The 130296-nt window shown below is 38.8% G+C and overlaps 4 protein-coding genes across 7 annotated transcripts; 1 reads left to right on the plus strand and 3 right to left on the minus strand.

Annotated features, from left to right (window-relative positions):
• Window positions 1–18038: 18038 nt before the first annotated feature.
• On the minus strand, window positions 18039–42096 carry LOC128015469 (protein phosphatase 1 regulatory subunit 12C). The gene is made up of 21 exons (XM_052599322.1): window positions 41943–42096; window positions 41595–41770; window positions 40870–41029; window positions 38992–39122; window positions 35697–35815; window positions 34761–34920; window positions 29398–29542; window positions 28511–28585; window positions 26836–26915; window positions 26652–26764; window positions 26477–26523; window positions 26259–26386; window positions 25862–25949; window positions 25090–25207; window positions 24855–24967; window positions 23579–23634; window positions 23323–23371; window positions 23119–23223; window positions 22963–23013; window positions 21957–22007; window positions 18039–19638 (listed from the first exon to the last, which is right to left on the minus strand). The coding sequence occupies exons 2-21, from the start codon at window positions 41759–41761 to the stop codon at window positions 19552–19554; spliced, it is 2043 nt and encodes a 680-aa protein (XP_052455282.1). The 5' UTR covers window positions 41762–41770; window positions 41943–42096; the 3' UTR covers window positions 18039–19551.
• Window positions 42097–56595: 14499 nt separating this feature from the next.
• Window positions 56596–67722, minus strand: LOC128015471 (potassium voltage-gated channel subfamily S member 2-like). Its single transcript, XM_052599323.1, has 3 exons — window positions 67489–67722; window positions 63523–64502; window positions 56596–57473 (listed from the first exon to the last, which is right to left on the minus strand). Exons 2-3 carry the CDS (start codon window positions 64486–64488, stop codon window positions 56988–56990), a joined length of 1452 nt encoding a protein of 483 aa, XP_052455283.1. The 5' UTR covers window positions 64489–64502; window positions 67489–67722; the 3' UTR covers window positions 56596–56987.
• A 2155-nt stretch (window positions 67723–69877) lies between these two features.
• Window positions 69878–76027, plus strand: LOC128015473 (GTP-binding protein Rheb). Its single transcript, XM_052599328.1, has 8 exons — window positions 69878–70224; window positions 71469–71540; window positions 71816–71883; window positions 71965–72047; window positions 73635–73691; window positions 73782–73829; window positions 74310–74391; window positions 74533–76027. The coding sequence occupies exons 1-8, from the start codon at window positions 70173–70175 to the stop codon at window positions 74623–74625; spliced, it is 555 nt and encodes a 184-aa protein (XP_052455288.1). The 5' UTR covers window positions 69878–70172; the 3' UTR covers window positions 74626–76027.
• A 430-nt stretch (window positions 76028–76457) lies between these two features.
• LOC128015472 (myotubularin-related protein 14-like) lies at window positions 76458–103384 on the minus strand. Of its 4 annotated transcripts, none has more exons than XM_052599325.1 (19): window positions 102658–103384; window positions 101343–101491; window positions 100087–100195; window positions 99066–99141; window positions 98079–98139; window positions 97530–97652; window positions 96925–96998; window positions 96726–96796; window positions 96485–96559; window positions 95923–95989; window positions 95736–95821; window positions 95526–95602; window positions 90189–90225; window positions 89894–89964; window positions 88767–88825; window positions 88256–88388; window positions 87769–87933; window positions 87324–87482; window positions 76458–79666 (listed from the first exon to the last, which is right to left on the minus strand). In XM_052599325.1, exons 1-19 carry the CDS (start codon window positions 102739–102741, stop codon window positions 79486–79488), a joined length of 1857 nt encoding a protein of 618 aa, XP_052455285.1. In that variant the 5' UTR covers window positions 102742–103384; the 3' UTR covers window positions 76458–79485. The 4 variants fall into 4 exon arrangements, with proteins under 4 accessions (XP_052455285.1, XP_052455286.1, XP_052455284.1 ...); XM_052599326.1 differs by having other exon boundaries at window positions 87769–87945; window positions 88256–88331; window positions 102658–103374; XM_052599324.1 differs by having other exon boundaries at window positions 87769–87945; window positions 102658–103374.
• Window positions 103385–130296: the final 26912 nt, after the last annotated feature.

Below are 130296 nucleotides of genomic sequence, written 5' to 3' on the forward strand. Positions count from 1 at the left end.
AAAAATTTCAAAAAGTTTCAAAATATATGTTTAGGTCCCTCAGATAAAATGGATTCAAAGGAACAACAACATTTATATACTGCCTGTCTCACCCTCTTGGAATTGGTCTGTTGCACTCTACTCTCTGTGGAGTATCTTTGGGATTGAGTTGGCCCAACATCCTTTTGAACAGTAGAAAGATGATTTTGTAGTTGTCTCTTTTCTTTCTCTAGATTGGACAGAAAAGTCTTTCCTGTCAGCTTGTACACACTTGCATAAAACACAGAGAAATTTCTGTTAGCCTAATGTATAGGCTACTGATGATGACCATGGTTACGTTTTAATATACTGTTCCTCAAAAATACTTATTTTTATATAGTTAAATAGGGGTGAATATGGGTAGTTTTCAAATTTATTTCCTTAAATGGTTAAGTGTTCCTGTAGCTCAACTGGTAGAGCACTGCGCTAGCAAGCAAGCAAGCGCAAGGTTGGGGGTTTGATTCCCCGGGAACACATGATATGTAAAAATTGATAGCCTGAATGCACTGTAAGTCGCTTTGGATAAAAGCGTCTGCTAAATGCAAAAATGTAAAATTTAAATTTAAGTCATTAGTACACTGAAAAAAATGATTCATTGAATAAACAATTTTTTTTATGGTAAGTGGTTGCAATCGATTTATTTTAGCTTTATTTAAATAAACTAATTTAGTTGATTAACTTGCAGAATTTTTTATTTATTTAAATGTAGCTAAAATAAATTGATTGCAACCACTTACCATAATAAAATTTAGTAAATTCAATTAATAATTTTCTTTCAGTGTACATAATACTTCGGTAAGTATTTTGTTAATTATTACATTACTACATTAATGATCTCCTACTGAGATCCTGTGGCACATAGATATGTATAGGCAGATGTTGCATTCGACTGCTCCAGACATGTCCGCAATCTTGAAATGGTGAATGTGTCATCATTTGCAATAAAAAGTCAATGAATATCAAGATGCCACAACATTGTGCTACCTTTTGGTTGTACCTGTCGAAATATAAATTCCTAAAGAATTGGATAAACTTTCACAGGTAAGTATGTGTTGGTTTGTATTTTTAATATGCATTAACTCAGTATTACAGGTTTTTGACTGTAGTACCTTTTAAATGTTGTGTTAGCTTATAGCTTTTTCGTTTTCTATAGTGTTTTGTAGAATCATCTGCTTAAGTCCAATGGAAAATCTTGATTCCTTACCACAGACAGTAAAATAAATAGTACGAAAAATGGAAAATAATGAATCATTGAATCTCTAACATGACATCTAAGACATGACAAAAAGAAAAAGATCCTTGGCACTACAGAGTTTTTTTTTATGTTAAAGGATATTTTAAGATTTAAATACTTGAGTCAATTTAGATTGATTTAAGTGGATATATATCGTCAAAAAACTAATTTCCTAAATTACATTCAAATACAGGCCACCATGAGAAAAAAATCCTCGTATACAGGCCCCAAGAGGAAAATACTTGCCGCTGTCGCCTCTGGATTGCTTAGTTGGGGACACCAAATATCCAGCAACATCACCGACTTGATTCCACAGATACTATTTAAACTGAACTGAGACATCACTGAATTCAATGATGAACTACCTTTAACTGAAAAATGAGTGTTAACTATTGTCATTTTGCTTTATTGACACACTATTTTCCTAATTAATGCTGTACAGTTGCTTTGACACAATCTGTATTGTTAAAATCACTACAGAAAGGTGACTTGACTAGAAGCAAGCACCAACTGCAGAAATTAGTAATTGATGCCATATAAGGATGATTTTAGACAAATCGACTGAAAAATCATAAAATACAACCTCTAGTAATATGATTTATTGCTTCATCACGTTTGTTCAATAGGTTATCAAATCAATGTGATGTGTTCTGTGTGAGTTGACAACAAGCACACACAAAGTTTGGTGTCAATATGTCAAAGCAAGCACTGCAGAGATACTGCCTCAAGTGTCATTTTGGCATCATGCCTCAAATATGTTGCTGTGGTATGGGAAATCGGTTTTGTCTATCAACATAAAATCCATAAATTTTTGACACCATGGTCTGAAGATGATATGATTCGATTTTGGTGAAAATAGGACCAACAGTCAGAAAAAATTTTTTTTTTTTTTTTAATCAAAATGGCAGACAGGAAGTTTGACTGACTATAATAATAATAATAATAATAATAATAATTCATTACATTTATAAAGTACTTTTCTGCTTTTCTAAGCACTCAAAGCGATCTGCATTTCGAGGGGTATCTCCTCGTCCACCACCAGTGTGCAGCATCCACCTGCGCCAGAACGCCAAACACACACCAGCTTACTGGTGGAGAAGAGACAAGAGTGATGAAGCCAATCAGTAGAAATCAGGATTGTTAGGAGACCATGATGATCAGAAGCCAATGAGGATATCTGGCCAGGATGGCAAGGTCACACCTCTACTCTTTTCTAAAGTTATCCTGGGATTTTTTATGACCACAGAGAGTCAGGACCTCAGTTTAACATATCATCTGAAGGACGGTCCTTTTCTCAAAACATTTTGAGTACTATCAGGTCATGATCTCGATGTTACATATGAAGTTTCATAATGGTACACCAATGCATTCGTAAAATATAGCATTTTAAACCATAATAATCTATTGTAGTCAATGGCCGTAAAGTAATGTTGGTAAATCTAGTGCAACTTGAACTGCATAAACCATATGGAATGTTGTAGCTTTGATTCTGATTTTGGCCAGATCCCATGTGGTCCTAAATCACTTATAAGTCTGATGTTTTGCAACTGGATTGCATGAATTTTAATGACTTCAAACTTGTATATCTAGATTGGCAACTGCCACAATTTTGTGCTCATGGGAGAATTCGAAGGAAGGTGTGTACTAAAGGTTAAAGCATACAAACAGCTTTAGTTTTTAACCTCCGGTATTCAGTCTCAATTTTCAGTACTTCGCAGAGTGGAAGAACTTTGTTACCTGAGGAAATTGTAGAATTATAAGCGCGTTTCGTTATATGCATGTGTTGCGATGATTTGCAGCTCGTTTGGTTATATACATGTGTTGTGAAGGATTTGCAGCATGTTTCGTTATATGCATGTGTTGCGATGATTTGCAGCTCGTTTTGGTTATATACATGTGTTGTGAAGGATTTGCAGCACGTTTCGTTATATGCATGTGTTGTGATGATTTGCAACACTTGTGTTGTCAAACTGATGAAGATGTTTTCTTCATTTGCTGGTGTTTTTTCAATTTGCATGTGTTTTCTTAAGTTGCAGCGTGTTGAGCTGTCTCGCCCACCATATAATACACTTCAAAATATAATTTATTCCTGTGGTGGCAAAGTAGAAATTTTTATCAATATATGTTGTAACCTTCTATACAGTGTACTGTATGGTTGTAACCAAGTCTTTATCACCCTTTTAAATGAATTTAACATATCTGAATAAAAGTATTAGTATTATTAGTATATTTAACACGATGTTGTTTATAGTATTTTTATTTCAGTTGTCAAAGAGTCAAAAGAACCCATCCCCAGAGCCCCAACTTCAACCAAAGCTTTAAACGCTGCTTTTAAAGTATACATTAAATCAAATCAAGCATTTGAGAGTCAAATGCTAACATCATACTCTACTGCCTGTGGTGAAAGGCAGTGATATTAACTAATAAAACATTGCTGTGTTTGTTTGAACAGCTCAATACAGTACCACTGGTTTTTGGGCAGGACTACCAGTGGCAGATGGGGGAGGTTTTTAGAAAACCTTGTTTGAAAACCAAAATGACACACTACTAAACCTTAGCTACCACCAAAATATAAACAACCTACACTATAAAAAGTGATCAGTTGACTTAACATAAAAAGTAAGGAAAGCCGTTGCCTTAACTATCAAATAAATTTCATGCATAATCTCAACTAATTTCTCCAGTGATCTCCTGTACTCAACTCTATTCTCCAGCGATCTCCTGTACTCACCTCAATTTTCCAGCGATCTCCTGTACTCAACTCTATTCTCCAGCGATCTCCTGTACTCAACTCTATTCTCCAGCGATCTCCTGTACTCAACTCTATTCTCCAGCGATCTCCTGTACTCAACTCTATTCACCAGCGATCTCCTGTACTCACCTCAATTTTCCAGCGATCTCCTGTACTCAGCTCTATTCTCCAGCGATCTCCTGTACCCAACTCTATTCTCCAGCGATCTCCTGTACCCAACTCTATTCTCCAGCGATCTCCTGTACTCAACTCTATTCTCCAGCGATCTCCTGTACTCACCTCAATTTTCCAGCGATCTCCTGTATTCAGCTCTATTCTCCAGCGGTCTTCTGTACTCACCTCAATTCGCCAGTGTTCTCCTGTACTCACCTCAGTTCTCCAGTGATCTCCTGTACTCACCTCAATTCGCCAGTGTTCTCCTGTACTCACCTCAGTTCTCCAGTGATCTCCTGTACTTGCCTCAATTCGCCAGCAATCTCCTGTACTCAGCTCAATTCTTCAGCGAGCTCCTGTAGTCAGCTCAATTCGCCAGCGATCTCCTGTACTCAGCTCAATTCTCCAGCGAGCTCCTGTAGTCAGCTCAATTCGCCAGCGATCTCCTGTACTCAGCTCAATTCTCCAGCGAGCTCCTGTAGTCAGCTCAATTCGCCAGCGATCTCCTGTACTCAGCTCAATTCTCCAGCGAGCTCCTGTAGTCAGCTCAATTCGCCAGCGATCTCCTGTACTCAGCTCAATTCTCCAGCGAGCTCCTGTAGTCAGCTCTATTCTCCAGCGGTCTCCTGTACTCAGCTCAATTCTCCAGTGATCTCCTGTACTTGCCTCAATTCGCCAGCAATCTCCTGTACTCAGCTCAATTCTCCAGCGAGCTCCTGTACTCAGCTCAATTCTCCAGCGAGCTCCTGTAGTCAGCTCAATTCGCCAGCGATCTCCTGTACTCAGCTCAATTCTCCAGCGAGCTCCTGTAGTCAGCTCAATTCGCCAGCGATCTCCTGTACTCAGCTCAATTCGCCAGCGATCTCCTGTACTCAGCTCAATTCTCCAGCGAGCTCCTGTAGTCAGCTCTATTCTCCAGCGGTCTCCTGTACTCAGCTCAATTCTCCAGCGAGCTCCTGTAGTCAGCTCAATTCGCCAGCGATCTCCTGTACTCAGCTCAATTCTCCAGCGAGCTCCTGTAGTCAGCTCTATTCGCCAGTGTTCTCCTGTACTCACCTCAGTTCTCCAGTGATCTCCTGTACTTGCCTCAATTCGCCAGCAATCTCCTGTACTCAGCTCAATTCTCCAGCGAGCTCCTGTAGTCAGCTCAATTCGCCAGCGATCTCCTGTACTCAGCTCAATTCTCCAGCGAGCTCCTGTAGTCAGCTCAATTCGCCAGCGATCTCCTGTACTCAGCTCAATTCTCCTTCGAGCTCCTGTAGTCAGCTCTATTCTCCAGCGATCTCCTGTACCCAACTCTATTCTCCAGCGGTCTCCTGTAGTCAGCTCTATTCTCCAGCGGTCTCCTGTAGTCAGCTCTATTCTCCAGCGGTCTCCTGTACTCAGCTCAATTCGCCAGCGATCTCCTGTACTCACCTGGCTCTCTCCTGCTAACTACTGCACTGGACTGTTTATTTGAGCAGTTCACGCTCAATTGAGTTTACCTGTCTCAGTTTATCAGCTTAACCCTCTGGAGTCTAAGGGTATTTTTGAGAAAAAAAATGTTATGCGTGGTAAGTGAAAAACAAAATGTTAAATCACTTGAATAAGGCCATAAAACACATACAGAACATTGGTTCCTGGGTTTTTTGAGAACTGGAGCTTGTAGCCTATAATTTTTCTTTCTAAATTATGTGAAAATCATCTTGTTTACTCACTAACAGAAAACAATATATTGATTTAATTTTTCTAAGACACTTTTTGTTGGTAAAAGTCATATGCGAGTAGGCATCAACTACCATGAATATCATTTTGATTTACACCTGAGAAGACAAAGGCCTGCATAATGAGCTGCATAATGAGCCTGTGACACTGAGAGTCAGCTGTGACACTGAGAGGGGGGTGTTACAAGAAAGAATGTGAGGACAAGATAAATCTGTATAATGTAATGTTTGTAGTTTATTAAGAATATATTTTATTATCCCACAACATAATTTAATATCCACTTGGGGGAGCAGTTAAACAGTTTTATTAGGAACAATCAAAGCTTACTTTCAAACAAATATTTTGGCATCCTTACTCCAGTCACACAATCCTTCAGAAATCCTTTTAACAATCTTATTTTCTACAAAAAAAAAAAAAAAAACATTTATTATTATCATAATTATTATTATTATTAATGTTGAAAAGAGCTAAGAATATTTTTCAGTTTTTTTTAAGAGGGAATAAATTGAAAGAACCTCATTGTTTTTACATTTGTTAGAGTTATCTCTATTTGTTACATTTATATTATTTACATCAAGATTTTGAATTGTATAGTATTGTATATTGTTATTGAAACTTCATAATGTTTCACTTGATTATACATTTAGTCAGGAATTATAGTTTGGAAAAAGTATTTGGAAAAAGTCTAACTAGTAAAATGTTTACATGTTCTCTCTCTCTCTCTCTCTCTCTCTCTCTCTCTCTCACACACACACACACACACACACACACACACACACACATAAATACATACATAGGCTACACACATGCATACAAGTATGCATATATACTTACACGAATAAGCAATTTTAGGATGCCTTGTGTGATGTATGTAAAAGCAATTCATGTAGTTGACTATTTTATTTTTTCCCCCTTTTTTATTTTTGTGTTTTTTAGGATCGAAAACTTGCATTCGAATGCGCAGTCAAGTTCCACTGCAAATTCCCAGAATCCTGGTCAAAAACCCAAATGGCAGGCAAAGACTGGTTTACATCCTTCCTCAAAAAGAACAGGTCTCTTTCATTACGAAAACCACAAGCCACCAGTATGGCGAGAGCAACTAGTTTCAATTCTCACAATGTAGGAATTTTTTTAACAATTTAGACACTGTATACAATACTCACCATTTTAGGCCAAATGACATATGGAATATGGATGAGACTGGTGTGACCACAGTACACACCTCAGAACAAATAATTGCGAGGAGTGCACCAGATCGGAGCAATGACATCTGGAGAAAGGGGTACGCTTGTGACTGTGGCAGTGGCCATTAATGCCCTGGGGAATTCGGTGCCTCCGTTTTTTGTTTTTCCCTGTAAACGATTTCACTCTCACTTCATCCATGAAGGGCTGCCTACATCAGCCGGAGCAGCAAATGGGTCTGGTTGGATGCAAGCAGAGGAATTTTTGCAGTTCCTTCACCACTTTGCCAACCATACAAAACCCTCGCTAGAAATGAAGGTACTTCTCTTGCTGGACAATCACGTGTCCCACCTGTCTGTGCCAGCCATGGATTTCTGTAGAGAAAGAGGCATCGTTTTACTTACTTTCCCACCACATTCCACTCATAAGCTCTGTCCCCTGGACAGAACTGTTTTTCGATCTTTCAAAGGGAGAGTCAACACGCACCTGGACGCCTGGATGAAAGCTCACCCTGGCAAGAACGCCACAATATACGACCTCCCTGGGATTGTTGCAAAAGCGTTGCCACAGGCAACAACACCTGAGAACATCATGTCGGGATTCAGGTATCTATCTATTAAATAAAAAATAATAAAATTCTTAATTTCCTATGGGATAAATAAATTATCTGTCTAGGTGCACTGGTATCTGGCCCTACAGCCCTGATGTGTTTGGAGAAAATGACTTCGCTCCTGCATATGCAACCGACCGACCAGAGCCAACTACCTTGACATCCTCTGCAGATTCCTCCACACTTCACCAGGGCTCCTCCTCTTTTCACCAGGGCTCCTCCCCACTCCACCAGGGCTCCTTCTCTCTTCACCAGGGCTCCACCACACTCCACCAGGTCTCCTCCTCTCTTCACCAGGGCTCCACCACTCTCCACCAGGGCTCCACCACACTCCACCAGGGCTCCTCCTCTCTTCACCAGGGCTCCACCACACTCCACCAGGGCTCCTCCTCTCTTCACCAGTGCTCCACCACACTCCACCAGGCCTCCTCCTCTCTTCACCAGTGCTCCACCACACTCCACCAGGCCTCCTCCTCTCTTCGCCAGGGCTCCACCACACTCCACCAGGGCTCCTCCTCTCTTCGCCAGGGCTCCACCAAACTCCACCAGGGTTCCTCCTCTCTTCACCAGGGCTCCACCACACTCCACCAGGGCTCCTCCTCTCTTCACCAGGGCTCCACCACACTACACCAGGGCTCCTCCTCTCTTCACCAGGGCTCCACCACACTCCACCAGGGCTCCTCCTCTCTTCACCAGGGCTCCACCACACTCCACCAGTGCTCCTCCTCTCTTCACCAGGGCTCCACCACACTCCACCAGGGCTCCTCCTCTCTTCACCAGGGCTCCACCACACTACACCAGGGCTCCTCCTCTCTTCACCAGGGCTCCACCACACTCCACCAGGCCTCCTCTTCTCTTCACCAGGGCTCCACCACACTCCACCAGGGCTCCTCCTCTCTTCACCAGGGCTCCACCACACTCCACCAGGTCTCCACCACACTCCACCAGGGCTCCACCACACTCCACCAGGGCTCCACCACACTCCACCAGGGCTCCTCCTCTCTTCACCAGGGCTCCTCCTCTCTTCACCAGGGCTCCACCACACTACACCAGGGCTCCTCCTCTCTTCACCAGGGCTCCACCACACTACACCAGGGCTCCTCCTCTCTTCACCAGGGCTCCACCACACTCCACCAGGGCTCCACCACACTCCACCAGGGCTCCTCCTCTCTTCACCAGGGCTCCACCACACTCCACCAGGGCTCCACCACACTCCACCAGGGCTCCTCCTCTCTTCACCAGGGCTCCACCACACTCCAACAGGGCTCCTCCTCTCTTCACCAGGGCTCCACCACACTCCAACAGGGCTCCTCCTCTCTTCACCAGGGCTCCACCACACTCCACCAGGGCTCCTCCTCTCTTCACCAGGGCTCCACCACACTCCACCAGGGCTCCACCACACTCCACCAGGGCTCCTCCTCTATTCACCAGGGCTCCTCTGTGCCTGAATTCATTCCTGCTTTAGTCAGGCCCTTTCCCAAGGCACCTCCAAGAAAAGAAGTTGCCAAGTCCAGAAAGAAGATAATAAGTGCCATCCTCACAGACACTCCAGCCGTTGCAGAGGAAGAGGTTCGAAAGAGTAAAAAGACAGCCCCCAAGAACAGAAGCCTTGGTGTGAAAAAGCGAAGTAAATCAAGTAACTCAGTCGACTGCCTTGTGTGCGGGGAGGAATTTACATCATCTGCACCTGGAGAGAAATGGATTAAATGTGTCTTTTGTGATGGGTGGTCACATGCACAGAGGGAAATGAACATTATGTTTGTCACATCTGTGATGAAGAGTAAGTTGTATTAAAGGGATAGTTCACTCAAAAATGAAAGGAGCCAATGATTTACTCACCCTGAAGCCATCCTAAGTGTATATGACATTCTTCTTTCAGACTAATACAATTCGAGTTGTATTTTAAAAATGTTTTGACTCTTTCAAACTTTATAATGAGAGTTAATGAGTATATTATTTTGGAAGTCCATCAGAGCACATTCATCTGTGATGGAAAATATACCCATTCACTCCCATTATAAAGCTTGGAAGAGACAGGACATTTTGTTAATATAACTCAGATTATATTCGTCTGAAAAAAGAATGTCATATACACCTAGGATGACTAAAGGGTGAGTTAATCATGGGGAAATTTTCATTTTGGGGTGAACCATCCCTTTAATGAGTAAAGTTTCTAGGCTACAGGTCGTACAGTGGTATGTTGAAAATGTTTCCACTTACTATGTCATGAATATTTGTTAGATTTATCATTTTTTAGTACTGATACAAAATAATCAGTTATTCAATTTATTCAAAATATCAGTTATACAGAAACGGAGTGAAAAGATCTTTACCTTGAAAAAGCTTATGCAAATGTTTAAATGTCTTGTGAAATGAAATGGTTTATGCACATTTTAAAATGTCTTAAGATAAAAAAAGAAAATTACATGATTTTTAAAATGTTAGCCTATCGGTTTATGAAACTAAGGCCTATATACAGGTCTGTTTTAAAAGTAAAATAAAAAGAAATTGACATGATTTGTTGTCTAATCTCCCTTAAATCACACAGTTGAAGAGGTTGAAATGTCTTCATAAATGTTAAGAGTGACATGTTTTTTTATTTTTATTTATTTATTAATGTATTTATCTGCTATGGCTACTGTAATAAGAAAAATAAATTATTATAATTATTGAACCAGTTTATTGTGTGAAATCTGACTCTTCCAGCAACTGTTACAACTAACCCTCTGTCTGTTACAACTAACCCCACCCATGGGGTAAATTGTAACATTTTGACTCTATCCGCTTTAGGCGATACAGCACAGGAATGGTAGGTCCGACAAACATACAAACAGTGCTCATTTGTAAGAGAGGCTTGCATGTTGTTGGTTTAAAAATATGGTTTGTCTAACCCCATTATTTGGCCAAATCCAAAAAGTGTTACGTTGTGCCCCGCGCTCCCCTATAGCTCATTTTAATGACGTGTTTGTAAATGTAGATCAGTGCAGACAAAGGCTGCAGACAGCGCACCTTGTTTGTTATCTTTATTTTATAAGTGCACAACGGTTTGTTGTTATTATGTCTGTATCCAAAAAAAGTAGACCCTTTACAGATTCAATTGATGTATTGCTCTTATCTGTACGATTAAAACTGAAAGTGTAATTTAAGTTCTTTTCGGGGTTATCACGAGAAAATGACTCAAAACGCATATCCCCGTTAATCGACTTCAAAATCGACTTACTTGTTCATCCTTTATTTATTCTCCTGCTGTGCCTTCCCTTGTACCATTTCCGATATCAGCACATATCCACCTGTCAATAAATACTTTGTGTTTGACTAAACCTTCTTGTTGCAATGCTATTAGTAAAAGAGGTTGTTATTGCTGGTGAATATTTAGTATATGAGATGCCAAACTGCCACATACTCAACATAAAAAAAAAAAAACTAAATTTTGAGCAGATTAATATTCATAATTTTTAATTATTATTTTTATTTATTTAGAAAAAGTCAATTATTTTTTGTTTTTATACATAGAATTATATAACTTATTTTAATATTACATAATTTATAGTTATACATGTAGGCCTACTATTTAATACTATTAAATTATTCATTATTATTTTAGTTTTCTCTACTATTCTTATTCTTTATTGGTTCTTATTATTTGTCTTCTTCCATGTCCAGCTGTATTAGGTGGCTGACCACTTTCTTTTCTCCCATTGGTAGTCACTACATCACAGCTTATTTGCAAATATATTATTATTGCTGTTGTTTTTATTTCTCATGCACCACAGCACAGGAGGTGTTGGCCTTCTTCTATCTCCAAGTTCAGCACAACACCTCCCAAACAAGTGTTAGTCTCGCTCGAGAAGCAGAATTGGATCCCAGCCATCATCCACCGAGCGAAGCTCTAAAAGGTTAATGGTCCCACCTAGTTATCAGCTGTAAAAATAACAAATATTACCTCTTCCCAACAGGGAAAAACACCAACAATCAAGAATCTCACACACACACAAACACTATAATTTGCTGTAATACTCCATATAACTCCATATACAAGCCAGAAACTACGCCTTTTTTTGCACAGGCCTATCTAAAGTGTTAATGGTCCCACCTAGTGATCAACTGTAAAAATAACAAATTGTACCTCTTCCCAAAAGGGAAAACCACAAACAATCAAGAATGCATGATTATATGGTGTCATGGCTTTGCAATCAAAAAATGTTCTTATAATGGTGGTCAATAAGGCAAAAACAGCCACCAACAACAAATTAGGGAGAAAAAAATTAATCTAATGCTGCACAAAAACTAAAAATGCATCAAGCCAATGTTGCTACTAATCTTTGACATGCCCAAGACATAAGTCATGCCCAAAATCATTGACATCATTTATGAACTTGGCAATTAAAGAGTTAAAATCTTGGAATTTTTTAAAAACATTTGGTAGTTTTGATCAAGACTGAAGTTGATTAACAGATTCATGCAAAAAAAATAAAATACTAAATAAATATGATTCTGATATGAATCATATTTAGTGAATTTGAACAATGCAATGTTACTCTGTCAGACATGCAAAAGAAATCTAATGTATCTCTTGCTCTGGCTACTGTGTATAGACCACCAGGGCCGTATACAGAATTCCTAAAAGAATTTGCAGATTTCCTCTCAGACCTTCTAGTTACAGTTGATAAGGCGCTAATCATGGGAGATTTTAATATTCACGTTGATAATGCAAATGATACATTAGGACTTGCGTTTACTGACCTAATAAACTCCTTTGGAGTCAAGCAAAATGTCACCGGGCCCACTCATCGTTTTAATCATACACTAGATTTAATTATATCGCATGGAATCGATCTTACTGCTATAGATATTGTACCTCAAAGTGATGATATTACAGACCATTTCCTTGTATCGTGCATGCTGCGTATAACTGATATTAACTATATGTCGCAGCGATACCGTCTGGGCAGAACTATTGTTCCAGCCACCAAAGAAAGATCCGCAAATGACCTGCCTGATCTATCTCAACTGCTATTTGTACCCAAAAATACACATGAATTAGACGAAATTACTGACAACATGGGCACTATTTTCTCTAATACATTAGAAGCTGTTGCCCCGATCAAATTGAAAAAGGTTAGAGAAAAACGTACTGTACCATGGTATAACAGTAATTTAATACTCACTCTCTCAAGAAAGTAACTCGTAGTCTTGAACGCAAATGGAGAAAAACTAACTTAGAAGTTTTTAGAATTGCATGGAAAAACAGTATGTCCAGCTATAGACAGGCTCTAAAAACTGCTAGGGCAGAGCATATACACAAACTCATTGAAAATAACCAAAACAATCCAAGGTTTTTATTTAGCACAGTGGCTAAGTTAACAAATTAACAGACCCCACCTGATTCAAATATTCCACCAACGTTAAATAGTAATGACTTTATGAATTTCTTCACTTATAAAATAGATAAACATTAGAAATACAATAGCGAATGTAGATTCTACAGCATCTAACACTTCAGTTTCATCCATCGCACCCAAAGATAAACTGCAGTGCTTTACAACCATAGGACAGGAAGAGCTTAATAAACTTATCACTGTATCTAAACCAACAACATGTTTATTAGATCCTGTACCCACTAAATTACTGAAAGAGCTGTTACCTGTAGCCGAAGAACCGCTTCTCAATATCATTAACTCGTCGTTATCTTTAGGTCACGTCCCAAAACCATTCAAGCTGGCGGTTATCAAGCCTCTTATTAAGAAACCAAAACTAGATCCTAGTGTACTGGCAAATTATAGGCCTATTTCAAATCTTCCATTTATGTTTAAAATTTTAGAAAAAGTTGTGTTTGCTCAATTGAGCACCTTCCTGCATAAAAATGATTTGTATGAAGAATTTCAGTCAGGTTTTAGGCCCCACCATAGCACAGAAACTGCACTTGTTAAAATTACAAATGACCTGCTCCTTGCGTCAGACCAAGGCTGCATCTCATTTCTAGTCTTACTTGATCTTAGTGCTGCATTCGACACCATAGATCATGACTGTAACGATATTCCCTTTGTAATCATCGGGAAGAAGGAGGCGGGAACCGGCGCACAATCAAAATACATTTTAATAATCACAAAATAAATACAAAACGGCACGTCAGCCCCTCACGGCGACTGACGCGCACAAATAAAAAAGCAAACATAAAATAATGTCCCAGGCCTGGTCCTCTCTCGTCCTTCATGGTCGTCACTCCAGCTTTATATCCTTCCATCTCCTACGTGGGACTCGATACTGGCAGTGGGGCGCAGGTGTAGCTCATCTCCAATCACTACACCTGGCCTCACTCCTCGTTCCCACGCCTCTCGGCCCCGCCCCACTCGCCACATACCCCCATCGCCCCTCGCAGGCCGGGGAGTACCCTCGAGACTGCGCTCTACTCCCCCCCCCCCCTCCCTCCGGGGGGGACCGCTCACGGGGACCTGCAGGAACCTGGGGGTAGGACAGACAAGGCGAGAGAAAAGGAGATGGAAGGAGGAGCGACAAGGACGAGAGAGGGGAGAGAGGAAAAAAAATAAATAAATAAATTCCGGTTCCCAGACGCACTGCTGCTCGGCCCTCCACCGGCTGGGTGATCTCCTCCACGGTGCCCGGCGGTGGCACTGGACGGCCCTCGGCGGACGGCACGACACTCCTCCGATTTTGGGCAGCGGCAGGAGTCCCCCGTTCCCTGCCCCTCCGGATTCCGTCACGGAGGCGGCAGGCTCCGGCCCCCTGGCGAACGGCGCCGACTCCTCCGCTCCCTCACGGACGGCAGCCGCCCCTCCATATCGTGGGCGGTCGGCAGCGAGCTCGCCCGTCCCCGGCAACTCGCTCCAGCCCACAGCCTCGAGCGTCCATGGCGGCACATACCTCGCCTGCTCGAGGGCACCGCGGATTCACCACAGCGGCGAGGGATCTTCAGCAGCACGTCCCTCCTTCTCCCGGGTTTCGGCACCACTGTAACGATATTCCCTTTGTAATCATCGGGAAGAAGGAGGTGGGAACCGGCGCACAATCAAAATACATTTTAATAATCACAAAATAAATACAAAACGGCGCATCAGCCCCTCACGGCGACTGACGCGCACAAATAAAAAAGCAAACATAAAATAATGTCCCAGGCCTGGTCCTCTCTCGTCCTTCACGGTCGTCACTCCAGTTTTATATCCTTCCATCTCCTACGTGGGACTCGATACTGGCGGTGGGGCGCAGGTGTAGCTCATCTCCAATCACTACACCTGGCCTCACTCCTCGTTCCCACGCCTCTCGGCCCCGCCCCACTCGCCACAATGACATACTCATAGATCGATTACAAAACTATACAGGTATTCAAGGGCAGGCTCTAAGATGGTTTAGATCCTACCTGTCCGATCGCTACCATTTTGTTTACTTAAATGGGGAATCATCTCATTTATCATCAGTAAAATATGGAGTGCCACAAGGATCCGTCCTAGGTCCCCTTCTATTTTCAATATACATGTTGCCCCTAATATTATTAGAAAATACGGAATTAGCTTCCACTGTTATGCTGATGATACTCCGCTATATATCTCAACGAGACCAGATGAAACTTCCCAATTATCTAAGCTAACAGAGTGTGTTAAAAATGTAAAAGATTGGATGACAAATAATTTTCTCCAATTAAATTCGGATAAGACAGAGATACTAATTATTGGACCAAAAAACACTACACAGAACCTTGTAGATTACAATCTGCAACTAGACGGATGTACTGTTACTTCCTCTACAGTCAGAAATCTGGGTGTTATATTAGACAGCAATTTGTCTTTTGAAAATCATATTTCCAATGTTACAAAAACTGCATTCTTCCATCTTAGAAGCTACGAAACATGTTATCTGTTTCTGATGCAGAAAAGCTAGTTCATGCATTCATGACCTCTAGACTGGACTATTGTAATGCACTTCTAGGTGGTTGTCCTGCTTCTTCAATAAACAAGCTACAGGTCTAAATCTAGATTAAAAACACATCTCTTTCGCCAAGCATTCGAATAATGTATCTTTTAAATTGTGAGTGTAGTTGCATCTGATCAAAGGTGCATATTTATTCATTAGCTTGGGTTAAACTAATTTTACTTTGTTGGATCAGCAGCTATGCTAATGATGTCTCTATTTTGTTTCTATGTTTCGCCACGAGATTTACATCCCGTGGTAACTAGGATTTACACAAGCTCCAGTCTGGATCCAGAACACCTGAGAAGAGATGATGCTGACCCTCAGAGGACCTCAGATGATGCTAACCCTGAATCAACAAACAGAACTAACGAATACTGCTACATGTGTGACTGCATCATATAATAACTTAATTAATAATATTGATAGTTCATCGTCTAGCTGACTACGTCTTGTATTATTATTATTATTATTATTTTTTTTTCTAAAATCCTGTCAAATGTGCACAAACTACTAGCTACTACTAAATATTGTAGAAACATAATTTTCTGTAAAGTTGCTTTGTAACGATTTGTTTTGTAAAAAGCTCTATACAAATAAACTTGAATTGAATTGAATTGAATTTCAATTTCATTAAGAAATTGTGTGTTTTTATGTACTTGGAGACACTCAACACTTGTGATGTGGCTTTAATAGTTAACATTTGTGTCGGTAAAATGAGAAGAGAAAAAAAAACAGACTAACGTTATATTGTTATGTTTAAATAAAACACAATATTCACTTCTTACTTAAAGGGATAGTTCACCCAAAAATAAAAATTATGTAATTAATAACTCACCCTCATGTCGTTCCAAACCAGTAAGACCTCCATTTGTCTTTGGAACACAGTTTAAGATATTTTAGATTTAGTTCGAGAGCTCTCAGTCCCTCCATTGAAACTCTGTCTACAGTATACTGTCCATGTCCAGAAAGGTAAGAAAAACATCATCAAAGTAGTCTAGAATAGTAGTATTTAAAGTAGTAAGAATATTTTGAAGCATTGAAAATACATTTTGGTCCAAAAATAGCAAAAACTATTACTTTATTCAGCATTGTCTTCTCTTCAGTGTCTGTTGTTAGAGAGTTAAAAACATTCCGGTTCGCGAATGAATCATTCGATGTAACCAGATCTTTTTTAACCAGTTCACCAAATAAAACTGAATCGTTTAATTTGAGTCCCTAATCAAATAAACCCGATTCAAATCATCAGTTTGTGAGTAGAAGCTCCATGACTTAAAATGGCACATCAAAATGTAATTAATGCCATTTTAGCACCTTTGAAAAGCACCACGGGAAGGAGTTCAAAGTTTTGTTCTGAATGAAAGTGAGCAAATTGGCCCTTTTAATAAGGGCCCTCCCACAAGGCCATACATGTGATGGTCACTTCAAGAAAGTTATTTTATCATTGATATTTTACCTAGGTCGGCAAGCCCACATGATTCATTTTTAAAAACATATGGCTATGAAGTTATTAAAACCTCCAATGCACCAAATGATTTTTGGCAACAACAACAAAAATATGTATTTAAATGATGTCAAATTACATATTTTATATTTATATATGCATGAGGGAATAAAGCGATTTAAAAATGAGAAACAAAGGCAATATTTATTTTCAACAACATTAACAGAATTAAGAAACTCCTGTCCAAAGAACAGCTAATGGAGTAACTGATGCTGCACTCTAGTCTCGATAACATTCTACCGATTGAAGATAATGAGGAAACATTGTAGATGGGCGACATAATGAGATACAATCAACGCCTTCCCTCAAGAGTTCCGACTTCAAGGGCTTCAACGTTTGGAGTGAGTAGGGCATACTAATGCTCATTTTCAATTGTAATTGATCCAAAATGTGTATGGTCAGGGGTACTCCAGGACCATGACTGGGATACACTTTGTTTAGTGTACTTTTAAAAAGTGAAAACTTGTTATTTAAAATATTTATATTAATATAACATTTATAATGTAGTCTTCATAGTGCATTTATACAAGTCATTGTCCCATAAAAGAGTTCATATCACTATATTTCCATATATATCAGTCCATATCATTCTATAGAGCTTATAAGAAAACCCACTAATAATGCATGTAGATTACCATATTATAGTGCAACTGCAGGACAGGTTAGAATGTATTATTACATATAACCACTAATGTCTTTACAATAAAAATATTTTTAAAAATATCTTTCCAAGATTTAAACAAACTAGAACAACAGCATTAGGCATATTTTAAATTTCTAAAAGGACCCAGTAAAACTTACCAATTTAATGAATGATACTCTTAACCACACAATTGTCTACTACTTACATCTTGTTTAATTTTCCTACCTCGGCCACTAATGGGAAATCAAATCTATGAAAATAATGTCTGGCAGGCCATTATTTATTTACGCATAAAGAACAGCACTGAAGCACAGATTGTTTTAATGGTTGTTACCCAACCATTTGCATTCATCTTTATTTGTCAGAGAGAGACTCTAACATTTTTAACAAAGCAACAGAGATATATTCTATCTATATATAATTATAGAGAAAGGCACAATTTTGGCAAAATACACTTGCTGGATGAACAAATGCTTTAGTCCTGAAAGCAATAATTTTAGAAAAAAAAAACAAACAAAAAAAAACAGTGGTAAACCTTTAAAAGCTTTGACCTATGGCGCCAGTTTGGTTTAGGACAAAACTCAATAGTCACAGTACAAAACACATTTGTGTCTCTTCCTAATAAAAAGAGATTACACCACTGGCAGAACACAACAGCATCAAAATTCACCATGTATAATATATAAATATGCAATAATAGAGAAACAGATCCATACAAATGCCTGTTTGGTCCAAAGAACAGTAGCCAGCTAAAGTACAGTGTTAATCCATATATACTGAGAAAAAAAAACGAGAAACCGTGATATACTGAGAAAAAACACACACCACCCAAATACCGTCTACTGTCTCACTAAGAGACCCCTGAGCAAATGTTGTTACTGTTTGGCACTTTTTTTTTTTTTTTTGCTTACCATTTCAAGAAATATTAAAATTATTTTTTTAAGCTAAAATGATGATGGCATTGCCCAACTGACATTGCCATGACATTAAAAAGCTCAGTTTAAACATTTGTAAGTCTGGTAACACTGCAATTTCAGTAATAAGCCTTTAACAAATGTTAGATACTGCTTCACAGATCAGTGGTTTATGAACATTCCGATGTGAATGTATATGAAAATATATTAAAATGTAAATTATATTCCAATGTACATTAACCTGTTCTGTTAACATTACTGATCTTTGATTACGGATGTAATATATGGTTTTTGTTATCAATGAACAATATTCTATTTTCTGTATTTCCTAAAATCTTGATTTATCTAACTTTGCAGTTTTCTAGAGGTACCTGCTAAAAGACAATGATTGCAATGGCCGCTATCTCTAAGTCAAACTGAACAGTAAACCTGAACTGAAACCTCAAATTAATCAATAAAATTTTCATCAGTGCAGTGCAGTGCAGTGTAGGGCACAATAAGGGCATGAACTAAGTGCGATGGCTAGTCTGCAGAATTTTAAAGAACATTAAAGCTATGAGTCTTATCTGTGCTATTAATAAAAAAGCAGCAAGCACATTGCACAAAAGAAATCAATAACATTACAAGTGATACAAGAGCACCCTGAATCAGAACTGAACACCATTATCTAGAGTATGGACTTGAGCTCTAGAGTCGTTGAAAATTCCAGTTTTGATGGGTCTAGAGTGGCAGCTAAACAAGGCCTTAAATATGTACATATCAATTTGAAGAACAGTAGTTTAACCACCCCAGGTAGGGGCATATGTCCCAGAGATGAGAAAGGGGTAGAAAATTGTTGTGCAGGTCTTTGGGCAGACAATGGAACAGCAACTTTCCCAAGGAATTCAGGGGAAAAACTTGAAGAGCCCAAAGATTTATTTAGACAGCTTACTAATGACACGAATGAGAGCTGCATTTTCATCTTTAAGTCTCTGGTTGTCAGCACGCAAATCCACAAGCACCTGGGGGGTGGGGGGGGGGGGGGGGGTAGAGAGTGAGGTGAGCACATGGAAACTGTATATGCAAACTTTAAAGGGTCATTCCACCCCAAAATGAAAATTTTGTCATTAATCACTTTCCCCATGTGGTTCCACACCCGTAAAAGGATCAGTTCATCTTCGGAACACAATTTAAGATATTTTATGATTCCTTTGTCAACGGTCTCCTCTGTGTCTCTCAATATCAGAGTTTTGTTTTGTTTAGTTTTTTTTCCAAATCAAAGCTAAATACATTTAAAAACAGTGCATCCTTGTGACGCGGAGGACACAGAAGAGCACACGCAGCACAGTGATATTGGGAGACACAAGCCTCTTTCACACAGTAATACCAGTAAATTGCCGTAAAATTACCAGAACGACTTTACCGGTGAATTCAAAAATGCGCCATTCACACAGTCAACGACATTCCGTCTTTTTTCCGGAAAAGCACCATTCACACATCCATTCCAAAATACCTGTAAATTCTGTGATGTCAATAACCTCTAAACAACTGTGCTTGTATTTTTAAACATGGAGGGTAATACGTGTTCAGTATTTCTGTCGATGGTTTCATTTTTGGTTTCAAACTTTAGTATTCATGCAACTGCTTTTGTTACAGAGACTAATAATAGACGACTGGTTAGAATAATTATACTCACAATTAATAAAACACCCGATGCTGTCGGGAGCTGACCAATTTAGTAAAAATCGGCTTGAAAGGATTATTAGCACAATGAAGTTGTGATTGTAAATTGCAGCCTGTAAGACACGTGACATCGCAGAAAAGGTGCGTTCACAAATGTAGCCTATGCTGATCCAAATTCATATCAAATCAGTGCAGATAAACAGTTCTGCATTCAAATTGAGTTCAAAAGATGTCGCAAAGCACCGGAAAAAGTAATTACCATGAATGTGACAGAGGGAAATAGTAAAAAGATATTTGAATTATTTACTAATAAACTGTTTTCTGAGTCTGTGTCCCAAGTATGAAGTTGCCTGACTCATCATCTCCTCATTAGACGTGCCTTCTATACGGATTATGATTGTATTGAGATTTTTTGTTGTTTGTTTTTATTATTTTGTTAAGTAGTAATTTAAAGCTTTCTATAGATATATTTATCATGTCTGTGAGGCATGTATTCGCTGAGTTTCGGTTTATTTTTGTAAGCTCTCCTGTTCAAGACGAGACAGCAGAAAGCATGTTTGTTTTCTTTATTTTATATTTCTTTATTTTATATTATGATCGCGCTGGCACCTATATGTCCCAAAAAAGCGTGCTTAATCTTGCACTCTCCGCACAAAATATTCGATATAGCGCACATCTGGGTTTAACATTAAAACATCGTTACATGCTTGAACTGTTTTATATTTTTATATTTTATTTTAGACAATTCGTGATGATTTGAGCAGGCTAAACTGATCAAATATAGGCTATGTAAACTCTCTCTCTTTGCTGGCCGCTTTAAAACAAAACTTATAGGCCTGTTTAACAATCAAAAACTGCTCCAAACATAAAAAACTGAACTATTTTAATAGCTGAAACAGTAGTATAGGCTGCTTTGGGAGAATTGGTAAAGTTGATGCCAAATGGATCAAGCACTCTTCTACACTGCTCTGACTTTTCGTTTGTACCCTATGTGTTTTTCCATATGTAAAAACTAAAATAAGTTGTAAAACTTAAAGTTATTATTTTTTTTATTATTATTATTATTGTGTTCGGCATTGTGGGCCGCATGTGATTTCATGACGTGCCGCGGGTTGAGATCTAACGTTACTGGTTTAGAGCTGATTTGTGGAGTAGATTTACAAAAGTCATAATAGGAACAAGAAATACTTCCACTACTACTTCGTTTGTGATGGTCGTTTATTTTTTAGATATTAAGACGCAATGTTTTCAGTTTATTGATGACCTGACTTTATCCTGTGAATGCATTGCTCTCGGAGACAGTTAACAGTTATTTGATCATACGTTACTGCCTCACTAACAGGTTTTTATCCAAAATATCTTAAATTGTGTTCCAAAGACGAACAGAGCTTTTACGGGTTTGGAACGACATGGGGGTAAGTGAATGATGACAAAATTTTCATTTTAGGGTGGAGTAAACCTTTAAGGAAAGCTCTGCGGATTTGGCATATCCATCATACTAAAAATACTATACAGCTCCTACCTTTTGCAAGTTTGGCTAATTGTGTTTTCAGCTATCAAAAGACTATAGTAATCACAGCTCTGTTTAACAAATTTAACCATGAATTGTTTCTGAAATTCTAAACAGTTCTAAATACTGTAAAGCTCAAGCTCTTACTTTGAGTTCATCTTCTAACTCAGATGCTCTCCGCTGAAGACGTTTCTTTTCCTGAATAAAGAATAGAGCAGAATTAAAAACAAAACAAACAACAACAAAATATTTTTTACAATAAGGTTCAATCCTTTAACATCTGTGCATTAGGTGGTGAAATAATATTTTTTATAGCATTTATTAATCTAGGTTATACGACAGTGCTGTTGAATGCTTGAATCTGATTGGCTGATGAACGTTCTAAGATGTGCAAGGAATTATTTTCAGGGAAAGACACTGCTAAAGTAGTTCCAGGTCTTGAACGCATTGCATTTCAATATCACTTCACCAAATGGTCCTTAGTGAACACAACAGCATAAGAACCAAAAACCACAAAGACACTAAATAAGCAAATAAATATATTAAACAACAGAAAAGAAAAAAACGAAGTATTTACATATATTATAGTAATTGTGTTTTATTATCTATGGAAGAACATACATCCTTCTCCTGCTCTCTCCCATACAAATGCACACACACTGAAACATACAATGACAAAAAATACAATGACAAAATTCCTGTCAGCGCTGCCCCATGACTTTATATTTAAAATAGTTTTAATATTTCTCAGTAGTGACGTAGTTAAGTCGATGTTCTTGAAGCAGTTAAACCTTCAGTTTCGCCCTTAGTAGATACAGTGCTGTTCAGAGACACAGATTCAGGTAAAGCACACATGCTTAATCTCTCTCTTATATCAGTGGCTCAAGCCTCCACTAGCTCTAAAATGATGTTTGGAATGTATAAAGGTTCCTTGAGATGAGATGTGAAAGGAATTTGCGCTACATGCGTAATAATTCAACAGCCCGTCATGAATTATTTCTTGCTTAACATTAATTACTTAATGTACCAACACATTTTTAACAGTGCTGTAACATTACATTACATTACATTACAACATTACATTTTAGTGGTAGTAAATGTCTTCATTTTAGACACCCAAACAGCGATATGGCATGAAAATATAGGAACTTACATATCTCTCCAGCTCCAGCAGGGCTGGTCTGTCTGATCCATTCTCTTGATTCTGTGTAGATGCAAACAAATAGAACAGTCAAAAAAATCTGACTCAATTTGAAATTTTTTTCCCTATCCTTGGGTCTCAGGACAAAAAAATAAAATAAACTCTCACCTGTTTGAGTTTCTCAAGCTCAACTTTACTCTCATTTAATTGCAGTTGGGTTTCTTGAAGCTTCTCTTTTAGATCTCCATTCTCTTTCAAAACCTGCCGATACAACTGAGAGAACACATATAACACACATACTGTATAAGAGAATGAACCTCCTTTATTACTTATTAGTTTCTAAATGTTTATTGTGTAAAAAAAAATCATTACTTTTCTATAATCCAGAGAAGAGTGTCTGGAATCATCTAACTGAGGATCTCTAAAAAACAAACAACAACAAAAAACCCAACACTGTTAAAAAAAACATGACAAAGTTTCAATATTACTCAAACCTGAATGCACCCACACATGCACACTATGACCCACATATGTACCACAAACACAAGACACTATCCTGCACAATCAGTACCACTCAAACAAATCTACACATCAGTAGATACACTAAACCTTACAAACACACACAAACCTTGTTCTGTTGTCTTGTTCAGCATTCGGTTCTTGTCCAGATTCCATTTCATCCGTCTGAACAAAAGTAGCATTAATTGTCAATAACGGTCAATGTCAATAAGTCTGTATTAAGAAATTTCTTCACTACTGGCACCAAATGCAACTGCAAAAATAATCATTAATTATAGGTGTAAAATGTTCTCATTGTTTGAAGAAAAAAAAAACCCCAGCTTAGCAACAAGACGAATACTGCAACAAAAACTGAATGACCACTGAATGCCATGATTGACAAATCAGAATCAATAACAATGTAATAAAAGGCATTAATATACAGTTGCTAATTCTTTGACCCAGATGTTTATGACATTCTGTATATTATGAAAAATTGAATGAACCAAAAATTGAAATATGTAATTTCTATTTTTGGTTCATTCAATTTTTCATAATGTACAATTCTATGATCCATATTCAACTGTTCACTACAAAAATACCATCTGAGACTGTATGTATGGCTTGATTACTCATTGTTTTGTCAATATCTGACTGCAGTGCAAATTGTCTCTCCAATAAATTAATGCCTTTTTTTGGAAACATTTATGAATTGAATTGAATTATTCATACATTTTACATTGACCCAATTTCATGAAGCACATTTCATGATGCATCACAATGATAGGATTAAGAATAAAAGTCAGAACGGACACTTACACCCCTATTAAATTAAATAGGTACATTTTCTGATGAAAATGAGTGACTTGTTGCTACAATGTCCTAGTCTCACAAATAGTTTTTCCTTTTATGTTTTTTTGTTGCTAAATGAATTATCATAAAATCATTATTATAGTGTTCCTGTAGCTCAACTGGTACAGCATTGCGTTAGCAAGCCAGCTAGCGCAAGGTTGGGGGTTCGATTCCCCGGGAACACATGATAGGTAGAAATTGATAGCCTGAATTTAAATTTAATTTAGTTTTTTATTCATACACTTAAAAAGTACCCTGGCATCGCTTTAGCCATTAGTTAAAAACAAGTCTAAAGGGAACCACCACAAACTCCTGTTCTTCTGAGGAAATGTGGTTGTGGGAAACATTAACTTAAAATCCAGGTTCAGTTGCACACTTCCAAATAATCTTGACACCAAGGCATCAAAACTACAGATACAATTATTTCTGTTATTCTTTGAAATATTCTGGTAAGACATTGCAAAAAAGCATACTTTTAAAAGCCTATTTATATTGAAAATGCTCAGAGTGTGCGAGAATGCACTGTTTTTTTTTTATGAATGCTTGTAGCTTACCTCTTCAGGCAGCTGAACAATCCCAGTTGAGCGTCTCTCTTTCCTTGCTTTCCTGCGTTCTTTCACTCCTAGTCTTGTCTGTGCATCTTCAGATTCCTTTGCTGGCTCTGTGTCTAATGCAGAGAGAAAATTATCACTATCTATACAGAATTCACACTGAATCAAAGCGAACAAAGAATCATTAGTCAACTGTACTCCAGTTACTTCATTCACATGTGATAGTAATGAGACTCACCTCTTTCAGCTGGTGTTAGTGTGATGTTGGGACTCACAGTCTGAACACTGAGGTGCTGAGGTTCATTGGTCTTAACAATACTCCGTTCTGCTTCCTTAAGATCCGTCAGTGTTACTCCCTGACAATCAAAATACCAATAAGTTTTTAATATTCATGATTTTAAATAATAATGTAATCATATTTGTAAAATTAAAATAATAATGGTTTTCTTCAATTTTTTGGCACTTCATTAAAATGTTAACAAAATATTAAACCAAACTACTCAATACGGTTTCTTTTGAAAAACCTTTCAGTTTTATTAATTATATAAGGACAGCAATATCACAATGACATTTTTGACTAAGTGTTCCAAAAAATATCTGAATGAATTTTAATTCTAAAATCGAAAATATGTTTATCATAGAACAGGAGTATTCAAGTCACGGAATGTATAAATTGAATTTTTAAATTTCATGACCAGTGCTGTCAGAATTCAAAGCGCCAACTGTGAGCAATGCTCCCATCATTATGCAGAATCAGCAGGAAGAATAACAGTATTTTTCTGGAGTACATGTATGCTCAGGGGCCGTCTTGTGCCACTCTGTACTGAAGTCTTACTTATGATGATTTTGAAATAACAGGTGAACTCTATCCCTATGAAATGTAACTGACTTTTATTAACACCGACATATTCAGAAAACATAAATCTGAAAATCTTTTGCAGCACAACGCGACTGGAAAGATAAACAAGTTGACAGACCCAATGTGTGTGATTAGGGTTGTGAACACACACCTGTGTTGATCGCCGTGACTGCCGCATGAGACGCGAGCGAGCTTTCCTTTGAAACTCGGACTCTTCGTCTCTCACTAGAGCCTGATACCTGAAATACACAATCTCACCATTAGTCATAAATAGAGCTTAAATCTAGTTTATAAAATGGACAGTTTCAGTCCTTAATTATGATTGGTTGAGCCATGTTTAAAGCCGTAGTTAATTTTTCCCAAACATACACTTGTGACCTCATTACAATAGTATTACAGGACTAAAGACATTTTTTTAAACGTCATATTTTGTTGTAAATTTTGACTTAAAATGGTTAGCAAGCCATAATCCCAGCCATCATTAAAAAATAAAGTTCTATGTAATGAATAGTGTACTGAATAAAGCTTCAAATTCACATAAATCTTACTTCCTTCCATCACTAGAGGCATTACTGCTCTCAGCAAGTGACTCCTGCCTTTGAGGTGTGGGCTGCACAACTGCTGTGCGACTCCCTCTGTCCGGATCATTCACCTGGACTTCTTTATCCTCAATGGTCTGAAGAACACAAAGATACAGTGATTTATCCCATGCACAAGCAGACGCATTCTGACAATGAAAACTGAAACAGAGGAGTGTGTGTCTGACCCCTGAAGAAGGAACAACGCTCTCTGGTGTTGACACTGTTGAACTTTCTAAAACAGAGAAGAAAGCAAACATCGTCATAAAGGTGTGCTCTTGTACAGGTATGTGTCATGTTTGTGAATATTTTGAATTCTGCTGTATGAGAGAGATAGAGAGAGAGAGAGAGAGAGAGAGAGACCTGGGCTGCTTTCCCTCTCATCGTTGAGTCCCAGGCCTCCTGAGACCCCTCGTTCTTTAGACTGGTCCTGTACGTTTATTTTGTCCCTGCTGCTCATTCGGCACACAGAGCTCCTGAGAGAAATAGAGACATGAGTGAAGACGTCCGTGACTGCAAAGACTGAAAGACTAATCATCTTTCTTACCTGCGTCTCTTGTCTCTTGCAGTGTTGGCATTTGAGATTTGTGAATTTTGTTGCTCGTTAAGTGCCTGTTCAGTCCTCCACTAAAATAAACATATGCAAAAAATTATATAATCATTACACTTTTTTTGTCTTCATCTAATCAGCAAATAAACAGCTTCATGGCTCACTGAATAAAATTACAGTTGTCAACAGATTCATTAATAAGTTAACACATTAATGCAGTTGATTTTTAAGGATACAAAAAATATAAATATGTTAAATAAGTCTTCAGTTTGCCGGTGCACTCATCAAGAAGAAAGGTACAAAGCTAATAGGGTGAGTCAATAGGGTGGTACCCTACAGTACAAATGCTAAACACTACATCTTTGTACCTTATTTATTTCTAAATGGTTCATATTAGTACCTTAAATGTACATAGTGCTTTAAAAGTACATATTAGCACCTAAAGTGTACATACACGGTGACAGCTTTTTAAAATGTGTGTGTTCATGTGTTAAACATTTAATTTGCTTCAAATTATGAACTTTAGCAAACACGGACAGATAATAGTGTACTGGATGGATGATGTATTTTTGTAGGCCAAAACCTGGAAATCCTGTTAGTGTTTTAGTACTTCCAGTTCATTCGTCACAAAGTCAATGGATTTTTGGTTAAAAATGCCTGAAATAAGGTCTTTACAAGTTTTATTCTAAAACAAAGTACATTATTAACACCCCCTTATAATTTTTTTTAAAGCTTTTACTTTTTACTATTGCTAAGTGTTTAAATGAGAATACAGAAGTTGTCGATTGAGAAGGTGTTAAACGTCATCGCACCAAACATGAAAACTCATCTACTCGCTACTCCACTTTTCACAGCATTGTTGTGTCATTGATCACACTTATGCAAACTATTCTAACTACATTTTTCAGAGAAAATGCTTTTTTTTTTTAATACAGACTGAAAGAGTTGTGGGAAGGTTACTGATGGTGACGTTGAAGTCATGTGACCATGGTTTAGTCCGCTCATAAATACTCAAATACAAAGTCCTCTGGCGATTGTATTTTGGCTTTAACATTCATAAAAGTTGTGTCATTTGAGAAGAATATTATGAACAATGTTCATGATGAAAAAAACATCTAAGAATCATAAAGCCAATGGAAAAACCCTATTTACTTTCCATTAAGCCAAGGGAACCACGGTGATGGTGACATCCAGGATGGCCTACAAAAATACATAATTTCTGCAGCACTCTATTAAAATGATATCCTGTCCTAGTAAATGATGCAAATATATATTGCAGGAGAGAAAAAACAAGAGTATTCCCTGATGGCCTGGGAGAGCAATATGATTGAAGACAGATGAGTAATTCAGTAGAATAATTCTGTGGCTATTATTCAGTTGAACAGATTTGCAAGTGTTTGTTCTCTTTCATATTGCAAAAGCAAAGAAAAAAAGCATAGCACTTGGTGAGACAAAAAAACTCACTTTAGAATTTATTTTGTGATTGTTGTCACAAAATCAAAATGAGACATTAGTCTATTTTTTCTTCTTTTCACCCTAATAAAAGTAGTCTATGAAAAATAATTGATAACCTTTTCAAAATGTTCACTAGTTAAATAGGCCTGCTATATTACATACAGTAAGCTTTTGAGTCTAAAATGACAGATTTAGATTTAAGTGTATATGTTCTCACATTAGCCTGTCTTAGAGACAGCTCTTCCAGTAAAGACACAACGCTCTCATCCGCCACATCAAATGGAGTCTGACCCTAAAAAAAAACACAAAAAAAAACAACAACACTGGTGTCAGTTATGATAATTTCACAAACATGCATGCACCCACACACACCCACCCACACACACATTATGAAACAGAACTATGGCTAACTGCAATGCTGCTGCTGGCTGCAGAACTCTGGTGCATTTTGACACAGAACAGAAGCTCCACACTTCCTTTTCCTTTAAGAGTGCATGACTCCTGCTACGCACTTATTACACCTACATACTGTATCAGACCTTAACTTTTGCTTTACCTTTCCCATTTAGAAATACAGTACATTTATTTTATTTAGGATTGCAGTATATTTGCTACTGCTATCATATTTCTTGATGTAAACACAGATATAATATTTATCCTGTATATTGTTTCCTAGAAATAAAGGATTATAACACACAGAAATAGGAATAGATAAAATCAGATAAAGCTGTCCTGAAACAGAAATGGGGACCGATGGATGATTTGGTTTTTAAAGGGCTAGTTCACCTGATATTGACAATTCTGTCATCATTTACTCACTCTCATGTTGTTCCAAACCGGTATGACTTATTTTCTTATGCGGAAGCAAAGGAAGATATTATGAAGAATGTTGACTTCCATGAAAACACTGGAACATTCACAAATTATCTTACTTTCCTCAGAAGAAAGTCATACTAGTTTAGAATTCTCCTTTTTGGGTGAACCATTCCTTTAAGGATGGCAAAACCTACCTAAGGAAGACAACTGTGATTCTCATAGTTACAGTTACTGGCCAACAGAGTTTGCTACAAAATGTTAAGCACATTTTTTTTCTCTCTCACTCACCCCGTTACTGAGGGCCTCCATGTCACACAGTTGCTCAGCAAGCAAACGGCAGGCTTCACTTTGACCCCAGTGAGATGCAGCATGGAGTGGAGTCCAGCCATCATAGTCCTTAGCACTCACATCCAGACCACACTGACACAACAATCTAAACAAGGAATGAAGGAAAGTGTATTTTATTGTAAAAGTCCTCCATACAAGTGTTTAGAACAGTTTGAAGATACAAGCTCTGTAACAAAACCTAGTGAGCATTTTAAATGTAGTATTTTAAAGGGTCATGAAACATTAGATTACATTTTTTGAGATGTAAACAGATGAAGTATACTTCCTTTATGAATTATAATAACCTTTCATAAAAAATATAATTAATAAAGTAAAATGAGTAAATAAAACTAATAATCCCAGAAACGCATGCCACTTAGATTTCTGGTGGATTTTCAGACAAATTCCAAACAAAAAATAGGTACAGGTAAGTTTGAAAAAAAAAATTGGGAAGTGGAAAGGATGTCAGTACAATTATTACCAAGCTGTATTCAGGTAAAAAAAAAAAAAAAAAAAAAATAAGCCCTAGGCCAACCCCTTTATTTAATATACAGGCATTCCTAGATTCTGTAAATTAACCCTCTACATTAGGGCTGCATAATTAATCAAATTTCTAATCGCAATTACAATTATGGATGCCACAATCATGTTATCGTTCAAAGCGGCAATTAATCGTTCAAAGTCCACTTACGTTATTCTGCATGCTTAGGATGCATTTTTTTCTATTTAGGTTTTCTGTTATTCTGTTTTTATGTTATTTTAAGGGTTTTCCCCATTAATTTCATTTTAGTAAAACATAATACCATTCATATTTTTATTATTTAAAGAAGAAACCCATCCGCTGTACAGTTGACATTTGAGGCTTAATACTATAGATAAGCCTTAAAAGTTTGTCAGTTAAGAGTTTTTTTCAGCTTGTTTATTTCAATATAAACATATGGCATGCAGTTACATCCAAATATGGTATAAACATCAATGTAAACTATGATAATCGTAATTAATAATCACAATTACAATTTCAAGGGAATAATCTACAATTATGATTTTTGTCATAATCGTGCAGCCCTACTCTACTCAAACCTTGGCAACAGAATCAGACGTATCAGACGAAGACACAGATTTGCAAGAATGTTTAGCATCCGTGGAATGAACATGATCGCTGCGATACACTGGTGGAGTGAACAAGGCTTGAGAGAGAGTTGTTAGTGAGGTCATGGACGCAGCCTCTGTGTTGCCAGATCCAGCTTTTATAAGTGTTTTGGACTTGTCTTTTTTACGTTTATAGTAGTACGTTGTAGTTAGGGTCAGCGATATCTTTATCTTATCTTAATTTGAAATAATTTGGGTTTATTTTTTATTTCTTTATCATTTTTTGTTCTAATAGCAATATCTGGCAACAATGCATCAATGATTCGGCTGTGCAGGTCCGGCTGGCCTAGAACATGGGCTGGTATACATTATGCAAATGTTGGGGACATAAACATTAATGATCCTGACTTTAACGTCACAGTCGGTGGTATGTTGGGATTCACCTCTTTTTCAGTTGTCTTTGGCACATATGAGATTTACAGGAGACAATGGTGTTTGAAGCTCACGGTGTGTCATTTCCATGTACAAAACTCTTATTGTTCAACTATGCCAAGGTAAATATAGATTTCCATTCTATGGCATATTTCTCTGTTCCCTAACAAAAGTCACTAAAAAAGGTAATTCGTTTTAGAAATCTTGAAAATATTGATCTTAATCACTATCCACGCATGATCAATGATACTTCTACATGTAATACTGTTGACCAATATAATTTAATTTTATCATCAACTTTAGACATGCAGACCTCTAGGAAAGAACGTGCCGACTCATTCACAGAATCATAACCCTGGTTTACTACTGAGTTTAGAACTTTTAAAGTTAAGAACTGGCAGCTTGAACTGCAGTATAAAAAATAATATCTTATTGTCCCTAAACTTATGTACGATGAGCACTTAGTTCAGTACAATGAAGCCCTCAAGATAGCAAGAACTGAATACTACTCACAAGTCATTAATGATGTTACTGAAAATCCTAATAAGATGTTTAAGTTAATAAACTCCTTTAACCTATCAACTCACCTACCTGTTCCTCTGTACAGCAGTGCAATAAGTTTCTGAATTTCTTTACAGAAAAAAATATGAATATTTATCAGTCCATTAATTCTATCTCTCTGTGTGCACCTACTGAGATTTATACTTCAAAACTTTCCTTCTTATTTCCTTCTAGTTTTACAGTAACCATTGATTACATTCATAAATTATGACAATGAATTCAAATACATGTATTTTGGACCCCATTCCAACTGACTGTCTGTCATCTATCAGTTCTCTCATTTTGAACATTGTCAACACCTCCCTTATAACTAGATGTGTTTCCTAAGCCCTTAAGGTTTCTGCCATCACCCCAGTCCTCAAAAAGCCTGGGTGTGATATGTCTGACCTATCAAACTATAGGCCAATTTTTGTATCACAACTTCATTCTCACTTGTCCTGAACAAGTGCTTAGAACCTTTTTTAATCTGGGTTTCAATCAAGACAGTACTGAGAGTGCCTTTGTTTGAGTCATGAATTATCTTCTTGTCTCTTCTGACTCTGGTGTGCTTACTATCCTGGTGCTGTTAGATTTGAGTGCAGCCTTTGATACGATGTGTCACTCTATACTGACTGAGAGACTGGAGACTTGGCTTGGTATCTCTGGTCATTCCCAGTTTGTTGTTTTAAGTAACGTCAAACAGGTCTGTCATAGTGTTCTCCAGGGGTCTGTCCTAGGCCCTATACACTTTAGTATTTATATGTTTCCTCTAGGGCAGATTATTTGAAAGCATGGTTTGGGGTCTCACTTCTATGCTGATGATACCCAAATTTATATTAGCACAAAAACTAATATTACAATGTATCTCGGAATCACTCTCTGACTGTTTGCAGGAAATTAAATGATGGATGTACCACAATATCATTAAATTGAATGGGACCAAGTCAGAGCTTCTTCTTTTTGGTACCCCTGCAGCTGCCAGCAATAGTAGAATCTTCAGTTTGCACCTTGATAATGGTTTAATATATCCATCTTCTCAAGTTCGTAATCTTGGTGTTCTTTTTGATTCTCACTTGACACTAGACACACATATCAAGAGCATTTCAAAATCTGCATCTCAGGAAAATTGCCATATTTAGGCCTTTACTTTCGCTACCTGATGCTGAAAGGCTAGTCCATGTTTTTGTTACCTCTATGGTTGATTATTGTACTGCCCTATAGATTGGCCTACCTGCAAAATCTATTAAGCACCTGCAATATATACTGAACCCAGCAGCACATATCCTTATTCATTCTCTTGTCAGCACATCTCTGGCATGCTTAGGAACCTGCATTGACATTAAAATTCTTACGTTAAAATTCAAAGCTGTACAAGGAACTGCTCCTTCATACTTTTATACATATGTGATTTAGTTACTCCATACATACTCCATTGACCCAAACAAGATAGTTTTAAGAAAGAGTTAAAAAACCATATTTTTAAGATGATGTTTGTGTCTATTTTTTTCACTCTTTTATATTCTATTATTGTTGTTGTTGTGGTTTTAATTCTAATGGATGTATTTTGTACTATATTTGCTGTAGCGCTTTGGATCCAAGAAAAGCGCATTATAAATAAAATGCATTATTATTATTATTATTATATGATAATCAAGATAGAACTTTAGTAATTAGAGTAAAAAATTGGTAACCATTTATGAATGTATATTTGTCATTTTAACTGAACTTAAGACTAGTGGTGGTGCTTCAGTTGGTGTTGGCCATTCAATGTTTCTGTAAAAAAAAAAAAAAAAAAAAAAAGTGAAAAGAAAATCCTAATAATAATACTGAGGAGATATGGTATGTCAAAAATACAGGTACACCGTGCATCCATTGAGATGAATTGAAAAATAGTACTCTGAAGCGCTCAGTCATAGTGTCCGGCGAGTGAAGATTAATCTTTGCTAAACTTATCCAAGCCGCCTTTCCACTGTCTCCGTCATTTGGATGATTACGATTGTCACATTTCTCCCCCTTGCGGCAGTCGCACAGAACTTTCAAATTGGTCGTGATGCAATCTCAGCTTACTCACCATGGTAAAATTAATGATTTTACTGAATATGATGAATGTAACGTCATGAATATATCCACACAAAACAAATGACCTCCCTAATAAAAACACATAGGTTTTATGGGGCTAATCAACATACATAATGATTAAACAATTATTTCTGCCATAATTATTCTAACGCCATTTTACAGAAATAGAGTTTACATAAGGTTAAAATGGAAAAACCTCACACTCATTGTATGGAATGTTCAGGATTTTTTTTAGGTTGGACTAAAAAGGGGTTCGATGACGCACTGGAGCCCAGAGCCACGGCCCCTCCCCTTACACTATAACTAGACCACATTCGCATCAGTTCACCCACTCAATCGTGAGTTGTCAGTACCATTAGTAACACACCATGACAGCTGTTCTCAGTTCCAGTCCTTCCACCCCCCAGCTCTGCATATTTTGCATGTCTCTCTTTGTTAACATACCTGATTCAGATAATCAGCTCGTAAGAAATTAGCTCTGTGCATGAAGTGTGTTTTGACTGACATGGTCTCAACACAGTGTTCATTGCTCCCTACTCCCTGAGCAGGGGAAATCTGTTGAAATTTCCTCACTTCGGAACATTCATTCACAGATTTGCGTTGGGCGTAACATCTTCACACACAGACAAGTGTAACACCAAGATTCCATTAAAAAAAGAAGGATGATCAAATCTCTACCCATGCTCTCTTCCTCACCTCTTCCCATCCTCTACCCTAATTTCCACAGCTTTCCACACCCATATCTTGGGAGGTTTAATCTAGAGAGACCAGTGATAAACAGTCAAGGTGTGGGTTCATGACTCTTTAAAAAGCAGCTGCCAATTTAGGGAGGTGAGGCAGCACACTCATTAACACTCACAATGACTACAACAATCTCTAAACATTGAACAATTATTTGTTTTTTCCTTCAGTCAAGTTTTGAGATATCATGCATTTTAGAGGAAGATGTGGAACATTCTGCACGAGCATGGGGTGTTAACCTGACCAAATATGATGCAATGGTCTGAGGTACCAGCAGTAGAGTAAGTTATCCTAACCAGGAGTCTGTGGTAAAACTGTCTGCTAAGAATATAACTATTACAAAAAAGTATTTGCTTTAAACCATGTTATAATACAAGTAAAACTTTTACAATGCCAAGAGGAAACTCATGAGGAAACATTTCTCTTTTTGCATTTACACTTACTTAATGGCCTCCAGATATCCTTTAGCTGCTGCTACATGTAAGGGAGTAGCGCCAGTCCGGGGGTGGCAAACATTAGCAGGTAGCCCGTTTGTGAGCCAGTGGCGGGCATCACGCATGATCCACTCCTCTTCTGCCCGCTTAGCTGCCTCCACATCCATGTCTGTTGAGAGATTAGAGATACTAATTATAGGGTCTCATACATTCCTGCATAAAACAATAAAATATGTAAGACTCTATGAGATTTTTTTTACTATTTATCTAACTAGGTCACTGTATAAGTGAATTCAATGTAAATGTACTCTTCTGTGTATTTCTAGAATAAAAATACTTCAGTGGAAATATTTTCTAAATGAATATAAAAGGTAAATATTATGTATTGTAAAAAGTTATGCATTACACTTTGTAAAAATGTCTTGCAGTTTAGTATACTTCGTGTGAATCAAAAAGAAAAACTGCTTCGAGTCCGCACCCTAAAGGGATAGTACCAAAACCAAAACTGAAAATTCTGTCGTAGAATACTTACCTTCATGTTGTTCTTAATCTGCATCTGTATTAAGATCTTCTGAATAACAATTTTGGTTTTCATTGACTTCCAATGTATGTACAAAGTCATACCGTTTTGGAAGGGCATAAGAGTGAATATATCATGACAATAATTTTCAGTTTTGGGTGAACTAAGCCTTAATGTTATGAATCCAAAAATGCTGAAGTCTTCGTCAGGGGTGAAGTTTTGACTTGCAAGTTGTTAAACAACATCAGTATGTGGACATTTATTTTACATTTACTGCATTGTGTCCTGCACCTGTACTCAAACCAACTTGGGTTGGGTTATTTTTATGGGTAATGGCAGGCTTTATTTTCTGATACCTCTAAATGTAATTGACTTCCACATAAGTGTATTTATGATGTGACATTTCAGATGCTCTGTTGACTAACCCTGTGTCAATGAGTGTTCTTGCAGCAGTGTCTCTATGGCCTCATCCTCTGCAATGTCCATTGGCACATCACCATCACAGTTCACCGCGCAGAGGGATGCACCATGCCTGAGCAGAAATCTGAAAGTGACAGTACCAGTAAATAAGCACAGTAAAATACATGCCAAATGGGTCCATATCTTTCACAGCAGTGCAAGTATTTCTAGCACTTACTGAAGCAAATTTTTTTAATGTTTTAAACCCCTCTAATCACACAACTCTGTCCACAAACAAAAACACACATTTCAAAATTTTCAGAGTATAAGCAACTTATGAACTTGTAATTGTTCCGTTAGTACTGGCAATCCAACATTTATAGTCATTTCAATCTTTAAAGGGGTCCTATTACGCTTTTTTACTTTTTGAATTTTAGTCAGTGTGTATGTTTGGGCATAAAAAATATCTACAATGTTACAAATCTTAAATTCCACTCCAAAGGGAGATATTTAGTGTCTACAAAAATACCTTTTCAAGAAATACAACAGATGGTTCGTTTGGACTACAGCATTGTATTCCTGGGTTTTGTGATGTCACAAAGTGGCCGTTAGAATGGCATTAAAATAATTCTCACCTACAAAAAATTCAGATGGTTTGGGGGTGGGGAGGGGTGAGGTTGTGGTGCATCAGACAAGAAAATGACTAAGAAGTAGTACTGCTGTAGTGTTAAGTTTTCGCAAGTTATCAGACATGCACCAGAATAATTATGTTATATATATTATATTTTTATTTTATCTTGTATGTAATGTCTGATAAAGCAGAGTTGTGAGCGGAGTGCTGCTTTGTGTACAGCCCATAGACTGTATAAAAACATTGATGTAGTGTCTGTGATGTCACCCGTAGGTTTTCTGAAGAGCGTTTTTTAAGCCTGAAGTGGGCGGAGTTAGCCGTCACCATCTTGGCAGCGAGTCATTCCCGGATAGTCGAAAATGGACAAAGCAGGTAGCTAAAACCACGCCCATCTAGATTGACAGTGGTGACAGCAGCAGCAATCCACCTTTCACTCAAGTGGCCACGCCCTTTAATTATGCTATATAGATCAAAACCACTTTTTGTACCCGGCTGTAAAAAAAAATTCTGCTGTGAAGTTGGGAATTTTTACATTGGGAGTCTATGGGACTGACTCCCTTTTGGAGATGGCCTCTAGCACCCAATGAATTGCAGTTTTAGTCAATTCCATGTTGGTTTCAGGAGAGAGACCGGAAGGGTGCCGCTAGGTACAGTCGTTACAGAGAAAACCTCTATCCAGCTGGCAGAAAATTATTTTGCATATATATGCCGCCACAAATTGACTAAGTCTGTGGGGAACACTGGACTATGGTATAAATAAACTAAACTGTATAACAGTTTCACAGCATTTAATTTTATAATGTTATATAATGTATAAAGAACCATAAACATAATACATGTGCACGTATCTGTACATAGTAAATGCAGTTATTTTTAAGCAGTTGTTGACATCCATCTAAAATGTTTGCAGTCCAACACTGATCCGAGGCTGCTTAACACATACACAACATTTATCCATTATTTTGATTTCAAATCAAACATTGTTATTGAAGATGCTTTTTCAGCATTGTGATTCTCTTAACACGGTAATGTAACAATCTTGCATAAACATTTGTTTAAACCAGTTTTTATACTAAAATCAATAAATACCTATAAAAAAAAAAAAACATTCATGCATTTGACTTCTAGGTTTGTATATTAAGTTGCTCAAGCAAGCAGCAACACATTTAAACACAGCATTTAGTCTACTTTTCTTGTTAGGCTATCTCAAACATTTAAAATTAAAACACACCACTGACAGAAACAGTCGACTTTTGTGCCTTTTGCATGTAAATCTTTATTACAAGCAATAACGCGGGTCTTAAAGAACTGTCTCCACAAGTGCATCTATTATGTTAATTGCCTTATCTAAAAGTGCACTTTTTCTTGTTTTAAACCTAGCCAAAAGTCACGAGTTGACTGTGAAACGTAGTGGACTTTAATTGTATCAATTTACTGTGAAATTACTACATTTCCATGTCAATCCATGTAAATTTTTAACGCGAACAATACACTGACACTTTTATTCAGCGTGTGCAGCACAGCAAAAATAGATTCGGTGCGTAAGCGATCGCTGCACTGCTGCAGATGCACTGCGTCCTACATCAAACCCAGAACTAATCGAGCCATTTGTGCCAGGCTGGGGAGAAAGGTGTTGTAATAATGTAAATTATGTGAAAAATAATGCACCAAGCATGAGAGCATGATCTAGTACACCACCAAAACAAAATCACGTGTTTCATTTCTGGAGTTCTTCCTAAATAGTAGTATAACACAAAAAATCAGTGCTTAAAGCAGTGCCACGATGTAGTAACCGCTGACACGAAACATCCTTTCAACATATAATTGCACACCAAAGAATACTGTTATTACCACTGTACAGTATTGTTCTGTCATGTCAGTAATTATATATTCTAGAAGAAGGATTTCACTAAATTAATTTGCTTGGTAAAATGTTTCAATCAAAAATTTGTGTCTTAAATATATAGAGGACTGGGGAAAATGAGATCGTTTCTGCGATTAGCATGAACTGTTGTAAAGCATGAAAAATTATTAAGGCATTTAATGCAGCATCTGTTTTCTTTTGTGTTTTTTTTCTCAACTTCCTGTGGAAGGTTGTGTTTCCTCATACTATTTGCATGCAGTTCTCCCCGGACCCAAAGAACAAACCATTCCACAGAGAGCAGATGTCTGAGGATCATCTACACAAGCTCCATTACTGGCCACACTCACCCGGCAACCTCCTCCTCAAAGGAAATGGTTAGGAAACCTATTCACTGCAGTCTCTGTCTGGATACTTGGTTGATCCTTTCATTAATACTGCATGTGCATATCTCAGAGATAAAGCCATGCAGATATTGTAAAACTGGCTGAATAAATTGTATTAAAAGGATTTGCTAATGTTACATTTGGAGATTGAATGTAAAATGTGAATGTGACTACTTCATTTACAACAACAAATTTTTATATTAAGTGCAAAGTTTCACTAGGCACAGAATGCTTTGCAAATAAATAGTTACATTTACCTGATTCATAGCCATAGTAATAACAGACTTAAGGCTGTGCTATATTGTGAATTAATCTCAGAACACATTGCAATCACATTTAACAGTAAGAAATCTCAAAGCCAGCTAAATGATAAACATATTACAACATTTTGACACAGAGTCAATAAGTTAAACACATATTCACTAAATTCACTCATAACGTACTCTGTTATCTCCAGGTTTCCACATGATGCAGCCACATGAAGAGGAGTCCAACCCTCACTGTCCACCTGGTTAACACTGGCTCCCTGAGACAGAAGAAATTCCACCAACTCCATACTGCCATCGATACAGGCCTGAGAGAAGCAGGATGTACAGTCCATCAGAATTTTACAGAAATACTATAATTATTTGTATGATATAACTGATATCCAATAAATGGGCAATCATCTAGTTTGTCTAAACAATTAAAAAAAAAACACATTTTAAATCATTTTGAATTTGGCAATGACAAATAAAACAAATAGACCATACAATTTTAAAACCAAGGTTGTGCCAAGTTCTCAGTAATGTACTCTTTGAAAAGCTTTTACACTTTTTTTTCCCAACAAAACTTAAAATATTCGAAAAATGACTTGTAAAAATAAATAAATAAATGCTACCAATTAAAATGTAATAACATTTCCCTACACTTGTACTGTATGTGCACACAATTATTTCACATTTAACATTAAAATCTTTTATCTTTTTGTATTAATATATGAAGAATAAAAAAATATATTCATTAATAAATATATTAATTCATATTTGGAGGGTTGCACCGTATTTCTTACAAGACATGAACTAATTATCTGATATTTAATCATTTAAAATATTAATGACTGACACACACTAGGGGTTGCACAGACTAATAGACTAGTCGACTTAAATGCTCTACCATGTTGCTTTAAGCTTGACGTTGACTAGTCGCTGGTCCTATAGATGGCATAACAGGATAAGAAATCTTTGAGGGACTTCTACATTTATGCTCCGTTTCCAAACAGTTAAAATGACAAATAATTGTACACTGTGAAAGCTCCACAAGACATGTCTGGTTACATTACTGGATGCTCGGAATTGAATGGGAGAAAGCACATTCTAAACCGCTTATTGTTCAGAAACTGATAAGTACAAGCATCTATTTCTAAAGAAAACAATTCCACAGCATCAGTACTACTAAAGAGACGCTGCCAAGTAGAATTAATTCACACACGCAATCGCGCTCACTAATGCATTCATATAAATGTAATCTTTACTGTGCTACTTTATCAATATGTGATTTAGAACGAGCAAGAATCTGTGAGAAATAAAACGACCCAAAGGCAAAAGAACTGATAAAAATTAGCTGTTAAAGGAGCATTAATTGTTCATTAATGATGTCATCGTGACTATTCGACTTGACTTTCATCATATAAAAAAAAAGTCGTTCAACCCCTAACACATACAAGGTAGTCAAAAACACACTGACCACATTGTATTTGCATTCATCTAACATGTTCAGTACACTGTAAAGTGTTGAAAATGGCTGTGCTGCTTAAAAATCTTACTGGCCCAAAACCTTTAGAATTAAATGAGATAAACTAAACCTTTGAAGGGTCCTGTTATTGCTATGGGATCTGTTATGAGATGTACCAAAACACACAGATCATAATCAAAATCACCGCCCACAATTTCAATCACCTGTTGTTGTTGTTTCGTTTTGTTTTGTTTTTTATGAGGTGAGATGGAGGGAGTCTTGAAAAATAATGCGTCTCAACTAACCTCTTTTGATCAGATCACCGAAAACACATCTTAAAAATCCAAAGTCGATGTTAATATAGGGGAAATTAGTATGCCCATTTAAATAATCATTATTCAATGTAAATCTCTAAAAACAGCCAATAACCAGTACAATACCAATACATTGAGCAAACTTCTTTTTTTTTTTTTTTAGTTTTATTATACATGAGACTGTGAAGTTAAGTTCCTGAAAACATATTAGCGAAATAGCACTGTATCCTGCATGTGGATGTTCACTTTATTCAAGACGATAAATGGTTTTAAAAAATGCAGTAAGATTCTAACCTGGTGTAAAGCAGTTATTCCATCTGTGTTGGCACAGTTAACCATATCATCCTCTCCATTCTGTACTCTTGCTTCTCTCAGCATCTCCTTCGCCTCCTCGGTGTCACCGCTAGCACACACTGCTAGGAACTCTGCATTCTTCTCGAATCTAACTCGCCACCTGAGAAAGGGAGACACAGGTTATCTGGAATGGTATTTAGCATCAGACACCTCAAAAACTACACAGTAACACTGTCACTAAAGACCCTTACATAATAAATTTGATACATCTTAAGCAAGATATAATGAGGAAACAGTAAAGGCTTTGGATGCACCAGCCCAGTGGTTAAAGATCTGGACTGACGTATACTAGAATAAAATCACATTCCTACTCAACAAATGTTGTGTAATTCAGGTTTCTACGGTCTTAACTGCAATCTTCAGCTTCATCAGCCATCAGCTCTGGGAACAATATTTCCCATTTGTGGTGGTTCTCTAATCCATTAAGAAGAAAACTAATCAGTAATCACATGCTAACAGGATAGTAATCCAATGCATGGCAGATGGTCCTTGACACCCAAAATAGCTAACTAAATCTGGAGATCTTCATTAAAGAGTTAAGCTAAGAAACACAGAAACATATTTATTCGGAAATACTTGTTTACATCGATGAATTATATTGTTAATGAATGCTAAAACGCTCTCTTTGTGTTGGTTGTCATTATTGTGGTGACTAATCTCCAAACCTGTTTTTTTTCTGCTGCTCGGTGGTGTCTTTTCTGCCTCCATCAAGAGCTCCGGTGATCGTATCTCCTCTCCAGCGACTCCGCGGCACCGCCGGCTCTCTGTCGGTACTGGAGCCCAACCAACGCGTCAGCTGCTCCCGACGCTTCGCTACAGCCGCATCCCCCATAATCCAGAACTAAAGACACATATTTTTAAGAGAAATCCCCATGATCACAGCTACAGGAACATATATCAGAGAGACACGCCCTCCATGCGTGCTGTTTACACTTCCTCATCAGACTCACAGGAAGTTCCTAAAAACATCCAACCAGTCATTAAACGTTATTTTTTGACTTACTAAAAAATACCTGCCGATCGGAGATTTCGACGACCAGTAAAGTTCAAGAACCAGATAAATATTTTATGTAATTGCCATGACGTTTAAAAGGTTTCAGGTCAGAGATCAAAGTTGCAGTTCCACCTCCAGGCTGCAGAGGGCACAGCAGAACTCCTCACCAGCTTCCGGGGGTTGTATACACCCCAAGAGATGTATCAGCTCCTTTATGCTGCAGTTAAACATGAGTCAGAAAATTAGATGAGTTGTGTAAGATTGCCTATAAACATATTTGTTGCCCTAGTCATAGAGATCAAAAGAGCCTGTCAAAATATAGATCTAAATAGGAGATTACAGGATGGTGAGCAGCACAGCAAACACTAGTATAGATTAACAATACATAAAAAATGCACATAGATCAATAGTAAATAGCACATTCCAAGTTACAGAAAAATATTTGAACACTAACGAAAATGTATCTACTATTGATCTTGCCTTTCAGGTGTATTGCCCTGCAGAGATGTAACCAGGATGGTAAGATGCAAAGTCAGGAAAGTATCTTGGCCTCCTGTGATAATTTTTGACTTGAGACTGTCCAATTTGTCAAGAAGTCTGGATGATTTTTCTGATCCAAAAACTTTTTACTAGTTAACTTGTTACTATTGGGCATCAGTTAGCAAGTGCATGTATAGGGGGTCATCTTATGGTTGTTGAATGCTTGAAATATAACATTGTCTTATTTTAAATGTAATTCGAAAAGCTTTCAATACCTATATCTGCTTAGGTGTTGATCCTTATGAGATGGGATAAGTGTTACAACTCCCACAATCGATTTTCACTTCCTCGGAAGGGACTTGGATTTGAGAAGAATGTGTGAGAGAAGTTTTAGGAATTTTTAATTAAGAATAAATTGTGACTTACCTTTCTTTTTCGGTCATATGCACCCACATAGCTTTCTAGGTGTTGTCATGTTGAGTCTGTGAGTTCTTTATATTCAACCAAAATTGCATGTCCATTCTTTTAATCTAAAATGCCATTTACAAACAATAAAATAATGTGCTATAATGTTTTCATGATATATATAATATATATAAAATAATCCAGTTTCTATTAATTTTATTAGAATCAGCAGTTTTGCCTCAAATGTCTCATCAAATTGGACATTCTGGAATTATAAATAAACATTTTTAATTGACTGTATTATGCTGATTGAGAATAAATACAAATACAATAATAAATGACACTATAGGGAAGGGATAATGTAGCCTACATCCAACTGGTTATCGCAGAATAACCTCCAGCAGGGTGGCAGAGGGGCCTTGTATCACCCTGAAGGAGGTTATTCAGCGATAATAACCGGCTGGATGTACATTATTCTTGCTTATAATAGGACTACTTGTCACATAAGTAAATAATTAGAGACAGAATATTTGAGTTTAAATATTTGAACGCAAAGCATCCGTGAACACAGCAGTTGCGGGAGAGTGTCAAGTTCAAAGTAGATGGACATTTACAAATTAAACTATTTCAAACAGGGTCCACTAGTACAACCTGCACTGCACTGCATGTGAACCCGCAAACCCCAGCTACAGCCCTGTACGTCTGTATTCATTTGAATTTAGTTCATCATAATACTGGACTACAGTGGTGCCTTTTGCAATTAAACTTTTAATATTAGCATCTACACTGCTTAAGGAACAGTTAAAATGTAAATTAATAATAATAATAATAATTATTATTACAATAATTATTTGCACTTATGTTGTTTCAAACTCAACAGCTTTAACATAAGGGAGTATTTTCAGAATGTTTTTTTTTTGTTGTTGTTGTTGTTGTAATTTAAGTATTACTTTATATAATATAATTATGTATGTCAGGGAAGTGTCACAATACCTAAATTTCAGTCAAAAACAACGTATCATATGATCTCAACTCTAGCTTGTCAGTAAATACATTCTCATCTTTTTCCACACCAGTCATCTAAATTTTTATTTTTTGTTAGTTATTTTTAAGGATGGAAAATGTATTTTTAAATATAAATAAATTAAATAGTTTGAACTGCTTATGCAGCCAATCCATGATGGCACATTCATATTCAACAGATCGACTATTCACATACATCTGACAATTAATTAGATTCAAGAAGAACTGATATTTGCCTTAAAACTGTTATTATCTGCTCAGCCTATATAAATCATTCTATTCCCTCCATATATTACTTTAAAGTGAAAGTGACATACAGCCAAGTATGGTGACCCATACTCAGAATTCATGCTCTGCATTTAACCAATCCAAAGTGCACACACAGCAGTGGGGGTTCGGTGCCTTGCTCAAGGGCACCTAAGTTGTGGTATTGCCAGCCTGAGACTCAACCCACAACCCTATGGTTAGGAGTCAAACTCTCTAACCTGTGATGCACGGGTTGATCCAAAATTATCAGTGGTTACGAGTCATCCAAAAAGAGTGCAAAAGAAGCAAAAATAAATTTTTCTGTGGGACATGGTGGAGAATACGACGTGAGTGACATGTTGCATGTGAGTACCACAGAAAAAAATGCACATCATAAACCAAATGACCCACAAGCTGACAAAGTTTGGGCAGCAGAAGTGACGAGCATTTATCATGCCATAAGTGTTGCCAAGTCCGCTTATTATACATGACTTTGGGCTTGTTTTTCTGTAAAGACGTTTACAAATATTAGTAGTCGTGGTATTTTGGGCTTGTTTCTAAAGTGTAGTTGCTTATTTGGGCTTATGTTATTTAAACGTAGAAGTTCTAACCTGTTCTCTCTTTACCTCCCCTTTTCCCCATACACACAGGAGTAATTTAAGTATTACTTTATATAATATAATTATGTATGTCAGGGAAGTATGTCACAATACCTAAATTTCAGTCAAAAACAACGGATATCATATGATCTCAACTCTAGCTTGTCAGTAAATACATTCTCATCTTTTTCCACACCAGTCATCTAAATTTTTTTTTTTTTGTTAGTTATTTTTAAGGATGGAAAATGTATTTTTAAATATAAATAAATGTTGCATGTGAGTACCACAGAAAAAAATGCACATCATAAACCAAATGACCCACAAGCTGACAAAGTTTGGGCAGCAGAAGTGACGAGCATTTATCATGCCATAAGTGTTGCCAAGTCCGCTTATTATACATGACTTTGGGCTTGTTTTTCTGTAAAGCCGTTTGCAAATATTAGTAGTCGCGGTATTTTGGGCTTGTTTCTAAAGTGTAGTTGCTTATTTGGGCTTGTTCCCAGCTCCATAATAAGTTATCAAGCAGATATTTTCTATATGTTATTTAAACGTAGAAGTTCTAACCTGTTCTCTCTTTACCTCCCCTTTTCCCGAACACACAGGAGACAGCAGAGTTTTTCCCCCACCCACATCCTACTTCTAATTGGCTCTGACCCAGATGGCTAGCCAAGTACTAGCCAATCAGAGGCAGAGCAGGGCAATCTTTTTTTTTTTTCTGGTTAGGAAAACGTCTTCAGTGAGAGACGTAAACTTTCAATATATGCACGCGAGTTGCGACTGATGGTGACTGACTGGACTGTAGTAGAGTTTTTATTATGCAATAATAAATAATAAAAAAATTGTGAATTCAGGATGATATTTATTTGTGTGTGCAAATTTTAAATATTAGATGTTTACTGTGTATATAATGTACTCGGTACATCAGTCTATATTATATCTCATCAGTTTTCTAATGTTAAATAATGTTTAAAGGTAGTTTAACTTCCTCTTGTGGTAATTTTCCTGAAGCTCAGGGGGGAGAAAAATAAATAAACTGTACCGTGTGTGCAGTTTTGTAAAACAGCGCACAGTTTACCAATCTGTCCACATGAATGTAAACTGACAATCTGTGTGCACAGTTTTACAATTTGTGGGGACTGATTTTAAACTGTGGGTACAGATTGTCAATTTACATCCAGTTTATTTATTTTTCTCTTCCCAGAACTTAGGGTCCGTAGAAAAAGTCACTTGTTTTGGGCTTGTTTTCACAGGCCTGGTTGCTTATTTGTCTCGCGAGATCTGGCAACACTGCATGCCACACATGACACACATTCATATCGCTCTACCGACTGCAGTAACAAGTTAGCCCCAGTAATTTTTCCAGATTCTGAAATAGCTAAGAAAAAAGCTGTACAAACTTTGGGTGATATTTTGGGTCAGGTAGTGTCTTAATCTTTTAGTCGGTGGGTTTAAAAAGAAATATAGGCAATATATTACAGAAAGCTTGAAATGTCTACGAAAAAATATTAAAACCAAAATAAATAGCCACTCTCTGATTATGTAATCCATATGAAATGTGCATTTCTCTCTGGCGTTCATGGCGAGTCCACATCGTCAAGTTCATCTTTGCAGCGACACAGAAAACACCAGTTTATTACTAAACAATTAAATGTCTCCTTGCTAATTTAGACACATCCATAATCATTACTTAACTGGTTCTTTGTGTGCAGTCATAACGCTTATTATCCTGTAGGCTATAGCCTAAGTAATTAAATTATAAAGGGGCGATGCATAATCTACTTTTAAAAAATGCGGTTCAGGAAGCAGGTCAAGTACAATATTTTCCTTTTCTTTTTTTGCGGTCCGAGTTGCGGGCGGGTTAGTTGAAAACATCGGTCGGGTGTGGGTTGTTTATACAATGACCCGCGCATCACTGTCTCCAGCCACTAGGCCATGACTTCCCACTTTAATAGCACTGTTAACTGTAGACAAACCTATTTGTAATCCTTAAATTTTCTATAACATTTTTCATTAAAAGACTTACAGTAGAAAGCACTGTGCTAATCGTGTCATACTCGGCTCTGTTCAGATCTTTTAGTAAGACTGTTGTAAGGGTTCATGTCCATCATTGTCCTTTCATTAAACTGACCAATAAGGATGTTGCCCTGTAACTAGTTACGAGTTAAATACCAATAGTTCCTAGTTATATGGAAGTATGTGAAGAACGATTTACTGCATGGACAACACATGATTTCAACTGTGCCCAAACAAAAGCATTACAATATATTACACATTGAAATATAAAGTAAATTCTCTGGTTTGGAGAATAAGTATCTGGATTATCACTACAATCAGAAAACAGGTTCTACATATAACACATATTCAAATATATATGAAAGTTATTTTCATAGACTTCCTTGAAATCTTACAGCAGCTCCTGAGTAGCATTTACGAGCATTGCTATTTATTGCAGCAATCAATAAGGTGAAAACAGCTCAATTTCCTTACCTTGCTAAGTTAAAGAATACCACATTTACCATATTTCTATGCCATTGAAATCTACTAAACATATACAACATATAGCAAAGAAACATGGCAAATAAATATTTTGTTAAGATAATGGCAAAGAAATGTTGTAGAGGGCGAACAGAAGAGAGAGATATTAAGTGTGTCATATACACAACAGTCTGTGTATAGTAAAAGATGTTACAAACAAATATCATATTTACGTGTATTTCAAATGGGAACATAGTGTAAGATCATCTTTCGTTGCATCGTGGTTTCATGTTTCATAGATATTTCTGCTCTCCAGACTGCAGCAGTGTTTCTAGCAATGTCATTAATAATTCAAACAGTGTCTAGATTTAGCTTTTGTTTTCAATGGGGGTTATATTTCTCACTTGTCTTCAGATTAGCTGTCCAAGGTCACAGCAATACACCTTGATTCTTAAATCTCTGGCCATCTGATAATACCTAGAACAGTTGTTCCCAACCTTTTTCAACTCGCGGCCCACACAACCAAACACATATTGTTTGCGCGGCCCACTGCACAAAAAATTAACTGACCCTACTATTGTTGGTTTAATATTGTTGGCGCATTGCATTCTGATTGGTTCGGATAGCATACTGCGGGAGGTCAGGGCCGCGGAAAATCGTGCTATAAAGCAATTTAGAAAACCAGTGTGCTCAAATCGTGATTCTATGACAATTTCTATTAATCGCACAGCCCTAGAATTAACTGGCAATGAACAGAAAATAACTCGGGGTGGCACCACTCAGCAAAACGGGAAAACCAGATCCAGTCAGAGCTCGACCATTTATGTTGACAGCCATTTATGCATGTTTGAATTTGTTGTTCTGTAGCAAATGGTGCAAAAATATAAATTGGTGGTTTATTCTTAAATCAATCAGCGAGCTCGAATAGTGGAAGCATATTTACAGTTTAATATATATTTTTTGTTATTTAATTATATATAAATATATATATATATATATATATATATATATATATATATATATATATATATATATATATATATATATATATATGAAATGATGTTATTAAGTTATGACTTAGCCCTTTTTAAATATATTAACAATATTATTATTTTTTTAAATTGTAATTGGCGGTCCACCTGCAATACCACCTCGCGGACCACAGGTTGAAAACCACTGACCTAGAATATAAAACTCTCGAGCAATCTACCTAGCATTGTTCAGGAGGCAGACACACTCTGTCAGTTTAAATCTAGATTAAAGACTCATTCCTCTCTCTCTCTCTCTCTCTCTCTCTCTATATATATATATATATATATATATAACATATTTAACATATATAGCACATATAACATAACATCCAATGTACTCATTATATTGTAAGAAGCAGATGTTTGGTTTCATTTTTGTGTTTTGATTCATCAGTTTTTGGCCAGGCAGTGTATGAGATGAATGATAGGCTACCCCATCATGTTCACAATGTCAATACTATCTACAAGATTTAAGTGTTATTTCATGGCCTGACATTATCTGTATGATTTAGCTTTGAATTGGACAGGCTACGTGTAGTCTGCTTTCAGAGATCTTTGTCCTGTCTCCTAAACTATAAGGCATATCTGAGAAGCAGCTGTGGCGATGCCCGAAAGAGAGAGCGAAGGCTCTGGTTTGAGATTGTAAAAAGCAAGTAAATATATCCCCAGTGCTTTTTGATTTCATGTTGCATTTGACTCACATTTGAAAATGCCTGTTCAGTGAATTTTAGGTGGACTCTATAAAAATCTTTGGGAATTGACTGCAGGGCTAGCCAGTCAAATAGGCAAAATAGGCAAATGCTAGGGGCACCGTCCATCCATGGGGCGCCCAAATGAGTTAAGTTTTTTTTTTTTTTTTTTATAATATTATTTTAATTAGGGTTGCACTATACAGTGCGCCTCCACACACCAGATGGAGAGGAGAGAGAGTCATAGAGCCAATCAAGTGGTTGGGGATTATTAGGACGGAGGCCAAGACTGAGAAAGGCCTGGGGGGCAATTTGGCCAGGACACGGGGTTACACCCCTACTCTTTATGAGAAGTGCCATGGGATTTTTTAATGACCACAGAGAGTCAGGACCTTGGTTTAATGTCTCATCTGAAGAATGGTGCTTTTTGGCAGTAAAGTGTCCCCATCACTATACTGGGGCATTAGGACCCACACAGACCCCTGCTGGCCTCACTAGGACCTCTTCCAACAGCAACCTAGTTTTCCCAGGAGGTCTCCCATCCAGGTACTGACGAGGCTTAACCCTGCTTCACTTCAGTGGCCAACCAGTCTTTGGCACATAAAAAATTAGCCTATGTCAAATACCCTTCACATTCTCTTTCTTATCAAAACAAATAGTGTGATATGTGGAAAAAAAAAAAAAACCCAGGGTGTTGAACCATATAATAGCCTACTATATAATAGCCTAATATATATATATATATATATATATATATATATATATATATATATATATATATATAACTCCAGCCGGTCTGATATTTTCCAAACGTAACCGGTCTGTGGTGTAAAAAAAGAGTCATTCAGAGCAGCACTTTGTATGATTCAAAGGCTGCTCTAAAGTTTTGCCAGTTACGAAGCAGAGCCTATCCTATTGTATTGTAGATGCTATAGCCCTGGACTTAAAGTGGACTTACAGTATCCTATTGCAGTGAGGGCCCACTCCACTAGAGGAATGATCTCCTCCAGGGATTGGTCCAGCGAAGTTTCAATTGGTAATATTTGTGCAGAGAACCAAGGTTATGTTTGTATGTTTCGCAACCCTGAGCCTGGAGGCACACCAACCGTACACATTTTCATACTCTTCCTAATCTGATTCTCATCGGATGAACTAAAAAGAATGTGACAGAAACAAAGAAAGACAAAAAGAAACAAATAAATACAACAATAACAAAACACAACATTAAAACCACATAACATAACACCGATGGTCATCTGAATGGTATACACATATAAGATCAAGACTACTCATAATTGTCTTTATTGTGCATGGTGTGGGTCATCCCTCTTATGACATGACCAATGGGGTTTCAGTATACGTTGAAGGAACGTCGAAGGGATCATTGGATACCAGCTCTGATGATATGCTAGTACCATAGTGTTGTTGGGTGATGCGCATATAAAAATTATTATTGTTTTTTTTTTATTATAGTAGAAAGAGTGAAAAATAGACATCAGATTATTATTGTAAATTACTAGTTAAGTCGAGGGCAGAATAAGTACCTGTATGGTGTAAATGTATGTTTTTTTTTGTTTTTGGACATGTAAAGGAATTAATTATTGTATAGATTGTTTTCAACTCACACAGTAGTATCAAGTGTAATTTACATAAAACTAAGAGACAACTGAGCTGAACCACGTCAAAAGGTATGCTTAAAATACATGAAGAACAGCAAAGCTTTCTCTAGCTAAATAACTACTGCATGTCTCTTTAAGATTAGTAAGTGTACCATACTAATTATTGAACCTATTAAAGTAATACATATTAATTAAATATAATGACAAAAATAATTAGCTTATTGATTCATATATTTATGTATTTATTAATTTTTCAGTTTTAATTTTTGCATATTTGGTCCTTCATACATTTTTAAATACATACATACATAAAATACATACATTAATTTCTCGAAGCACTACACACATATTTCTCCAATCTAAAGTTTAGCTGGAATAGCAGTAGTAACCTGTGAATATTTAGGGCAAAGAAAGAAACAATGGCAGACTGTCAAGAAAGAGTGAAAAATAGAGGTAAGACTGAAAATAGGTACAGTGGATAGAGGAAACAAAAAGTTATATAGAGGGTGAAAGTAGACAGAAAAGAGGGTGGGAAAAGAACAAGAGTGATAACCATTGAATGATTTGAGCAAAAGAGCATAATGGAGTGGTATAAGGGGAGCAAAGAAAAAGAGGACAGTAAGAAGGAAGAGAGGGGATGTCCAATTCTATTTCTAGATGGTCACCTTTCGGCTGAGCTTAGCCCTAACCCTATTTAAACACACTTGAAACAGTTAATCAAGGTCTTTGGAATCACTAGAAACTTAAAGGTCAGGTGTATTTGAGATAAACTGCAGGAAAGTGGCCCTCTGTACAGGGATGACAAATTCAGTTTTGTGGAGGACAGCTGTCCTGCAGAGTTTAGCTCTAGCCCTAATTAAACACACCGGAACCAGCTAATCAAGGTCTTCAGGCTAAAGGGTGTGTGCGTCTCAATCAGCTCCCTAATTCGTGAATCAGTATAAATCATGTACACACATTCTGTCACTGGTAAGCTCCCTGGCTCAATGCACATTGGGACAGTGATTACTCAGTTTCTGGTGACATGACTACGTACAATGTTAATGGACAACTTTATAGAACCACTTTAATTGATCAACAATTGACAGGAACAACCTCTTTTTTATTCTCTTTAAACACATTGTTCTTTTTCATATTCTTACAACATTTAAGCTGAATATTAATTATAAATGTTAACTAGATGTGATCAGTACCTGTCTAGCAATGTGTGTTTATGTTGAAATACAAAAAAAAAAGGGGGGGGGGGGGGGTTCTTATCAAGTCTTCTTAACACTTATCATTATATTGTGGTTTATGTTTGTGGTACATGTGGTTTATGTTTTGTGCTTCAAAAATGTGACAATTTCCAGTTCTAGTTTTTGTGGTGCACTGTGGGATTTTTCAGGGAGCAAACGTTCCAGTGCGATGGAGGGACTAGTATCAGCATTATGTGTGCCCAATGAAGCTGTTTTTAAAATGAACAGTAGCTTTATTTGCACTGCATTGACATTACTTAAGTGACCAGCAATTCACACTCTTTTTTTCCCACAAAGCACCAAAATCTCTTTTCTTGTACAATATGTATTCACAAGACGAGCAAACAAACTCTCATTAAAATGTGCAAAGAAATCTGTAACTGACTGTTGTAAGACTTAGAGCGCTGGATACTGGTGTTAATGCCATTATATGATTGGCTGAGGTGCCTCACATGATCCAAGATAGCGTACCTTACATCACCTTTTATGCCATGTTGTCTTAGGGACATACAATACAAGATTGCTACTTTTATAGTAAACCTCTATCTAAGAGGTGATTTGGGACAATGTCCCTGTCTAATTCCATCAGGTACAGCAAGTGTTAACTAACACACCCTCAATGACAAGGTCATGGGTTTCATTCATAGGAAATGCAAGATTTTAGTATTGCAGAGGTCATGGGTTTGTGCTGTCTAAGATGCTAAAAACTCCAATAAGTTTAAAGTTGGGTTGAGATCTGGTGACTGCGTATGTCTTAATTATTGTCATAAATATTATCTGATATTGTCTTTCAAAAATAATCTTTTTCCATTAGAATTTTAATCTTAATATCTATTACTTGCACAGTTTGTTAGCATCACATTAGCCTGTTAACTTGTCAGTTGTGTTTACCATCTCTTTTCTCTCATTAATTTCATATTTAACAAGTCTATTAAACAACTGCATTAAAACAAATAAAAGAATCATCTAACAAATACTATGAGTCATGGCATCTTATTTTGTTACCTGCATTACTTGCCACTGCTTTGCTGATTTTCTGAGTTAGTACTTGGTTCAGATAAAGTCTTAAAGGAACACTCCACCGTTTTTTGAAATAGGGCTTATTCACATTATTTCCTACATTTAGATAGGTGGGCAAATGCATTTTTGTGTCAGTGCATGCATTGTTTTAGTTTGACTGGGTCGGCGTTAGCTTAGCTTAGCACAATGAATGGAATCCTTTGTTGCCAGCTAGCATGGCCTGAGTAAAAGTGATCAAAAAAAAAAAAAAACCCCACCTAATTACTTCTTGTGGCCTGCGTATTCACAGCGAGTACAAATAGCGATCCAGATTAACACTAGACGATTTCCTAGGCAGATATTGACTTGGGACTATATTATGGGGAAGCACAGGCGAAGCACTGTGCATGCACTGACACAAAAATGCATTTGCCCACCTATCTAAATGCAGGAAATAATGTGAATAAGCCCTATTTCAAAAAACGGTGGAGTGTTCCTTTAATTGTTGGTGATTTTAACATCCACGTTAATAATAAAAGTTACATTAGAATTGGCATTTACAGACATTCTAAACTGTATTGGCATTAGACAGATGTTGGGAGCCACTCATTGCCATAATCAGATTTTAAATTGTAACATAAATTTGTTGATAACATTGAAATTTTACAGCAGAGCTGTGACATCTCAGGTCATTATCTAATACATACACTCTTTTACATCCTTCTCTACACTCTCTGAGGCAGAAATCTCCAGACTCATCCTTTCTAATCACCCTACTACTTGCCCGCTTGATCCTATTCTATCTCATCTCCTTCAAGCCATTTCTCCTGCAGTTGTACCTGCACTCACTCACATCATCAACACATCCCTCCACACTGGTGTTTTCCCCTCATCATTTAGACAGGCTCGTATAACTCCACTACTTAAAGGGATAGTTCACTTTCAAATTAAATTTTGATATGTTTTAGCTTACCTCAAGGACATCCAAGATGTAGATGTCTTTGTTTCCTCAGTAGTTTCCATTTTGATATTTTTAGGTCAAACCATTCAATTATATGAGTCTGTGACTCATATAATTGAGGTCTATGGTCACCACCTCAAAGAGCATGCACAGAGGAGTCCAAATTAAACAATTACCCATCATACACATTGATGACCTAAGACACGAAACGAGTGGTTTGTGTAAGAAAATGAACAGTATTTATATTGTTTTTACCTCTTGTACACAACCACGTCCAACTGATCTGAGGATGCGCATGCTTCCTAATGTTGTGACTCGTGTGACGTTTGTGTGTGCTCTGGCTTAGTCTGCGCAAGCGCAGAAAGCGCCGGAAGTGATCTCTCGCGCGTGTACGTCTCTCATTTTTTACTGTTTACCACACCATACGCCACCAATCTGCACTGTCTGAAATATAATACAGTAATTGTAATTAATTAATTTGTTAATAATGCACCCTATAATCGTTGAGATTATAATAAAAATTATAATAGTGCACTGATCACGATTGGCCGAATGTTATGCGCATCTCGTCAGTAAAGCCAGTTCTCTAATCAGCGGTAAATTCTATCAGGTGCGTGATTTCACAAAGAGCAGCTGTTACTACATAGAGCCATTGTTAATTGAGAAGCTGCGTAAATCCACGTTCATTTTCAGTATTTATTTGTGCATCTTCTCAGTTAACAACGGGTCTGTGTAGTAACAGCTGCTCTATTAGAAATCACGCACCTGAGGGAATTTACAGCTGATTAGAGAACCGGCTTTACTGACGAGATGCGAATTAAGGATTGGCGAAAACTTTGTGATTCAACAGCGGAGAAAACTCAGGATCTTCAGTCAGGCAGGTGTGTGATGCGATACTGTCAATGTCCTCGTTGTCGTTTTGTAGTTGTGGCATTGCTATGTTCCATTCGTGACAACATATGCTCTCCACTTCTGTTGGCATCTCACAACACTTGCTACTAAAACACCACCAATTTAGATGAGATCTCTGTCTCTCTGAGGCTTGAGGATGTGCTGCTACAGTGGATGCTTCCTCCATCGCTCTGAATACTGGATCTATGTATTCTGGTTCAAATAAATATGGTTGTGAAAAAAAGTCAACGTTGTCTGTTGATATATTGAAATCGTCTTCCATTCCAATTTCCTGTACGCCTAAATATGTTTGGATCTTCACAGTGAAAGGTAACACTTCAGAAATCTCTGTGTAAAGACAAAAGCAAAAAAACTACGACTTTATTCAGCATTGCCTTCTCTTCCCTGTCTGTTGTGAGTGAGAGTTCAAAACAAATCAGTTTGTGGTATCCAGTTTGTGATATCCAGTTCGTGAACGAATCATTCGATGTAACCAGATCTTTTTGAACCAGTTCACCAAATCGAACTGAATCGTTTGAAACGGTTCGCGTCTCCAATACGCATTAATCCACAAATTACTTAAGCTGATACATTTTTTCATGTGGCTGACACTCCCTCTGAGTTCAAACAAACCAATATCCCGGAGTAATTAATGTACTCAAACAGTACACTGACTGAACTGCCGTGAAGAGAGAACTGAAGATGAGACGCAAAATTTTCAAATGATTCAGTTCGATTTGGTGAACTGGTTCAAGAAGATCCGGTTAAATCGAGTGATTTGTTCGTGAACCGGATATCACTACACTACAGTGAACACGCTCACAACAGACCCGGAAGAGAAGACAATGTTGAATAGAGTCATAGTTTTTGCTATTTTTGGGCCAAAATGTATTTTCGATGCTTCAAAAAATTCTAACTCTGATGTCACATGGACTACTTTGAAGATGTTTTTATTACCTTTCTGGACATGGACAGTATACCGTACACACACTTTCAGTGGAGGGACAGAAAGCTCTGACTAAATCTAAAATATCTTAAACTGTGTTCCTAAGATGAACGGAGGTCTTATGGGTTTTTGAACGACATGAGGCAGAGTCATTAATGACATAATTTTCATTTTTGGGTGAACTAACCCTTTAAATATGATTAGGTAGAACAGTCCGATGCATGACACCATCAAGAGAGCTGGTTTATTAAACAAACTTCACCTGGTCCAAAATGCAGAAGCTGGAGTGCTTACCAGTCCAAAAATATGACCATATTAGACTGGTTCTGTCAACACTGCATTGTCTGCCTATTAAGCATAGTATAGTTGCTGATTACTTATAAAGACTACAGACTACAGCCCAGGTATTTTCTCACCTAATTCCATTGTGGGGTACTGAATAATATTGGTTTGCAAAGTCTAACCTGTGAGGCAGTGTGTAATCATAAATCACAATGTAATGAACACAAAAAAAGCCACAAAAAAAAGCCTTTTTTCTCCCAAGCTTTTTCTTCTTTCATCTGATTGAATTCTGGTTGCCACTGTCACCTTTGGCTTTTTTCAGATGGGGTCTGTAAGACAATTATTATTCAGAAATAATATTTGATTATTCATAGTAATTCAGTAATGTATTTGACTGCACTGAGACTATTGAGTGAGAATAAAACTGGAATTCAACTGAGCTGAATAATGGCACTATTTTCTTTTGTAAAGCTTCCTTTAAAGTTGTTTTAACTGACAACTTTGCAAAACTGACAGTCAGTGAACTGAACTGAATCAACACTAGTCTGACTAGATCTGAATATTGGCACTATTTTTATATTTAATATTTGTTTCATAATTTATGTACTTTACAAAACTGAGTTACTTTCATTTTTATTACTATGAAGTTCCATTGAAACTATCTGTGCTGAATAAAGCATTATATAAATGTGACTTGACTTCACAATCATTGCTTGCATTCCACACACACACACACACACACACACAGAACTCATGCTTCACTTTATTGCATTAATGGAAGGTGAGATAATATGAGGATTTTTAATATATTTTTTTCCCACAAATTAATTTTTTATAGTATGTTGTGATCACAGGGAAGGAAACCTTTATGATGCAGCCATGCTGACTTGATAGATTGTCTAATCTAGACAGATGTTTAATGCTGAGTATAACTCTAGTCTAAAAGCCTCAGAAGGATTGGTCTAGGAAGGATGCAGCATTCTTGTTGAGAAACACTCTTGCCTCAAAGAGAACAAGTTGAACCAAATCATAGCAGCATAATTCCCCCCACAGCATAACAGAACTATTGGATCGCCCAGATTTCCTTAAATTTGTCACCCATCTCTATTTTGAGTCAGCATATGATGTTTGATATTGGTTGAACACTTCAACACTAATAACTTTTTCTTGCATAGTGGATACATTAGAGTCTATTTGTCAGTGGATGGTCTTCATAGCAAAAGTTGACAACTCCTCTCTCATAATTCACATCTTCATCCTTCTCTCCATCCTCCAGACAGTGGCTATGCCCATGTATTGCGCTGTCTTCACTATTACTCTGTTGTCTTATTATAAGCCTCTTGTTGTTGCTGTTTCTCACTGAATCCTCAAGAGCTTTTTGATTGCGGTAAAAATGTGAAAACTTGTTGAAAATGATGGTGATGGGTAGTGCCACAACTAATGTACCACTCAGGATGCAGCCAGATGCTGCCAGCTTTCCTGCCACTGTCACTGGCACTACATCTCCATATCCCACTGTTGTCATACTAACAGTCCCCCACCACCAGCATGCTGGGATTGTGTCCAAACCAACATCTTCTTCATATTCTGCAGTGTAAGCAATTCCGGAGAACACTGATACACCCACTGCCAGGTACAGTAACAAGATTCCAACCTCTCTGTAGCTGTGCTACACAAAGAAACAAAAACATGTTTTTTTTACATATAAAATATCAGTAGAAACACTTCAGCACTTAAGTACTTAAGTTACTGAGTTGCCTGAATTAGGTATTTTGACCTTTTAACAATAATTTCCATTTTTGTAATAATTGTAAGGTTTTAAAGACTTTATTTAATTTTTTAAAGACAAGGTAGTCACAAAATATGCGATTTATGGATTATTTGGTACTGGTATCATACATCAGTTAAATTATTTACTGTTTATTATGTTAGTGGTTTTCAATCCAGATCTTGGGGACCCACAAAACTGCGTCTCAAGACAAGTCTCAACACACCTGATTAAGATTAACATCTTGTTAAGAGAGAGCTCCATAAACTAAAGTGATGATGCTTCCCAATTCGTCTGTTTATGCTATGACCTAAAAGTATTTTTGTTTTTTGTGAATAAAAAGTACATACCATACAAATGAGTGAACAGCAGATGAGTAAGTAAGTTTTACAACATACTACGTCAGAAAAATGCTTTTTGAAACAACAGGCTGCTTTGTCGCAAATACATGCATTCTTTTTCATTACATTTAAATTGCATTTCATTTTTCATGTACTGTTTCATTACATTTTTGGTATTTATGTAAAGAAACTGACTTATCCAACCACCGGAGAAAGCCCTCTGCCCAGGACTGACATCATTCCATTTATTTATTTATTTTTTTCAAATAATTTGTACGTTTAAAAGCCATTTGTTTCCAATTCACCTACTTTACCGAGTATTTCTTCATTGTATTATGGACTTGCCTTATGTTAATGTTCTGCCTGTTTGTTGTAGAGCGACCATACGTACACTATTTCCTGGACATGTCCTGTCCAGGCTTTCTATATTGTCTAAAGTATCCAGGTTTTGTATTTATTTGCCCTGCGCTGAACGATCGGTGTTATGACACCAAAGTACCGTATCACTATAATCACCATAGAAAGGGACAGCTCCTTACGATTTTGAATCGCTCTCGCAGTGCTTTGATGTCATAAATGTCATCAGCAGTGCTGCTTCAAGCCGAACACACTTAAAATGTACGCATCTTTGCATCACTTTTACTGTTCTCTTTAGATCCCACCTTCTCGTGCTCGACTGCTGGATTAAGTAGCTACAATACCTGCATGTTTTTCGATCAGAAAGTATGAAAACAGGAAAACATATTTTAGGCGAACCTTCGCACCCTAACTTTAATAAGCTCATCTGTGTCTTCGTCTGACTTACATTATTTGTTTTTACTGCACTCAAGAATTAAATCTAGCTTTATTGGGTGGTTGTTCTGCATGCTAAATAAACAAACTACAGCTAGTCCAAAATGCAGCAGCAAGAGTTCTTACTAGAACCAGGAAGTATGACCATATTAGCCCGGTCCTGTCAACACTGCACTGGCTCCCTATCAAACATATAGATTTTAAAATCTTGCTTATTACTTATAAAGCCCTGAGTGGTTTAGCACCTCAGTATTTGAACAAGCTCTGTTTGCATTATGGTCTTTCATCTCTTTTGTGTTCACAAAACTCTGACATTTTGATAATACCTGCGGGCAAGAGATGCTTTTCCTATTTAGTGCCTAAACTCTGAAATAATCTACCTAACATTGTTCGGGAGGCAGACACACTCTTGCAGTTTAAATCTAGATTAAAGACCTCTCTCTTTAACCTGGCTAGCACATAACAGTAATGATGAGACAGAGAGATTCGGATCCATGTGCAGAACTTTTAATGAGAATGGTCAGACAGGCAATGATCAGTAACGGCGTCAGGTATGTGGGGATAATCAGAATCGATAACAGGAACAAGCAGATGTCGGGGCAGGCAGCAGAGAATCAGAGTCGGTATAAACAATCCAAAGGTCAGGTACAGAAGGGAAACACAAGGAAAACGCTCGGAAATGTCAGACTGGCTAAACAAGACTTCGCAGTGAGTGTGCTGCTTATATGTGTGTGTAAATGAGGTGCAGGTGTGGCAAGGAGATTGATTGAGGAATGATGTGCAGGTGTGGCAGGGTGATTGTGATGCAGAGACTAATGGGAAATGTAGTAGGGTGTGGTGCAACAGATAAGAGGTGCTAGAGTCCGAGTGACATCTGGTGGAGAGTGTGGAATTGTCCTGATTGGAGTGCCCTCTGCAAAAGTTCATGGGCACTCCATGTAATGATCATGACATAGCCGGCTTCCAGACGCTCAAAACGATCTAGGAGGGCGGTGGAGCGGAGGCGGAACAGGGGGAGGGACGGAGGGCCAGGTCCATGAGGAAGTGGAGTGGTCGAGGACTGGGGCAGAGCAGGCAGAACTGGGCCTAACATGGAGATCAGGAGTCTCTCCTGGACCTGATATGGGAAACAAGGGCCCTTCCTTGGCCTGACAGAGGAAACAGGGACCCGCCATGGGCCTAACTCGGTAACAGGGGTCCACCAAGGCAGAGCAGGTGGCGTGGGAGCCCACCAGAGCGGAGCAGGTTGAGCTGGAGCCCACCAGGGTGGAGCAGACGACCACCACAGCTGAGAAGAGGGGACAGAAGCCCACCAGGGCGGAGCAGAGGACCACCACAGTAGAGTTGATGGCACAGGAAAGCAAGTCTGGTCAGGTGGGACTGAAACAGTGAACAAACAGGTTAATAGCGGCCTCCGTGGCCATGATGAGATGGTAGCTGGCCTCCGTGGCCATGACAGGGCAGACAGAGAGTTGTTGTATGGTCCCCGTAGCCCTGACCGGAATGAATGACAGCTCATTGACGGCCTCCCTGGCCGTGACAGGATAGGACAAGAGCTCTGAGTTGTGATGAGGCTCTGGTAGATCTGTGGTGATTTGACTGGGTTCATGAAGATCAACTATGACTTGACTGTGCTCATGAAGATCAACTATGACTTGACTGTGCTCATGAAGATCGTTGGTGACTCGACTGTGCTCATGAAGATCGTTGGTGACTCGACTGTGCTCATGAAGATCGTTGGTGACTCGACTGTGCTCATGAAGATCGTTGGTGACTCGACTCTGCTCATGAAGATCGTTGGTGACTCGACTCTGCTCATGAAGATCGTTGGTGACTCGACTCTGCTCATGAAGATCGTTGGTGACTCGACTCTGCTCATGAAGATCGTTGGTGACTCGACTCTGCTCATGAAGATCGTTGGTGACTCGACTCTGCTCATGAAGATCGTTGGTGACTCGACTCTGGAGGGTCCACTGGGCACCTGACTCGACTCTGGAGGGTCCACTGGGCACCTGACTCGACTCTGGAGGGTCCACTGGGCACCTGACTCGACTCTGGAGGGTCCACTGGGCACCTGACTCGACTCTGGAGGGTCCACTGGGCACCTGACTCGACTCTGGAGGGTCCACTGGGCACCTGACTCGACTCTGGAGGGTCCACTGGGCACCTGACTCGACTCTGGAGGGTCCACTGGGCACCTGACTCGACTCTGGAGGGTCCACTGGGCACCTGACTCGACTCTGGAGGGTCCACTGGGCACCTGACTCGACTCTGGAGGGTCCACTGGGCACCTGACTCGACTCTGGAGGGTCCACTGGGCACCTGACTCGACTCTGGAGGGTCCACTGGGCACCTGACTCGACTCTGGAGGGTCCACTGGGCACCTGACTCGACTCTGGAGGGTCCACTGGGCACCTGACTCGACTCTGGAGGGTCCACTGGGCACCTGACTTGCCTTTGGACTGCCTGTAGAGACGTGAGACGCCTCAGCTTCGGGTACCGCCTCTGGAACGGCCTCGGGCACCGCCTCGGTAATGATCTCTGGGCTTTGAGGAACGCTAGACACCTGTCTCCTCCTCAGCCCTCTATGGTGGCGAGTCGGTGGCACCTGGTCTGGAGGCTCAGTCGTTGAGTCGGCCATCTTGTGCTGTGGCACTGGGCTGGCGGCCATCTTGTGCTGTGGCTCTGGGCTGGCGGCCATCTTGTGCTGTGGCTCTGGGCTGGCGGCCATCTTGTGCTGTGGCTCTGGGCTGGCGGCCATCTTGTGCTGTGGCTCTGGGCTGGCGGCCATCTTGTGCTGTGGCTCTGGGCTGGCGGCCATCTTACAGATAGGAGCTGGATACATTGGAGAAGTAACCTCCTCAACTGTAAAAGGAGAGCCACAAAACTCCAACACAAAGTCAATAAACTGTCCCAGGGTCCAGCTAGGGTCTCCCTCCGGTAAACTCAAGCTTACCCTAGTATCAAGACCACTCCAGAAACAGTCCTTTACCAGTTCCTCATCCCCAGACAAAAGGTGACTATACTGAATGAATTCCTCCACAAAGAGGTCAACTGGTCTACCATACTGAAAGATGGAGCATAGCACCTTTATAGGGTTGCATGAACTGTTAGCTGACTCCATACCTGGTCTGGGGTTCAAGAAAGCTGCTGGATCCTGGTTTGGTGAAGTCTTATGTAATGATGAGACAGAGAGATTCGGATCCATGTGCAGAACTTTTAATGAGAATGGTCAGACAGGCAATGATCAGTAACGGCATCAGGTATGTGGGGATAATCAGAATCGATAACAGGAACAAGCAGATGTCGGGGCAGGCAGCAGAGAATCAGAGTCGGTATAAACAATCCAAAGGTCAGGTACAGAAGGGAAACACAAGGAAAACGCTCGGAAATGTCAGACTGGCTAAACAAGACTTCGCAGTGAGTGAGAGTGAGTGTGCTGCTTATATGTGTGTGTAAATGAGGTGCAGGTGTGGCAAGGAGATTGATTGAGGAATGATGTGCAGGTGTGGCAGGGTGATTGTGATGCAGAGACTAATGGGAAATGTAGTAGGGTGTGGTGCAACAGATAAGAGGTGCTAGAGTCCGAGTGACATCTGGTGGAGAGTGTGGAATTGTCCTGATTGGAGTGCCCTCTACAAAAGTTCATGGGCACTCCATGTAATGATCGTGACAATAACACACTAACATATTTCTAATATTCAAATCCATTAAATGATTTTTTTTGGCTGCATTTATTAGGTAAACCGGAACCGGGAAGACTTCCCATAACACCCAATGTACTTGCTGCATCATTGGAAGAATGGCATCTACACTAATTTTACTGTTTCTCTCTTTTTCCGAGGTCACCGTAGGCACCAGTTTCAGTCTGTATCCAGATCAGATGGTCACTGCAGTCACCCGGATCCAGTACGTGTCCAGACCAGATGGTGGATCAGCACCTAGAGATGACCTCTACAGCTCTGAAATACCTACAGACCCTCTCTCTTAGATATCCACCAGGACAAGACCACAGGAAACAGATGTACAGTGTGACTTTGCTGCAGCCTTAAATTGAACTGCTGGTTTCGTTTGGTCAGAGGAGAAGTGGCCCCCCGACTGAGCCTAGTTTCTCCCAAGGTTTTTTTTCCCATTCTGTCACCGAAGGAGTTTTGGATCCTTGCTACTGTCGCCTCTGGCTTGCTTAGTTAGGGACACTTAATTTCCAGCGATATCCGCGACTTGATTGCACACATACTATTTAAACTGATCTGAGTTGGATGATGACATCACTGAATTCAATGATGTACTGCCTTTAACTGAAAATTTAGTGTATACTATTGTCATTTTGCATTATTTACACTATTTTCCTATTAAATGCTGTAAAGTTATTTTAATACAATCTTTATTGTTAAAAGCGCTATTTAAATAAAGGTGACTTGACTTTAAAAGTAATGAAACATCACTGATCTTTTGCACATCCGCCATGTTCAGTTTCTTTGATATTCGTGTTTGTAATTTTAAACCAAAAGTGCTTGTGGACAATATTAATTGTTAGAGTGTGCATGGATGTGCACTTAAAAAATACACTGTAAATAGTAGGCCATCCAAGTATCTTTGGATGCTCATTTCAATATATTGTGTTGTGGGAGAAATTAATTCTAATCTTGCATATATTTAGGGTGAATAGTGGGAATTGGGAAGCATGTTTTTTTGTGCTAGATAAAGAGTGACATAGTAAATGTGGAGTGCTGTGGGTCTCACTCCAAATCCAGGTTTGAACACCACTGCAATATGCAGCTTGTAAATGAACATGAACAGTGACAGTGTAATCTCACCCGTAGTGTAGCACCTAGTGACCTTAACCCTGTTGAATGCCTAGCCAGCTTCAGCACCCTGAAGATTCTCATCAGTCGCAAAACCTGGACTAGTTTTCCCAAGTTGTCCAGTTCTGACTCACTCCCAATGACCAGATCAAAAAAGATAGTGATGTAAATTGGCAAAACTGAGATGATATCAATCAAGTTTAGAGGTAGCAGGAAGAACTTACGATGGTTTGGTGCAAGAATCATACGTGTTACTACCTCAAAGGTAAACCAGCAGATGCAGAACACTTCTAAAACATGCATAGTTGGGTCTTCAGTTGGATTACCATTTTCATCATATATCTGGTACTCTGGAATGCTATTGATACACATGATGGCAATTGATATTAACACCACACAAATGGAAAGCAAGCTGAAAAGTTTGCTCGGGATTGAATAACCTGGGTTTTCCAATGTTAGCCACAGACACTTCCGAATGTTTCCAAAACGCATTTCATGGAAGTGCTCGATATCTTTGTTCAGATCAGAAATCTCATCAACTGATGTATCCACACTGCTAACATCACTCTCTTCATCCCAGCTTTTATGATGTCTCTCCAGTTTACGATCAAGGTAACGGTAACTACAACAGCTGTCCAGAAAAAAATCACTTATGCCCCAATACTCTATTTCCTGAGAGAAGGAGAAAATGCACAGCTCTTCCATAATGTGCAGCTTGCCAGTCTGGTAGAAGTGCAGGACATAAGGGAAAAGGCCAGGGTTACGGTCAAAGTAAAACTCCTTCTGCTGAACATCAAAGTCATCACAGAGCTGTAGAATATCATCTTCTGAGTCACAGGACAATAGCTGGCCAAGACGCGTGTCCGGAAACTTCCTCAGAATGCTTGAGCATAGAGTGTGCCTCAACCCACCCACATTGATGTGTAAAAGGTTGTCCTTAGGATCCAAAATCCACCAAGTGTGTCTTTCCTTGACCATGATCTACCTATATGCTGCAATAGAAAAAAGTGACATTTTGTTTTAGTATGGCTGGCAGACATAATGGGTTCATTTCTGTGTGATGTATGATGGAATTCTCATCTTATTCTGCAAACAATAATTCTTAACATACAATATAAGTAACTCTTATATTTTACTTTCCATCCAAAATTATTTAAATTTTACAAATGTCTATAGTTTGTGGTGGATAAAGTACACAAATCATGTACTTGAGTAAAAGTACAGAAGGCTAAATGAAATACTCCTTTGAAAGTTTTTTCTTCTTCTTTAAAACTAATGATTAATAGACCATAATTTTTAATAATAATAATTATTATTATTATTATTTGCAATTCAGCATAATCCATCCTTGGTTTGCTCATAAAAAAAACTTTGTGCACCTATGTCCAAAACACACAGCTCACATCATGCATTGTCAGTATCCATATACCCATTTGATCAATATCTAGTCTCTACTCTGCCTGATTTCTACTTCTGCACTTATTTCAGTTACTTATTTCAGATTGTTGTCCTTCTCCAACTGTGTGGCCAAGTGTATCCTTTGTGAGGTGCGCTGTTGCTGTGTATAAGATATACTGTGATTGATTTGGACAATATAAAAAAGACTCTTATCTCTGCACTCATATTTTTCAAGATGGAATTTATAGTTTTTTCCCTCCATGTGAGAAAGTTTTTCATATAGGCATCAGTGCTGTTTATTGTCCGTGGGTCATGAACTTTAAGATGCTTTGTTCCTGGGTTGGGTTCTTTAGAAAGATCAATTCCCAGCCTTCCTGAAATCTAACCTCTGTGGTGCCTGAGGGGCCACATGAGCAAAGGAAGTGAGGGACATGGCGAAAGGGGAGCTCAGGCCTTGTGTTTCTCATTTTCCCCAGGTCTGTCACTTTAGGCTATGAGGATGAGTGAAGGGTGGATAAATGGGAAAAAGTGGTGTCCTTACCCGGCCTCCTTACCCTTCTGTGGAGCATTCTGGATTTCCACCACAGTTGTGCAAGCTCATGTGCTTGTTAGTTGGTTATCTTAAGCAGTGAACCAAGATAAATCTGCCCTGCATACTACTGTGGCCTTGCAGGCCTATCAGGCAGAACTTCTGAAGAGCATGGACAAATGTTGAAGTGCTTTAAGTCCCTTAAGATTAGTGCCCAAATCAAAAGTAGGTCTATGGCTTGCATGGCAGTTCAGAAACTGAGATTCTAGCTTAATTTATTGATAACTATTTTATTTAATCCTGGATTGTTCCATTCTTTGAAACTCATCTCAGAGTTGTCACAGTAACAATTTCAAGTATTCTTAGAAGCAGGTTTATGGACTACTTGCACAGCTGATTCCACATACTACTTATTTTGGCTCAGTCATTTTGCAATAAGATTTATTTATAAGAAACCCGCTTTTATCTAGCACATTTTAGGGCTGTCTGTTGAATACTTCAGAATATTTCCTTCCAGGGGCACTGCACAAGATCCCGGGCCCTATGCATAGGCCCCCCTTCCTCAAACCTTGCCCTGGAGGTCCAATGCACTGCAGAGTTTAGCTCCAACCCTGTCTGCGATTTTCGAATGATCGCAAAGACAGTGATTGGCATTGATTAGTATGCTCAGGTGTGCTTGATTAGGGTTAGAGCTAAACTCTGCAGGAAAGTGGATCTCGATGTCCAGATTTGAGAATCCCTGGCATAGGCAGTCCTAATGCAGTCCTAAAAAAAAAAAACCTCATGAAGCTCTGGCCAAGTAAGTGATGTCTATATATAGCCAACCTCTGCTGCTCTACAGTTGGAGAAAGTGTAATCATCATCTTTGATCCCCAATCACATTATATAATAAAATCACTTTCTTTGTTTTAGGACTATCAATTAGGCTACTATTTATGGATACCATAAAAATAAATGGTTAGAGTTGTAAATCAATCAATAGAGTGGTGCAGTGCCAAGGTCATGGGTTTGATTACCAGGGAAAGCACAAAATGATAAAGAACTGATGTGTTCCTTGAATGCAATGTAAGTTGCTGTGGATAACAGTGTCTGTCAAATGCATAAATGTAAATTAACTACGTCCTGCCGTTAAAGTACAAATATACTGTAGCTCACAACAAAAATAAATATTAAATGGCAAACACATTGAAGATTGGCGAACAGGCTGTGAGTTAATTAAGAAATAAGATGTTAACTCAAAAAGTAAAAAAAAAAAAAAAAAAATGCCAAAAGTTTTCTGTGTGGTTTATGTTTAGGGGTTGGTTAGGGTTAAAGGATAAAAAAAATATTAGCTCAGTATAAAAACTGAGGGACTCTCCCCTATACTGAGAGTCCCTGCAAACCTCATGTGCAAGTTTGTATGTATGTGTGTGTGTGTCTGTGTGTGTGTGTGTAAGTGTATGCACGGATCAAGTTTATAGGCCTATGTATAAATATACGCAAGTTATACACAAGTGTGTACGCATACATTGCTAACATTATATATATTGGTATCGATTTCATATTAGTGTTCACGTGTATTTCATTTATGTATTTTTGAAAATCCAGTAGGCTAGTAAATGCATGTGTATGCGAGTAATTTATATGCACGTGTTTCATGTATGTATTCATAAGCGAAGTTTGATTTAAATCCTACGCGGCGCCTCATACCAAAGAACTACTTTTTCTAAAATTCAAATGTAAAAAAATGACAACTGATTTGGCCTAGCCCTAGACATTTGCAAAGAACTGTATCAAACTGAAAGCGTATCAATGGCCACTCACTGCTGTTCTTAAATGCATATCGCTATGCTTTTAAACACAATAAATCATTCAGGTTCCATTTAATCAACACATTTCGTTCATTTATCATGCGCTTCTGTATAACCTTATTTTAAATATACTTCCCGAAAAAAGTGTTAATGTAATAAAAAATACAAGATATGTAAAGCAAATATTGTAGCTATCTGTGCTTTTAATATGTTCTCCCTTAAATATCAGCATATAGTTCTAGAATTAAAAAGAAAACCTACCACACAGATGTCACTGTTTGTTCTCCACTTGTTTTCTTTCCACGTTTGTTTACGGCGCCAGTGTAAGATGTCATTAAGTATCAGTCCATTGATCTATAGTAATCTAAGTTCACCGATTTTGTAAATAGCCTACTGTATTTGTCTGATATCGGGTTATCTCTTCGCTTCGCCAAAAACTGCTCCTTAGTCGACATTAGCTCATTTTCCCTCCGCTCCTGCTGCTTCGATGTGAAATGATGCGCATTTGTCCAGTCAGGCGCGGAAACACACCCTAGCAGTCAAACACTGCAGTTCACAGGAACGTCAATTCTTGAATGAATGCATTTGAATTTCCTGTAAATCTTTAAATCAAGTTTAAGAAAAAAGTTTATGTTATGGATTATTTTATTATTATTACCATTCATTTATTAGGCTGATTGAGACTATACTGTTTTTTAAACTGATTTACAGATTAATATTTTGCATTACCATCCTCAATGTCAGAAAAATCTCACATTCTTATTAAACAAAATAGCCTGATTCACATTTCTCTTCTTTCGGAGGTTGCTTGATCAATCCATACTCGAATGTCCAAATAGCCTATGCTATATGTATGCCTATATGCCTATATATGACCCCATGAGTTGTCTTCGGGGTCCATGTTATATTTTTATTATGTTGGCTTCCCCTTTAACTGTATCCTGCTAACTAGATTCTTTATTGTAGTAGGCACATTGTCACAAGAATTCTACCATTCCCTACCCCTGACAACCAAAGTCACCACCATCACCGATTGAGGAAAGACAGTGAGTGGAATAGACACTTTCATTGTTAAAGCCACTGTTAAACACTAAGATTCCGTCAACACTGAAGAACTGTTTTTTGTTTATTTTTTTCAAACCTAATGTTAAGTTTAGAGGCGCACCTTCCTTTTGAGGAGTAAACTCTTAAAAATGTAAGTTTTCTTTACAGAAGCAGGTGACCATTGGAGCTCAGTAGCCTGTAGCGAAGCAGAGATTTGTAGGCTCTACATGTTTCAACTTATACTCTGCCCATGCCATTAGGGGAATGTGAGACTTAATTGAATCTCCTCATACTGAGTGCCAAGATTTCAAATCCCCCAGGAACTCTATGCAGACCTTTCCTGTCAGACAGCGGACTCCAGGAGGGCTTTTAGTATCATGAATATCAATATCTGAAAGGAGGATTGCAGGTCTTGTTCTAAATGTTACAAGTTTAAGGATGATCAAATTTAATGGTCCACTAGTTTCACTGTTTAACCTAGAAAAGTTTAAATCATTTACCAGCATATTATACATACTACAACTGAACAATATAGACATTAATGTACAAGTTAGGATGTTTTTATATGTATGCTTTTATAGTGCTGGTAAGAAGCTGATAAGTGCTTGCTAAAATGGATTACATAAAATACACATACACAAATACTAATAATGATATATTTTCTGTCATTTAGCATGAATGAAGTTGCTTCAAGGGATTCAACAATAGTGATAGTATACTACGTCTTTAGGACTATATTTATTTAACCCCCACTTTAATAATAATAATAATAATAATAATAAATACTAGCAGCTGTGGTTTCCAGAACTGTATCATATACAAAATATGGTAACAACATTTTAGGTTTTACAGACTTAACTTAAATTCACAATAAAATAAGTATTTTAATGAAGTACTAATGTCTGATTTTTTTTTAATGTTGTAATTCACAGACATCCACTAAAAACAGGTAGTGATAAGAAAATCACATGAAGAATCATAGCTCATCACAAACACAAAGCTTTTGCAATTCAATATTTAGTAAAAAAAAAAAAAAAAAAAAAAATGTAAAAAAAATTATTATAAATATATATATATATTTAGGAAATATTTGTGGGTGGAGAGAATGAACAACCTATATGCATGTGTCAATACCCACAACTGAGGTGCAAATACACAGTTGCTCCTGGGCCTACTGCTTCAGATTCATTGTGTGTGTGTGTGTGTGTGTGTGTGTGTGTGTGTGTGTGTGTGTGTGTGCACTACTCACTGCTGTGTGTTACGCACTTAGATGGGGGTTAAATGCAGAGGAAAATCCCAGGTATGGGTTACCAAACTTGGCCTCTACACGTCATGTTGTCACTTGAATAAATGATCCAACAGTGGCAGAAACTGGTTATTATTATTTTTGTTCTGTTCAAACTTATATGCTTTTTTGCAACCCTGTAATGATATGTTTCATGGCATGTGGACCAGGTAGACATTAATAATTTATATATATTTAAAATAAATAACTGCATTACAGAATACAACTTTTTTAATTTTTGTCCCCTTCTGCAGTACCGCTTAACACTCCATCCCAGTAGGTGGCGAAAATGCGCCAACAGTTGATTGCCAACCGCAATATAAACTAGGAGTAGAAGACACGCTACTGTGCAGTGAATAAGCATTTTAGCTCATTCGTCGTAGTTTTAAGACGTCACTGCATACTTAAAGTTTTACTTCCAAAGAAAAAATATTTTTGGCTGTACGACGTACACAAAACCGTTTATTTTATGCGACAGAGACAATGATGAAGTTCTTTCTGGAGGGCGTGGAAAAGTTTGTTGTTATCACGTGATAGACCTCTAATGTTTGATAAACTATTTCTTTCATAGCCTCTAGTTCTTTGGTTTCGACGTTCCACGGTTATTTCTTAAATAATGCCTCAACCGAAATACAGAAAGATTGCTGTATTGGGGTATCGTTCAGTTGGTGAGTGTTTGAGATATATATATATATTTTTTTTTCAGTAGGAAGTATTTGATGTTATGTGGTCGCTAAGTTAGCAGAGTTCTTACAGCTGTATAGTGTTAGTGAATTTAATTTCAGCTGTTCTCTGGTTTCCAGACACTTTATTAAGTTAATTTACTTAGTTATTTCGACGCTGACAAGAAACTTCAAACAGGGCTCCAGCATTTGGAAACATAATGGAGAAGCACATGGTGCTGGCAGGGATTAGCAACGTGCAGATATCATCACACGGGCATCACAGGCGATCGTTTTCAATCTTTTGCCAATCAAAAATCGAATAGGATCAATCGGACAATTCTAGTAACATCTTTCTATGTCTCAAAAGTGATTTGTAACACGTCGCAGTTGCTTTTTAGCTAGTTATTAGCCAGTTGCTGCCACTTTCTGTTCCACCTTAAACGACTCTTTCTGTTCACATTAACGTGTCGATGGCGTGTCCATAAAGGGCTTTACAGTGCGTATTCTCGGTCATTTTCAAGGGTACGTTTAAATGTGACACTGTAGTTTTAAGACCCCATAATGATTTTGAAACAATTCAGAATTATTCGAGTTCGAATTGGAGGCTTTTTGCCTCTGCCAAAGTTTTAACTTGTTACTGTACCAATCAATTTAATGTATCCAAAATTGAGACAATATATAAGTAAGTTTAGTTTCATTATCTGCTGGTGTGTAGTAACCGTTTCTTGTCATCGTCAAAGGTGAGCGCAATGTGATGACTCATAAAAAAAAAAAAAAAAAATCCTTAGGCCCAGTGTCTGTAGAACGAGGAAACGGCAGCTTATTCTCTATTATTCCATACTGTATCATATTAATGGTTTCAAAATGTGTAATTTTACAGTGAAATAAGCTCTTTATCAGACCTTAGTGTCTTGTGTAATCTACCCATGAAAATGGCATGAAAGTGACTCCTAAACCTTTACAAATTGGGGTAAAGTTGCAAAAGTAATAAAAAGAGCATAAGTTTCTCACAGTGCATTACACATTTTCATGCGTTATGTTCTTAACCTGCATATACATGTGTGGTTTGATCAGTCAGCAGCTTTCTCAACACCTTTCTGATACTTTAGCTTTTTTTTCCATTATAATAAAATAATAGTTTATGAGTATCATTGTACATTCAACACCCTTATAATAGATGGCACATTTCTGTTACTAATCATTGTTAAACACTGCTTTGATAATCGTTTTGAATTATTTTACAACAGGAAAATCCTCCCTCACGATACAGTTTGTAGAAGGACAATTTGTAGATTCCTATGACCCTACTATTGAAAACAGTGAGTACTGCAATACTTTATTAATATGCTGTTTTACTAGCATTCTTAGCCTGCATGATTCTAAAATGCCATAATGGGAAAATAAATGTAGTGGCCAGCTATTAGTATATGCTAATAAGTATTAAGACCATTATAAAATATATATATATATATTCACTTTTCAGTTTCTGCTTGTGTGCTGTGTGATCTCTGTAGCCATAGTGGAAATTGTATTAAAACCAAAAATACCTATGAAGGTTCTGATATCCTCAATTCAATTTCTGTTTGCCTTTAAGCATTTAATAAAATGGTGTCTGTGAATGGCCAGGATTTCAATCTCCAGTTAGTCGACACTGCTGGACAGGTAATAAACACCCCACCTTTCTGTGAAAATCGTTCTTTTCTTTTTTTCATACCGGTTGTCCCCCTCCCCCTTTCTGTTTAGGATGAGTATTCCATTTTCCCCCAGTCTCATTCTATGGATATTCATGGTTACGTTCTGGTGTATTCTGTCACTTCAATGAAAAGGTCAGGTTTTTTTTTTTTACTTGCCCTGTTATCATTTTGTTGTTGTTTTCTTTTGTCATAAAACTGGACTGTTTAAAAGTTTGGTGTGTTTAGATTATTTAAGGTTAATAATGTAAATAAACAAACTTGCATGCTTGTGTAATCTCTCTTTTATTATTTTGTTTTTAATTCTTGGACTATATACACCTTGCTGTTTTTTTGTGTTTATCTTTTATCTTCTTCAGTATTCTGACTTTTACCTGGGTTAATGATTTGTTTTTCTGTCACGTCACACAAGCAGTTCTATCATTTTTGAGTCTATTCCATTGACCATGAGCTTGTATGCATGCGTACTATGAGTCTACGACTGATTTGTAATACTTTACGTAGTTATCTTCATACTGTTTCAAACTTTAAAAAGTTGGTATTATTTGTGCCTTATTTTTATTTAGTATTTTTCCATAATCTTTGGCCATTTCTTAAATTGACAGCCATACTGGAGCTAACCATTTTCAGTGCCATTGTTGATAGACATAAAGTCTTAACTATTTTGCACCCTTCAAATTTATGAAAACCATTCCAGATCAGTCATAATCACAGTCTCAGCTTCAAGCTTCTTGTATATAAACTGCCTATCTCAGTACAGTTATTTCAATGAAACTTGTAGAGAGTAGGATCATTTTTTCAATACTAATTCATAAACATAGCTTAGAGTACTTTTAATCGCACTTACTCCAGTGTAAGTGGAGTATGATCCACTCTGTGAGTGATTTATTGCACTTCAGTTTACCAATATAGATGTATGTCAGCCCATGTGCACAATGGCAAGGTAGCTAATTCAAAATTATATAATCTAATTATTAAACATTTGCTGTTTTTGTTGCAACTACAGCTGCCACATGATTTGGCTTGCTATATATACCATAATATAGCTAACAATGGATTTAAGTACATCAGCCAAAAATATCAATAGAATGCTGTACCATGAGCTCTGGCTCAAGCCCCTTTCCCACCATAATGGATCCAGTACGGATTACTGACCAGTGTTCTGGGCTGGAAAAATCGATTCCACTCTGGGCTTATGGTAGTCTTTCTGAGCAGTGTAATAACATTCCATTCCATTACTCCGTGATAGAGGTTGAGTCTGCATGTTCAGTTTCTCTTCAGCAAGTACAGCAGAGAGTACAGACAGTTTACCAGCAGACCTAGTGGTACACAGGAATGACCCACGGTATCTGTGAACTTTAGAAGTGCTGCTTACACAAACAATAATGCATCAAATTTGTTTTTGAACTGGTTATGTTGTCACTTAAACAACACATATATTATATTTTCTATTACATAAGTATGTGGGAACACAGGGCTAGTTCTAGACAGGCTTCAATTTGCTCCGTGAAACACTGAATTTATCTTTTCTAATGTTTGATATTTGTCAGAACCATTGCAGATACTATGACACTAGTAACACACTCAATATTGGCTGCACACTCAATTTTTTAACCTCTTATTCTGATATGTTTTTTTTTTCTGAGTGTAAAGGCTTAAAACGTGATCTGAATGCTTTTTTTAAGAGACCAATATAATGTAAACAATCCGCTCTGTTTTCAGTTTTGAAGTTGTGCAGGTTCTTCATGACAAGCTGCTTGATATGGTTGGAAAGATACAGTAAGTGTGGTTTAAACTTGTGAACATATGGTCTAAAATATTACATAAGGTCATAAAACATGTAGCCATAAATGTTGCATATTTACCCAGGGTACCTACTGTTCTAGTTGGAAACAAAAAAGACCTTCACATGGAAAGGTAAGCATATACTATATTTTCCACCTTTTGTATATTTTTAGGGACCAGGCACTAAAACTATTATATATGTTGTTGGTGGTGATGGCGTTGTTTTATTTTTATTTATATTTATCTGTTTAATATTACTTTATACTTATTTAGGGAACAGTTCTTAGAAACGGTACATCACATAGAATCCAAACATGGTAGAATTGTCCCAAATCCTACTACATTTTTGCCATAGGACATATCAGATGTATACCAATTTTGCTTAGGCCATATTGCCTTTCAGTCATTTTGAATAAAGATTCTTCAAACTTATTACAGTTCATATGGTGTTTGTGTACAATTTGGACATATGTTCTTGACAGCTTTAAAAAAAATTCCAATATTTAGTAGACCAATGTGTTTTCTGTGGTAAACATGCTTGAATATACTAAAAAATTATTAATTTAGGAAATGTAACTCCCTCTCTCTCTCTCTCTCTCTCTCTAAATTTAGAGTGATTAAACCAGAAGAGGGGAAGAAGCTAGCTGATTCTTGGGGTGCCGCTTTTATGGAGTCATCTGCTAAGGAAAATCAGGTAACTTTTTTTTTTATCATCTTTTGCTTTACAGTTTACAAAACATTTTATAGACATTTATGCAATAGACATTTTCCTTTTCTGTATAGTATGGAAATTTTTCTGTATGTTCTTCTTTGTAAAAGAACATTAATTTTACAGACAGCTGTAGAGGTTTTCAAGAGGATTATTCTGGAAATGGAAAAAGTTGATGGAAACGCCCCATCAGAGGAGAAGAAGTGTGCTGTGATGTAAGGCACGCAGTAAACTCACATGCTGAAGTTAAGAGACACATCACCATACCATCAATTATAACGGAGCAGTACAGTAACCGGTCCTCTCCTGATGAATTATTTCCAAATGCAGTCAGATATTTAAGCAAATCATTGCTGTTCAAAACCAGTGTCAGCAAACATTCTTCCAAAATTACATATTCAGTATAGGGAATTAAATGTTAATACTATTTGAGGCTGAAATTACTGTAAAAGGTTTTACTGAAAAAAAAAAAAAAGTCCCACCTCTGTTACTTTCAGCTTTGTTGACTGACATTTACTGTTTAATCTGACAGGTACTAACCTGTTTCCAATTTACTATCTCAAATGGGCAGTAAACCGTTGCTCTCATTTTGATTTAGATTTTTTCTTTTCTATTTTGTTCCCTTTGATAAATATTTACTAATTTTACTTGTCTTGAGTAACCAGTGTTACTCAAATGTGCATCAGTTGTCCATTTAAATTTAGTTCATATAGTGACTGTCATTAAGACTGCACATATTAACAACTCAGCGCTGTGCTCCTTCGTTCCTCTTCCTAGTGGAATGTGTGAACGGTGTGGGTGTGTGTGTATATATAATAGGATGTAAAACAGCACCCTAAAAAGATCCACTGTTCCCGCTGGTGGTTTTATACACAATCAAGTGACTACAAGAACTGTATTCTTTCTAAACCTTCAGTATAAAGTAAACATGAGTACTTTAATACTTTGTTAGAATTCTATTTGTGAGATTCAGCCTTTTTTCATTTGTCGGAAGTGTTTTGTTTTGAATCAGAAATGAGTTTGGTTACCTGTAACAGTGCCCTACATTCATTTTATGCCACTGTGAACATAAATCTTTACATGGTGTATAAAAGTGTTTGTGAGGAAAATACACTATTTTAGTATGATGCTGAACTTCATACAGACCATTTGCTATTCTTGAGGGCTTAGTCTAATATTTGCATTGTTACCAAGGATCAGTCAATTCATCAACAATTTCCCCCTGTGGAGGCATATGAATTTAATCTTCACTTAAAAAGCAGGGTCACAAACAATACCTCTGTAGAGCAGTTTAGACAGATAATACACTGGTTACCATTTTTTCTAATGCAGTTGTAATGTCTTTTGCATCATCATCCCTGCTTCCTATTTAGTAACTCCTTAGTGATATTGAATGGCACCATGATACAAATAGTACCAGAAATGTCCCCGACCCTTACTACTTTGAATTAGCACCACTGAAGTCCAGTGTTCCTTTAAAATCTGCACCTCATTTTCCTGTGAAGTTCAGGCTGCCAGGTTTTTCGTTTTTATAATTTTGACAACCTTCATGATAATTTTAGGGACTTCTGTATATGGATTTTTTTTTTGTATGTGGACAAAAATAAACATTTAAAGTGTGGTGTTTTTTGTTTTGTTTTGTTGCTTCCAAAAGTTAGTTGGGTTTCTCACATCACAGTACCACTATGGTATCGCATCTTTGGAGAGATTGACTTGTCACACCGAACATAGAAGTTTTTATTTATATTGTTGCACTTCTTTCTAGAAATCTTACAAGTGTATTGACTCAAAGGTGACCAGGCCAGACATTGTCTCTGTGCTGAAAATAACTAATACAACCTCTCCCCGAAAGCAAGGATGTACACAAAAAAGGTGTGTTCCCTCAAGTTAATGTGAATAAGAGTGAGGTAATGCGTAGTGAGTTTATGTGGTCATAGCGAACAAGGATTCATCAGTGTATCACACGAAGTAGCGACAATAATTTACCCACCAGTGATTGCACATCAATCCAGAACTACTAGAATAGGCTAAAATAAACAGAGACAAGTTAGTGAGACTCCAGTGTTTTTATTGAGTTTAATTAGTTCCTGGTGTGCTTCATTTATAGCCAAGTAGATGTGATGCAACAGTTATAATACAACTATTGTGATTATAGGTCACGTAAGAATACACATTCAGTATAACCAAATCATGTTATTTTCATATTAAACAGGCAATTATGACTCAATTTAAGCCTTTTGGGTATGACAGATTACATTATAATAAAAACAAGTACCCCAGGCATACACCATAACTCCAACTCCTGTAGCATGTATAATTCAAATTATGTCTGTGGTTGATGATGAAGCAGTGTGTACAAATAAATGCCTCTAGTTTAGTGCAGTGAACTTCAACAGAAGGGATGACGCAAATTAGAATGCAGTTTAGGATTGTCACACCACATGGCCTATTAAAAAGTTCTTAACAAAAACTTTTTTTTTTTTTTTTATTGATATTTCCATCATAATTGATAAATTACGGTTTAGAAAGAGCCATTTTAAGACTTCTATTTTGAAGTGTTCAAGGATCGGAAGTTAGCATGTGAAGGACAAATGTGTTGACAAATGTGTTGACAAAATTGACCATAAAACAGATACCAGAAATTATTAAATTTGATTCCACTACTCATCAACTATGGAGTGCAGCAGGAACGAGCCTTAAATCCCAGGAATTAATTAAGGTATGTGGTTAACAGATGTATTTTTCTACAAAAAAAACAAACATTTTTTATAAAGACTAGTCAGAATTTTAGTGGTGATGATAATTAAGTCATGAAAATGGGGCTTTACTTAATAACATTCGGTCTTGACTTCTGGCAATTGCATTCAGGTTTTAAAATGTATAAACCATTAATAATAATGATTTCAAAAGATTTAAGAATCATACTTTGGTTGGTTGCAGAGCTTATCTACAAAAAGCCAAAATTCCTACTGGCTTTTGTTGAGGGACAAGGGTGAATTACTTCACTAACCCATACTTCTCAAAATAAAAGAAATATCGTATTTAGAAGAACCATTTTTAGATCAGTTTTTTCTTTCTGTAAATGTACAGAATTTTGGTGATGGTGTTTCACTAACAGTGTAGAGGCATGATGATCTAGTTTAATAAAGCGTGTTTGGGTATTAATCCAATTCAATATCAGCCCTTGCGGTTTCCGTTTTCTTTAGTGGCTCTGGGGTAATCCAAATCAACCACGTTAGCCCACTAGATTTTTTTTATTCTTTATATAATCAAACTCCTCCTAAGGTATTTATGAGATCTTCATTAAATTTGGCTCAGACCATCTTTAGACCATGCTGACTAAAATTTATAAAAGATGCATTTTTGATGCATCAAACCATTCATATGACCATTCAGGCTTTTTGAATAAACTGTTCTCACATAGCGCATCAAAAATTTTATGGCAAGATTAAAAAAAAAAAAAAATCATGTAAACCAATGCTTTGGGACACTGACATAAAACTTTGCAAGTAACCATACCCTGAAGTGATCAACTCAGTAACATTGCTACCTGATGTATAAACGAGTTATAGGCATTTGTATTGTAAGGATATTTAATTAGATCTTTGAAACACTTTTGTAAAATGATCATCGGGATGTTAGCCTATTAAATGTACTTGTTAACAGATCTGCATCTTTTGTGCTTGATTGCAAAAATCAAACATGAATTGACATACAATAGTTTGTATGATCTGAATTTAAGCCTGAATTTTGCTGCTACAGTACACATGAACATTGGTTCTGTCATAAGATAACAAAAAGAGAAACATATATAGCAAGGCATGGTTTTAAATCTAAAAGCAAGATATTACAGCTTTGCATGAAAACAGAATTGTATATCCTTAAGAACAAAAGGCACAATAAAAGGCCCTGAGGTAACGAGGCCACAATGGCTTTATGTCCAAAATACTACAAATTCCAAGTTTTCAAACCTTGAATTCAAGTGCAACCTTATAGCCATTCATAAATATCTAGTGCCAAGGCAAATCAGTTATTCAGAGTCATTTGCCCCAAATCATTCAGAAGTAAAAAAAAACAACAACAAAAAAACTAATAACAAAAATGACTTAAGTAAAAATGAGTGCAGGACATGGACTGCTGTTCTGTATAGATTAGCTCTGTTTAAATGAATCTTTATAGTTTTATGAATTTGAGTGATGCAGTTTAAAAAGAATCTAGAGACAACAAAAATGAATTAAATTCAAAACACACCCACATTAAATTATTTTTAAAAGTGTTAATTAAAAGAACAATGACTGTTTTACATTACCACTGCCCAAATTGTCGCCATTTCTAAAACTACCACAAACAAACGACTGGCTTAGTTCAAATCCTGAAGGTCTGAAAAGCAGTCAAGCACTACAATCATTTCAAGAGAAAAGTCTTTTAAGTGTATAACACTGCTGGCAACTAAAATAAAACAAGCCATTAAAATGGGCAAATAAATCATTTCTCCTCAATCACCTTTATGTTCCAAGAAGTGTAATCTTAAGCATTTTTAAAATAATTTTCACTTTCCTTCCCCTCTCTATTCTTCCCAATTACAGTACAAATGTGCAACATGCAAAAAAGTAAGAGGATGATGAAAGACAGCAAAAATTAAAATCTAAATTAGAAAACAAATGAACAAACTGTATTATTTGGTCTTTAGAGAACAAAATGAAAGAAAAAAAAAAAGAGTCAGTTTAATGTAGCCCTGTATTTAGATTTGGCACTCTTCTTTTTAGCAGGAAGACGATTGCACTGGAATAAGTGAGAGGAGAGGAGAGGAGAGGAGAGGAGAGGAGAGGAGAGGAGAGGAGAGGAGAGGAGAGGAGAGGAGAGGAGAGGAGAGGAGAGGAGAGAAGCAAGGGGCTGAGATGGAAGAGGGGATGAAATACACTGTACAGCTTCACCAATAATTTAGGTACTCTTGATGTGGTAGATATGGTACAACATCAAGATGCAGAGGAGAAAAAAAAAAAAAAAAGATGATGAAATGAAAAATCCTGAGGGTGTGTAAAAATTTGAGTGAACCTTATGGGCGCAACAATGGAAGGCTCAGATAATGCCATTAGTGCCACGAAGGCCAACCCCACGTGCGAACTGCTCCAGCAGGCCTGAGATGGCACTGGAGGGGCTTGGAGACGATGACTTGAGTCCTACTGTAGAGCTATATGCTGCAAGGAACAACTCCCTCACTGCCTCCAACCTCACTTGCCTGTCAGGTACAAATGTGCACCTAGAATTAAAAAAGAGAAAAGACAAATGGCATTTATTGTCACATTCTCTCTCTTCACTTAATTGTCAAAGTTGTTGTGCCTTCATTTAGACCTTAAAGTATCATAAATTAACATATGTATTTCTGGTTTAAATTTATTACTTTAAAAAGTAATATTTAAAAAATCTGATCATGATATGAGAAAAACGTAAAGAAAGTAAAACTCAAATTAAATGGTGAGCACTGGCACAATTTAAGATTACACAAAAGGGGCAATTTCTGGAATGTCTCTGTTTTTTTTTTCTCTGGAATAAATTCGGTTTATTACATAATGACTGATGTGTGTGTGTGTTAATATGTTAATCTCCTTCTGCACTATCTCAGCACGTACTGCTTCCGGGTGAGAAGAAAAAAAGGACATTTGGGGATGTTCTGTGTGTGTGTGAGGGACGATGATGGCCGATGCGTGTTAATGTTGCTGGAGTCAAGAATGAAATAGGTTATTTATGTAAACGTGTTAATTTTGTGGCTCATGGTAGCAGAGGATGGTTGTGAAGAATGGTAGCTAGTTATAAAGTTCTGCGAAGTTTGATGAAGCCAGACCATATGAGTGCTGGAAAGTTTCAATTAATATCTGGACATGGGTTAGCGACCTCGACAAAAGAAAACAAGCTGCATTGGGGCTTGGGGGGAGAGCTTATGCAACAGTGATGCAAATACCTGCAGATGATTTGGACCAGTGATAACGTTATGACAACATTAATGGCAAAGTTTGATGGCATGTTCCTAAAAGAGGAAAAGGACATATGTATATGAACCAGATGAAAGGTATAATATGACACTTCCTAAAGCAGTGTTGGATTTTAAGCTTTTTGATACGGCTTGCCTTGACGGAAAAAAAAAAACTGACAGCTAGCACTGACGGCCTGCACGGAGTTAAAGTTCTCCTCCATGAAGTCGGCTCTCAAAAGGATTTTCAGAGTGAAAACGACAGGCTCATCAAATGGAATACAAGTGAATCAGGATGTGGCATTTTTCCACAGAACAAAGTCCTCAAGGAAGAGGGAAATGGAATACAATATCGCAAAATGGGCAGCCAAAGCAACCATTACTGGGTACTAATCCACTGGATACATTCAGTAATAGATCCAGATGTGCTATTTGCCAGTGTGCATTTCATTGGGCTAAAGACTGTCCTCATAAGAAAACTGAACAAGTATGAATAACTGAAGATGCAAATATGAATGTAGAAGAATGCAACATTACATTGTTTACAAAGACTTCTATATCAGATGCGGAGATATTCATAAATGAATAATTCGGATCAGCGATTATTGACACAGGTTGTCCCCATACTCTGTGTGGGGAGAAATGGCTTGAATATTATATTGATAGTCTCATCCAAGATGAAATTAATCTGCTGATGAAAACAGAAACTCCAAGTTACAGACCAATTCGGTTTGGAGATGGGAATTTGGTATATTCCACAAGAAATGTGAAACTACCAGCTAAAATAAGACTGACAAAAATGTCAAATTGAAACTGAAGTTGTCAAGGTTGACATTCCATCTCTGCGGAGTAAAACATCCTCGAAGAGAGCAAGGACGATTTTGAACATAGAAAAGGACAGAGCAGTAATGTTCAAACAATCCCCTTGAATTTACCAGTTCAGGACATTAATGTATAGGTATTATAGACAAAGAAGCTAAAGTAAGTCAAAACAAAGAGGAGGTCCTAACAGTGACAGAAAATATGTCTACAGAAACGAATCACAGAATCATTCCGAAGCTCCATAAGCAGAGTTTGGTCACGCATTGGCAGACAGGCTCATCCACAGTTCAGGAAATAAGGACAAAGAGTGCCTTAATGTTTTACAACAAATAGTAAATTAATGAAATATGCAGAAATTATAAAAAGACAAAGCCAAAGCCTACTGTGGAGTTACCCCTAGCTTTGGAGTATAACAAGACTCTGGCGATGGATCTACATGAGTTAGAACCAGCGCTGGAAACACTGTGAAAATTAAGAAGCCATCTGAAATGGTCAACTCCTTCATTCACACTTGGTTTAGTGTCCACGGCACACCCCAGCATGTTGAATGTCCATGATTACAGAATCCTAATCATCCTTCTGTGTTAGTTTATAAAAAACCTGCCTTGGAAGGTACCACTATGAGTGCTAGAGTTAGAGAACACATTTCTGCTTTACATGCTTCTAGGAAAGCATTCAAAGAATACAATGTCCTGAGTGAAAGGGACCAGGGGTAGTTATAGGTCAGGATGGAGCAGTTGTGTTTGTAAGACACAAGACTCTTGTTAGAGAACATCGATCCAGGCTCTGTAAAATAAACACACAGGATCAGGAGCCACAGGATTAGAAAACTGTGTAAGACAACAGCCAAACAACTAGTGAAAAATGTAGCAGAAAGCTTAGATAGTGAAGAAACACGGGTAATGAACAGAAAACATCAGCGATAGGGAAGTAAATACAGGAGAAGTGGTTCATTCTATTATGACACAAACAGAAACAGATCATAATGTTTGTGGTGACCCTGTCTCTTCTGCTGGTGTAAAGATAAAAAAGTACAGACTTTGACATTTATGAAACAAGATAGTAGTGGTCTACAGAGAGCCAAGGTTTTAGGTAGAACAGGCAAAGTCTCTGGAAAATACAAAAACTGGTTTAATCTGCAACATATTGAACCTGATGGCAGAGGTGGGCAAAAGGGGCCAGTGGATATGTCATGTGTTGATAATCTTAACAACCAACTGATAGGGAGACAGATGTGTTGATAACAAAAGACATTTCATTCAATGCATCAAAGCAGGATGAAATCATGAATTGGTACAAAAACAGTGTTTTTGTCGAAGATGATGATGTAGGTCAAAAGTGTGTCTGTACCAGATGGGTCTGTAGTCTCAAAGAAACCCCCAGTTGCATTGAGCCTAATACACAGCTCATAGCCAGAGCTGAAGAGCTAAACACACTGCAGAAAGATTCTTCAACCAGTTCATATGAGTCTCTTAGGCTATTATTAGCAGTAATTAGTCAAAACAATTGGCAAGTCCATTCAATGGACATCAAATCTGCTTTCTTATATGGCATGCAGATGTCCAGAGAAATCTAGGTTCGACCTCCTGCTGAAGCAGGAGCATTCTATGGAAATTAAAGAAGTGTGTTTACGGCCTTGCTGATGCATCACTGTATTGGTACAACAAAGTGAAATAAGTCATGTGGAGTACAGGTGATAAGATATCCCAAGTAGATCCAACAGTATTTTATTGGTTGGAAGAACAGTGTAAGTTTACTGGAGTACTTGCCTGTAATGTTGATGATTTTCTCTGGCAGTCCCTCAGGACAGACATGGAACAGTGGGCCTCCAGAGCGGTAACTGTTCAGTGTGCCATGGCAGATTAGGAGACACTGGAGGCCATGGCGGAGCAGGGGACTCGGGAGGCCATGGCAGAGCAGCCTCCGAGGCCACAGCCCAAGCCCCCGCCTCGGCCTCTACGGCTGGAGCCTTACTATCTCCCCCAAAAAATAAAGCTTGGGGAAATTTACGGGGCTATACTCGGGGCCTCCTTGGGCTTGATTGGAAAACAGGAGCCCTCCCTGGGCTTAACTTGGGAACAGGAGCCCATTCTGGGCTTAAATTAGGGACAGGAGCCCATCCTGGGCTTAACTGGGGATTGGGAACCCTCCGTAGGGTATGCTCTGGGACTGGATATGATACTGGAGCAAACTCTGGGGCCGGGGCCAACACAGGAGCGAACTCGGGGGCCTGGCCTGACACCCTACTCCTCACTCCTAGTTTCCTCTTCTGGCTTGGGGGGAAAATGCAAGGTCTGGGCCAACACTGGAGCGAGCTCTGGGACTGGAGCTGACACTGGTGCAAGCTCTGGAGGAGCAGGCACTTGAGGGCACTCTGGAAGGCGCTTACGAGGTGTGGGCAGTGGAGGGCACTCTAGAAGGCACTTTTGAGGAAAGGGCACTGGAAGGCACTCTGGAATGCACTTACGAGAAACGGGCACTGAAGTGAGCTTTTGGGCTGGCAGGCTTGCCATATTAATGTTCGTTAGGCATGCTATATGAACCAGCGGCGGGCTTGCTATTTGAATAGGTGGTGGGCTTGGGTGAGCCATGGACGGTGGCGGACTGGTTCTGGCTTGGCACAGGACACTCCCCAGACACCAGAATGACATTCAAGACCGAATGCCAAAGATAGAGAAACACAGGGCTTAAGTACTAGAACTAAATGAGGTGTAAACTAGATAATTAAAGACACAGAGCTGGGGACTAATAACCTAATGATTAAAACTAAACAAGGACAGGAACAGGAAATCCAAATATGGTCACAACAGGGAGGGAAACAACACAGAGTCTGACATGTACATCAGCATAGATACATTGAAAATGTACAGCCAATTTGCCTTCTCAGCACGTGCAGTGCAGAGAGATGCCTTTCTTAATGAGATTGAAAAAGAGCAGCTTAGGTTAAAAACAGGAAAACAAACCAGACCAGACATTATGTTTGATGTAAGCAGATTAGCGTCAAACATAAAGGATGCTACATTACAGTCTATTCACAAGACAAAAAGGTCATAAGAAAGCTTAAGGCCCAATCCCATTTCTACGCCTTAGCCCTTCCCCTTTGGGTGTCTCGATTCTCTTTTGGTTGGAGGGGTAGGGGTAAGGGCCAGATAGCCCTTCAAACAAAAACTTTTCGGGACCACACTTCAAACGAAGGGGAATGAATTATCTCGGAAACATGGCTGCTACAGCGAACAAAGAGACACATAAATGTAAGCTTTTTTGTCATAAATAAAGATTTTAACGCAAAGTAATCATTTGTTTTATGTTACATTCAATTGTGAGTTTATATTAACGGTCATGTTACTCAAAGAAATGTTTGCAAAAAATCGCTAATATTTGCTAACGTCATATCATTACAGACTGCATGACAGTGCCACAGCATATGTCTGATCATGGCGATAACTGCCGTAGACATTGATGGGGGCTAATCCCCCCAATAATTAGAAATCGCTAAACCATTTTCTCGAATATTGCCTATTCGAGAGAGAGATAGAAATGGAAGTTGCGTGTATTCGCATCTGTGCGTTTATCTTTTTAGAGTGAGTTTACTTAAAAACAGCGATTGTATCCTCTCGTCGCTGGAAAATATAATGTAGCGTTTCAGTATTTAAACTGTATTTAATAAAAGTCACAGGGCAGCATTGACAAGTTTATTTTCTCCTGACAGCCAATCAGCTAACCAACTCAAAACACCTGCAAAGGTTTCCTGAGCCTTCAAAATGGAATTTCAGTGCTGTATACAAGCATGTTAACAGTAAGTTGAGTGGAACGAAAAAGTGTGGAAGAAAAAGATGCACAACCAACCAAGGAGAACCGCAGCCTTATGAGGATTGTCAAGCAAAATCGATTTAAGAATTTGAGTGAACTTCACAAGGAATGGACTGAGGCTTTGGTCAAGGCATACAGACGTGTCAAGGAATTTGGCTACAGTTGTAGTATTACTTTTGTTAGGCCACTCCTGAACCACAGACAACATCAGAGGCGTCTTACCTGGGCTAAGGAGAAGAAGAACTGAACTGTTGCCCAGTGGTCCAAAGTCCTCTTTTCAGATGAGAGCAAATTTTGTATTTCATTTGGAAACCAAGGTCCTAGAGTCTGGACGAAGGGTGGGAAAGCTCATAGCCCAAGTTTGAAGTCCAGTGTTACGTTTCCACAGTCTGTGATGATTTGGGGTGCAATTTCATCATTGCACCCATTTACCAAGAACTTTTGGAGCACTTCATGCTTCCTTCTGCTGACCAGCTTTTTGAAGATGCTTATTTCATTTTCCAGCAGGATTTGGCACATGCCCACACTACCAGAAGCACCAAAAGTTGGTTAAATGACCATGGTGTTGGTGTGCTTGACTGGCCAGCAACTCACCAGACCTGAACCCCATAAAGAATCTATAGGGTACTGTCAAGAGGAAAATGAGAAACAAGAGACCAAATAATGCAGATGAGCTGAAGGCCACTGTCAAAGAAACCTGGGTAGAGCTGAAGATCTTTGCCCGAACCCCGCAGGTTCGGTCGGGTTCGGGCTTAATTTATATCATCTTACACGGCCTTGGGCTCACGCTCCGGTTTGCGAGGTAAACGAGTGGTCATGTGATGTGTTTCGATTAGCGTGAGAAAGATGCGAAAATGGATGCAGAGTAAGAGAAACGGATGCTTGCCTCTGGTGATTACATTTTGTTTGCTCCAGCAACTAAAGCGAAGTCTGAGGTGTGGAAAAGTTTTGACCATGTTTATAATTAAAATAATGAGTGAATACTGATCAACCATCAGTGAGCGCAGGAACGAGCTGAAGACATCTACAGTGGATTCAATCATTTTCCTCCACAAAAACATGTAGGCTTAGCCTAATCTCTGTGAGTAAATGTTTTTCAAATGATAACTAAATATTAATGGAGTCTTAAATGCATAATGTAGACAGAGTAGGCTATATAAGCTTGGCATTATTTTTGTATTATGTCAGCTGTTATGGCGAAGCAAATCCGGCAGAGCCTTTATCTTAATTAATTTCGATTTTGCCAAATACCCATCTTAATTTAGAATTTATCTTAATAAATTTTTTTAAGAAAGACTTTTTTTTATTGGTGCGTTGGCCTATTTATATGCTAAATGAGCCTATACCTAGGGCTATTTATAGAGTGCTGAGATATTACGATGTTACAGAGAACTTATTTTATTTCTTTGTTCAAACTTCCAAGTGGCCTACGTTAGTCATGTATAAATTATGTTAAAACATGTATAAATGACTCATTCCTGACAAAAGAGCTGTGTGTGTGCGTACATTTGAATAATGTAGGGTTGTAAATGGGTTCGGGCTTTTAAAAAGCTGTCCATCAAAATGTACTTGTCGGACTCGGGCCGAAATCTGTCGGGCTTAACTTTTAAGGCCCTATTACAGCTCTAATAGAAAATTGAATCGAGAATCGAAATTTTATCTATTTGAGAGCTTGTGAATCGAAATCGAATCGATCTGGAAAATCTGAATCGATACTCAGCCCTAATATATATATATATATATATATATATATATATATATATATATATATAAATAAGGAGGATATATTAGTCTGTACACTTTCAATTACACATGTAACAAACTGTTTTGTTGTGAGCACTGAGTTCTGTAATGTTTATCTAGGCCCTTGTTATATGTTTTCTTATTTTTTTTGTTTAAAGGAACAATTTATGGGTAGTTAAATTATTGTTAATCTAAGCATGTAGTGAGAAGGAGAAAAGCACATGTGTTCGTGGGTGTTGGTGTGTGATGGACAATGATGGCGGGTGTGTGTTCACGCTGATGGAGATGAGAATAATAGGAGTTAACTATGTAAACGTTGTGTTTATTAAGTATAACAGTGTGAATAATAATAATAACTTAAAAGTTTCTAAGTTTTAGGACTTAACAAAATTGTTCACGTTACAATCATGAAGCTGCTGCCTATTCCTGTGAATGCAGCCTGTTCCTATTGTGATAATCATGACTATTGTAAAAACAATATTACTCATTCGGTCTCAATTTTACAACTTTATTGTCAAATTACAAGAATACAGTGTATACGTTTAGGTGGAGTTGGATTGTGTATGAGACTCACATTCGTCCGCTGGGACCCTCATCCTGGAAGCTGAATGGCAGAGGAGACTCTGAGGGCACTGGGGGACGATCATGGATGCTCCCACATCCTGAGACAATCTGCCAACTGCCATAATCTGTGGACATTGAGGAGCCTGGCCGAGCATATTCCACTATTGGCCTTAGATTTAGAGAGAGATTCAAAGCATTAGAGCAAGAATATTAGAGCATTAGAGCAAAAAATGCTAGAGAAGACATGTCATTTTGGTCGGAAGGGTTGGTCCAATAACATAATTTCGGCTCAGATATAATAGCAAGCTTCGGTTCTTCTGTATTGAAAATCATTAGTGAAGTGTGTATTTGTCTAAAAAAAAATGGCAACATAAGTATCTCTTATCATGCACACTACACATACACGATCTCTAAACAGACAAAAGCACTATAAGATAAAGTCTGCAAGTGCTCACCTCCTTCCTGGTACAGCTAATGGGGTACTTCCTGTCCCTGTGACATTTTGATCTGAGTGGTTGGATGAGGAGGAGCTTGAGGACTTTACATTAGGCATTCGTTCCTCTGAAGCAATCAGTCGTTTCCAATGCACAGAATGAGAGGACAATGGAATGCCTTTCCTCCTGTGATAAACACTAAATAAGTCAACAACATTTAAAGCAATTGTCAGCTGAAACATTTTATTCACATATTAACACGTGAACAGAAATAATGACATGGTACAGTATGATAATATATTTTCTCCACTTTCTGTGGTTAGAGATATACATGTCGATCATATCTGAGTTCTATTCTTCCTCAGCCGAGCGAAGCAGACTCCATCTCTGTCTGGCTAACTGACTGGTCCTGCCAGTAACATGTAGTGGTCTTACACAGGTGCAAGTGCATTCATAGTAATAAGGTGTAATTATGGTGCTTGTTTACTAATTATTTTGTAAGCCTTACACATTAGAAGCCTGTGATCCAATGGTATTCAGGTCTGTGGCTTCTGCATGTAGACTGGAGGGAGCAGATGTATCTTCTGTGATGAGAGAGAAATCACTGCTCAAACTCGTAACACTACCACGATCTCTGGACTCTGAGAGAGACAGAGAAGAAAGAAAGAAAGAAAGAAAGAAAGAAAGAAAGAAAGAAAGAAAGAAAGAAAAAGAAAGAAAGAAAGAAAGAAAGAAAAAGAAAGAAAGAGACCATAAAAGAGCAAATCATGTAGTATAAAATCTTTAGTCTATTTAAAAGCTCCTGCAGGGGCAACTATGAGATCCAGATGGATCACATCAAAGTGGTTTTGTATAACTAGTAAGATCTTATAATCATTAGCATAAAGGATTGAGATCTGCTGCTTGACTACTGTAGTCAGAATATTCACAGAATCACACATTTTAATAAAAGTTCATTTATAAAAAGACAGAAATTTAGAGAGAGAGAGAGAGAGTGAGAGAGAGAAAACAGAACTTACTTAACTGGAAGATGTCATCAACTGTGAAGTCAGCATCTTTGAACTGAGAATTCTTTCTCCTGTTACAGCAATAATACATAAACAGAAAAAAAACAACATACATTAATACAGTCAAAAGCTGCAGCTATCTGTGTCCAAGGGCAATATGGCACTGAGAAATTTAGCAGAAAAAAATACATTTGTCACCAAAATTCAGTATATCAAACTTTCCTCAATGAAACCATCACAAAACCTATGAGGATTGTGAACTTACAGCCTGCCCTATTAGTGGAATTTGGAAAAAAATATTTTTTTTTTGAGTAAAATAAATTAACTGAAATTAAATTGGAGCTGGTTACTGCTAAATTATTTGATGAATAAAAACTGCAAAAATACAAACCAATCAAACAGATGATCTGTGAGCAATTAGATTTTTATTTTAATGATTCTAACCTAAAATGGTGAAAACCTATCATAGAAAAATAAATCCATACACCATTTAATTCAGAGATACAGACCGGGTATTTTGTTGATATGTTATAGATGTTTGGGGTCATTAGGCAATGCATATGATGGTCATTTAGAAGTCACTGTGAATTAAAAGTTTTAACACGTATTTGAAAATGATCGATCTATGGACTCTAAGTGATCTTCCAGCACCAATGATTCTTGAAGCAAGAGATCCTCTACAGTATATAAAACAACCATTTGCTCTGATGTAAAACATTTTCAGTGGATGATCCCTCAACCCTCCACATTTTCCAGAGACCTACAGGAGAATCCATAATATGGGCATATTATGGGCATAATATGCTTCAGTGTGCACTGTAGCAATGAATAAGAAGAGACAAGTCTCATGATTTTACATAATACTAGTAAGTTATGAGAAAAGAAAATAGTTTAACATCATATTTCGTTACCTTATCCAACTTTTTGCACCATCAAAAAATAATAAAATAAATCACACCCTTGAAACCAACCACATATGGCTGCACACGAAAAAACAACAAAAAAAAAAACACTTGACAATTTTTGCATGTTTAAAATCACAGAAAAAAGCTTTGGGTTCAAATACTATCAGATTATTTTATTTTACACATACTCATGAGACACAAAGATGTTTCTTGTATTTAGGTCAGCTAGCTTACCTTTGCTTTTTTACGACTGAAAATGTGTCACAAACAATATGCTTCAGAAAATTGAAGCAGAAAAAGAAAATCTAGGAGAGAGAATATCAAAAATAAAAATGATTTTATATAAAACATGTGCAATAAACATGCAAATCATCCTATATACAAGGCTTAGGCAGGCACTGACACATGAACAATCTGCTTGGGAGGTGCACTGCAGACTAAGTAATAATTACTATTTAAATCACTTAAATTGTATTCCATTCAAAATTAACAAATGTTCTTGTCATAGATATTAAATATGTGGTCTCACCTCCTCCCCCTTAGAGAGCCGATCAGGCAACATGTGACTATGGAAAAGGACAAAAATTATAAATTTAGAGATTAAGAATTTTTTTGTTGTTGTTGCTGCATTATGATGGCAGGTCAAACATCACTTCCTGCACACATATTTTTCTTTTTTCACCCTTCAGACTACCTTTAACAAACATTTGTATATTAATGTTGTAGAACAAATTCTGAAAGTCTTTTAGAGTAAAGTTAACAACAACATACATACATACACACACACACACACAACTGGTCAAGAGTTTGGGATCAGTAAGACTTGTTTTTTGAAGAAATGTCTTATGGTCATCAAGGCTGCGTTTATTTGATCAAAAAAACTGAAAAGAAAAATAAAACAGTAATCTTTCAAAATGTTATTATAACATAAAATAATTGTTTGTATTTTAATATCCTTTAAAATATTATTTATTTCTGTGATTCAAAGCTGAATTTCAATCAGCCATTACTCCAGTATAAAGTGACACATGATCTTTAAGAAATCATTCAAATATGCTTATTTATTATTAGATTTATCAATGTCGGAAACAGTTGTGCTGCCAAAATTTTTTTTTTTGTGGGAAACTGCAATACCTTTTTCAGGATTCATCGATGAATACAAAGTTTAAAAGAACAGCATTTATTCCAAATATAAATATTTTCTAACAATATAAATTTTTGCTATCACTTCTTAACAATATAACACATCCTTTTAATTTCTTTCAAAAAAAAATAAAAAAATTACTGACCCCAAACTTTGAACTGCAGTGTATACTGTTAGGCAAGATTTCTATTTTAAATAAATGCTCTTATTTTTTTACATTTTATTCATTAAAGAATCCTGAAAAAAGTATCACAGGTTAAAAATATATATAAAGCAGCATGACAGTTTCCAGCACTAATAATAAATCAGCATATTAGAATGACTTCTGAAGGATCATGTGACAGTGAAGACTGGCGTAATAATGCAGAAAATTCAGCTTTGTTCACAGGAATAAATTTAAATGTATATTAAAATAGAAAAACTTACATTTTACATCATAAAAATATTTCACAATTGATGAGCATAAGAAACTCCTGTAAAAAACATTTAAAATTATATATAGTGCTTATCACTTACAAATAAAAGAAAGGGGGACTGATAGCTTTCTGGGTTCCCTCTCGAGAACGGTCTCTCGACATGGCGTTAACGCCTTGGGGACTCCCTTCCTTCCTAACCTACCTGAAATCCTATTGCACAACGCCAGTGAAGTTGCAACTCTCAAAACAGCCGTGAAACCGTCAATAGAACCGGGCTCACGGCTTCCCCATGTATCTGGCAAGGCTCACGCCCAAGTGTCAGGTGTCGGACCTCCGCAACCACGGCTTGCTCTCGAAATCTCGCACACACTCACGTGCGTGTCATTCAATCATTCAACAGGAGACTCGCGCTCCCCGCTGATCGGCAAAGCACGACCCTCCCTAACACACAGCGCTGCCACTCATCCCGTGAGATTTCTGACAACGACCCGAGGCACTTCGCCATCTGTGTCTTTTTGCGAGCGCATGGCGATCCATTCCGGGCATTTCGTTTTGGTTGCGGAACGTCATAGAGAACGGCTACATGCTTCAGTTTCGACGCAGACCACCCCTGTTCAATGGTGTGGTCATGTCGACGGTTCCGGCTCACAACGAGCTGGTTCTGAGGCAAGAAATTCTCAATCTCTTCGCGAAACGCGCGATAGAAGTGGTCCCGCCGAGCGAGAGAAAGAGCGGGTTTTACAGTCGGTACTTTGTCGTTCCCAAGAAAGGTGGTGGTCTCCGTCCAATATTATACCTGAGACCCATCAACCGTGCGTTGTACAAACGCGCTTTCAAAATGACAACGCTAAAGGAGATACTGGCACAGATTCGACCCGGAGATTGGTTTGTTTCGGTGGACCTGAAAGACGCATATTTTCATATCCAGATCGCCCCTCGTCACAGGCGCTTTCTGAGATTTGCGTTCGAAGGCATAGCATATCAGTTCATGGTGATGCCGTTCGGGCTAGGGCTTGCGCCTCGTACGTTTACGAAATGTGTGGATGCAGCACTTTCCCCTCTGAGAGCGAGCGGAATGCGCATACTGAACTATTTGGACGATTGGCTGATCTTGGCACATTCAGAGGATGTGCTCAACAGCCACAAACACGCTCTGTTATGTCACCTGGAGAGTTTGGGTCTCTGTGTGAATGTACAAAAAAGCGTGTTACGCCCCAGCCAAACAATCATGTATCTAGGGGTGCAGTTGGACTCGATAACAATGAGGGCGCGTCTGAGCCAGGAGCACATACAAGATTTAATGTCCGCTCTGAACGCATTCAGACTGGGCCGTTCCGTAGCACTGAAGGAATTTCAGAGATTCTTGGGGCAGATGGCGGCAGCCGCAATGGTCTGTCACCTCGGTCTACTCTATATGCGCCCACTCCAGTTATGGCTGAAAACACAAGTACCCTGAAGGGCGTGGAAATTGGGCCGTGCCCGCATTGTGGTCACTTGCAGGTGCTTAAGCGCGCTGAAACCATGGCAGAACCCCGACTTGTACCAGCGCGGCGTCCAGATGGGTCTGGTCACACGGCGGAAAGTGGTCATGACGGACGCGTCGACGACGGGCTGGGGAGCTCACTGCGATGGCTTACCGGCTTCGGGCCACTGGACAGAGTCGGAGAGAACGTGGCACATAAATCGCCTCGAGCTGAGAGCGGTTTCTTTAGCCCTTCAGAGTTTTATGACGCAAATCAGGGGGCATCACGTGTTGATTTGCACAGACAACATGACGGTGGTATCGTACATAAACCGCCAGGGCGGAGTACACTCGAAAGCCCTGTACAGTCAGGCAGCACGCCTTTTGCTGTGGGCCGATCATCATCTGCTCTCCATTCGAGCAGCGAACGTTCCGGGATGCCTGAACAGTGGTGCGGATATGCTGTCAAGGAACGGGATTCCTCACGGAGAATGGAGACTGAACCCTGGGACAGTGTGGCTGATCTGGGAACAGTTTGGGAAAGCGGAGGTGGACCTGTTCGCGACAGAGGAGAACACGCATTGCCCTCTGTTCTTCTCGCTGTCGCGCTCTCCCCTGGGCGGGGATGCACTCACAATGCCGTGGCAGAATGCCCGTCTGTATGCATTCCCCCCGCTAAAGATTTTGTCACAAGTGCTGCACAAAATCAGAGAGGAGAAAGCGTCAAGGTTATTAGTCGCTCCGCACTGGCCGAACAGGCCTTGGTTTCCTGATCTTCTAGAAATACTAACAGCTCCCCCGTGGCCGATCCCACTGAGACGATCTCCTGTCTCAGGCAGACGGCTCGATATGGCACCCCAAACCAGAATGGTGGAAACTTCATGTTTGGATGGTGTGCGGGAACCGGTAAACCCGGGTTCGTTGTCTCACCGCGTGATGTACAGGAGGCGCGAGCCCCTTCTACGAGACGCCTGTACGCTTGTAAATGGGCAGTCTTTGAGAGGTGGTGTGAATCGAATGGTCAGGACCCCCGGATAGCTGCCCCGTGTCTGACATTCTGGATTTTCTGCAACAATGAATGGACGGCGGCAGTATGCCCTCTACGCTTAAGGTTTACGTTGCAGCTATCTCAGCTTTTCACGCTGCTATTGACGGGCGCTCAGTTGGGAAACACGATCTAGTGATCAGATTTTTGAGAGGGCTCGAACACCATAAGACTAAAACCCTCCCGCCCCCCTACAATGCCATCCTGGGATCTGGCTATGGTGCTGGGAGCACTAGCCCTCCCGCCATTCAAGCCACTTCAGTCTGTCGGCTTGAAGGAACTCACACTTAAAACCGCGCTGCTGCTCGCCCTTGCTTCGTGCAAGCGGGTGGGGGATTTGCAAGTGTTCTCTGTGAATGCGGACTGTATGCAGTTTGGACCAGGTGATTGTAACGTCACGCTCAAGCCAAAGTTTGGCTATGTGCCTAAATCGCTCTCGACACCGTTTAGAGCGCAAGTGGTGGCTCTTTCTGCCTTCTCTCCGGAATCGGAGACTTTATTGGACGGCACCCCGAGTCAGGTGTTGTGTCCGGTAAGGGCTTTACGACTCTATGTCAACCGCATGGCTGCGTTTCGGCAATCCAAGCAGCTGTTTGTATGCTTCGGAGGCAGCACCAGAGGACAGCCTGTCTCTAAACAACGGCTGTCACATTGGGTGGTCGACGCTATTGCTTTGGCATATTCTAGCCGTGGTATGGAATGTCCTATTGGTGTTCGAGCCCATTCGACGAGGGCTGTCTCCTCCTCGTGGGCGTGGACTAAGGGAATTTCTATCAAAGATATTTATATGGCGGCTGGATGGTCTTCGCAGAATAACTTCGCCAGATTCTACAACTTGGACGTGCAGTCATTAGCCTCACAGGTTCTATCGGTGAGTACAACCTGTGGTTCTTCCTGCAACCACTAGCCGCTCGACGGCGCTGGTGGTTTCGACCAGGTCCTGTAGGGAGAGGTTCAGACTGTAATGCCTCATACGGTCATTCCCTATGTGTGCCCAACATTTCATTCTAATGGTTGTTGCACTGTTTTGCTATACGCTTATATGTGGGTTCAGAGGATTGTGTCATATTTGTATAGCTATAGGGCTTTATATTTTTAAATAACCTGATTGGTTCACTCACGGGAATCTATATCCAATCCCGTCGAGGCATGTCGCAGGTTCATATCTGATTGGCTGGGGATTAACTTTATCTTAATGTATACAATAATTATTTATGATTGCTCCTTTTTAATCGCTGTTCCCACGGCGTTGTTCTATACAGTCCCCAAGGCGTTAACGCCATGTCGAGAGACCGTTCTCAAGAGGGAACGTCTCCGGTTACTATCGTAACCTCGGTTCCCTGAGAGACGGGAACGAGACATGCCGTAGGCCGCCGTGTTCACTACTCGGATCTGCTGTACTGTCAATTCAGTTGGAAGATTCTGAGGTTATGCCGCCAACACGGCACAATATATAGTGGCGAGGCCCCGCCCATATTTGCCGTCTTGACTGGCATTGGCCAGTGAGAGTTGCAACTTCACTGGCGTTGTGCAATAGGATTTCAGGTAGGTTAGGAAGGAAGGGAGTCCCCAAGGCGTTAACGCCATGTCTCATTCCCGTCTCTCAGGGAACCGAGGTTACGATAGTAACCGGAGACGTTTCCTACAATAGCTATTTAGTTTACTATAGTCACATGGCATAATACTCGTGACATCATAACATAACATGGAAATAATTATGAGCTTATTGTTACGTGCCAAAATTTTTATATTGGTACATTCCAAGACATAGATATTTAACAAACAGAAATGAGACTAACCCAAAAAGAAACCAGTCATATGCGATAGTCAGGTAAAGGATCTCAGATGGATCCAGACTGGCATGAACGGCACGGTCCTATAAAAATGCAACACAAAGAAAGGTAAAGAAAGGGGGGAGGGAGAAGAAAATAAGATATTTTGCAAGGTGGAATGAATAAAGATATAAAATGAGGACATATGTAATGAGAGACAGATGAATTAATACTTACTGCCCACAAAGAAAGTCTGAGCAGGGAAACAAACAGCGGTGTCCTGTCCCAGCCTGATATACAGTGCACCAGCAAACCGTTCTCATCTGCAGGGCACAAAACTCCAAATAGTTATCCAAAATTATACAGACAAGTAAAACCTGTTCTATAGTTCGGTGCAAACTTTTGTGCAAGTGCAGTAATTTACCATCAGAGTTGATGATGTGTAATAGAAGTTTCAGGTAGTTCTGAGTCTGCTGCACCAGGTCCCATGACTGAAAAAGAAGAAGACAACAATTAACAAATTCAAGAACATAAGTATTCACACATAATTTGAGTCTGTGGATCACCATCCAGCATTCTTGATTAACCTTTGTCAGTGCATTAACCATCAATCTACACCATTTTTTGTGTCTACTAATAAACAGTGATACATATTTTTTCATATAATTTTGTAAAGACACCCAAAAGCTACTGGTCAATGTAGTAGTCTCTCACCAGGAATACATTTTTATATCTTATACACCATATCTTCAGAACAGTAAGGTCTGAGCCTTGACATCAATTACTAAACTATGTTTGACAAAAGTACTACCAATTTAATCTCAAATTATCTAAAAAGATGGAGACATTTTGCAGGTAGTGTAGTCTGCTTCAACACATTTTTAATGCGACGCCAACCACAGTTTTTAGATCCAGCTTGTGTCATTTGCTTAAACCCAGTCAACCCCGGTCTACCTAAAAGAAAATGCACAAGAGCCTCTGAGTACCTGATATTCACTCCAGTTGATGTTGAGGTTTCTAGTAAAGAAATCAGGGATTGTCAAAGGAGCATCCACATAGTCCTAAACACACACAACCAAAACTGATGGTCAGTGAAGAATCAAATGCACTTAATGAAACTGTTTCTGTTAAACCTCTCTGGCCAAACAACAACCAACATAACATGCAGTGATAAGAAAGTGACTTTAATAAATCAAAATTTGTTTTCAGTTTGAGCTTGGTATGGACCTGATTCCAGTTGAAGACAAGCCCTTCTGCTGTGTAATCTCTGTCTTTATATTCCCTGAAGAATTCACATCCTGAAAAAAAAAAGCACATAAACCACTTAAGCTACAACTACAGTGTAACAATTACTTAAATCATAGAATAAGTAGAACAGAACAGAAATTGTTTCTTGAAATTAAATCAGCATAAAGAAGATCTACACCTGGATAAGGCACAGAGAGTAGGGTAAAGTCAGCATAACGGTGTTCCTTGTCCACCTTTTCTGAGGAAGTCACACTGAAGGAAAAAAAAATTAAAGACAGAAAGAGATCATTGAGGATCATAGACATATGAACAAAATTTAAGTCAACACTGTCATGTCATAATAAAATACTGTGTCAGGGTCTGAAATTAACTTCCGCAATGTAGTTTAAAACAAATGAAGACACATTTGAAAATGGCAAAGGCCACAGAATAAACTGAAGTACGATAACCAAAAAGCTGTCCATGGCAAAGGCCACAGAATAAACTAAAGTACAATAACCAAAAAGCTGTCCAAAATCTGAGAGCCAGCTATTGTCGTTAATCTTAAGAGAATGCCATATGTATGTACATCAACAATCAAAGCCAAAAAGAGAAAGGTGCACATCAATGTATATCAAATTTAGAACGAAAAATTAAGTCTTTATTTTGGATCATGATAATGGATCTGGTTTGGGGTGTGAAAGCCAGAGCTTAATATCATTATTTATGGCACATCATTTACTAAACATCATGTCATATTTAACAAAAGCATTCTAAGATGAATGTAACAGAAAGTTCACTCACTTTAGGCCAAACTTGACCTTCTTATTCTCTACCATGAGGTCACAGATGTAGCGTACAGACAAGTACTTCAACAGCTTAATGTCAGAGCCCCTAACCTTATCAAACAACTGTGAATCATTATTCCTGTAGCGTGACAAAGAAAGACCAGAATAAGAGGAAAAAAGATGATTAGAAGACAGATATTTTCTTTCAAAACATACACAAGATCAGTTCTGTCACAAGTCAGAGGAGCATGCCAGAACCAGTGTTAAAGGGACACTCCATCCCAAAATATATATATATTTTTTGTCATTAACCACTTACCCCTATGTCATTCCAAGCCCATAATAGCCCATAATCATTTGTCTTTGCACCACAATTTAAGATATTTTGGATGAAAACCGGGAGGCTGTCCCATAGACTGCCAAGTAAAATACACTGTTGAGGTCCAGCAAAGTTTTCATTTTGGGTGGATTATCCCTTTAAACTACTGATCTATGTTTACAACTGTCTATATAATTGAAACGTTTGGCTCCTTGTAGGATTGTGCTCCTTGCCAGCTTATCTTACCCAACTGCACAATCATCCTCCGGAACCACTTCAGCATCACCAAAGGTGTCATCTGAACCCCCTGCAATAGTTTGAGATTAAACTTAATGCAATCCAACAAGTAATGTGCACAGCTACATCTAAACTTCCCCACAGTTTTAGCTCTCTTAGTTAATGTTTGTAGTTTGAGAAGTTTAGACTATGTAACAGAAATGTTACAATAATCTCTTCAAGGTATAATAAATGGATGTAGTCTAACCAATTAACAATAGAATCTGAAATTCTATCTTGTAATGCAGGGGTGTCCATTCCTGCTCCTGGAGGGTCACCATGGTGCAGAGTTTAGCTCTAACCCTAGGCAGGTGTGCTGGGGGAAGTTGGAGCTTAACTTTGCAGGACATTGGACCGTCATAACATTGGATACCCCTGTTTTAACATATACATACAAGTCTTTATCTTTGTGATATTTTCTCAGTTCAGTTCCAGTGATGGAAGCTGTGCCTTTACTGCATGATTTTTATTTGGGTTTTGCTTTCAGAGTCTTGTTTGAATATATATGAGAAAACTGATTTTTCCCCATTGACCATTGACTGACTGCCCAAATGAGTTCCTGTCCAGCAGGGGCACGTTCAGTTTCTGATTCTAAATTAAAATTAATTCAATCTTTTAATGACACCAGGACCAGATCACAGATAGCCCACTGTTATCTGAATATCAAATTTAAATGGGTGTAAATGGTGATGAAGGCTAGGACTTCGATGACAGGAGTTGAGGAGGAGGTTATACTCTATATAGGCAATTTTTCCTATTTATTTGTTGGCATTTAACTATAAACTTGTAAGGAATAACTCGAACAGAACACATTCTCTATGTTGTATTTTTTTCCACTGTTTGAGAAAAGTTTTTGGCAGTTGAACCACATCTCAGGGTACTTTCAGCATGTGTCAAGTTAATATTTGTCAACTTTTGACACATCATTTCGATGCTGATATAGCAATGTGTGTGTACCTGAAAAAATGTAGTTGTATCCAGTTCGTCCATAAAGTTCGCCCCAACCTGCTAGTGTGGATGATCGACACACATGCTACGATAAAAGAGAAAAAAAAAGAACAGGTTACTAGAACTAAAACAGAAACACATGTCCCTGTTAAATCTAATCAAATTAAAACTAAAGAGGACTCTGGCTGTTTAGAATTTCCTAGAAAATTATACCAACCTTCAAAGTCAAAGGTCTACTATCTACTATCAATATATCCAAATGCAGTGGCGGCTCCTGCCAATTCGAATAATGAGGATAGGTCACCCATTCAATTGATAAATTAACGGCTAGTTAAAGATGTAAAGGGAACTGAACTACTATAGTATTAATTAAAAATAAACTGACATTAGAAATCAATCTGTTGCTCTCCTTATGTTTTCTATATGCGTGTTAACACAATTCAGCAGCAAATGAAGACGCCAGGATGTGGTTTTTCCAAAAAAACTGCATCTTTGCTCTTTCGTGTTTTTTCACCTTCTCCGAGAGATGATGCATGTCAGTGACACCTGTAGTTGTCCATGCGATGTCCGTCATGCTCCCGCGATGGAACAAAATGCAGTGGTAAATTAGCAGAATAAAGCGTCAGCTACTTCGCAGCCTGCTAGCCTTTTTCTCTGCTCATACCAAGTCCTCGAAAATCCTCGTTTATACGACTTCCCGCCATTTGTAGTTACTTTACTGTAGTTTGATGTTTAAATTTGGTCTTGGTTGTCCTAATTCTTTAAGTGCCACAACGCTGATTGGACTATTTAGAGGCAGCACAAACAGTCTAGAATGTTGAAAGCTGGTGTAACAATGTGGTTGAATGTAAAAAAAAAAAAAAAAAAAAAATGTCCAAATGTCTAACAGGGGCATGTCCTACAACTATAACATCACAATCTATTACAAAAAAATTAAACGCCAACAAAAAGCATCTGGCGGTCCAAAACAATTCTATGTAGCAAATTGTTCACTGAACATTTTCCAATTTGCTTGTGGCAAGATAGTTACCTTTCCATTGTAGAGGATGACTGGACAGACAAATCTCCCTCTACAGCGAGCCATCTTACTACGGTTCACCAGATCCTGCAACTTACTGATCTGCACAGTACTCTCAAAGCTGAACATAGGTGAAGAGAAAAAAAAACAACAACATTTGTATACACTGGTTACAGAACAATATATAAACCGATATTTAACCATTCGATACATGATCAGCCAAGAACTCCCACATGGCCAATTAATAGAAACAGCAATGTCAACATTACAACAAAAAGGTATGTCTTCAGATTTCATTCACAGATATTAGCCTGCAGTTAGAAAACCATGCAGTCTTCCCACAATATTCTTAACTACAAATGTGACATTACTATCAAAGGAGACAAGCGGTGTAGTTACATTAAACAAAGCAGATCAACATTTCTATACCAGTAATTAAAAGACAATTACAATGCAGTAAGTGATTATCAAAGTAGGTAGGCTACTTTCGTTTGAGTAGCTACACTAAGATTACATGTCTTTATTTTAACATTTGAGTTAACAGCAATAAATGCAGACTCATATAATGGAACTCTATAATCTCAAATGCAAGATCCTGATTTAATGCTAACATAACTTTAGATAGCTTCTCTTTCAAGAAAGCCCCAAATTCACCTACATTTAAAGTTGACAAAAAAAATTCTAAATGGTATCTGGGTAATAGTTCAAGAGTTGTCAAAGAATTGTCAGAATCCAAGTGACGTGAGGCAAAGTATGGTGACCCATACTCGGACTTTGTGAATTTGCTGCAGCGCCCAGGTACCAGCTGGGGATTCAATGTCTTGCTCAATGGTCTCAGTCGTGGTATTGAGGGTGAAAGAGAGTGCTGATTATTCACTCCTGACACTACCGACGATTCCTGCTGGACCTGAGACTCAAACCAGCAACCTTTTGGTTACAAGTCTGACTCTTTAACCATTAGGCCATGACTGCCCCTTGCCTTGGTTCTTCGAAACCAGAGCTGCTTTGATTTTATTATTTAAAATGTACTGTTTTTTTCTTCTCCAGCCGGCCCCTCCTCCTCAGACTTGATGCACATACGGGTTGCCAGATTGACAACACCAACAAGACCAAGTGCGTTTGACAATTGACAATGACTGAAATTAAATAAACTGTGTGTTTGGCCAACAACTTCGCAGTAGACAAATTAGTAGTAAGTTATGTTGTCAAAATAGTCAATTTTAAAAGTCCATTGTTCAGTAGACTAAAAGAGACAGCTATGTTCTTACCTCTCTTTAATGTTGTCTGAAGATTCATATTCCAGAAACACAATCTTCCGTGGGTAGTGACCACACACCTCCCCATTGGTGTTATGGATGATACTGTACTTGTAGTCCCGGTCAAACAGCTCCAAACAGTGCTCCTCTATTCTCTCTACCTGAAAATACATATAGTATACATACATACAATTTTAAACGCTTTTTAAAGAAACTTTCATAAAGCAAAATATTATCATGTCATCAGAAAAACAAGAGCAAGTTCAACCCTCTAACTTCAGCAACAATCGGAAACAGATATGACTCCTAACTAAAATTATTAACTTTTTTGGATGATGAAGAAATAATGCTCTTGGTCAAATAGGGTAACTTTGGTGTCAATTCTTAAATAACATTCTGAAATTACATGCTAACGTTACGAAAATACTTTCTTAAATACAAATTTGACAATATTCTAAATTTTAACAGTTAAATAGCAGAATGAAGGAGTTGTTTAATATGGTTTAGCCACCTTTATTTTGCACATTTCAGTGCTAAAAGACGCAAGTGTTTATTCACATTTGCAGTAAAAGATAATAATTTTAATTGTACAAATTTGTTTAACTATGCAACCAGTTTAACAACTGCCTATGAATGTCATTTTAACATAACCTACATTATTCCCCTGTACTTAAATCAGTTCTGAACACACACAGGTCTGAGTCAAAACATAATGCTAACCACAACACTGAGCCATAGTGTAGACCAGTGGTTCTTAATAACATATACGATACACTACAACATATATAGAACATATATGACTGTTTGCATTTACTTCTGCAATGGTGTGTTTGTGCCATTCTGCTAGTAAGTTACACCTGCAGGCCCCATGTGCACATCCCTTTTAGAAGGGGTTCACATGCATGCCCTTTGAGGTCTCTTGGTTAGCATGACCGATTACTACTGTGGAAAAATGACTGTGGTCAATACAGACAGGACATGGTTACATTTTTGAAGAGGTCCACTTTAGGTTACAGAGAAGTATAAATCAGTCTTATGGGTTGTGGGTTAGTTTTAACTAGTGTTATGACGCGTTAGAACACCAGCATTTTCATTTTTAAAAAAGGTAAAATAAAGGAATAACACGTATAACATTTATTATGTGACTTTGAAAAGAAAAGACTCTAAGTCTCTTAAAGTCACATGAGCTGATTCCAGTTGCTGTGCCTCAAAACCAATTTAAATGCCTAGAATTTTTTTCCTTTATCTTGGACACTTTTAAATGCCATTGGCCAATTTAACATATGCTTTGTAGGAATTGACTGATGTTCAATGTTTTCATTCTTACCGATGGGGTGACCTCCTTTGCTCTGTACTGACTCTTTGAGAACACATAGATCAGATCGGTTATTTGCTCGCTCCGGCTAGCCATTTTCAAGCTGTCATCCGCCTTCTGATCGATTCGAACCCGGCCTTCCTTAAATAGCGCAGTTCCCTGGGTTTGATAGGATCCTCCAGGCCATCCCTTCAGGGCAAGCTTTGTCCTCACCGCCCGCTTCAAGGCGCCGGGGCCGGTGACGCGTCTCGAGTACAGGGTCCTGGCGGGATGATTCCGCTCCACAGTAACGTTACTGGTAATCAAATAATAACTCGTTACCGACGGTACTTGACACGCGAGAGACTTCAAGGCTTCTAACTGCAATAATTTCTCCAATCAACAAAAAGAAAGAGTTTTGCAATTCATTTATAATGAACCACCCGTTTCGGTGTGTAGTTTCTTTTTCAGCAATCTCGTCAAAATACCGCATGCCACAAAATAATATCAACACCCGGTAACCAATCAAACAGGAAATCCACACGATTTTAAGTCTTCACGCGCTTTTTATCCTTGAATTTTAGAATCAACTTAATTGCGATCTGGGGACAAAACATACAGTGTTGTTTAAAACGCCAAAACTGTCAGGTGTAAAGGCACAAAAACGAGCTGTAATGCTGAGTAGAACACTATCCGTGTTGGATATAGCTAAGGAACTTTAACCAGAGCCAGTAGTAAACAGGAAACTGATGTGATCATGTGATCTATATTTCCTGAAAGGAGATGTCAAGAATTGCGTTCCTTTCTTTTTTTATGCCCTTCACTCGCTTTCTTCCCTCAGTCTCGATTACTCGGATGTATGTCATTATCCTTAACCAAATCATAGAAATAAATAGTATTTATATGTCTATGGTAAAATACCCACACTTGCGGTCTTTGCGCTTGACTACTTCTATTACGTATTTCCTGTATTTGGCCCAAGTGTTCAAGTGAGGATGAAGACCACAAGTGTGTGTCAAACTTTCATTACCTTATGGGACAGACTTATAGTATTGTAAAAAAGGCAAGTGTTTACATAGCTATGTTTTATATATTGAAATACTTTGCATTTTAAAATCAACTTATAAATGTCTGTTCAATAGTCCCATTTAAAATTTGTGGTGCCTCTAATTAAGTGATAAAAAGCGGTTCCAAATGTTGTACAAAATAAATATACTAATCTATGCAGCAATAAAACGTGTAGCACTTTGTTTTACTACCTAATTATATGTAATATCTAATTATTATTTATGTAGAGTTAAGTGGATCTAACTTAACTAATGAACAGAGACACAAGTCCAACGTGTGCTCTCTAAACATAACTTTATTAAAGTGCTTAGTTTACCACTCCCCCACCTAACCACAAGGGGGCAACGTCACATCATGTGTCCAATAAAATCTATTACCACTGTCGGTACACGATCCGTCCACCTGCACGATTCGTTCTGTGTACCGACAACCACTACATACCCCTTTCTAAGATCGTAGTACTGATATATAACTCAAGATTAAACTAACTATATCAAAAGTTAACTGTTCCCAATTCAAACTCTCGCACTATGCATAAGACAACATAACCCATTGGCTTTTCTCAAATATTCCTGTAAAACTGTAAATCAAATAATTTACTTTACTTTTTATCAACCAGATTTGATTAATGCTCAAAAATATTAAAAGTTTTAGACACTGAAGTGCCTTGAATTTTTTTTACCACACACACACAATTTTTTTTAAACCCCCACCCCCCAAATATACAAAAATATAATTCCCAATAGTATTGAAGGCTTCTACAAACTATTTAGTTAGTAAACATACCACTGCATAGTTTTTTTTTTTTCAATTATAAAACACTAGACAGAAACTTAGACATCATATAAGTGATTTATTTGAGCACTAGAAAAATAAAATAAGAATAATTGGACTAAGAAAAATAAGAATAATAAGAAAAATACAAAAAGATTTAACTTTGTTTGCCAATTACAGGAAATCATGAGATTGCTAGAAATGCAGCATTAACAATGAATTATGGTTCAAATAAGTGCTGATGTGCTGATGGCCACTTATACAGATGGTAATAACACAAATGTGCCATAAAGTAAGTAATCCACTCTCTCTATTCACATAGACGCGTTCACTTTGATAGCCGTGATCATACAGCAATAGCGAGCTGATTTGGGCTGATTTGCACTCAAACAGATGGTAATCATGGAGATACATTCACATTCAACATAAAACACACTCACAAATATAAAAACTGTTGAAAAATAAAACAAATAAAGAAAAGGCGATCACTATAAGTTCCGCCTCCATCAGCTGACAGGTGAGCCAGAGCATGTCAGGAGGGAGCGCCAAATTCAAATAAACGATATTTAGCCTATTTTTCATTCATTCTTTTTTCCGGTGGATCGCCTCATTCTATTTATGACACTGTACGCTGCAAAACCATGCCGTTTTTTTACTACCAAGACGCAGTTTCCGACCGCGAGTTATTCCACACGTGCAAGTTGAAAGGAGTTGAGGACGAGGACGTCTTTGTGCTGGCCAAGATGTTAACCACAAAGTCCTTCAGGTACCCCGGAGGTCGTCTCTCTCTTGCAGGGTAACGTGCCAGAGGCTCAGGACTCCATGGCTGAACTGGGCCCTGCTCTGCATGCTCTGGCCTCACTGGCTGACCAGTAGATTGCTCTGGCTCTAGTAGGATGGTCTGCACTGCTGGCGCCACTAGCGTAGAGACGAGGTGGTTTCGGCGCAGGTTTCCTCTGGGAGTGTCATTGATGTATGACCTTGGTGCTTCCACTTGTCTTATCACTGTCCCCTTCTCCTTTATGTCCTTTACCCAGACATGGTCACCTGGAGTCAGTTTTGTGAGCTGTTGAGCTCTGTGTCTTTTGTTGAAGTTAGAAATGGGTCTTTTTCTTTCTGGAGGGGCCTGTAACTGCCTCTCCATTGCTCTGAACGTATCTGGGGCTGGACGTTCTTTGTGTGAACCCCCACTGTTTTACGAACTGAGTGAAGCTTTCAGATGAGAACTGGGGTCAATTATCTGTCATTATCTCGAACGGTATGCCATGCCTGGCAAAAATAGACTTGCAATGTTCCACTACTGCTAATGAAGTTGTAGATGTAAGTTTAACTACCTCAATGAAACGGGAAAAGTAGTCTACCACTAATAGATACTGGTTATCATTTCTCTGAAACAAGTCAGCAACTAGGTAAGCTCTGTCTTTTATGGATCTGTCTGGCTAGCCCTCAGTACAGTACCTTCTCGCTTGGCTCAGTATTTCATCACAATCTTGATGTTACCTTATTTCTTGTAGCCTCTTTTCTGTAGCTGGGAGGATTGACATGATCATATTTACATACAGGTTGACTTCCTCTTCCTGCTCCGGCTGCCCTCTGTCTCGCAACGGTGCCCTTGCTAGCATGTCCACCGTGGCCAACTTCTTGCTGGCTACATGGGAGATGGAAAAACTGAAAGCCATCAGTCTTATTTGGAGTCTCTGAATGCGCGGCGGGAGCTCATCCAGGCTCCATGGTCCATTTCAACCTGGTGAATGCCCACCAGGAAGTCTGAGAAACGCTTGCACGCCCATGTGATTGCCAAAGCCTCTTTCTCAATCTGTGCGTACCTTTTCTCAGTGTCTGTGAGTGCTCTGGAGCTATACACGACTGGCTTGATGTGTCCATCCTCCTGTCTCTGGAGGAGCACAGCTCCCAGTCCAAAGGATGACGCATCAGCTGAGACGACAGTCTCCGCTTTTGCGTTGTAGAGCACCAGCCCAGGTGGCGTGCTCAGATCCTCTTTGATGCTGTTGAATGCTCTTTGTTGATCATGCCTCCACTGAAACACGTTTTGCTTCTTTAACAGGTCCTGTGGCTGTGTCTTTTCTGCTAGATGTGGTAAATACTTTCCCAGGTGATTCACCATTCTGAGGAATCATCTCACTCCGCTCGCATCCTCGTGTTCCTCCATGTCGGTCACTGCCCTCACTTTGTTAGGATCTGCTCCCACGCCAGCTGCATCTATGATCTGTCCGAGATATTTGACATGCCCTTTTGAGAATTCACATTTCTCACCTCTCAGCGTGACGCAAGCCTCCTGCAGCCTCCCCAGTACTGCAAGCAGTCGTCTGTCGTGCTGGGTCTGTGTGTCTCTGTAGACAAGCACGTCTGCGTTTGGCACAGGACGCCATCGAGTCCCTCCAATATCTGAGACATTCTGTTCTGGTAGTGTTCAGGTGCTGAGGATATGCCAAAGCATTAAGGCGGTTAAATCAAAACCTCCCAAAGGGAGTGAGGAACGTTGTGAGGAGAGCGGATTCCTTGGCGAGAGGAATTTGCCAAAACCCTGAGTTTGCATCAATTTTTGAGAATACTTTGGCACCCTCTAGCTGTCCAAGTGTGTGTTCGACTGACAGGAGCATATGTCTCTCCCTCTTGACTGACTCATTCAATTTGGTTAGATCCACGCAGATGCGCACCTCATCTTTGCCTGGTTTTGGGACAGTGACCATACCTGCGCTGGACGTCCCAGTAGGCTAAACTTCAGACCCGGGACTACATACACTTCCGGTGTGGTGTCACCTCTGTTCAGTTTAAATAGTGTCTGTGCATTTATTTGCAATCAAGTCAGTGATATCGCTGTAGATGAAGTGACCCCAACTAAGCAAGCCAGAGGCGACGGCGGCAAGGAACCGAAACTCCATCGGTGACAGAATGGAGAAAAAAACTTGGGAGAAACCAGGCTCATTTGGGGTTGGGGGGGGGGGGGGGGGGGCAGTTCTCCTCTGACCAGAAGAAACCAGCAGTTGAATTCCAGGCTGAAGCAAAATCAGATTGTGCAGAAGACTCATCTGTCTTTTTTTGTGGTCTTGTCTTGGTGGTCATCTGAGACAAGGTCTTTACAGGGGATCTGTATCTGGGGCTCTAGTTGTCCTGGTCTCCACTGTCTTTCAGGGCTGTAAAGGTCCTTTCTAGGTGCTGATCCACCATCTGGTCTGGATACATACTGGATTCGGGTGACTGCAGTGATCCTCTGATCTGGATACAGACTGGATCTGGTGGCTACTGTGACCTCGGAATAAGAGAGAAACAGACTAATATTAGCATAGATGCCATTCTTCTAATGACTGTCTGTTCCTATAGTGGCTGTGAATTTCCCCTTCACCGTGATGGGCGTCAGACCTGGACCCTGCAGCACTTTCTTTGCTCTCTCTATCCCTGGAAACTGCCCTTTCTGAAATACATCTTCAGATAGCATGGTTACATCTGCCCCTGTATCTATTTTGTATACAGCTATATATGTACCTAGGAAAGCTTTTTCCTCCTCATCTGACTCTGCTGTGTTAACTTCATTAAGAGCCCCAATTAATATTTAACTTACATTGGAAAGGTATCCGTGACCGTGACATTTAATAATATTTTATATATATATATATATATATATATATATATATATATATATAAATACTATATATAATACTACTATATATATATTACTATTTTATTTATTTATTGTAATATATAGATGCCATTAAAACTCTTAATGCAGATGGAGATAGCTTTGTGAAATTAATTCAAGGTACCATAGGTTTTATTTTGAAAGAGATGTTTATACTGCTGCTCAGGCATTCTTTCACTTTATCAAATGAGAAAGAAGTTAAAGGAACTATTTTATCAGATGGGTGTTTCTAATTTTTAATTAACAGATTATTTTGAATTATTATTTTTTTTTTTTACTATGAACGTGACAGTATTTAGTTTTTTATAATTTAGTGATTATAATTTGTATTTTTAAACCCTTGGCCGTTATTGTATGCAATTGTTGTTTGTGTATTAAAAAAATAAGCTCCCGTTGCAATCACTAATTTAGTTTAAGTTTCATAATTGATCGTCAAAATGACATATTTGAAAAATGTTTTACTATGAATTTGATATCTTCATGCCTTTATATGGCTTGGATATAACTACACCCTTACCGTTTTGTAAGGGAAACAGGTCAATTTAGCTCAAAGGGAATCATTTAAGATTTTAAAGGGAATTTGAACAGAATCACTGTTTCACGGCTGTTCACGGAGACGCGCCTGCGGTTCAGTGAACGAGCCGTTTAACATCAAATCTGCGCTGGATACTAATATCCAAACTATAGTGAAAACACTATCAATTAGCACAGTAACAAGATCGGCAGCTTAAGACATTAACTTGTAAGCACAAAACACAAGATACTTCTCTTTTCAATATGAATAAGGCTTTATTAGATAAATCTAAGACATATAAACTAATCTAACACATAAACGCACGCACACACACATTCACACAAGTTGCAGGAAGATCGAAAGTTTGGGAAAGATGAGTTTAAGAGAATGGAAATATGGAATCCCAAGTTTACAGCAATACGTTAAATTGCATAAACATGAACAACCATCAATCACGTAATTAGCGCTCGCATTGAGTTCCTCAATGGGGTTAAAATTATATTAGATACACCAGCACAACAAATATCTGGGAATACGTTGCCTTCGTTTGCTGTGAAAGGGACTCCAGTTGAAAGGGGTATCCCGGTGTCGCTGATTGGCTGGAAGTTCAGTTGGCTGAAGTGACGTCTTGGGGAGCCCGTGCTTGGGCGTTGGCTGAAGCTGGAGTTGTGTGGCTGGTCGGAGTTCAAATGCGCAGACGAGGTCGACGTTACAAAACTTAACTCAGAACACGAAACTCTCAAACGGAAAAGAAAAGAAATAAAGTTTGACGAGATTAGGTTGTGTTCCTTCTCATTGTGGCATAGAAGCAGTAGGCAGGCACGCTGGAACCGCGCTCAAAGAACAATGACGACTAACCGCATGGCTAGATGCTTATAGCTAAAGCTAGGTAGCAAAGCTACAAGCTAAAAGCTAAGAGCAGGCATGACTGATAGCACGAGCAAGGCTGGAACTAAAAGCAGACTAAAAGCCCGCATGACTGATAGCACAAGCAATGCTAGACTAAAAGCCGACATGGCTAATAGCAGCAGCTAGACTAGAACTAAAAGCCGACATGGCTAATAGCAGCAGCTAGACTAGAACTAAAAGCCGACTAAAAGCAAGATTTCATGGGATCCAAAGTATTTAAAACTTCCTTGTTGGCCAACCCTCAAATGTTGCCTTGACCAATCAGATATGTTCTTGGGGTGGGTATCATAAATCATTTGTTTATCTTACCAAGCATGTGGTTCTTGCCTCACAGGGTCTAATTTTGGACATGATTCCTATAACATGATTATGATATATTTTACAAATAAATGATTGTCAGGACAATATCAAGCAAGAAAATGCGATTATTTGAATACTAGACATGACTAGGTATCCTATAGTTATCAAAAGACATACACAATAAGTGATTATACATGATAGTCAAATGTGTGGGTTACACGTAAATGAATATGGAGTTAAGCAATGGAATGATTCATTCATAAGTCTTTTTTGAGTTCATTCTGGTCCATATATAATGTATAAAAAGCAGTTTCTTTGCCATTCTCTGGCAAAGGGACTTTTCTGTGAAGACAAAGGTTTAAAGCCCTTCCCCCTTAGGAATTTCAGTCTGGTTTCACTGGCTGGGGGGGGAAGTCAATGCAAGTATTTAACTTGATCTCCTGGGTTTACATGTGATGTCCAGCGTTGCATTCCAATCACGAACAATAAATTTGACAATCTCTTCTTCGAATTAAAATTGTCAATAATTGTTATATTGGTGTTAATGTTGAAAGCTGTTGTGTGAACAAGTTGGTTGGTTGGTTATCTTGCTTGGTTCTTGTGGCACTATAACTGATTTATGACTTCCTGAGGAATTCGGCTCTCGTTTCAATGCACACAGCTCTGATAGACTCTTTGATTTGTCTGATTTGACTCATTTCTGCTACATTATTCAGTATATGCAGAACCATGATTATAGAAATTAGAAAACTTCATTAAATCACACCAGCTTGGGCTACTTTGGTAAATTTTACACAATGGCCGGACTGCCAACTCAGCATTCAGCATGACTCACACCACACATTAATTTTATCACATGGTGAAAAGCACACTCAAATTAGGGAGCAAGAGCTCCCTCAGCAGAAACGGTGATAATTGGTAGCGTACTTGACAACCCCAGCGGTGCCGTGGGGGCCCCATCACAGGACATTCTAAAAGGCATTCAAAAATCACACAGAATGTGTTTTTGCTTTGAAAAAATGAAAGAAGCAGCAGTGGAATTTGGGAGAAAAAACAACATAAGGTCTCCTGAAATGCCAGTGCAAAGGTAGAGCAGGGCCAGATTTACCTCCAGATCAGGGTAAATTACTTGAAATTTTTATCTATTGCTGATTCCAAATTACATGACAGAAATTGTAGTTAGTAAAATAATCCACTACATTACACATGATTTCAGGTTGTATAATCAGATTACTTTTAGATTACTTTTGACCATACTTCTCACATTGATTTAAATGGGATAATCTTGTACCATATTGACATAAAAATAGAAAAAGAAAAAAGATTCCATTTGTTGAAATTAACAACATAACTTAAAATAAAAAATAAAATAAATAATTTTAAAATAACATTAACCAACATCAGAGAACCGCCATTATTAAATATTTATTTTAAAATCGCAGGGGTACTTTACGTAAATATATTAGGCTACGTTTACACGACAACGATGTAGTCAAAAACTGAAACGTTTTCAAAATGATATGCATTTACACATATCCATGAAAACTACCAAAAAGACTGTATTTCTTATGCCAGGCCAGTAGTTTGTGCTGTTACCTTGTTAGTTAACAATACCTGGAGGGAAGTGACAATTATATGTTGCATACTGTATGATGCGTCTCCGCTGTTGGTTATAATATTGGTGGAGTAAATAATCTTAGTTATGTACAATATATAACCTTGGTTCCCTGAATAGGGAATGAGATGCTTCGATGTCGTCATTGCTATGGGAACACCTCAGGTGTGACCAGTGTCTGAAAGCCCTTATACCATCATGCTAATTTATTGGCCAATAGTGCTTAGCACCACCCAGAACATATGTCCCATATGTTCATATTTATTCGTGCTGCACGCTATTTCATTGAATTTTACACTATGACGAAGGAAGCACTGTCGAAGGTGGGGAATGGCCAGCATCACATCATCTCATGGTTATATTCAGGAAACAAAGTTACATGGGTAACTGAGATGTTCCCCTTATAGGTTCACTTCAATGTTGTGATGACGTCTTCGCTATGGGAACGCAATACCATCATGCCTGACATACCTTAGATAGCTGGAAGACCGATGAAAGATTCTGCTCAAGCGCAAGAGACCTGAGATCCTAGTGCTATCCTCATATCCAGACAAGTAGAACTTCATGAAAGTGCTAGGAGAGGACTAACCTGCCACAGCACAGGCATCTCCCATCAAAGGCACTTTAAAGAGAGTCTGATAAGAAGCTATTTTGTAGAATGACCATGCACCTCATATAGTCACCACGTATAGTCACTATCTATGAGTTGAAGCATCCTTAGGATTAACTAGGCCTAGGAAGCAGTAAGACTTAACTAGCCCCAGGGCAAAGTCCATACAAGAGGAGCTGAATGAGTAGATCCTCAGTCCTCTAAAAGAGGATAGGATTACCTAAAAACTGCTTAAGGTTTCAAAGTTATCTGACAGACTTAAATACTCAAATGTATGGCCTGCAAAGCCTTCCAGCCGAAAAAATAAGTGGCAAAAAAAAATTTGTGTTGGGCAGAAAGGCCTAAGATTTGTCGTCCCTGCATGAAACGGGAAACCAGAGGGTGACATTCCGCTGAAACACCTCTATGGGTATTGCTCAGCAGATATGGCAGCCACATAAACCACTGGCTGGTACCTACATGGTAATAGAGTGGGTCCAGATTGTGTCCACTTAAGGGCATACAGTGTCTTGTGGAGGAAGCCCTAGAATTAAGAATAGTGTCGTAATCTCTGCCAAGAGACAGGAACACATTACAGCTAAGCTATGGCGTCACACCAATTAGTTCAAAAAATACTGATGGGGATGTCAAAATCAGCTAATATCAGCCAATCATCAAGTTAATTAAAAATTCAGACAGGGCCAGATACGCATCCATTCACCATGCATTTGAGGCCAGTTCAATGGAAGAATACAATACTGGCAAGCTACAGTACAAAAGCAAACCTGAGGAACTTCCTGTGTCTCTTGACGATCTGGATGCAGAAGTACACATCCTTAGATCGACAAAACAATCTCTGGTTCAGATAGAGACAGGATGAACTTCTGCGTCAGCATCTTGAAATTGCTTACTCCAAGCATAAGGTTAGGTAATGCAAATCCAATCAACCCATAGAAGCTGGATGGTGTAACCATAAGACACCCTGATACTCCCTCATGAGCCCCTGAAACCCCTAAGTTGCAGGAAAAACCTCTGAAACCGAAACGGATACTGAAATCAGGCATGCCAACATCAAGAATGGGAGCTGGATGTCAACATAGACCCTGTACTATAGTCCCTGTCTATCCTTGTACGTTGCGAAAATTCATACTAAGTTCCTGCTTAATGCAACAGTGGAGCTGAAAAGAACAGAGAAATAAGTCATGCAAGCCATTGCTAGAGTCTGCGCCTAAAAGCAGTACACAAAATTATAGCTGAAAGTGTAAGCGATAATTCAAATGCACAAGAATACTCTGAAACACGTTAGCTCTTCCACTTGTTTCAGCTCAACGCAGCAGTGGAGCTGAGGGAAGTAGTCAGACAACTAATGCTTGGTAGCACGAAGCGCCAAATCATAGTGCACAACAAACATCTGCTTTAAGACTCCTTGGAGTCTGCGTCTAAAAACAGTACACAAACGAGTGTTAACATAAGCGTTAAATCAAATGAACCTATCTGCATTAGTACAGTGCAGCATGTAATGTTAGAGAGAGAGGGAAAAAAACTGCCTAATCACTGTTATTATATGCTGTAAGAAATATGTGAGCTTTTCCAGTTATTTGTTTCAGTTTAATGCAGCAGCGGAGTTGAAAAAAAAAATTAGTCGGGCAAGCTAATGCTTGGTAGCTTGAAGTGGTAAAAACCAGTGCGAATTAACGTCCTAAATTTCAGTGCCTCTCATGTTGTTTAATAAACTTGAGAAACACTTAATCCAGGGAGGGAGTAGAGCAGGGGTATTCAACTAAAATGTATATATATATATATATATATATATATATTCATTATATATATAGTACAGACCAAAAGTTTGGACACACCTTCTCATTCAAAGAGTTTTCTTTATTTTCATGACTATGAAAATTGTAGATTCACAATGAAGGCATCAAAACTATGAATTAACACATGTGGAATTATATATGGAATTATATAAATAACAAAAAAGTGTGAAACAACTGAAAATATGTCATATTCTAGGTTCTTCAAAGTAGCCACCTTTTGCTTTGATTACTGCTTTGCATACTCTTGGCATTCTCTTGATAAGCTTCAAGAGGTAGTCACCTGAAATTTTCTTCCAACAGTCTTGAAGGAGTTCACAGAGAGATGCATAGCACTTGTTGGCCCTTTTTCCTTCTGTCTGTGGTCCATCTCGCCCCTAAACCATCTCGATTGGGTTCAGGTCCGGTGACTGTGGAGGCCAGGTTATCTGGCGCAGCACCCCATCACTCTCCTTCTTGGTCAAATAGCCCTTGATGCCTTCAGTGTGACTCTACAATTTTCATAGTCATGAAAATAAAGAAAAATCTTTGAATGAGAAGGTGTGTCCAGATTTTTGGTCTGTACTGTATATATATATAGCTGCTCGGATTGAGTTGGGCAGGTCATTCCACCAGAAGGGAACATTTAATTTAAAAGTCTGTAAAAGTGACTTTGTGCTTCTTTGGGATGGAGTAATGAATTAAGGTAAAGGGGTGTAGAGCCAGAGGTGGTTTTGTAGGCAAATATCAATGCCTTGAATTTTATGCAAGCAGCTATTGGTAGCCAGTGCAAACTGATAAATAGAGGTGTGATGTGTATTCTTTTCGGCTTTTCTTCTCTGTCTCAATCGTGTTTTTCTAAACTGTCTCCATCTCACTTGTCTGTATTCCTCTTTTTCTCCGTCTCACTCGCCTGTTTCTCTCCATTTCTCCATCTCACTCGTCTTTTTCTAAACGTTCTCTGTCTCACTAGCCTGTTTCTCTCCCTTTTTCCATCTCACTTGTCTTTTTCTGAACTTTCTCCGTCTCACTCGCCTCTTTCTCTCCCTTTCTCCGTCTAACTCGTGGTCTGCCTGTTAGTGACCTATGGAGTAGAGCAACGGGGATCTTATATCAGTAGTCTCACCCCTTAACCCATAGCTTATATCTACAGCTTGTGTCACCTGCAAGCTCAAGAGCCGAAGACTGCTGTGAGTATGCATCATCTAATCCGCAGCCGAAATAATCAATTACAAGCTTCTGGAATGAGATTTGATAACCACCTGACTCACAAAGTGCTCTTCTGATGAATGCACACAATCTGGGGAAGACAGCGACAGAGAAAGGGATTAATTTGTTTTCTCACTCTCTGTCACCTTCACCGCTCATGCGTTGCCTCAGCAACCACAAAACTGGTTAAATGAACATCTCTCCTTCCTCAGAAAAAGAGCGAGCTCAGAGCACAACTTGCTAAAAACCACAGATATCGCAGATACAACAATAGATAAAGGCTGCAAAGTGGTCTTCCTACCTGTTTCCTTATGAGTCCGTTTAATTTGCATCAATACTTATCGGAAAACTCAGAGTAAACTGCTATATATAAATAGATGGCTTAAAACAACCTCTTTCTGACGGGTATGATGAAATAACACTCAGCACACATATATGAGCATACGTATGCTCGGGGCAGTGCTAAGCGATAATGGCCAATAAATTGGCATGATGGTATAAGGGCTTCAGATATTCGTCATGGAGGTGTTCCCATAGCGATGACGCCATCGCAGCAGTGAAGTGAATCTATGAGAGGGAATTACACTTTGTTGAAGAACCATTAGCAAACTCCTGAGCAGCAACAACAGTACCACGTACTCTGCCATTGTTACTGTATGTATTAATTTTTAAAAAAATATATATTTTTTTTTACAAATGTAACACTAGTGTACCAGTTGTTGTTTTTTTGTTGTTTTTTTAGTATTAAAGTTTTGTTTTGTACAGCTCACTTTTGCATGTATGTAGCCATAAAAGGTTATGGTTTCCCCTGTTAAATCACTGTGCAATAAAACACTGTCTACATAAAACAACTTCAAATATGACAATGTATTGTCTTTGATTGAAATGGTGTAGATAAATGACACTGAAGCGAACCAGAGGGAAGAAAAAATAACATAAAAAAGAGATCGCTTTACCATTTCAGATATTTCTCCTAGACAGAAATGGGGTTACCTTACGATTCAATGGAAACTTTTGCTTGAGTCTCCTGCTTCTTAAACTTGTCTCCTGAGACAAAAACACTCTCACAATGGTCTTCTTTAACACTTTAGAAGAGATCTTAACAACATCACACACTGTGCTCTGGTATTTCTCCTTATAGCTAAACTCTTGATCTCTCACATTTTTCTCTTTTAAAGCTCTCAGAAGAGATCTTAACAACATCACATGTGCTCAGGTATTTCTTCTTGGCTAGAGACTCTGGATCTCCTTCACTTTTGCCTCCTCTTAAGTTTAGAAGAGATCTCAACAACATCACACACTTTGCTCAGGTATTTTTCCTACACTAAAGACTCGAGAGCTCTCATATTTGTCAAAAATTTTACAAAGTGTGCACCAAGTCAAATGCCTCAGTATGAGCTCAAACATTTCTTCCATGTATTAATAATAAAATTAGTCAATTAATAATCAAGACTGAATCATAAGCAATTTATGTGCCTTTCAGCAAATTAAGCTCAAGGGTTACAATTTATGAAGATCAGTTTTGATTAAGGCATCACATTACTATTTATAACAACTTGATGCACACTCTTTATAAAGTTGTTGAGCTCACTTTTAAAGGTTTACACGAGACAGATATGAGAACCCCATATTATTTAACTAAAGAGAAATATCTGAGCACAGTGTGGGATGTTTTTGAGATCTCTAATCTAATCTTTGGGGAGACAAATGTGAGAGATCCAAAGTATCTAGCTATGGAGAAATATCTGAGCACAGTGTGTGATGTTGTTGAGACCATTTTGAGATTAATAGAGTTTTTGTTTTAGGAGACAAGTTTGAGAAGCAGGAGACTCAAGCAAAAAAATCTCCATTCAATCTAAAAGTAACCTAATTTCTGTCTAGGATGAATATTTGAGATGTTAAAGAGATCTCTCCTTTGATTTTTCTTTACTATGGGGAAGGAGTGCCGAATAATTACTGGTGCATAGCAGCAGTATCGGAGTAAAGAGGTTAGGAGAACATTCTGGGAATTTTCTGGGCACATTCTTGAAATGTAAATAGAACATTCCCTTTAGGTTAGGGAAATGTTCCGGGCAGGGCAGGACTAAGGAGGGCAGGGGCCCCTGGGCTTAAGGTTATGTTTGGGCCCTACACTACAAATGCTCTAAAATAGAATATCATTATGAAGTAACACAAAATACAAAAACATATGCTTTGAGGTTCATATAGTACAATTAATAAGCAACATGTCTAGGTTATAGTCAAAATTTAAATGTAATATTAAATATTCATTATAATATAATAAACAGGATTCTGTTGATAGATTAAAACCCTGAAATAACTTTAAGCAAAAAAATAAACAAGGCAGAGATGTTGGCTTATTAATGTTATAAAAGTTATTGTCATATCTGTGTCATTTTATGTCATGTTCTTATTTAATCAATAAATTCAATCGAATAGAAAGACATGCTGGCTATTAACAATCAAATGAAATCACTATCAACAAAATTAATAAATTGATTGTGCATAAATGTTATTTGTTTTTGATTGTGTTTTTGAAGCTGCTACCACCGATCTGGATGAACTTACAGAGACTGTAATATCATATATTAGTTTCTGTGAGGATATATGCATTCCTACCAGGACTTATTTAACATTCAAAAATGATAAGCCATGGTTTACAGCGAAACTCAGACATCTTTGTCAGGCCAAAGAGGATGCCTACAGAAATGGGGACAGAGTCTTGTACAATCAGGCCAGGAACACACTCAGTAAAGAGATTAGAGTGGGTAAAAGCCTACGCTAAAAAGTTGGAAGATCAGTTCACTTCCAATTACTTAACTTCAATGTGGAAAGGTCCGAGAGCCATCACAAACTACATGACACCATCCCCCTGCACTGAAGCGAATAAACAACTTGAGTTTTATTGCAGATAAAAGAGTTTTATTGTGAGTTTTATTGCAGATTTGAAGTAAAAAATACAAGCTTTAAAAAGTAATCAGTAACGTATTTCATTGGATTACTCAGGTTTAGTAACTTAATCTAAATACTTTTACATATTATACACATTACATATTAACTTGATGTCTTGTTTTTATGCTTTCCAACATCTACCAGCCATAATATATGCTTTCTTTGCATTTTATTTGTAACAACATAATTTTTTATTAACAATGCTTTTGGGAAACACTGCTCAGGGCTCACAAAATTTTGAAATCCCTGGTAGACCTTTGAGCAGGCATTCTTCTTGTTTTGGTAGCCCAAAATTAATTTAAACTAGCCCAAAATAAAAAGACATTGGCTGAACTTTACTGTGGACAAATCAGCATGATCAGCAAATCAGTAGCATATCGGGATGTAACAATTCAATAAACTTACGATGCGATAACATTCACAATACAGATTACACCATACAATTTTCTCACAATTTATTTAGATATTTATTTATTTTACAAAATGAGATTTACGACAAATTATAAATGAAATTATGTCATTTTATTATTAGACAAAAGACAAAATCCTTTAACAAAATGCTTTTAGACCAAATGCCAGCGAGACTCTACTCCAAGTGGGGGCACCAAGGCTAAAGCCGACCGCCACCAGTCTAAGCCTCCTGTATATGTTGTGGGTCAAAAAGTGTGGCCTTCTACCAAGAACATTCCTCTCCATTCCGTCTCTAATAAGCTTGCTCCGAAATTTATTGGCCCGTTCACTGTCACCAAGATCATTAATCCAGTGGCAGTCCGCCTTAAACTTCCTCCAACTTACAGAAGAATTCATCTTGCATCTCTGTCTGACTGTGTGCATCGGTTAACTAGCTCGAAGGTCTTTAAGTTGGCTGGCAATCCTGTTCTTGTTGTTGGTTCGTTAATTCTCGTTGGTCTCTCCTGTCTAGTTGTTGTTCCTGTTCCTCCAGTTTATATTTTCTGGATCTTATTCCTTGCCCACCTGGGATTCCTGCGTTGGGTTAGAGTCACTCCAGTTTGAGCTGTCTGGACCTTATACCTCACCCACCTGGGTTTCCTGCGCTGGGTTAGAGCTACTGCACTTGAGCGATCTGGACCTTATTCCTCGCCCACCTGGGATTCCTGCGCTGGGTTAGAGTCACTGTAGCTTGAGCGGCCTGGATGATATTCATCTGGAGTTATGCCATCGTCTTCCTATGTTTCTCATTGCTTGCTATACTGAGATATGCAAAATAAACAATTTTTGCCCTCGCACTTGGATCTCGAGACTCAATCATTGTGACAGAACGAACCAACCAGAATGGATCCAACGAGCTCGGCAGAATTACAAGACTTTTTAACCAGCAGTAACTCTCGCATGGAGTGCCAAGAGGACCAGATGATGGCCACGAGTCATGCTGTCCAAGCCATGGTCGCTCAGGTTTCTGAGCTTACCCCTTAGTTTCAGCGGTTCAAGTTGGAGATTGTTTCTTCTCAGCAACCACCTACGTCCATTGCACCAGTTGCCGTGGATCAAAACACCTATTCTCCTGAGCCTCGTCTACCACCACCAGCTTTTTACTCTTGGGGAACCCCAGTTGTGTCTCTTATTCTTGGCTAAATGCTCCCTTTATATTTCTCTTCAACCGTTATCATTTCCAATCGAGGAGTCGAAGATAGCTTTCATTATAACCCTGCTCACAGGACGAGCGGCTAGCTGGGGAACCACCGTGTGGGAACAGAGACTTCCGTGCTGCGCCTCCTTCCAAGTGTTTTCAGAGGAGCTTAAGAAGGTATTTGATCATGCTGCTTATGGCAGAGAGCCGGCTAGACTTCTCGCGGAACTGTGACAAGGGGATCGCACCATAGCCAATTATTCTATTGAATTTCATACTTTAGCTGTGGAGTGCGGCTGGAATTCTGAGGCACAGTGGGACCTGTCCTTACACGGACTTTCGGATACCATCAAGACAAGATTTATTCCTCGGATTTACCTGCAGGAGTGGATAAGCTCATAGAGCTGGCCATTCATGTGGATGCCAGATTAAGGAGGCGTGGCCAGCAGAGAACACCATGGAGAATCCCTGACTTCACTCAGTTTAGTAACCTGTCATCAGTCACTGGCGAGAGTGAGATCCCGAAAGGTTTCGGCCCGAGCCCGAAGAGTACATTTTGACTAACAACTTTTTTAAAAGCCTGATCCCCTTTACAGCTCGATTCAAATGTGCGCACACACAGCTCTTTTTCCTTGTGTCAAGAATGAGTCATTTATGCATGTTTTAACATAATTTATTCATAACTAATGTAGACTAGACCACTTGGAAGTTGTAATAAAGAATTTAATATAAAGGCTCTGCCGGATTTGCTTCGCCACTAGCAGCTGACATTTAATAAAAGAATGATGCCAACAATAGCGTTAAGACTCAATGAATATTTAGTTATCATTTAAAAAACCTTTACTGACAGAGATTAGGCTAAGCCTACATGTTTTTGTGGAGGAAAATTATTGAATCCACTGTAGATGGCTTCAGCGCATTGCTGCGCTCACTGATGGTGTGTCATTATTCACTCATTATCCTCATTATAAACATGGTCAAAACTTTTCAACACTTCAGAGTTTACTTTAGTTGCTGGTGCAACCAAAATGTAATCGCCAGAGGCAAGCCTCCGTTACACCTACTCAGCATCCATTTTCACATCTTTCTCACACTAATCGAAACACATCACATGACCGCGTGTTTACCTCGCAAACCAGAGCACAAGCCCAAGCCCGGCCAAAGCCTGGGTAACATGATATAAATTAAGCCCGAACCCGTTGGGTCCCATCGGATCCAGTCAGGTTCCGGCAAAAATCTTTAGCTCTAATGGGCAGGTCTCATCTTTCACAGCAGGAGAAGCAGAGATGCAGAGAGAAAGGTTTGTGCTTGTACTGTGGAGCCACCGGTCACATCGTTCTGCAGTGTCCAGTAAAAGCCGGTGCCTGCCAGTAGGTAAGAGGTTACTGACGGGTGGAGCAACTTTAAATAAATCCTCTTTTTCAGTTACCCTTCTACCGGTAAGGCTGACTTTACATTCACTAACTTTTGACTGTGAGGCTTTGGTGCATTCTGGGCGGAGGGTAATTTTCTAGACATTAATTGTGCAAGAAGACTTAAAATACCTATGGTGGAGCTCTCTCAGCCCATCTCCACGGTGGCACTTAATGTTCAGCCGTTACCCTCTGTCACGCATTCCACAGTCTCATTAAAACTGATAATCTTTGGACAACACTCTGAGAACATTGACTTTCTACTTACTGACACTCCTGCTGCCCCTGTGGTTTTGGGGCATCCCTGGCACGTGCTCCATAATCCCCACTTAAACTGGGGAAAAAATACTGTCTTGTCCTGGAGTGAATAGGAGGTCATGGAGAAATATATTTCTGATTCTCTTGCAGCCAAGATCATCCGCCCTTCTTCCTCTCCAGCGGGTGTGGGATTTTTTTTTTCGTGAAAAAGCAAGACGGCTTTCTTCATCCCTGTATTGGTTATCGAGGGTTGCATGACATCACGGTCAAGTCAAGTCAAGTCACCTTTATTTATATAGCGCTTTAAACAAAATACATTGCGTCAAAGCAACTGAACAACATTCATTAGGAGAACAGTGTGTCAATAATGCAAAATGATAGTTAAAGGCAGTTCATCATTGATTTCAGTGATGTCATCTCTGTTCAGTTAAATAGTGTCTGTGCATTTATTTGCAATCAAGTCAACAATATCGCTGTAGATGAAGTGACCCCAACTAAGCAAGCCAGAGGCGACAGTGGCAAGGAGCCAAAACTACATCGCTGACAGAATAGAGAAAAAAACATTGGGAGAAACCAGGCTCAGTTGGGGGGCCAGTCAGATTGTGCAGAAGAATCATCTGTTTCCTGTGGTCTTGTCCTGGTGGTCCTCTGAGACAAGGTCTTTACAGGGGATCTGTATCTGGGGCTCTAGGTTCTAGGTCCTTTCTAGGTGCTGATCCACCATCTGGTCTGGATACGTACTGGATCTGGGTGACTGCAGTGACCCTCTGATCTGGATACAGACTGGATCTGTTGGCTACGGTGACCTCGGAATAAGAGAGAAACAGACAAATATTAGCGTAGATGCCATTCTTCTAATGATGTAGCAAGAATGTAGGGTGTTATGGGAAGTGTTCCCGGTTCCGGTTTACCTAATTAATGCAGCCTAAATATCCTTTAACAGATTTGGATATTAAAAGCATATTAGTATGTTATGTGTAAACCAGGTTAAAGAGATGGGTCTTTAATCTAGATTTAAACTGCAAGAGTGTGTCTGCCTCCCAAACAATGTTAGGTAGGTTATTCCAGAGTTTTGGCGCCAAATAGCAAAAGGATCTGCCGACCCGCAGTTGATTTTGATATTCTAGGTATTATCAAATGAGTTTTAAGAACGTAGCAGACATAGAGGATTATAATGTAAAAGGAGTTCACTCAAATACTGAGGTGCTAAACCATTCAGGGCTTTATAAGTAATAAGCAATATTTTAAAATCTATACGATGTTTGACAGGGAGCCAGTGCAGTATTGACAGGACCGGGCTAATATGGTCATACTTCCTGGTTCTAGTAAGAACTCTTGCTGCTGCATTTTGGACTAGCTGTAGTTTGTTTACTAAGCGTGCAGAACAACCACCCAATAAAGCAGTACAATAATCTAACCTTGAGGTCATAAATGCATGGATTAACATTTCTGCATTTGACATTCAGGTGGTCTAGTGCAGCGGAAGCTGCATTTTCAAAGCTCAAAAGCTATTTCGTTTCAGCTCCCATCCTTTTTGCCCCTGATCCTTCATGGCAGTTTGTGGTGGAGGTTGACACGTCAGAGGTGGGAGTTGGCACGTTTCTATCCCTGCTTTCCCTCACGGACGGTAGGGTGCATCCTTGCGCGTATTTTGCACTGAAACGGAGAGAGGCCCGTAGCTGACACTGGCAACGAATTGTGGGCGTACTCCACCATAGAGAGTTGTTGACTCCAGGAAGAAGGATTCTTGGAGACCAAACATCTCAACGTCCTCTCTAAATCTTGGTTGGCTCGCTCAGATTGTCTGTTGCTTTGGGGATGATAACCCGAAGACAAGCTAACTGACACTCCTAATAACTTGCAAAACTCTTTCCAAAATTTGGATATGAACTGGGATCCCCTGTCTGAAACCACGTCTACCTGGAGGCCATGAAGCCGAAAGACGTGGTCTAAAACAGTAACCGCGGTACGATAGGGTAAATTCAAACGGCCGAAAAAAAGTGCCCACCGAGCCTGCCTGGAATTGAGTCTTTTGGCAGTTCTAATGTACTCTAAATTCTTATGATCGGTCCAAACAATAAAGGGAACCCCTGAACCCTCTAACCAGTGGCGCCACTCCTCCAACGCTAATTTGACCACCAGCAACTCTCTATTGCCAATGTCATAATTACGTTCGGCAGGAGATAATCGATGAGAGAAAAACGCGCAAGGGTGGACCTTATCGTCTGAAGCAGCACGTTGGGATAACACTGCTCCTACCCCCACCTCTGATGCGTCAACCTCCACCACGAACTGCCATGTGGGATCAGGGGCGACAAGGATGGGAGCCGAAACAAAGCGGTTCTTCAGGTTAGAGAACGCAGCCTCAGCTGCGTCAGACCACCTGAACGGAGTACTGGGGGAGGTCAAGGCTGTCAGAGGTGAGGATAATTGGCTGTAATTACGAATAAAACGCCGATAGAAATTGGCGAACCCCAGAAACCGCTGTAGGGCCTTACGGGAATCTGGAGATGGCCAATCTATCACAGCCTTTACCTTGTCAGGGTCCATTCGTATTCCCTCAGACGACACGATAAACCCTAGGAAGGGGACCGACTGTGCATGGAATACGCACTTCTCCGCCTTGACCAAAAGCCCATTGTCTAATAGCCTCTGGAGCACTCGTCTGACGTGTTGAACATGTTCCTGGAGAGATGAAGAAAAAATCAGTATGTCATCCAGGTAAACATATATAAACTGATCTACCATATCTCTCTTGAAAAACCCCGGGCGAGTTGGAGAGCCCGAACGGCACAACCAAATACTCAAAGTGCCCTCTAGGGGTATTAAAGGCAGTTTTCCATTCATCTCCCTTCCTGATGCGGACCAAATGAATAAGCGTTACGTAAATCCAATTTTGTGAATACAGATGCTCCCTGCAACCTCTCGAAAGCTGAAGACATGAGTGGTAATGGATAAGTATTCTTAATAGTAATGTTGTTCAGCTCTCGGTAATCAATACAAGGTCGCAGAGAACCATCCTTCTTACTCACAAAAAAGAACCCCGCCCCCGCTGGAGATGAGGAAGGACGGATGAACCCAGAGGCTAAGGAATCAGAAATATATTTCTCCATGGCCTCCCTCTCAGGAACAGAAAGAGAGTATAACTTGCCTTTAGGCGGAGATTTACCTGACACTAAGTCTATGGCACAGTCGTAGGGACGATGCGGAGGAAGAGAAGCAGCCCGGGACTTACTGAACACTTCCTTCAGGTCCAGATACTCAACGGGCACGTTTGGCAAAGCCATGGTCTCCTTCTGAAAAACAGAAACAGGAACAACAGGACAGGCAGAAACCAGACAAGACTCATGACAACTTTCTCTCCACAATGTGATAGTGTTAGAACCCCATTCCACTCGTGGATTATGTTCGAAACAACCAGGGGTGACCTAAAACAATGGGAGCAACAGGGGAGTCCATGAGAAAAAAAGGATATGGTTTCTTGATGGTTGCCAGATGTGATGAGTGTGATGGGTTCAGTATGGTGGGTGACATGAGGCAGTTCCTGGCCGTTGAGTGCGGTGACATGGATGGGGAGAGACACAGGAAGGACAGGAATGTTCAGGTGATGTGCAAGTGAAGAATCAATGAAATTACCTTCGGCTCCGGAGTCCAGAAGAGCTTGGCATTCATGATGGTGATTCTTCCACCGCAGTTTCACCGGAAGGAGGGTCGATGATGTGGGTGAGGACTTCTCGGCGGAGATCCCACCCGATAGTAGCCTCAGGTTTACTATCGTGCTGACTCTTTTACCGGGCAAGAGTAGTTGTTATGATCAGAACCTCCACAGTATAAACATAGTCCTTGGGACCTCCACCGTTCCCTCTCCCTCCGGGACAGCCGAGCTCGACACACCTGCATGGGCTCGTGATCGTCGACAGAAACGACCGTGTTCTCTTGACTCAAACACCCCCTACTGGGAGAGAATGGAGGTCTGGAAAGACTGTGTTGGCGGCCCAGGCGATTAAACTTGGCCTCCACCCGCAACGCCAGGTTGATGAGTTCGTTGAGAGTAGGGGGCAGCTCGAGGAGGTAGATCTCCTGATGAACACGGTCGGATAACCCATGCAGGAATCTATCCCACTGCGCCGCCTCATTCTACTGGCACGGGGCCGACAGGTTACAGAACTCGATGGAATACTCGGTGACAGATGAATGTCCTTGTCGAAGTTCTGAGAGGCGATGGGCGGCCTCCCTGCCGGTTGCGGCCCGGTCGAAAACTGTCTTCATCTCGTCAGATAGGAGGTGGAACGAGGCACAGCATGGATGTTGATTTTCCCACACCGCCGTTCCCCATAAGGCAGCCTTGCCAGATAGAAGTGTGAGCGTGAGCGCTACCTTGGATTCTTCTGTGGCGAAAGTGCGGGGCTGGAGAGCAAAATGCATTGAGCACTTGTTAAGGAATGTTCTGCAAAAAGTTGGCTCACCAGCGTAGTCGCGCCGGAAGTCGCAGCTCTGGCCGGAAGTGGTCCTGGGGAATCCCCGGGGGAACGGTCGGCGCAGGCGGCGCGATTAGCGCAGTGGGAGACGTGAGCTGATGGATCTGCTGGGTGAGCTCGGGACACCTGTGCCACCAGCGTTTGGACAGCGCGTCCGGTGTTAGAGATGCTCTCCTGCTGCTGATCCATTCTCTTGACGCTGTGGTGCATGAAGTCGGTGATGGTGTTGGTGCTCGCTGCTTCCATGTTGGGTGAGATCGTTCTGTGCCACTGGTGACAGGACAGTCTGGAAACAATAGAGAGTTAACGTATTTAATGAGATGATGAGATAAAGTTACAAAGACACACAAAGACGATGATACGGGAACACTCCAGAGGGATGATTAAGGCGGTGAGAAGTCCAGACGGTAATGGAGTGCAGGTGAGGAGTCCGGGTGTTGATGGCGTGAGGCAGCAGGAGAGAGTGGCACAGGAACTGCGGGGAACAGAGCCGAAGGTAAGAGTCCGTGGCTGAGTGATCGTGCGGAGAGTGGATGAGGTTCTGGGGAAACACAGACATCCAACGCAAACTACACAGAAGCCAGACGGGGGTAAACACAACGACATGAAACAACGATCTCACAAACACAAGACGTGAGACAAGCCATTATATAGGAGATGGGTAAGAAGTGGCAGCTGTTGCTGATACAATTAACGAAGATGCCCACAACTAATCAGTGCAGACGGAGAACACACAGAATCGACCACAAAGTGTAAACAACCCGAGATCACGGTTTACCAACCGTGACACTCCCAGACGAGCTCAATCACTTTTATGCTTGTTTTGCTAAAAATAATACGGAGAGGGGAAGGGGTGTCAGAATCACACTCAGAAGAAATAAGCAACACTGTAATTGACAATTGAGGGGAACACACCATTTAATTACTGGATGTAGAGTGATTTAAGTTTTAAAAGAAAAACATGGGAAAATGTCACTGTTAAGTGTAAACTCTGCTTACCACGGATTAATTTGCTGTCCATGGAAATCTTTGACTTAGCAAAGTAATTGTTGGGAATTTCATGTTCTTTAATATATTTTTTGCAATGTTTATTTTTCTTCATTGTTACTAATTTATGCACTTCAAGTGTTTTGAGATGAAATATTTAACCTGGAAATGGTCTATAAAGCCAGGGCTCGACAGAAATGCTTGTCCAGGTCAAGTGTATTTTGTGAAGGGGCAAGTAAAAGAGAATACTTGCCCGACCGGACAAGTAACCTGATCAAAATTTTAATAACAAACAATAACTAGGGCAACACAATTTGGCGAGAATGATTCGATTTTATTACTTTCAGCATAAACGGTGACTAATAACGGATAATGTATTGACAGTATCGAGGTCGCGTCAGCTGAGGCTTGTGCAGCCGTCTGACTCACAGAGAAATCAACACTATTAGCGCAACAACATGAACAATACTGCGATAGAAAAAAAACCTAAATATTCTGTATAATATGTGCATATCACACTACCAGGAATGATGTTTTCTGATACTGATTTTATACATCTTCAGTTAAATATACAAGTAATGTTAACTAACTTACATTTTAGACACATTATGGATCGTTTTTGCTCCATTTCAAACAAAAATAGTTCTAAGCAAAACCACAGCAGAACAGTCACGCATCTCTGAGCAACACACAAGTCTTTCATTACTAAATGATTCTTTTTTGAACGAGTCAATGATTTTAAACTTCAGTGAGCCATTTATAAAAATGGTTCCTTGCTTCATTTATTAGATGAATCAGCTGTTTTAACGAATCGGTTGAATCAATGATTCACTCATTAAGTCAGTGACTTGCCACCACCTACTGGTTGGTTTAATGTCATATTTAAAAGTGTATTTTTCCAACATTTCATATTTTGTATGTCAAAAAAGTAAAACATTAATCTAATAACATTATTTATGCATTTGGACAGATGGAGTTTGTTGATACTGATATCATTTTAATAACAACGATAATATCTTATTATAATTTAATGTATTGATCACATGTAAGAATTCAACGTAAATGTAGACATCTAAATTTAATCAGTTTAGAAAAATATGTTCCTTCATAAAGTTAAAAAGTATAACAGAGCACTGATGAGACTGTTTCAGAATAAATTACATTTATGCCAAAAAAAAAAAAAAAAGTTCATGCAAAAGCTTAATGACGAGCCCTGTATTAGCAATTTTATCATTGTGAGTTTCATACTCTTTAATATTCATTTTTGTAATGTTGTTATTGAATGTCTTTTCCTCATTGTTACTTTGCACTTAAAATGTATGCAAAATTCAAGTTTGCAATGTAGCGATTGTTTGATATTTTTCATTGATACAGTCATATACACTTCTAGTGTTTTTGTTTTTTGTTTTTTTAGATTAAATATTCTACCTAGTAGTGATATTGCTGTGAATTTCATGTTTTTTTAATATTGGTTTTCTAAATGTACTTTATAATAAGTAAATATTCTTAAAAATCATAAGATGTTGTTTTTGTTTTTTTCAGTGTTACTAGCAAACACGAACAGCAAGGTACATTAGTGTTAGTGTTTTGTAAGTATAAACTGTCCATACATTGCACTTGAAAAAATAAGCTATTGTGGCACTTTTTGGTAAATTAAATATATGTGTTTGGTTTCTCAGAACCCCTCCCCTTGGAGCCAGCAGCTCTCATGGGTTGAGTACGCACATAACTCATTACCAGTTTCAGCTTCGGGCCTATCACCTTTTCAGTGTAGTTTAGGGTACCAGCCACCACTTCCACACTGAGTATGGAATCCAAAGTCGCGGTTCCCTCAGCCCAGGCATTTATCCAGAGGTGCCAATGCACCTGGACCAGGGCCAGATTGACCCTGCTCCGGGTGGGAGTGCGCACCAAGGTTCAGGCCGCCATCTACATCGTAGGTCAAAAAGTATGGCTTTCATCAAAAAATATTCCTCTCCGATCCTTCAGTAATAAGCTTGCGCCCAAATTTATTGGCCCATTTACTGTCACCAAGATTATTAGTCTGGTGGCAGTCCACCTCAAACTCCCTCTGGCGTACAGGAGAATTCATCCAGTGTTTCATGTATCTAAATTAAAGCCAGTTTTTCATTCATCTATTAATCCGTTGGTTCGTTAATTCTCGTCTGTCTCTTCTGTCTAGTTGTTGTTCCTGTTCTACCAGTTAATATTTTCTGGATCTTATTCTTCGCCCACCTGGGATTCCTGCACTGGGTTAGAGTCACTGCAGTTTGAGCGGTCTGGACCTTATTCCTCGCCCACCTGGGTTTCCTGCGCTGGGTTAGAGCTACTGCACTTGAGCGGTCTGGACCTTATTCCTCGTCCACCTGCAATTCCTGTGCTGGTTTAGAGTCACTGCAGCTTGAGCGGCCTGGACGATATTCATCTGGAGTTATGCCATTGTCTTCCATTTCTCATTGCTTGCTATACTGAGATATGCAAAATAAATAATTTTTGCCATCACACTTGGATCTCAAGACTTGATCATTGTGACACAAATGCCCATAAAGATATTAAATGATTAGTAATAATTTATAAACATTTACAAATTATGAATATTTTCAACTTTAGATTCGCTACTGCAAAAACATGAACAAATGATTAATAAATGATTAGTAAAGATGTGTGAATAGAGTAAATTCAGGTCTTTCTGGACACATTTTGCCATTGAGAGAACTTCTCATAAAGGTATTAATAATTAGTAACCATTTATAACATTTGCAAATGAAGAATATTTTCCACTTTAGATTGGGTACTTCAAAAACATAAACAAATAATTGATAGATTATTTGTTTAAGGTGGGGTATGTATTTTCTCAAAAATGCTTTAGAAAACTTGAGTCAGGCGAGTAGCAAAACAAACTTTTAGCCAATCAGCTGTAAGGGACATCTCTACTCATGATGGGGAGGAGTGAGCACTCAGTGCACAGGATGGACATTAGCCAAGCCGAGCGACAACAGAAAGATAGACATTAGGTAGGGGGCACACTAAATGGCGACTCCAACACGGCACACTGTTCCCACGCTTGCTCACAGTGGGGGCGGGCACTTCTCCAATACCAAGGAGTTACAAGTGGTAACAGACTCAAAGCCAACAAAGTAAACGGGGCTTCTCCTGACACCGACAGAGTGGGTATTCCAGACCAAGCGTGCCAGCCTCACGTTCATGACAAAAGGACGGTCACCTCTCTCAGCACAGCTGGGCCACAAGGATGCGGCAAACTCAACGTCAACAGGCTGCGCGGGACTTCTACTTAGACAGACAGGATGAATGCTTCAAACGAAGTATACAGTTCACATACGTTGGAAGGAATGAACACTTCTCACAATCCAGATTAATGGCAGGGATACAGCAGACTCGAAGTCAACAGGCTGAACGGGGCTTCTTCTGAGACAGACAGAATGGATGTTTCAGGCAAATATACAGTTCACATGCATTGGAAGGAGTGAACACTTCTCACCATACAGTTGAATGGCAGGGATACAGCAGACTCGAAGTCAACAGGCTGAACGGGGCTTCTTCTGAGACA

This window comes from Carassius gibelio, chromosome A6 (genome assembly GCF_023724105.1).
Source record: "Carassius gibelio isolate Cgi1373 ecotype wild population from Czech Republic chromosome A6, carGib1.2-hapl.c, whole genome shotgun sequence".
Lineage (NCBI taxonomy): Eukaryota > Metazoa > Chordata > Actinopteri > Cypriniformes > Cyprinidae > Carassius > Carassius gibelio.

What these genes read in the sequence shown, in the direction of transcription:
- LOC128015469 (XM_052599322.1), bottom strand. Translation starts at nt 41,761, where the DNA reads ATGGGGGATGCGGCTGTAGCGAAGCGTCGGGAGCAGCTGACGCGTTGG. An exon ending in GAATAACTGCTTTACACCAG is followed by an intron (nt 39,123 to 40,869) that starts GTTAGAATCTTA and finishes TGCTTCTCTCAG; the next exon opens with GCCTGTATCGATGGCAGTAT. An exon ending in ACTAACACCAGCTGAAAGAG is followed by an intron (nt 24,968 to 25,089) that starts GTGAGTCTCATT and finishes TCTCTGCATTAG; the next exon opens with ACACAGAGCCAGCAAAGGAA.
- LOC128015471 (XM_052599323.1), bottom strand. Translation starts at nt 64,488, where the DNA reads ATGGTCAAGGAAAGACACACTTGGTGGATTTTGGATCCTAAGGACAAC. An exon ending in CACTAGGTGCTACACTACGG is followed by an intron (nt 57,474 to 63,522) that starts GTGAGATTACAC and finishes TTCTTTGTGTAG; the next exon opens with CACAGCTACAGAGAGGTTGG.
- LOC128015473 (XM_052599328.1), top strand. Translation starts at nt 70,173, where the DNA reads ATGCCTCAACCGAAATACAGAAAGATTGCTGTATTGGGGTATCGTTCA. An exon ending in AAAGACCTTCACATGGAAAG is followed by an intron (nt 73,830 to 74,309) that starts GTAAGCATATAC and finishes CTCTAAATTTAG; the next exon opens with AGTGATTAAACCAGAAGAGG. An exon ending in CATCTGCTAAGGAAAATCAG is followed by an intron (nt 74,392 to 74,532) that starts GTAACTTTTTTT and finishes TTAATTTTACAG; the next exon opens with ACAGCTGTAGAGGTTTTCAA.
- LOC128015472 (XM_052599324.1), bottom strand. Translation starts at nt 102,741, where the DNA reads ATGGCTAGCCGGAGCGAGCAAATAACCGATCTGATCTATGTGTTCTCA. An exon ending in GAGGATGATTGTGCAGTTGG is followed by an intron (nt 97,653 to 98,078) that starts GTAAGATAAGCT and finishes GTCACGCTACAG; the next exon opens with GAATAATGATTCACAGTTGT. An exon ending in AAGGTCAAGTTTGGCCTAAA is followed by an intron (nt 96,999 to 97,529) that starts GTGAGTGAACTT and finishes TTTTTCCTTCAG; the next exon opens with TGTGACTTCCTCAGAAAAGG.